The sequence below is a fragment of the Myodes glareolus genome, chromosome 20 (genome assembly GCF_982192425.1).
Source record: "Myodes glareolus chromosome 20, mMyoGla1.1, whole genome shotgun sequence".
Taxonomy (NCBI): domain Eukaryota; kingdom Metazoa; phylum Chordata; class Mammalia; order Rodentia; family Cricetidae; genus Myodes; species Myodes glareolus.
The window spans coordinates 32,581,882-32,726,060 of record NC_142045.1 but is presented as its reverse complement, the minus strand read 5'-3'; the positions used below and the strand labels follow the sequence as shown (position 1 = coordinate 32,726,060).

General features: G+C 42.9%; 1 protein-coding gene and 1 pseudogene across 1 annotated transcript; one reads left to right on the top strand and one right to left on the bottom strand.

The window, feature by feature from the left end:
- Positions 1-34,737: 34,737 nt before the first annotated feature.
- On the top strand, positions 34,738-118,390 carry Foxo1 (forkhead box O1). The gene is made up of 3 exons (XM_048424938.3): positions 34,738-35,712; positions 113,321-114,672; positions 115,239-118,390. The coding sequence occupies exons 1-2, from the start codon at positions 35,098-35,100 to the stop codon at positions 114,656-114,658; spliced, it is 1,953 nt and encodes a 650-aa protein (XP_048280895.2). The 5' UTR covers positions 34,738-35,097; the 3' UTR covers positions 114,659-114,672; positions 115,239-118,390.
- Positions 118,391-120,120: 1,730 nt separating this feature from the next.
- LOC146890062 (mitochondrial pyruvate carrier 2-like) lies at positions 120,121-129,065 on the bottom strand (annotated as a pseudogene).
- Between the last annotated feature and the right edge of the window lie 15,114 nt (positions 129,066-144,179).

Here is a 144,179-nt window from a genome sequence, read left to right as displayed (position 1 = left end):
GCTTGGCAAGGTTTAACAGTCTTTTTCTTGTATCCTGTTTGTCCTGTCTAGACATGGTACATTTTATCAGTGGTCGATGCATGGGCAGTTCCTTGCCCAAAGGCCAGTTTTGTCAAAAAGAAAACACGCTCCAAGTGGAATGTCTTTGGTGCTCAATATTCTCTCGGGAATACATCGGTGCTGTCAGAAGTAATCATGTCTCATGTCAACAGAACCCTAAGTTATTTAAATGCCATATTCTACAGATCCTTGAAGTGGTTGAAAATTACCTATCTAGGCAGAATACAATCTCTATGTATGTAAAGAACCTAATTAATCTGACGTATGTATAACAAACATGAACAACTATTGACCTATAATATTTAATACCTGTATAACATAAAGACTAAAACTTCATGTCAGACTATTAAAGAATCTGTAAACAAATGTGCAACAAATGAAGACAATGACCTCAAAAAGTAAACAATGTATAAGTATCTTGATCAGAGGTAAGGATAATAAATAATGCAATATGAAAATATATCCTAAAAGTTGTATCAATGTACAAAATGTCCTAAACAGAGGTAGAAGCATGCATATATACAATCTGACAGACTAACTTTGCATAGGTGTACAAATATTGTAAACAGAAATAACAAATATAATTTGAACTTGTATCAATATACAAAACTATACCAATGTAAATTATCCATAAATAGCTCACAAGTGTTCACTCTATTATCCACTATTATTATTATATTTTTTTTATCCTACATAGTGTCCAACCCTCTAACTAATACAAATAATAATCAACAACCCCTAAATGGTGTTCCCAACCCTGAGGACAAACTTTTTTGGGAGCAGGGACGTTGTCCTCTAGAATTGCTTCCTGCTGTCATGGTTGCAATGTTCTCTTTATCGGATCCTGCAAAAGTAAAGTGATGGTTAAGTTTCAAGATTACTGTCTAGTATAGTTGCAAACGATTTCTAAGCAGTTAATAGGTTTTTTTTTTCCCCCAAAGTTCTTATTTCGAGTTCTGGCCAGAATGTCATGAGAAAGTTCACCATGTCAGCAGCTGGTACCCAAAAAAACAGCCTTAAAGCGGCACTATCAGTATCATGATGTCATCTCAATCAGGTGGAGTTGTTGCTACGGGGTCCCATCTGCTTCCTGGAAGCCTCAAAGATTACTGCGGGAAAAGAATCTGTAGAAAACTCTATTGTTCACCTGGAAAACTTAAACATTATTTTAGAGACATATATCCAATAAAGAATACAATATAGACATGAAGAAAGTAAGATTTTTCCCAAAGTCTTACTCCTGTTCCATACCAGATGGCTCCTGATATGAGACAAAAACTCTGAATGTTCCTTTTAACAAAACAGTTGGATTTAGAGAAGTACAGAGCCATTGTCCAACTCCAAAGTCAGCTTTATATATTCATAAATATATAAATATATTTAAATGTATAAGTATTGATTACCTGTCCTCATAAGTCATATTCCTTTTACTCAATGATCCTTATTGGATATTTATTTGTCCTTCTGTCAGCGTCCAAAGATCCAGGGTCTCTTGAATTTTTGAAGATGTGTATTTTCCTGTAAAGACAAGAGCAGAACCCTGTCCCAACCCTGTATTTCCTTACCACCTGATTGTCACTGCTGTGAATGAGCTGTCATTTCTCTTTTTCGAGAGGTTTCTCCTTTTCAAAGCAAATCTTTATAATTTTGATGGTATCCATAGTTTTTCTTCTCCTATGGAAACAAGAGTGAAACCCCTTCTCCAATGTAGCATATCTCCTAGTTTCCATTGTGTGGTCAACACATCCTTGAAATACACTTGTTGATTCAATTCAGAAGTTTTTTCCATTATCCAACGTCTCTCTGATGCCGTTGTTCCTTTCTCGTTAGTGTTAAGAAAATTCAAGGGTTTCTCAACCTAGATGTAGGAGGGAGAGCCTTGGACTTTCCACAGGGCAGGGTGTCTTGCTCTCTCTTAGGATTGGAGGGAGGAGGGGTGAGAAGGTGTGTGGAGTGAGTGGGAGGAGGGGAAGAAGTGGGAATTTGGATTGGTATTTTTTTTAAAGTTGTAAAATAATAATAAAAAAAGAAAAAGAAAAAGTATTCTGGAAAATAAAACACTAATGGGAATTTTAATCTTTTAAAAAGAAGAAAATTCAAGGTTAATGAAGCATTACACAATCTATTTCTGCGAGTATTTTCCATTCCTTTTTTGTTTGTTCAGCATATCCTTTATAGCTGATTTGACCTTTCGATTACTGACTGACCTGTAGGATTATTTGGTATACCTGTAATGTGCTTAATATTATAATAGACAAAAAAAGTTTCATTTTCTTAGATACATATGCTGGACCATTGTCTATCTTTATTTGTGCAGGTATAGCCATGATGGCCATAACTTCTAATAAAGGTATGATTACTGAGTCAGCCTTTTTTGAGCTCAAGGCAGTTGCCCATTAAAAACCTGAGTATGCGTCTATGGTGTGGTGCACATATTTTAATTTACCAAATTGCATAAAGTGGAACACATCCATCTTCCAGGTCTTATTCCTTTGAGTACCTTTTGGTTACTCCCTGCCGGTAGTGGTGTTTGGTTATAGAAAGAGCAAGTAGGAGATCTCTTTATACTCTCCTTAGCTTGTTGTCATGTAATCGGAAACTCTTTTTTTAACCTTTGCTATTGACATGATGCTTTTTTATGAAATTCTGAGGCCTGCAGCACACTTCCAATCAATAATTGATCAATTTCTGCATTACCTTGCAACTTACTCTGCAGGTAAAGGCAGACCCGTATGGGATTGGATGTGTCTTATGTATATAGGACAAAGCCTATTCCTGTTAATGTCCTGCACCTGAATGAATAATGAAGCCAATTCTGTATCACTTGGTATAAATTCAGCAGTTTCAATATGCAAGACAACTCTTTCTGTGTATTGTGAATTAATAACTATATTGAGAGGTTCTTTAAAATTTCTTAGTACCATAGGAATAGCATATAATTCTGCCTTCTGGACAGAATTATAAGGGCTTTGTTCCACCTTACTTAATTCTTCTGATTTGTAACCTGCCTTCCCTGATTTATTTGCATCAGTATAAAATGTTTGGGCTACAGTTATTGGTACATCACATACAATTTGGGGAAGAATCCAGGAAGTTCTCTTTATAAGATTAAGTCTATCACTTTTGGGATAATTGCTATTAATTTCTCCCCAAAAAATTAGCACAAGCTATTTGCCATAGCTCATTGTCTTCCCACAACTTTTTTATTTCATCAGTAGTGAAAGGCATTATAATCTCTGTTGGGTCTATACCTGTTAATTGGCAAAGTCTCAATTTACCTTTTATAATTAATTCAGCACCCTTTTTTCACATAAGTTTTTAATTTTTTACTTGGTTTATGTGGTAAAGAGATCCATTCTAAGATAATATCATCCCTCTCTGCATTAAGATTCCTGTAGGAGAAATTCTGGAAGGCAATATGACTAGAATACAATTAAGATTTGGATTCACCCTATCCACATGTGCCTCTTGTAATTTTTCCTCAACAATTGTCAATTCCTTTTCTGCTTCGGCTGTTAATTCTCTGGGACTATTCAAGTCTTTATCACATCTAAGATTTTGTTTAAATGAATTATTAGATCAGGTGTTATCCCAACAGCCAGTCATAGACTGGAAATGTCTTCTAACAACCTTTGAAAGTCATTAAGAGCCTGCAACCAGTCTCTCCTAATTTGTGCCTTTTGTGTTCTAATTTTCTGCAAACCTGTTCTATAACCTAGGTAATTAACAGAATCTCCTCTTTGAATCTTTTCAGGAGCAATTTGTAATCCCCATTTAGGCAAAACTTTTTTTACTTCTTCAAACATCCTTTCTAAAGTATCTGCATTTGAATCAGATAACAAAATGTCATCCATGTAATGGTAGATTATAGACTTAGAAAATTGCTTACATATTATTTCCAATGGCTGGCTGACAAAATATTGGCACAGGGTGAGGCTATTGAGCATTCCCTGTGGAAGAACGGTTCATTGATATCTCCTACTAGGCTGAGAATTATTATAAGTAGGCACTGTGAAGGCAAATCTTTCTCTATCTTTTTCTTGTAAAGGTATAGTGAAGAAACAATCTTTTAAATCAAATAACTATGAGAGGCCATCCTTTTGGTAACAGAGAAGGCAGAGGAATTCCAGACTGTAGAGGGCCCATAGGTTGAATAACCTTGTTGACAGCTCTAAGATCTGTCACCATTCTCCATTTTCCATATTTCTTCTTAAGAACAAATACAGGAGAATTCCAAGGACTGGTTGATTCTTCAATATGTTGAGCATCTAGTTGCTCTTGTACCAGCTGTTCTAAAGTTATGCTGTAGTTTAGCTCTGGACTTTATATGCTGATGTGTGTGTGTGTGTGTGTGTGTGTGTGTGTGTGTGTGTGTGTGTGTATGGAGGATCAGCTGAAGATGAATGTTGGGTACCACAGACATTCATTAATATACTTTATCAGATTTATGGTGGTTTGGATAAAAATGGCAACCACAGGCTCATAGGGAGTGGCATTATTTGAAAGGGCTACGATATATGACTTGTTGTAGTAGCTGTGCCCTTATTGTACCCTTACTGGAGGAAGTGTGTCACTCGTGGTGGGCTTTGAGGTTTCAGAAGCTCAAGCCAGGTCCAGAGTCATGCCCTCTTCCCAGCTCCCTGCTGATCTGGAATTAGATCGCTCAGCTCCTTCTCCATATCTGTCTGTGTGCTGCCTTGCTTCCTACTATGATGAGAGTGAACTAAACTTCTGAACCTGTAAGCCAGCCCCAGTCAAATGCCTTCCTTTACAAGAGTTTTCCATGGTCATGGTGTCTCCTCACAGCAATACAATACCAACTAAGATGAGGCCCAATCTGATTTTTATGTTCATTAGTCTTTGTTTTATAAAATTTGTTGCACATATATTTGTATTCATAACATCTTCTTGATAACTATTCCATTTATTAATTTATTGTGCCCACCTTCATCTCTTCTGATTCATCTTAATTTGTAGTCTGTTGTATCATATATAAGAATAACTATTCTAAAAAAAAGTAACTATTCTAAAGTTTTTTAAAACTTCATTCACTAAAGAGTGCAATTTAGATTATTTGAGTCACTGTATTTGTCTCTTTTCTAATAAATATTTTTATTGGAGATGCAGATAGTTGGGCCTTGATTTTCAATCTGATACTTAGAGCCTTTTCATTGGTAAATTGAGATAATTTATAGTTAAGGTTACTATTAAGAAATGTTTACCAATTCCTGTAATTTTGTTGTATCTTCTAGTTCATTGTGTTACTGTTTGTTCCTCTATTTCTCAATAATATTAGAGGGCTACTAATTTTTCTTGTTCTACATGATGGATTCCTTCCTAGTTCTCTTTTGTTCATCTGCTTTTCCTATGAAACTCATTCTTTCCTGTTCTCTCATTAATGGGACTGCGTTTCTTAATTCTCTGGATGTAGTATTCTTTCAAGTATATTCTGCAGGGCTGACTTGGTGATCATGCACTACACTCATTTGTTTGGCCTTCAAATAATCTTAGTTCTCTGTCAATTATAGAATACAGCTTTAAGCTAGGAAGGAAACTCACTCAGTAAAGAACTGGCCTTACAAGGATCAAGGACCTGATTTGATCTCCACACCTCATGTGGTGGTGATGCCCAATTATAATTCCATCATTTGGAAAGCAGACATGGGCAGATCCCTGGAGCGCACTCGCCTACTTGGTAATCTCTAAGCCAGTCAGAGACACCATCACAAGGAAGTATATTTGGAGGGAAGAGAAGAGTGATTAGGAAAAAGGAGATATTAATTAAAGGTTACAGAATTCTAGTCAAATAGGAAGAGTAAGTTGTGACGAAACATTGTACTACATGGCAATGTATATCTTCCAAAATAAATGAAAGAGAAATCGAAATGGCAACATTCCAAGTTATATAAAGAGAAGTGTTTATTCATATAGTTGAGTCATTCAACACTATGAATATATCAAAGAAAATGTTCTACTCCATAAACATATAGCCATTTTCTATGAGAAATAAAATTTCAAAGAAGTTTAAAACGAAACTATAAGCAAGAGTGCTGGCTGATCTCACATCAGCGTGACACAAGGTAGAGTCGCCTGAGGAGGAAAACACCTCCTTAAGATCCAGCTGTAAGGCATTTTCTTTTATTTTTCCTTGATGCCATAATGAAATGATTAATAATCTATTATTTCATCCAACACTTTAGTGCAGTTAAAGATTACCCTTCAGGTTGGACAGTTGTGCATGCCTTTAACCCCAGCACTCGGGAGGCAGAGGCAGGTGGATCTCTGTGAGTTCAAGGCCAGCCTGGTCTACAGAGTGAGTTCCAGGACAGTCAGGACTATACAGAGAAACTCTGTCTTAAAAAAAGATTATCCTTTGGTAAGGCACTTTCTTAATTAGTGATTGATGGAGTAGGACCTCGCCCATGATAGGAGGTGCTGTCACTGAGCTGGGGGGTGGTCCTGTGTTCTATAAGAAAGCAGGCTGAGCAAGTCAGTAAACAGCACCATTCATGGTCTCTGCGCCAGCTCCTTTCCACCCTGTTTGAGTTCCTGTCCTGACATTCTCCAGTGATGGACTACAGTGTGGAAGGATAAACCCACCCAACCCTTCCCTCCCCAACTTGCTTTTTTGTCATGGTGTTTCATCACAGCAATAGAAACCCTAACTCAGATGAAAGGGCATGATGGTGTCTTTATTATACTTTGAATAGTAATAGTTAATGATGATATGTCTTATGTAAATGGGCACATGCATCAAATACGCATTAAAGAACTCTGGGAGTGATACACAACAACTTCCAGTAAAATTGTCTGGGGATGGCACAAGCAAAGAGTGACACATGCTTTATCTGAATGCAGTATTATGTTCATGAAACATCAGGTGACACAGACATCGTTTCCTGTCCACGGAGTCATACAACTATTGTGTGCCCTGTTAGTTTACTAATCCACTGTAAAAAGCGTATCTCACTTGAGCATTACAATTGACCTTAAAAGCAATCTACAGCCTACATGATTATTTTTGCAATTATAGAGCCATTGTTAATGCATGCTGCCTTTGTCTTATTTTGTATTTGGTTGTTTTAAATTATATTTGATCTTGTTATCTTGTACACATACAGAATTAGTTCATAATTAATGTAAGTGTAGTTTATATTATCTAATGAGATAAATACAAATAATGAAATGTTGATGAAAATAACAAGTAAAATGTACAAAAAACATAGTCTAATGTTTTTCACCCTCCAAAACACCTTCCATTACTACCAAACATAGACAGTATTTCTAGACTACGTGATATCCATTTAAAAAAAAATCAAGAAGAGTGTCAGGGGGCTGGAGAGACGGCTCAGTGGTTAAGAGCACTGTCTGCTCCTCCAGAGGACCCGGGTTCAATTCCCAGCACCTACATGGCAGCTCACAACTGTCTAAAGATACAGTTGCAAGGAATCTGACACCTTCACACCAATATACATGAAATAAAGTTAAATAAATCATAAAAAATATTTTTTTTTAAAAAAAAGAGTGTCAGCAATTGGAAAGACAGCTTAGTAAGAGCAGGAGTTTGTTAGTGTGATCTTTGATCAGGTGTTCCTAGCAGCTCTATCTCTGCAAGGCTCCCTTTATGTCCTTCTTCCCCATCCTATACATGGTGGGATTCAGAGTGGGAGGGGCAACTGCGTAGAATACAGCAGCAGAAGGTCAAGAAGAAGAATTGCTTTTAAGGTCAATTGTCTTTACACAGTCGACTGTGTCTGATCTCAGACTGTCACAACTACGAGATGCAGAGTGCGCGTGGGAAATGTTTTGGATCTACCATCTTGGCTGAAACCCACATGGTAGTGGAGAAAATGCACACACAGGAGAGGGCGATTGCAACCAAGACGATTATTACCATGCTTGTAGTGAAAACCACGGCTCTAATCTCCTCATCGCCTGGGGGCCCAAGAGCCTCAGCGCTATGGAATATCACAGAAAAAAAAAAAAAAAGACAAGCTAAATTGGATCATAGAGCAACAATGAGAATGTTGCAGCTACATTCAGGAACCCAGACATTACCCCCACTGAACTACGACACAGCCATCGTCCTGACACAAGTACCTTGATTCATGATGACCTCACAGTACAAGGGCCAGTAGGTGACCACATAGCAGTCATAGGACAACATTGTAAGAGTGGCTGTCTCAGTAGAAGCCACGCTCGTGATAAAGAAGGCTTGCCGAGCACACCCAAGGAAAGAAAGGGGGTTAGCATGAGTTGACAAGGGATTTGGGAACTGTGACAGAGACGTAGCAAAAATTCAAACCGTCAAAACAGTTGCTTAGAAAGAAGTACATTGGGGTTTGTAGATGAACATCCAGAATGGTGATCAGGATGCTCCCTGTGGAAGCTGCCACATCAACTAGTAGAAATAGACTAGCATGTGCAGTCTGAAACTTCCAGGAGCCTGAGAATCCCATAAGCAGAAATCCAGCCATTTCTGCACCATTCCTGTCATTGGTAGTTGCTTCATTTATTTCTGAGGAAAGAGGAGAGTGGATTATAGGGCCAAATGTGGCACCCAAAGCAATGCAGTTTGTGATAATTAAATAAGATTGTGAATATGGGAATCTGGATTTCTAATCAAATTTCAAGGATGTGACATATCTCAAAAAGTTATTTTAGGAGTGTAGGAGAATGCTACACAAAAGGAAAATACTAGGAGACAATAACTACTCATAAAGTAATCAGCAAAACATAGCATTTACCAAAGAATGCAGAAAGAAACTCATAGTTTGAGAAATTTTAGAATTATTCCTACCTATTGAATATGCACACATATTTATTTTACAGAGTATTGCTTGTTCATAAGTGAAAGTATAGCCTAGCAAATGATTTGTCACAGTTCCAAGGTTCTGCAGCAACACAAGCAGGGTTGTGTTAGTGTATGTAAAACATTCTTTGTTTCATAACTGTTCAGGGACATCGTAGGCACCTTTCATAGAAATGTTGAGACACTCACCATAAGCATCTTAATAAGAACCTGGAATTTAATTGCTTAGTAGGAGCACTTATGGAATTTAAAACTGAAGCAGAGAATGTAACAGAATTCCAGGTGGATTCAGACGTGCTGAACAGCAAGAAAGGGCATGAGAAGTCATGATGATGCATGTGCCAGAAATCCAAACTGATCTTGCGTTGACTTGTCAGCAGAGACTTGTAGAGAACAGGTGTGAGCTACATTCAAAGAAATACAGACCCGAGTTAGTTTCCAAGCTGCAATTTAGAAGAAAACCATCCAGTGAAAAGCAATGGGGATGAAAAGGTCTATCGTCTGATTAGGGTAAGAGGAAGGAAAGCTGAGGAACATGGGTTCAAGTCAGGAGACTCTTGAGTTTATGATGCCCAGCAGTGAGATAAAATCAGATTATGTCCTCAGGACACCTATCATGTTAAGGAATCTGTAATTGTTAGCCTCTGTCACACATTTTAATGCTTTGGTTTAGTTATGTTTAGTCCTGCAAATGACATCTGAGTTTAGTTCCCAAACTAGAAGCGTGGCAAGCCGAACTCTGGGATATATTTCATCTCATCAATTTATAAAGCAATAATTTATATACAATAGACAGTGCCCATTTAAATTACAAAGTTATAGAAATTTGGAGAAAAGTTTATTATGTGCTTGGCCCACTTCTACTCTAGATCATCTTGGGTGTGCCTGCTTTGCTAGGCAGAGTCGATAATAAAACAAGGAACAAGCCAAGGAGAAGAAAACAGGTACCTTCACGCTGGAAATCACACTGGTCAGAGCTTCCTCGTGCTGACTGTCTGTGTACCTGAGATAGGGGCAGGCAAAAAGGGAAGAGAAATGCTTTCTGTAACAAAGAATAGCCTCAATGCTGGGTCCCTGTTTTCAATAGGTCTCACCAAGGCATAGTTTTCTTACAGAGTTTCAACAAATGTGAACGTTTTCGTGACATTAATCTGTGAAACCCTTAATGTGAGGCCTAGCGTGCAGACTTGAAGAAAGGCATTGGAACTCTTTAATTTATCATGAATCTTTTCACAGTTCAATCGATATAAATATTTTAATATGTTCACAGAACATTCCTTTTATTAATATACACAGACCCAAAACTTCCACCACTGAACAACTAGCCCACAAATGAGGCTGCATAGTCCCTGTTGATCCATATAGATATCAGTAGCTATTCCTACCTGCCAGGTTCCATACCTGAAACTTCATAAGGACAATCTATTAAAAATAAATAAGATATTTATGGTTTTTCTCCACAGACTTACTTCACACAGACTGATTTCTGTTGACCCAGGTCATCACACAGTTCTGAATGTTCAAATTTCAAAGTCCTCTTTTATCTGAGAAACCTGTTTCTTTGTTTATATACCAGGCATTCTATAAAACTTACAGAAAGATTCTGTCTGTTGTCTGTCTATCTATCTATCTATCTATCTATCTATCTATCTATCTATCTATCTATCATCTGTCTATCTAATCTATCATCTATTGTCTATCTATCTAACTATTATATATCATCTATTATCTCTATCTATCTATCTATCTATCTATCTATCTATCTATCTATCTATCTATCATCTGTCTATCTAATCTATCATCTATTGTCTATCTATCTAACTATTATATATCATCTATTATCTCTATCTATCTATCTATCTATCTATCTATCTATCTATCATCTATCTATCTATCTATCTATCTATCTATCTATCTATCTATCTATCTAACCTATCATCGGTCTATTATCTATCTATCTAACTTATCTATCATCTAACTATTATCTATCATCTATCTATTATCTATTTCTATCTATCTATCTATCTATCTATCTATCTATCTATCTATCTATCTGTCATCTATCTATCTGTCATCTATCTGTCTACCTTATACCGGGGTATTTATTAGGATGATTTGCAGGCTATTGTCCAGCTAATCTAACAATGACTGCTTATATACAGAAGGTCCGAGAATCCTGTAGTCGTTCAGTTGGATGTCTCAGCTGGTCTTCAGTATAAGCCTACCTGAGGAAGTGGGCTCTAATGCTAGTGAAAGAAGGGACTTCCTAGCTAGACAGAAGCCAGCAGACAAAGAGCAAAGACTTCCTTTTATAGACTTCCAGCAGAAGGTGTGGACAAGACTAGAGGTGTGTCTTCCCACCTCAAAGATAGGGATTAGAAATCTGTAGCAGAAATCCCTCACAAGAGTGCCCTTCCATTTTTGGAGTTTAGTTCGTTCCACACGAGGTCAGGTTGACACCCAAGAACAGCAGACACAGAAACCCCAGCTCTAAGGGTGAGGTTGCAAAGGACCCTATCCTCCTCCAGTCCAGAAACGTAATATCCTGAGCACCACATCTAGGTGCTTTTATTTTTTTACCTTTTAATGATTTCATTTCTAGTCTTTGTAAAACAATGACGGTTAAGAGCTGAGGTCCAGTGAGAGAGGTTTTTCAGAATTCAGAGGTCTCTAGAGGTAAGATCCTGGTGTTTACAAGGTGTTGTTTGGGAGAAAGAAGCAATTCATCCCGGCGGATAGAAAAGAAGAGATGCAAGATCGAAGAATAGAAATGAACTGAATAGTATAACATTTCTCACACCCAGAAATTAAATTAGAAAACATGCTTGTGATGATAGTGAAAGGAGTAGTTGAAAATTATACTCAGAAAGCTGTATTTTCATAGATAGTATCTTCATGTGTTCATTCTCCAACATTGCTCTGTTCTTTCCACATCCCTTCCTGTCTCAAGTCAAATACATGTAAGGCATGTTTTTTTTTTTTTGATGAAAATCTAATCTGTTACCTTATTTTTAGACCTATCTGTGGCTTTCTTTGATATTAAAGGCAACACTTGACATGGCCCACACATGTGGTTCTAATTTAACTGTCTGTCTCAATGGCTGTCACTCCTGGCGCAAATGAGAAGCCATCGTTGACTTGTGAAGTGCTTTTTAAACATGTCCTCATGGTCGGGCATGATGGTGTGAGCCTGTGATCCAATCACTTGGGAGGTAGAGGCAGGAGGATCTCTCTGAATTTGAGGCCAGCCTGATCTACATAGCAAGCTCCAGGCTAGCCAGGGCTACAGAGAAAGACCCTGCTTTAAATAAAGAAGTAGATAGATAGATAGATAGATAGATAGATAGATAGATAGATAGACATAGAGAGAGATTAGTAATAAAACAAAGTAAATATTTTCTCATGTATAATTAGCTTCATTTTTATTAGAGCATACAAATTAGTTTGGACTAGGGATGCTAATTTTGCATCAATAGAAGTTCTAAGTAGGCTCCTACTTTGTAGTTTGGTGTTTATTTACTAAAATATTTCAAAAATATAAATTATACATTTCGCTTTAACATTTTATGAATTACTTGTTTTCTGTGGTTGCTTTAGTGTCTGCCTCTTTTCTTTTTCTTTATAAAAATTCTTCTATACAGCCAGGTGGTGGTGGCATGTGCCTTTAATCCCAGCACTTGGGAGGCAGAGGCAGGTGAATCTCTGAGTTTGAGGCCAGCCTGGTCTACAGAGTGAGTCCCAGGACAGTCAGGGCTACACAGAGAAACCCTGCCTTGACAAAAACTTTTTTTTCTTCCATAGAGAAATGATAGATTTGGATGTTCCATCCCGTGTCTCCTAATAGGGATATCAGCTTGGTCAAATTCCACATACAGAAACACCTTCACTTGAGGAAACAAAAAGTTGTTAAAAATAGTAATAATTACAAAAGTCAAATATGAAAATTCACAAAAATTAAAGGATGTCAAAGAATTTAAATATAATGAAATCTTTACCTAGAAGTTGATGTGGGAGAATTGTCTGTATTCTGTCAATCATATTTTAATAAAACGCTGATTGGCCAGGCAGGCAGTATAGGTGGGAAAACCAGACAGGAAGTAGAGGTGATGCAATGAGAACAGGAGAATTCTGGGAAGCAGGGAGATTCCTCAACCACTCCTGCGCAGACCACCAAAGAGGCAGCATGTAACTGGCCCAGCTGAAAAAGGTACCAAGCCATTATGGCTAACGTAGATAAGAATAATGGGTTAAGATAAGTCATAAGAACTAATAAGTAGCCAGAGCTAAGGGCCAATCAGTTTATAACCTAATGGAGTCCTGTGTGTGATTTTCTTTGGGCTTGCCAGCTGTGGGGTACTGGGTGGAACAGAAACCCCAACAAGCCGGCCCTCATGCTACAAGAAGTGATAGAAGAAAACCTTGTCCCTGACTTTTGAGAATTCCCTTGTTTGTTGGATGAAGTAGCTGTGTCCCATGATTCCCAAGGTCGCTTTCACCTTCCTTCATATTTGCTTCCTTCATATTTGTTTCTTTTTGCTCATCAAACTTAGCAACTTCAAATAACCTTTCTGAATCCATGGACCTTTTTTCTATTTTTTCCTTGAGTCTGCTCTTAAGGCACTATATGAAATTTTTCATTCCAGTTACTGTTTTTTTTTCTCTTTGCGTTGGAAATGGACAATTCAGGTTGAAATTCTTCCTGCCTTCATGACCTCTGAACTCCTTGCCATGCCAAGAAGCTATCAGCTAACTGCTCCTGTCTCGCTACTTTCTGCACACAAGTAGGTGCAGGTACATACATCTCTTTGCTTCTGTTTTGAGACAGAGTCTCATGGAGCCCTTGTCGCTATTGGGAGAGGTTGAAGAAGCTAACCAGAAATACCATACATATGCTATCCTTGACACACAGAGAAAAGTTGGGCATGCTGGCCCACACTTTTAAGCCCAGCACTTGGAGGCAGATCTCTGTGACACCAGCCTGGTCTACAGAGTTCCAGGACAGCCAGGGCTGTTATACAGAGAAACTCTGTCTCGAAAATCAATAATGAAATGGGAGGTGGGTGATGGAGAGATGAGAGAGACAAACATGTTATAAAACTAACTAGGGACTAGAGAGCTGACTAAGGGGTTAAGAATACTTGCTGTTCTTCTGAGGGGACCCCACTTTGATTCCCAGCACCCACATAGTGACTTACAACCATCTGTAATTCCAGTGACTGGAGATCTGAAGCCCTCATCAGTTGCTGTGGGCACCAAGTAAGCAAGTGGTGCACAGACGTACAACCCTGGCAAAACACTCACACACATAACTTTTAAAAATTCTTTAAATTTCCATGTGGTGGTGATGCACACCTTTAATCCCAGTACTCAGGAGTCAGAGGCAGGAAGATCTTTGTGAGTTCTAGGCTAGCCTGGCCTACAAGTGAGTTCTAGGACAGCCAGAGCTACAAAGAGAAATCCTGTCTCGGAAAACAAATCCGAAAAGCTATTTTAAATGAACTGAACAGTAGTTCAATTAATACACATATAGCCAATGCATCTCAACAAGTGTCTGTCTAGGTAGGATAGTCCTTCGCTTTGCTCCAGTCCTCAGGTTGTTCAGAGTTTATTGATACAGAAGGTCGGAAGCTGCTTATATCTGTTTCTCTCAACATCAACTTTAAGGGCTTCAGTTAAGGAAAAAAATGTATTTATTTTTGCTATGAGGACTAATGACGTGAATAATAATTTTGTGTTCAAGTTATATACTTTAAATTCTGGGTTTGAAAACAAAATCATGACGCATAATACTAGAAACATAATGCACTAATTAGCCAGGTCCCGGCTTATGAAATACAGAATCTGCTATAGGTTCTTCGGCTTCCCTATTCCTACTCTTCTCTATGGACTGGCACACACACACGCTCACATGAACACAAGCTCACACAAACACACTCACACACACACTCACACAAACACACACACACACATATATTGCCAATCTACACAAATTCACAATTGCTGTATAGGATGGGTTCTGTGTGTTTACTTTTTTAATATTTTAATTTTTAAAGATTTATATATGTATGTATGTATGTATGTTTTGTTTGCATATATGTATGTGTGTAACCCATGTGTGCTGGTGCCCAAGGTGGCCAAAAGAGGGTGCCAGATTCCCTGGAGTTAGAGGTATGGATGGATATGAGCCACCATGTGGGTGCTGGGAATTAAACTTGGGTACCCCTCTTAACCACTGCGTCATCTCTTTAGCTGTGTGTTCTGTGTGTTTGAAAGGTTCAGACTTATCGTGACTCTGCCAATCTCAACCATAGCCAGTTCTTGATTTGCTAACGTGAACTGGGAGATGCCGAACACGACAAACAAATGTTTGTATTTTTCTCAAGCCATGAGAGTTGAAAAGAAAATATCCACAGTATTGTTTGAGAAGAACCATGAAAAAGTTCTGGCCCATATTATCGAAGAATCATTGAAGGGCTGGAGAGACAGCTCAGCGGTTAAGAGCACTGACTGCTCTTCCAGAGGACCCGGGTTCAATTCCCAGCATCCACATGGCAGTAAACAACTGTCTGTAACTCCAAGGTCTCACACCCTCACACATACATGCAGACAAAACACCAATGCAAATAAAATGAAAATATTTTTTAAAAAAAGAATCATTGAGTTAACAATGATATATGATCTCTTTTTGAAATTTCCAGAAGCCAGTAAAGTGGCTCAGTATCCAGACTTAAAACAGAAGCAGTAGTTTGTCTCCAAGGTCTGTGCTCTTTAGCCGCTCTTTTGCCTCACGAACAGTGCCAGGTATGGGATTCATCTTGTGAAACAGGCCTCAGACCCACAGGGGATGTGTTGGTTTGTGCCCCCGTTTGTCACGCTCTTGCACCTTTGAAGTTCCCGTTCTTTGTGAAGTACCGGGTCTCAGAGATTTTCTTTCGGCAACCAAGAACAGATGAAGACACTATCTAACACTCTCTGCCACAGTCTTTACCTGTTCGTTACCTCAGAAAGGCTCACTCAGCTTCCTGAAGAGCGAAGGAAAGGCCAAGTCCGCACGCACGGTGCCTCGATTCGAGGTAGATGGAGAAAATTCTGCACTCGGTGCCTCGATTCGAGGTGGATGGAGAAGATTCTGCACTCAGTGCTCTTCTGCTCCCAGGACAGCTGCTCTAGTCCGCTCTACTACCAGCAGGGTGTCCCTAGCCTTGGCAAAAGTCTGACCTAATAGTAGTAACGAGAGTCCCTGCTGGGCATTTTGCATCTGTTCGGCAGCCATTTCCAGGATATGTGTGGCGGTGATTGTTTTGAGTTTTGTCAGGCAGCCCTGGCTGTGTCTAGCAGTCACTGTGTCTCCCAGGTTTGCTTCAAGCTTGTTCCAGTCCTCCTACCTCTACCTTGCGATGACCCCGGGATTAAAGGTGTGCACCACCACACCCAGCAAATGTGATGGTTTTGCAGTGCTGGGGACTCAACCCAGGGCCTCATGAATGCAAGGCGAACATTCTACCAAGAGAGCTATGTCCTCAGTCCCAAGCTAGTCCTTCAAGTCAGAATTTGGATCATGGTGGCCTATCATTCTTGCTTGTTCTTTGGGTTTTTAAGGTCCATCAATTTTGCTCATAGACTCTAATGAACAAAATTTGAGCTGTAATGCTTTGGGGCCTATCCAGTATCATAAAGTGGCACATGCCTGTAATCCCAGCACTCGGGAGAACCACAGAAACTTCTAGACCAGTCTGGCAGACATAATTAATCAGGCCAGCTGTCTTAGTTAGGGGTTCCATGGATGGATGGGAAGAGGGAAGAAACACTGTAACCATGACAGCTCTTTTTTTTCTTTCCCATAATAACTCTTATAGAGAAAACACTTAATTGGTACTGGTTTACAATCCAGAAGTTTAGTCTATTATCGTCATGGTGAGAAACCTGGCAGTAAGCAGACAGACACAGTGTTGGAGAAGAAGATGAGAGTTCTACATCTGGATCGACAGGCAGCAGGAAGAGAGCGACACTACTGTTTGAGCATTTGAAACCCAACGACCTCCCCCCAGTGATATACTTCCTCCAACAAAGCCATCCCTCCTAATCCCTGTCAAGTAGCAGCATTCCTTAATGACCAAGCATTCAAATATATGAGCCTCCAGGAGCCATTTCTAGTCAAAGAACCACACCAGCCAAGGCTACATAGCCAGAAGAAAAGATATTTAAGCCAGGAATGGTGGAAGGTAAAAAAAGGTGAATTAGGAATTCAAAATAACCCTAAAATGCATAGTGAGTGTGAGGCTAACCTAATCTGTAGGTGAAGACCTTGTCTTAGGAAAAAAAAAATCAATGAGAAAACAAATCAATGGTAAATAGATATCAATAATAGATAGATGATAGACAAACAGATTATGGACAGATGATAGATGGATGGATAGATAGATCAATAGATTGATCAACAATATATACATGATAGGCAAACAAATAGATGATAGAAATATGATAGGTAGGTAGATAGATGATAGATAGATAGATGATAGATAGATAGATAGATAGATGATAGATAGATCGACAGACAGACAGATAGATAGATGATAGATAGATAGATAGATAGATGATAGATGATCGATAGATCGACAGACAGACAGACAGATAGATGATAGATAGATAGATCGACAGACAGACAGACAGATAGATAGATGATAGATAGATGAAAGATAGATAGATCGACAGACAGACAGACAGACAGACAGATAGATAGATAGATAGCAAGCAAGAGAATTCTGGGAAGAGGACTCAGGCTGCAGTCGTCACCCAGACACAGAGCAAGCAAGATGTGACTGCCTCATGAAAAAGGTACCTAGCCACATGGCTAACACAGACAAGAATTATCGGCTAATATAAGTTATAAGAGTTAATAAGAAGCCTGAGCTAATAAGCCAATCTGTTTATAATTAATGTAGGCCTCTGTGTGTCTTTGGGACTGAACAACTGCAGGACCGGGTGGGACAGAAAACTCGATCAACACGCTATACCCGTTTAGAGTGAACCAGGCAGTCAGGTGGTGGTGGTGCATGCCTTTAACCCCAGCCTTCGAGAGGCAGGATCTCTGAGTTCAAGGCCAGCCTGTTCTACAGGGTGAGTTCCATGACAGCCAGGACAACACAAAGCTGTCTCGTCTTGAAAAACAAACAAAAACAAAACACAAAAAACAGAATAAATGAATAAAACAGATTTTCTTTTTAATTTTAAAAACCATTATTTTACATTCTTATAAAAAAAAGAATACTATCATAGTACCAGTAGAGGGTGATAAAACACTGCTTTTCAAAGTTAAAAAAAAGCCTAAAAAACAATTTTTAAAGCAATTTTTTCTTTTTTTTTTTTGCTAAAGAAATTGACTAGGACACTGGGCGGGAAAAGAAGTCAAACTAACGGCAGACTTGGGGAGTGGCATGGACCATTAGTCCCACGAGTTGGTAGGGAGGGGCAGGTGGGTAGGTGTCTGAGTTTGAGGTCAGCCAGTCTGGTTTACATAGGTAGTTCTAGGCCAGCCCAAGCTAGAGTGAGCCTCTGCATCAAAAAACAAAATGAAACGAAATGAAACAAAAGACAATCAATAAAAAAAAAAACCCACAAAACTAAAAACAGAGTGAAGGGTGGTCTCACAGCTGCAGTCCCAGCTCGGGAATCCCCAGGGGAAGCAGTGAGATGGTGGCAGAGTCAAGGCCAGTCCTGGCTGTATTGATTTCATGCCAGCTGGACAAACCAGTGAAATCATATCTCAAAACCAAAACAAGTTAGTGTGGCCCAGATTTGCAAAAGATTCATGGTCTTTTCTTCTTTTAGCTATTTATTTTACGTATATGGACGCTTTGCCTGCACTGATGTTTCTGTACCACTTTCATGCAGGACTCGTGAAGCCAAAGGAGGGCACGAGACTCCCCGGAACTGGCATTATAGACAGCTAGGATGTGGATCCTGGTACTAAAATCTGCCTCTTATGACAGAGGAGTCAGTGCTCTTAACAACTAAACCATCTCTCCAGCCTCAGAATCATTATATACCTACACACACACACACACACACATATGCATATATGTACACATACATACCTAAACACACACACACACACCAGGACAGTGATGGTCAGTATGGGTGAGTGTCTCATGGACACTCTTCTATATTATAATGATATCTCTATGTCATTTATACCTCTAAGGGTCTTCCAAGTTCCAACAAAGGACAAATCACATGAGTCTGGCTACACATTTTGAAATTCATAAGAAATCCGGATTGAAATAGTTTCCAGATAGATTGGGATTTGGCTAAGAAGCATTTAGTAGTCTACTTGTAATGTGGTCAGAGGAGACAAGCGCGGGTGATCAGGTGTGGTTGTGTCTCATTGACTTGGACAGACTGAGATATTGGAAGACTTGCGCATTGACCGGGAGGTCCCGCCAACCCCATGAGTCAGTGCACGTCTGCTCCTTTAAAAACGAGTACTCAGAGTTTAGATGGCTAACTTAGTAGGTAAAGTGCTTGCTACAGAAGCGTAAGGATCTGAATTGGAATCCCCAACACCCATGTCACAGCCAAGTGGGAGGGGCCGTGTGAGAAGCCAGCTTTGGTAATCCCAATGTTATAAGTGTCCTAGAGCCAGACAAATCCTAGGGGCTCGCTGGCCCTGCAGTGTAGCCATTCTGTGAGATTCAAGTTCTGTGAAGAAACTCACTAAAAAGGTAAGGAAAGCCAGGAAGTGGTGGCGCACGCCTTTAATCCCAGTTCTAAAGAAACCAAAACCCAAAATCAACCAAACAAACAAAAATAGAAAAAAAAAAGTTAGAAGAAGATGCCATATATTTGACACGGAGCTTTGGCATCCACACGTGCACACATGGGCAATACTGCCTCACAAACAGATACACAAACACTGTACACACACACACAAACATAAATACTGTGGCCAGGCGATGGTGGCACGTGCCTTTAATCCCAGCACTCGGGAGGCAGAGGCAGGGGGATCTCTGTGAGTTTGAGGCCAGCGAGTATCCAGGACAGGTTCCAAAGCTACAGAAAAACTCTAGCTCAGAAAACTAAAAAGAAAAAAGAAAATTACTGAGGAATTTGGTGCAGGGGTCCGAGTGCTTGGCTGACATGCATGAGGTCCTGGGTTCAATCCCTACCCTCTACGAAACGGTGACACAGCCTTTAGCTCCGGTGGTAAAGCACTTGCCTACTAAGCATGCGGAAGACTGGTCACCAACTCCAGGACCACAAAACTAAAAAGAGTTATACGAAAAACGTGTTTACAGGCCAAAGGTACGCGAAGCCGCAAATAAGCTACCGTGGCCACTAGATGGCAGTCAAGCCCTTACGACCCGACTAGTTTGGAATTACTTTGCCTTTCTGTTAAATGTCGTGGTGGATGAGGTAGGGGGTTTCCCTTCGGGGAACAGTGTGGGGAGCCGTCTGGCGGTATGGAGACCCTGCAGTGACTTTGCTGTCGTGGGTTGGAGCTGTTCTGTACCCTTTCTACCTTCCAGCGAGGTCTCCTCCCAGTTTAAGGCGCAGCTCCCTCTCGGTGGGCTGCCTGGTTTCCCGGGGCAAAGAACCAGCAGCGACAGGGAGGGCTGCGGAAGGGCTGTGTCTTCGGGTACAGCAGCTTCAAGGCCAGCCGTTTGACTCACCTCTCAGCAGAGAGCTCTTCTATCATTTAAAGGAACTTCAGACTTAAGATAAAAGGACCAGTAACCAGGTGTGCTAATCCTACAGGCAAGCCCCTGTTACGCCATTATCTGGGCTGACCCCTCACAGCCTGAGCCCATTATCCTCGCAGTTCCTCATTGAGAGAACTTCCTGGGACGGGATGGGTGGGGGGTAGAGTTTGAATGTGAGTTTAAGCCTCTTGGCTGCACGGCTGGGACATTCCCTACCTTGCTGAACTGCCAGTGTGTGAATGGTCTCCACGGGTAAGATCTGGTAATTTAAGAGGTCGTCTGGAACGGTCGCTGTAAGCAGAGAGGCGGTGGTTTGAATTAGAATTGGAAGCTGTTATATGACCTTCTGAGAGGAATTTAGTCTATGCCTTGATGACTCAAAAAAAAAAAAAAAAAGATATTCAAATTTCTTAGGGTAGCCCGTCTAGTAAGCAAACCCCTGAGAACCTTCTGTGTCTGCTCTACTGGGGTTGTAGGCATATGCTGCTACGTCCGGGTCTTACATGGGCACTGGGGATTTGAACTCGGGTCATCATATACGTCCGGGTCTTACATGGGCACTGGGGATTTGAACTCGGGTCCTCATACTAGCACAGCAAGCACTTTACCCACTGAGCCACCTCCCAAGCCCATAGTTATTGATTTTATTTTATTTTTTAAAGAATTATCTTGCCTTGCCTAGTGACTCACACATTTAATACCAATAATCAAGAGACTTGGACAATGACTTTGAGGGTAGCCTGAGCTACAAAGGGAGACCCGTCTCAAAATCAAACCAAACAAAACTCCTTAGGTTTACTTTACATATTATTTTATTTATTTTCTGAAGCTGGGGATTGAACGTGGCCTTGCATTTACTAGACAAGGGCTCTGCTGCTTAGTTACATCCTCAACACCCTCTTGCTTTTGTTTTTCCGATAAAGCAGCCCTTGCTCTTAGGATACATAAAGAGCTTTGTGGCGATACACGTGTTTCAATAGGGAAGTGATCTGGTGCGTCGTAAGTGCCGGTTAAACACATCCTCCTAGGACAAGGACAAAGCCTTTGAAACTCTGACAAACGACCTCTATTTGTTTAGCTGCCTTTTGGTTTTTGGACAGAATGTGAGAAATCTAGACAAATCTTCCAAAAAGCGGGTGAGCACTTGGTCATTGTCTTAGCGTTGCAAAGGTTAGGAAAACAGAATGCTGGGGCTGGAGCGATGGCTCAAAGGTTAAGAGCACTGACTGCTTTCCCAGAGGTCTTGAGTTCAATTCCCAGCAACCACACGGTGGCTCACAACCCTCTGTAATGAGGCCTGGTGCCCTCTTCTGACCTGAAGGCATATACGCAGACAGAATATTGTATACATAATAAACAAATAAATAAATAATAAAAATTAAGAACAAACAAGAATAAATGCTGGACCTGGAAGCCAGTGGATTCCGCTTTCCTTTAGTAATGTAGTGTAGATTTGTTGTAATTGTTCTGTTTGTTCCCTTTCTTAATCTTTTTTTTCCTAGAAATATAATTTTGGATATTTTATTGTTTTGTATTTTGTTCATGAAATAGATATGCCTGCAACTTCTGCTTCTTCGAGGCAACATTATATATATATATACACATATATATATAACATTATATATATGTACATGTATACATATACCTAACCCTAACCTAACCGTATATATAGTCATATATAACTATCATATGCCTTATATATATATAAATCATATCATATCATATGTATACATATCATATTATATATATATATATGTGTGTGTGTGTGTGTGTATGTAAGGTAATATTATCCAGTCCCAAGGTTATTTTGTGCCTGCCTGGTCATTTCTCAGCCTCCCACCCCTCCAATAGCCACATTCACCTTGGCGACACTTTTGGGACTGTCCAAGACCTTGACCATGGTCCAAACATAATATGTAGTGTCTGGAAGATGCCGCTGGCCCTTGTGAAGAAAATAAACGTTACTAGGCCACTCTAAAGTCATCACTAAAGCCCCCCCCCCCCACAGCATGGATGTAATTATGGTTTTGTCTTTTATAATGCTTTTCAGGGGCCCATTCTTGGTCTGGCCATTAATACGGGACTCAACACTTTTCCCCCCAACATAATATTTTTATTGATTATTTGAGAATTTCACATAATGCTCCCAGATCACATTCATTTTCCAATCTTCCCAGACCCATCCCCCACCCTTGCAACCTCTCCACAAAAGACAGAGAGAGAGAGAGAGATACCAAAGCTTTTCATTGGCTTAATCAGCATGAGTTCTGGTTCTGGATTCTAGTTCTGGTTAAAGGGGACAAGCCCTGCGGGAGCCCCCTAAGTAAGGCAGTCAACTACCCCTCCCCCCGCCGCGCGCTAAGTCTTCTTCTGGATAAGAGAGAAGGGTGTTAAAAGGCTCTTTCTGGTTTGGGAAGACAATTTCTGACAGGAAATTCTCCCCTAGTCCGGCACACAAGGTTAGGGCGCAAATTGTGGGGGAACCTTTATCCTGTATCCCCAGGAAAGATACAGTTTTAGTTGAGTAAATGGTCAGCCAACTGTGCAAATGTGCAAATGATTAAATGTGCAATAGACAAGTTTGGCCCAGGGAGCTGCTGGTTTGATTTCTTGATTTTGCGGTTGGTGTTTCTGTTTCCTCTGATCCACGCAAAGGGAAGCGGACTTCGGTTCACTGAAGTTCTGCTGGTCTTCCGGATTCTGCCAGTAGGTGGCACCCTCTGCACGACGTTGCTTGCTTTTTTAATTAATACTCTTGATCCCCCTACGCCGCCCCTCCCCCATCTCTCCCCCTCTCTCCCGCTCTCTCCCTCTCTCTCACCTACCTGCGTCTTGCTTCTGTTGTGAGGTTTCCCTGGGACCTGTCCAGGCTGCGATCGTCCCTCAGCAGAGTCGAGTCACTGACGCCATTATGGGGGCTCAGATCTGTACAACTGAAGCTCCAAACTACCACCTCCTCCCTTTCACACACCCCACTCCTCCCCGATAATCCCCAAGCCCTAACTACTGTCGCCACTTTGGAATCTGTGCCCTATGTGAGGTTGTCAGAAATTCCTTCAAACTCTGTTTACTTCAAGTGAAAAGAGCAGAGACAAGGAGAATCGTTTGGTTTTGTTTTTCCTCGGCCACTGGAACAGATGCTGCAAAACTACTGTCTTTTAAGCAGCTTTCCCACCCAAGCACCTTGATTGAGACCTCAGTATGCACTCACGCACGCAAACCCATGAATTTTTCTCCAACTACTGAGGTTCTTCAGGGCTAATAAGAGTCGCCTGGAACATTCCTCAAGCGATTACAAAAAAAAGAAGAAAAAGCTTTAAAGGTTACACACCTTTTTAGATCCACTGGTTCTGGAAAAGGTTAGGACATTCAGTTTGACTTTTGTTACTCAATTAGCTTCGGACATGGGGGAGACTACCTCCAGAATTTAGAGGGATGGATACCTCTCACTGTATGAAAAATTTACAATAACCAACCCCCCTAAAAGGCAGCAAGCTGACGGGGCCACACGGGCAGGCAGAGAAAATGCTGGATGCTCTCTGGTCAGCTTCCTCTCAGCTCCATACTGCGCGTCCTGCTCATATCCAAAGGAGAGATCCTCAAAAACAAGCAAAAAAGGAGGGGAGGCAGTTACCAGTAAAAAAGATGCCCGTACAGGAGTCATGGGCGCAATTAGAGAGCCTCACACCTCAAACAGTTAGCCCCAGCCACAAGCAGGCGATTTGCTCCTTCATGGTGGTCCCGGACTGCCCTTCCCATTCTGAGCAGAGATCTCAGTCGAAAGGTGGGCACCACCGTTATCTTTACTTCTTACCAACAACAACAACAAAAGTGCCTTTGCACCTGCCTTTGAATTTAGCTTGACTGCCTCTCTGTCGGAAAAATATTTTCTAGCCCTCCCAGACTTCACAATGGAAACAAATCCAGACCCAGGGACCCGGCTGCAGGATTTGCAACAGTTTTTTGCAAGGTATGGGCTGAGACAAACACTCCAGGCTTGGCAACTGACCATCCACCAGCTGTGGTAAGTCTCTCGGCTACAGCCTTGCCAATTAGGGTCTGACAGTCTCCCCTGAACCGAAAGATGAGACCGAAAATTGCTCCCCATATCAAGAGGCTGTTAGAAGCTAACATCCTTACCCCCACGCCAATCGACTTGGAATCTGCGCTTCTGTATTCCAAATTCATACACTTGGCTCAGTCTCTTCCCAGAAGACCCACACATCTACACAGTCCTGGACCTTCAAGAGGCTTCCTCCTCCACTCCCCCAGTGCCAGTGAACCAGCTCCTGTTTGTCTTTGAATAGACTGATCCAATGTCCAACCAGACTATCCTGAAAATGGCTGCCCCAAGCATTCATAACATCACCTACACTCTTTGGGGAGACATTACAAAGATATTTAACAGGATTCAGGATGTCACAGCCTGCCTCCACTCTGCTCCAGTATGTAGATAACCTTCTACTGGCAGTAGTTGGCCCTGCCACCTGCCGGAAAGATACAGAGGATTCACTCCAGCTACTCACCACTTTGGGATATGGGGTCTCCATGAAGAAGGCTGGGCTCTCTCAGATGGAGGTCTCTTATCTGGGATCCCAGCTCTCTCAAGCTAGGAAATTCAACGCCACCCAAAAGGAAGCCATCCTCAAACCAAGAAGCAGGTATGAAAATTTCCGGGGGCGCCAGGATATGTCAGGCTCTGGATTCCTGGCTGTGCGGAAATAGACCATCCCCTTTATTCTGCCCCTGTGGGAGACCAGTCTTTAAAATGGGCTGAAACAGAGGGACGAGCCCTTAGAAACTGAAGCAGACTCCAGCCCTCGCCCTTGCCCTCACGGGTGTCACTAAACCGTTCCACCTTTCACCCAGGAGGCTTTGACATCGATCCTGGGATCTTGGTGCAGACCTCTAGCGTTATCTGTCCGAGTGCCCTCCAGGCGGCAATTCTGTAGGCAGACCATAGCAGCAACCCCTATACTAGGAAGGCCATGCTCGCCCTGGCCCGGACCAGGACCCAGTTAAGGGCTTCCCTTGCCTGTGGAAACTCCCCTAAGAGGGGCAAATGACTGGTGGATGTCGAATGCCCGCATCACTCAGTAATGGAGCCTGTTGTCTGATTGGCCCTCGAGGCTGTGACGTTGGTGCCTAAGACCAACCTGGGGTCCTCCTCAATGACTGTGAGGAATTGCTGGACGTTTCTCAGGCCAATGGCCCTTATCTCAGGATACTCCCTTGCCTGGTGCAGGGGCCAATCTGTTTATTGATGGAAACAGACAGATCATCAGTGGAGCCAAGAGAGCCAATAGGCCACATATGGGCACAAACCTTGCCACGGGGCATACCGTCTGCAGAAAAGGCAGACCTGGTTACTCTCACTCAAGCCCCACAGGGAAAGGACAAACATGTAAACATTTATACAAGCGGAAAGTATGCTTTTGTTATCCTTCATGTCCATGCCGTGATTTATAAGAGAGGTCTATTGACTGCAAAAACAACAACAAAAATCTCAACACCACCACCGCCGCCACCACCGCCTCCGTCACCGCCACAGCCACCTCCACCACAATTGAACCTCGCTTCCTTTTGTCAATAGTTAAAATGGTCAGTAAGGCCTTAACTGTAACCTGGAAACTCCACTGAACCCACTAGCCTCGGTGTTTTGGATAGTTTAAATACATGAACTGCACTAGTAAGTCTACCCTCTCTAAATTGTTTTTTTTTTTTTTTAACCAGTAAAAATTGACTCAACCTTTTACCTCTGGCCCTTCTTAGAAAAAGAGGTACCTTTTACAAGACAAGATTTACCTCTGTGAACTTATGTTTGGAGGGCCACCCTGTGTTGTCCTGTTTAAGAGAAGCTATCATTGAGAAGATTACTAATCAATACTTTTCAAGTGTCTCCACTCTCCTCCAACTTGTCCAGATTTCAGTCCGTTCTAGGGTTTGGAAGCCCATCCAGATCCTTCCTCGGTGCCCTGTCCTTCATTCCAACCCAGGACCAGACGTTCATCACAAACTCAGAAAAATGAACTGACACGTGCCTGGAAAGGTCATCACGCCGTTGTCCTGACAACAGTGGCCTAGCTGGGCGGTGGTCCTCCTGGATGCTTCACTCCATGACAGCCTATTACAGACAGAACCAGAAACGGGCTGTCTCACTCGGGTCCACGCAGACTGCGACTCTCTCATAAACAGGACTCCTGTTTGGTTGTATCTGTTGTCTCCTTTCTGCCTCTTGACCCTCGTCTCATTAGTACTCTTTCTTTTCTTTTCTTTTCTTTTCTTTTTTTTTCCTTTGATTCTCTGAGATGGGGTTTCTCTGTAGCTTTGGAGCCTGTCCTAGAACTAAGTCTTGTAGACCAGGTTGGTCTCGAACTCACAGAGATCCACCTGCCTCTGCCTCCCGAGTGTTGGGATTCCAGGTGTGCGCCACCACTACCTGGCTCACCATTACTCATAACTCAGAGCTGATGCCACTCCCACAGGAACTTGGTTTGCCTGTAACTCACTGTATGACCTCAACACACACACACATATACATACATATACACATACACACACACACACACACACATACACACACATACACCCTCTCTCAAAAAACTTAAATAAATAAATAATAAATACATACCTACCTCTGAAATTATGCTCACTGAGTAATAGAGAGGACACTCTCTGTTTTATTTATTTATTTATTTATTTATTTATTTATTTATTTATTTATTTTGCTGTCACATTTGAAACAGAGAGGAACCACAAGGACTGTGTGTTGTTCTTGGCTTTAACCTTTGTCCCTTGTCTTCTGATAGTGAACTGGATTTGACTCCTGCAGTAGTACATCAGCAGAGCTAGATTAAATGGAACAAGACCCATCACGTGGACTGTAGAGTAAGCTGTTATGATTCTAACACCACGCTTCTGGAACTCAGGAAGGAGGATGTCTTTTCTATAAAAAATGCAATAATTATCACTCTCTGGTGCCTATAGAACTCAGTTTGATTCAGGATAAAGAGAGTCAGGGAAGGACTTCAGATAGGCCAACCACCCCTGAAGAGCTGGCTACTGAAGCGGTCTAAACAGCCAAGTGCTAATGGCTGCATCGTCCCTACTTTATTTCTGTATACAAATGCAAAATCATCACTATGGCTGTTAATTTTGTGCGTCTTAAGCTCCTTTTATTAGAATAAACTGAACTAGTTTTTTTTTTAATCTATTTTTATTTTATGTGTATTTGTGTTCATATGGATGTGTGGACCAAATGCATGCAGCACTCCTGAAGACCACAAGATGGCAGCCGATCACCTGGAACTGGAGTTGCAGGTACTTGTAAGTTGCCAGTTGTTGATTGCCCCTGTGATTTCCCCTTCCCTTTCCTCCCCTCCCCCTGCGGGATGGGGGTGGGGTGGGGTGGATGGAGGTAGGATGGGGTGGGATGGAGGTGAGGTGGGGTGAGATAGGGATGGATGTTTAATGAAAGCTAGAAACATAAATGTCCAATCCCATTAACAAAGTAAGTGATCCTTTAAAAATAACTGATAATTACGCTCACTGGGTAGTCCAGGGGGAATACTCTCTCGTACGTAGGTAGTTGTGGGTGCTGGGACACCTGGGAGGACAGCTAGTGCTTTAACCACCGAGCCATCTCTCCAGCTTCTTGAACTGGAATAAGAAAGGAGATCGCTCTCAATTGTTAGCCATCTTCCCGCCCCTCCCCGAACCCCTCCCCTTTGTACTCCATGCTGGCCCTGAACTTGCTGCAATCCTTCTGTCCCAAGTGCTGAGATTACAGACTTGAGACACATTTCTCTCTCAATTTTTCCAAATGTAAATTTTCTAGGAAAATCACTTTGAACCATGAAGTTAACATTGGATCAGTTTCTAGTCCCGACACTGTGGAGTTGTAGAAAGTATGGCGTGAAACAGATGAGCTCTGAGCTCGGATAACAGCTGGTTCCAGTCAGGTCTGACTAGAGTTGGGGCAGCTTCTAAGATAAACCTGTTTGTGCCCGAGTTTTCATTTCAGTGAGGATAAAGCACATTATCCCTTACTTTGCTGGGTGATTTGAATGATTTATTCAAAAGGTAGCTGTAAGCCAGGTGTAGCGGTGCACACCTGTGGGCCCAATACTACCGAGGCAGAGACAGGTAGATCTCTATGAGTTGGAGAACAGCCAAGGCTGCAAAGTGAGAACCTGTTTTTGTTTTTGTTTTAAAAAAAGCCCACAAAAGGTACCTGGTCTGTAGGTATTGTTCAAAGTACAGCTTTTATTGAGGCAGATTAAATATATGTGTTTTTAGAAGTATATAGGTATTTTCCCTCTTGTGTTGTTAGAATCCAAATAAGGGTCTCAACGTACATTAGCTCAGTGCAATACCATCATCCTACAACACAAGCTTCATGTGTGCATGTATAGATTAATTAGCTCAGCGTGATACCATATGTACATGATGGTTTATGATTTAAGATATAGAGTTAGAACATTTAGACATGAACATATGCACATGAGTACATATATACTATTTGTTTCAGTTTTGGGAGAAATGGTATAGATTTGAATCCAGGACCTCGTCCCACTGAGTGGCATCCTTAGCCATTTCATACAGTAGGTTTTCCTGTTTCAGATGATGCACAAATCAGAGAACCAGAAGGAAAGCATCCAGTGGAGCTTAGTGTTAGACTGCAGAGATTTTCCGAGTTGGAATCTTCTAGAGCTCAAACACGCAACATAACTCAAATACCCTGTTTTCAGTTTGTTGTTGAAACATAAGATTATTTAAAGTACATATGGCATCTTTTGAGACAAATTAGCTTCTTTCCAGGCACTCTCTCAGTCATTGCTAATTAGAAATTCCATTTTTAAATGTTAAGCCTCAGTGTGGCAAGAACCCCGTATTCCCTGCATTCTCAGGAGATGGAGGCGAAGGATCCGGAGAGTTCAAGGTCACCTTCAGCTACATCTCATTTAAGACCAGCCTCTACTCCAGGAGACCCTGCCTCAAAACCAAAAATAAATTGTAAAAGTTAAATGTTACAATCTAGAGTCTTTCCATGTGCTTTTAAAAGTTGTAAATTGCAAAACAGAAACACAATAGCCTGAAAGAGATACATTGGCTCTTTATTTTCTGCCACAGGGACTTTACATAAGAGTGGCCCCTCGAGTCAGCTAAATCCAATATTTAAGAATCTTTTTCTCCCTGTCTCTTTAAAAAAAATTAATGTATATATGGATGCTTTGCCTACATATGTCTCTGAAGCACGTTCGTGCCTAGTAACTGCAGAGACCAATAGAGGGCGTCGGATCCCCTGAAACAAGACTGTACATAGCAGTGACCCACCACGCAGTCCTCTGTTAGAGCATTCGGTTCCCTTAGCCTCTGAGTCATCCCTCCAGCCCCTGAAATTTCATAATCTCTTGTCTTCCATTTCTACACCCTCTCTGACAAGGTAATCTACACATTATAGAAAAACACATGCACCCTTAACTGACTATACAGCCATTACCTCTTGTTATCATTTTTAAATCAACAAATGACAAGCAATATGGTTAGTTGCCAGAAAGCACTTAGCAATAGGACCAGCATCAACCTGACTAGTGAGTAAAGGTCCCTGCCACCAACCCTGAGGAGCTACACCGGGTCTCCTCCGGGTCTACAAGCTGGAGTGAGAGAATGGAATTAGGAAAGTTATCCTCTGACCTCCACACGTTTCCTGTTATGTGAACTTGAGAGTGTATACACACACACACACACACACACACACACACACACACACACACACATTAAAAGAAAATACTAATAGTTTCTTCTTCAATTATTTCTTTATTACTGTCCTGGACTCTGTTAATCATTTATTTGCAATCACATCTGACCCCCTTCCCAGGCTAGAATGCTATAGAAATATAGGATGATAGATTAGAAAAGGAAAGAAAATGGACCGATATTATAAAACAGCAACTGATTTCTTACTTTGTAACTTGAACATTCATGCACACTAGTTTTTTCCAAGTAAAATGCCTTGTTACACTCCCTCTCTGCCAAAAATGTACTACCATCTGTGTTCTACATGGCAGCGTTTTCTTATTTAATACACATGTCCCGCTTTCGGGAAAAGCATGGGAAAAGCTTTAATATGACAAGAAACAGAAATAAAATAGTGAAAACACATTGTGTTTCAAAATGAATGCAAGGTTCAGATTTGTGACACTGGGAGAATTTGAAGTTTCATGTGCTCTCCATTAATTTTATGGCCATACTGTGAGTCCTCAATGTCATACAAAATTTAATTCTAACATGCATGAGGTTTGGACTCAGAATTTGTTTATTAAAAAAATAGTATAAGGGCCTACTATTTAAAATGGGTTAAATCTCATCAGATGGTTTCACAACCCTGAGGCACCAGGAGTGTTATCGCCAGCAGTGGGACAGAAAGCCGATTTTTGGCCTGAACAAGAGGAATTCTGAATTTTGCATCCAGCCCTAGAAACGGCACAAAACCTGGGCAAATCACGTACCTTCTCAGCGGTCCTGTTCCCTAGTTTGAGACACGAGGGCTCTGTGCTGACCTGATATTGCCCATCTTTAGGTGACAGGGGCGCTTTCTGAACTGGTTAATGTATCACCAGCATTGTGGGAGATCATTTCAGATATTTTTATTCCAGCGCAGTGCTAGGGATTAAAGCTGGTGTCTTCCACACGAGTGACTGAGTACACAGCCCACCACTGAGCCACGCTTGCAATCTAATAACTCCATTTTATCCACTTATTATTTCCAGGTTTTTCTCCCAATGCTAGGCTTTAAACCTAGGGCCTCAGACGGCGGAATCTACCACTAGGCTGCATCCCCAACCCCTTTATATTTTGAGACAGGGTCTAATTAAAGTCTTTTTCTAATTAGACTTTAACTTGTTCTGTAGCCCAGGAGACCTAAAACTTAAGATTTGCTGGGATTTGGGTCCTTTAGCTCCCGCTAAAACATTTGTTTTGTTTATTTGTTTGTTAGTTTTTGAGACAAGGCCTCACTACATAGCCTTAGCTGGCATGGAAGGCACTACATAGAACCGACTGGCCTGGAACTCAGAGAGATCTGACTGCCTCTGCCTCTCTGCGGGCGGGGCTTACAGGCCTGCGCCACTACTCCTGGCAAGCTGACATTTTTCATGAAAACAGCTTTTATAGTAGGATCTTCCTTTTTTCCCCACTCGGGTTTTTAAATCCTTCCTCCCTCCTCCTTCTCTTTTGAGAGGGGGACAGGGTCTCATGTAGCCCAAGAGAGTTTGGAACTCACCTTGAACTGCTGACCTTCCTGCTTCTCCATCTGAAGTGCTGGGTTACTGGTGTGTGCTACCTTAATGGAGTTCCTGCTGGAACCTAGGGCACCATGCGTACTCAGCCGGGACTCACCCATCTGGCTAAGTCACAAGTACAGCTTTCTTAATCCAGCTTTCTTTTGAGCCAAGACTCATCATCTTGGTGGAATTCATTTGACTAAAATTACGATGAGCCATGACTAGCAGAAAGCGCACACAGGCTGCAGTGTTTATGCATACACTGGTATTACAGGATGCTCCTACTTCTCCCGGTGCGCCGATATGGATGGGAATGCATGCGACTGAGGCTCTAGCCCTGGCACTGGCTACCCTCTAAGTGTGCTGTCTTCTCACTTATTAATTAAAGGAGATCAGAGATAATCTCTGCGCTTACTGTCAAATGGAACATTTTGCAGGGCTATCAGAGTAGAAAGTTCAACTGAGATAACTTTTCTCAGGAAACGCTCGCCTGTTTCTTTCAAAATTCCCAAAGTACGTGCCTGCTCTCCCAGCGACTCCTATGTTTGCACACTTCTCCATCCTTGTGAGGCTGGGAAACGACCGTTCCACACGGCTTTTCTATAGAGAATAGTTTGTACCAGGCAAAGACAGGAAACAAGTGAGACACTCAGCAATGCCCTCTGCTTCAGTAAACTGACATTTTGACACAACTGTAGAAAAATTGTCTGGATCAACCTTTTAAGAAACATTAAAAAATATTTTGTCCTTTGTATTAGGACATTGACAGTACAGGTTCTCAAATTCTTTTTCTTTTTGGTATTGAACTCAGGGCTTCTTCACACACACTAAGACTGTGCTCTCCCACTAGCCCATACTATTTAAAAAATAGTGGTCTTCTTTAAAGAAAGGAGATAGTGGTCTTAGAGAATTTGAAGATTTGGGGAAAGATTTAGGAAAACTCCTTTAGTCAAATGCTCTTATCCCAGAGAAACACGTCCCAGGAAAACCAGAACAGAAATGAGGTTCAGGGCAAATTCACAGCTGGGTTCCATTGCCAAGAATGATCCACTAGTACCTCCTCCTATTGCAGGGTGCGGCTGTCTGAATGTGGGCCCATCTCGGCAAACTGGGACTGGAATGGGAAGGAGTAGCAAAGAGTTGTGCTTTGTGGTCCTTTTATGCCCACTGATTTACTCAAGTCTCCTAGCGGCTGCCAAAGAAGACCCCACCTGCCAGCATTTATAGCCAAGGTGAAAAGAAGAGACGACAGTTAACCTCCATCCCCCCTCAGCACTTCTGGTTCAGGATCTCCACCCACAGCTCTTTTCAAATCACTAGGAAACCATTGCAATAAAAGGATTATGAAGAAATAGTGGTCTGGACTAGAGAGATGCTTGAGACAAGGAGGAATTAGCCTCTACATAGTTTTAACCTTTGTGAGAACCTGCTTTTCTTTAGATGCCCCCCTTTTAAACAGAAGAATTCCACGTAGGAAAGAAGAGTGGAATGCAACAGCAACAGGAAATCAGGAGCTGTCTTTTTTTTGGACACATTCAAAACCCTAATACTCATCTTCAAGTCTGAGGCATCCTATTCATTAAAAGAAAATGCCATCCATATTTCTCTTAAAAGAGAAAGCAAATTAGAAAACCAAGCGAGGAAACGTTTTCTTCTGTTCCGTAAGACGAAAAGGATCATTATCTTTGTACCTTTGGCCCTGCTGAGCCTATATTAGATATCCAGATCTGGGAGTTCGCACTGGGAAAAATGAGGTGCAGGTGGGAGCAGGCTGATGGCACAGAAGCAGGAAGCTTAAAGGACCCGGGGCGGGGGTGGGGGTTGGGTGGAGGCTGTGCCCCGGGGGAGAGGAGGGGCTGTGCCCCAACTCTTGGGTCTGATCTCCTTTTTCGATTTCACTCAACACCTCATCGCTTCCATTCTAAATAAAAAGAACTAAGCAACCAGTTGAACTTAATTAGGGGTAATAAAGTGCCACGGTCTCTAAACGCTCTCCTGACCCTTTGGCCACCACTCCGGTTCTCAGGGGGACAGTGAGATTCCCGCGGCTGGAAAGCGGTTCCCACAGAGGGCTTCAGATCCGAGGCGCTACTGGATCTGTGTGCCTGTGCAACTGTAGTGTCTTCTCCCCCGAGCCGCACCTCTTCTGGGTTCAGGATGACTGGCAGCTGGGGGCTGGACCGAACCGCAGAGTCTTAGCTCGCAGGTGTGCAAAAGGGTAACGTGGGAAGGGGGCGCGGGGGACCGGGAGCCGCAGAGCCATCATTGGTCTTCACTGTAGGATCTTCTGGGGCGGCCCGGACAGATGCCAGCTTAAGAAAACATTCCTCCAAAACAAACCCCACCGACTTCCCCGGAGCTCCGCGAAGACGCGTGGGCGGAGCGGGCTTAGTGGAATCCACGAGGCGCCCCGCCGCCCACGTCGCGTCCGGGAGCGCGCAGCGGCCCCGCGCCACCCCTCGAGTCGGGGTTTGGGCTCCGAGGAGTACTCGTTTGCACTCTGTAGTAAACAAAAGTATGGTCGCCGCCTCCTCGCTGGTTTGCCTCCGAACAACCCGAACTCTGCGAGGCGAGAGACTCAGAAACACTTGAAAATTACAGAAAAATAATAACGGAGATTGAAAATAAAAAAGTGTGTGAGAAAGAAAAACACCCCACTACCCCCCACCAACCCACTGCCGCCTCCCGAGGGAAAGCTGTGCCCGCCCAGGCCCGCGCTCATTGGCTAGCTGGGCGGAGACGTGGCGCGTCCATTGGCCGCGCTGGCTGTCAGTCAGGGGCGGGTCGGCGCGCGCGCCGCCGCGGGCGGGGAGGCTCTGCAGATCCCGTAAGTCGGGAGGCTGCGGAGTCGCTGCAGTCCCTGCCACCGCCACATTCAACAGGCAGCAGCGCCGCCGTCGCGCGGCCGCGGGGAGAAGGAGCGAGCGGCCCGCGGCGTCTGCCCGTCTGCTCTTGCGTCCGCGGCCCTGTCAGTAGGAGCGTGGCGCCCGAGCTGCCGGGCCCCGCGGCCTGGTCCGTGTCCCGTCCAAGCCACGAACTCGGAGGATCCTGGACCCGCGGTGGCCCAGCAGCGAAGTTAAGTTCTGGGCGCGTCCGTCCGCCGCGCCGCGCCTCGCTCCGGCGTGCGTCCGCTGACCGCGGCCCCCCAATCTCGGAGCGACTCTCCGGTCGCCCCGCTCCGCGCCCCAGGTGGCCGCGACGCCCGGTTCTTTCTGCTGGTGGGGGAGGGGCGGGGGTCACCATGGCCGAAGCGCCCCAGGTGGTGGAGACCGACCCGGACTTCGAGCCGCTGCCCCGGCAGCGCTCCTGCACCTGGCCGTTGCCCAGGCCGGAGTTTAACCAGTCCAACTCGACCACCTCCAGCCCGGCGCCGTCGGGCGGCGCGGCCACCAACCCCGACGCCACGGCGACCCTGGCCTCGGCGTCCGCTGTCAGCACCGACTTCATGAGCAACCTGAGCCTGCTGGAGGAGAGCGAGGACTTCCCGCGGGCGCCCGGCTGCGTGGCTGTGGCGGCCGCGGCTGCTGCCAGCAGGGGCCTGTGCGGGGACTTCCAGGGCCCCGAGGCGGGCTGCGTGCACCCGGCGCCGCCGCAGCAACCCCCGCCGACCGGACCGCTGGCGCAACCACCACCCGTGCCCCCCGCCGCCGCCGGGCCACTCGCGGGACAGCCGCGCAAGAGCAGTTCGTCGCGTCGCAACGCGTGGGGCAACCTGTCGTACGCCGACCTCATCACCAAGGCCATCGAGAGCTCGGCCGAGAAGAGGCTCACCCTGTCGCAGATCTACGAGTGGATGGTGAAGAGCGTGCCCTACTTCAAGGATAAGGGCGACAGCAACAGCTCGGCCGGCTGGAAGGTGAGCGGCCTCTCGGGGTGGCCCTGGGGGGACGTGGTGGGGCGGGCGGGAGGATCGGCGGTGTGGGTTTGCGGGTCCCGGAAATGGCAGGGCGTGCGCGGGGAGAGCGGGTGTGAAATGGCAGGTGTGCTGGGGACTCCTCCGAGATCTGGAGCTTTGGACTGGGTGCACGCGAGGGAGTTCGAAACGGGACCCGGAAAGGGCTTGTTTGGGCACCAAGTGCAGCGCCAGAGCAGGCGTGAAAGTTAGCTAGTTGTCGGAGCGAGGGGTTCACTTCGAAGGGCTCCCCACTTGCCACCCCGGACCTGCGAGGGTTCGGGCGGCTGCTCTCCGCCCACACGCGCACCCACTCTCCCAGCTTTTGGCGGTCAAGATTCCCCCGGACCCGCCAACCGAGGTCTGTGCTGGAGTCCAGGCGACATCCCGCTTCACATACACGCACCCTTCGGGGCTCCGGCTGCCGGTGGACTGGCTAAAAGACGCGCAGCTGGCAGAGCTAGGTGCAGGCCCGCAGCAGCCGAAGGTTCCCGTGGCCGGAGCAGATTTGGTTTTTAATCCAAAGTAGCTTGAGCAGGTGGTCGAGCGTGCCCACTCACTGGGTAGGGTGTCTGACCCGTGCAAGTGGGCGGCCACGGTTTTTAGGCTCTGGGCAACCTAAAGTTCAAGTGTGACCCTTGGCCGGGGCGGGAGGCGGCGGGGAGGGAGGGACCGCGTGCACAGGAAGCTAGGGCCTTTTTAAAGGGCCAGTGCCTCCAGCCTGGGAGGCCACACTGGCACTCGGGGAAGTGCTTCCACAGTTGGTCTTGCTTGCGGAGGGGCGCTTTTAATTGGAAGCGCCGAAGCTGCAACGCGTGACTAGATTATGCATGGGTGTTTGTGAGTGCGTCCTCTAACCGTAAAGCTTGGGGCGACCCACGAGGGGCAAGGCTGGGAGCTTTGAGTAAGTATTTGTTGAAAGTCTTAAGTGGGGTGCTCGCTTATCGAGTTGGCAAAGACGGTCTGCCTCGAAGGAGGGTTGCAGATTTATAGATTTAGGTGCTCGTCGTCCTTGTTTACCTTTCTGAAGGTGGTTGGGAGGGGACTCTGGAGTTGGGACTGCAAAGTCCCTACCTGGTGGTGGGTGGTGATGTAAGGGCCTGAGGCCTTTTGGAGGAGAGAATTGAGATGTTGCTCAGGTGGTCACCCCTGACTGACAGTGTCTCGGCGGCGGCACAGGTGGAACGTAGATCTTAAGATTCTCCAGTTCAACGCAGCAGCTTTTAGCTTTTCTCCTTCCTGGTCTTGACTGTACAGCCTAGCAGAGATTGTTACAGCAAGGTGGTTTCACGTACATCCCTGTGGTTAAAGGATCTAAAAGGTCAAGTTACTCACATCTTAGGAAAGTTCTTAGAGAAAGAGCCAGGGTGGTTTTATTTTTGCCACACTGTTTTAAAGGTATATACTATGTCTGACATGTGGTATTCTTACCAAGTGTTCCAAAAAGTAAAATACCAATTTCTCATATTGTAATTCACAAAAATAGAGGTTCTCTATAAGATCCAATTTGACACAAGTTTTTGAGCGCTTTAATCATCTGTGGAACTTAAGCTGTTACATGAAGCATTTGTCCTTAAAATAAAGCAACAACGACAAAGCCTAAAACCCTTTGGACACCTGAAGTACAGTGTGTACTTACGTGTTTGGAAAGGGATACAACCTTCTTCAGTTTGTTTGAGTGCCTTTAAAGATAAAGTCAGTGTTTGGGGGTATTTTTAGTTTGTCTTTCAAATGGCTTTATGAAGATACTCTTCAACTAGAACTATACCTTAATTTTAAAAATTAGTTTTTAGAAAAATAGAGTTCTGGGTCATATTTTTAAAGCTATTTTATTTTCATCCTTTTGATTTCTTAATAATTCAAGTGTAACTATTTATGTGTTTTTAATTTTTTTTCATTGGAGCCAAGAAACTTAAGCCTGAAGTGAGGGTTCTTCAGAAGTGGAGGTCTAGCCACTGTTGCTTGATCAACTAGCAAGTTTTGGGGTGGAGGAGCAAGTCACCACATTTTCAAAGGAGTAGATGCTTGACTGTAAGAAGTCTGTTGGTGTGCCCTAAACTGTAGCCAGTGTGTTTTCAATCTTAGTAAAGGGGTATTTTAAGAAGAAACCTGAACCGTTGTAACTCAGAACTAGTCTTCTGGTTAAAGCTTTCATAAGATTCAGTTGTGATACTTGTTAAAACCAAGTTTCACTCTCAGATCTGAAAGATAACCCTGAAAATTCATAAAAGGAAGAAATTATATTATGACTTAAAATCCGATTCTAAGATGCAAATCGAGCAAAACTTAACTGTTGTAGTGCCATGGAGAAGCAGCTCTGGAGCAGAGTATTTCCTCTGATGAGCTGCTGAGAATTAGGCCAAATCATTAATTAAACTGTGCTTTGTGATACACTTCCTGGGACTTCCCTGAGAATTCGAAAGTCTTTTACAAAGGACAGAATAACTGGAAAGTTGTTAGTGTCCAAAAATTTAATTTTAGAAATCAGGACATAGTTCAGTTGGTAGAATGGTTTCCTAGCATGCAGGAGATTCTGGGTTCACTCCCTAGCACTGTAGAAACAGGTTGTGGTGGCACAGGCTATTTTTCTAGCGCTTGTCTGTAGTTCCCAGGTAAACAGGGAAATGGTGTATATTTGTATATACAGGTCAAACATTTTTGGAGAATAAATTACAAATTTAAAACAAGGCATAGTGAAACATGCCTGATATATTGCATTCAGAAATTGGAGATAAGAGATCATAAGTTAAAAATCATCCCTAGTTCTATAGTGCAATCTGGGCCACCTGAGTCAAAGAAAATGAAAGAAAAAAACCTTTTACTGTTTAGTCAAGCATTGAGCATATACTTTTCCTGTTTGTGGACATGGTGTGTAAGTAACATCTGTCTGTGCGAGCACACATTGTCAGCTGGTATGCCTGGAATGGGAGGTCTTCCTCAGTCCCTACCGCAGGTCTCAATAGGGTCTCTTCCTGTGGCGCTTAGGGACTTGGCCAGACTGGCTTGAAATGAGCTCCAGGGGGTCAGCCTCAGGCTCCCGTGGCAAGCACTTCAGAGCCCTCTCCCCCAGCATTTTATCTTTTTAACGACTGGAACTACCATAAGTAACACACAAGTGGAACTTAACACTTGGAAAACCCAGAGTCTTTTAAATAGCACAGTATTTGTAAACAATGAAACTTCATTTCCATGACCTGTTTCCTCGCTTAGACTCTCTAAAGCCTGGGAAGTAGCATTGTGAGCACATGGTGTTTTTTTTTTGTTGTTGTTTTTTGTTTTTTTTAAAGTGGCGGTTTTGAGTTGACTCTTGTTTTGGTGGAACACTTAAAACATGCTTTAGGGCTGGGGGCTCAGACTGCAGTGTGCTTGCCCAGCATGCAGGAGAGCCTTGGTTTATTCCTGTGTGCAGCGCGTGCTGGTGCTCACAGCATTCGCCAGAACGTTGGGAAGTGGAGGCAGGAGAATACGAAGTTCAAGGTCATTCTTGGCCAGATAGTTCCCCTGAAGTATCTGAGACACTGCTTCAGCAACAACAAAATTACTTGACTTTAACATTTAAGATTTATTAAAGAAGGATGTAGTTTTTTTTAAAGTGAAATAGCAGCTCACTACTTGTTAATTTTGAGTGAAATTTCTTTAATTTTATCAATAAAATGATAGTGTATTTTAATGTCTTCAGATTTGAGTTTAGTCTTTTCATCTATAGGTGAGTAGCTGCAGCCATCTGACTGGAGGGTAGCTGTTGTATTGTGCACACATACCTATGGCTTAAGAGAGCCCGTCTTTCTGAGACGGAGGAGAGGACTTCATGGTACTTTCCCTGTTTCATTGTGTCTGTGTGTGCACCGTGTGTAGACATTCTTGGAAGTCAGAAGAGGTGTTGGATACCCTGGAGTTACAGGTGGTTTGTGAGCCATGATGTCGGTACTGGTCACAGACCTACAAAAGTGGCGATTGCTCTTAACCTCTGACCCCACCTACCCAGCTCCTATTTCTAGTGTCTGGTGCTTTTTCCTTTTGTAGTCACTGAGGTTGTTACCTTAAAACCGCTTTTATACTCAGACAAAACCGTCAGCCCTGCAATATGCCGGCTACCTGGGAACATGAAGAGAATGGGGGTGGGCTCGGAGACAGTGAGGGTGTGTGTGTGTGTGTGTGTGCTATTAAATGCTAAAACACATTTTAGAGATTTGAGTCCTGTGTGGTAGCCCCACGTGGGACACCATAGCAAGAGGACTGAATTTGACCCACGCTTTATAGCAAGCTCCCCCTCCCTCAAGTCTCCACAACGGAAAATAGATGCCAAATCTGAAAAATAGAAGATTATTATTACACTTTTTCTCAGCAGGAAGGATCTTCCATGTTTGTTGCATAAGGATTTTTCATACATGCGTATGTTTTGATCAAATCTGCCTTCCGTTCCCTCTCCTCTAGCTCTTCCCTCACTGTCCGCAACACCTCTACCCTCCTCACTTCATGTGCTGTGGTGTTAAATGCACTGAGACTACTTAATGCTGTCTGTACGTGGGTGGGTGTAAGACTCCTTCCCCTGTGGTCGTCAGCTGTCAAAAGCTCCTCAGCCACTCCCACAGCCCCTGCGGTTTTGGTTGGCTTGACCTTGTGCAGGTCTTAGCCTTGTAGTCCTAGCCACTGTGAGTTCATGTGTGCCCTGTCATGCCCAACAAATACTGTTTTGCTGTAGATGGCATTACCTGTGGCTCTTTAGATCTTTCTGCCCCTTCTTCTGAGATGTCTCTTGAGACTTGGAGGTGCTGGTGGTGATGGGGTTTAGAGGTCCCATTTAGAGCTGAGCATTCCAGAGTCTTATTCTCTGCACATTGAATAGTTGTGACTCTTTGCGATCTACTGCTAAAAGAGGCTACTGTGGTGAGTGTGCAGAAGTGAACTAATCTGTGGTTATTAAGATAACTTTAGGGGACCTTCAGTATGCTCATTTAGCATAATAATTCTAGATTCTCTCCTAGAGTTTATAACCTAGCCAGCCCTGGGGTTTGGCCCACTAAATAGTACCAGACATGCGTTTCATTTTGAGAAGTGAGCTTTAAATCCGCTTAGAAAGTGGTCGGCTACTCCCATACCGTTTGTGCCATTGCCGCACCCGTGGGCCTGATCTTGCCAGGATGACCACTGCTGTAGCTTTCTGGATTCACAGCTGGGTGTGAATGTGGATGATCTTTCTCCTTAATAGCGTATAGACCCTTCCAGCCCTATGAAGACTAACTTGATTTCTCTACACCCTGTGACTTAGATATGTAGTGTTTTTAGCAACAGCGTCTTACTGTCAAGTTCTTGGTGGTAATTAAGAGCAGTGGGAGTAGCTGTAGTCTCTTGTTTGAGTGGGAGGAGAGTTTATGGTACCCTGCTGACCAGCAATTTTAAATGAGGTAGTCCGTACCTGGGTTTCTTACTCGATAGCCTGTGGGATCTAGAACAAGCATGTGCCACCCTCCCCTGTTATAGGGTGGTAATATCATTTAAATGCTTTTTATATGTATACGACATATTCATATATTAGGAAACATCTATAATAATTTCTGTATGACTTTCAAATGGCTTTTCTGTTAATTATCCCTCCTCATGCTCCCTCCTTCCTTGCCCTCCCACCCCCACCTCATTTATTCCTCCCATTAATTCACTTTCTGCCCTCATGCATCTAAGTTCTGTTCCCTTCTCTTAAATCGTCCATGACCCCTGACTAGTTTCCCCATTTCCTTAATTTCCAATTTAAACACACATATCTAAAGATTTACAACTAGCCATCACATATGAAAGAGAACATTCAGTGTTTGTCTTTCTGTGTCTGGGTTATTTCTCTCAAAATGATTATTTCCAGGTTCATCCATTTACCTGTGGATTTCATAATTTAATTTTTATTTCTAGCTGAATGATACTTCATTGTGTGTTTGCATCACTTCTCGGTGATGGATGTTCCGGCTGCTTTTGTTTCCTAGGCATTGTGAATAGAGCAGCAAATGTCTCTAGTAAGCCATAGACTGCTGGAGAACAAGGCCAAAACTCGGATAGCAAGATTAGATGTGGTGGCTCTATTTCTAGCTTTCTGAGGAAGCACTACACACATGGCCATGGTTCATGTTCCAGTTTGTAATCCATTTTCCTTTTTAAGACAGTGTCTCACTATATATCCCTGATTGACCTGGAACTATGTAGACCAGGCTGGCTTCCAACTCATGCATTTCACCTGCCTCTGCGTCCCAAGTGCTGGGACTAAAGCTGTGCACCTAACACCCAGCTGTAGTACACACTGTCATTATGCATGCTAATGTTTGTAATCAATATGTTAACATTTATAATTAATATGCATGCTAACATTTATATTTTTCATTTTGGTTATTTGATTGAAGTAAGAAAAATCTCTAAAAGTAGTTTTAATTTGCATTCCCTGATGGCTAAGGGTGTTGTACATTTTGAAAAACTGTTTCTGAGCCATCTGTATTTCTTCTTCTGAGAACTCTGTTTAGCTCCATGCCCCAGCTTTTAATTGTGTTTTGTTTTTGTGTTTAGGATTTTTGGGGGGTTATTGTTTGGTTGGGTTTTTGTTGTTTATCTTTTGCGTTCTTTGTATATTCTAAACACTGACCCTATGTTAGTTTTATAGCTGTTAAACACCCCCCCCCCCCATTTCTTGGGTTGCCTTTCTAGAATGATGGTGCCCATTGCTGTACACAATCCTTTTAGGTCATGAGATTCTGTGTATTAATTGTTGATCTTAATGCCGACACTTCTGGGAGTCTTGTTCAGAAAGTCTTTCCCAGGCCTGTAAATGGAAACATAGTCCCTACCTCCCTCTCTTAAGAAGTTCAGGGATCCAGTCTTATTTTGAGGGCCTTGATCTTTGGGAGTTGAGTTTTGAGTGGGCTAAGAGATGAGAGTCTGGGTTCATTTTTCTACATTTAGCTATCCAGTTTTCTTGAATGTGTACTTTTGACCTTTTTGTCAAAAATCAGTTGGCTGTAGGAGCATTCTGTTCTGGTTAGTGTGTCTGCCTGTCTGTGTGCCAGTACCCTGTAGCTCTGTATTATTGCTGGAAATCACACTTCCATGTTTTTATCACTAAGGAATGGTTTTGCTATCTTTGGGTCCTTTGTGTTTCTATGTGATTTTGAGATTATTTTTTCATTTTTTTTTTTTTTGTGAAGGTTGTTCTGAAATTTGGAATCAGTAGATTGCTTTAGGCAGAGTAGCAGTTTTCCTGTCAATCCTACTAGTCTGTGACTACAGGAGTCTGTTTTTTAAGTTAGTTACTTCATTTCTTTTAAAATTTCAGATTAGTGTAATGTAAGTTTTAGGTTTGTCCTTAGGATTCTCTGAACTTCCTCAGTATCTTTTATAGTGTATCCATTTTCACCTGTAATTGTATTAATTTTGGTCTTTTTGAATTTTGAGTAGTTAGGCTAAAGATTTCTTTATCTTCTATATCTTTTCAGACACCCAGTTCATTTCTTTGATTCTCTGTACTGATTCCTCCCTCCCCCCAACATGCACACAGGGTTTCTCTGAGTAGCTCTGTTCTGGGACTCACTCTGTAGACCAGGCTGGTCTTGAACTCCCAGAGATCCATCCACCCACCTCTGCCTTCCAAGTGCTAGGCTAGAATTAAAGACGTGTGTCACCTCCGCCTGATTGTTCCTATGCTTTTTAGAGTTGCTTTATGTCTTCATGTGATTGATTTTGAAGGACGCTTCATGGACTGCAGAGAACAATATGTATTCACAATGGTTGCGTTTCTGTTGCTGTGGAAATGTCATGGCAAAGGGAAATGAAGGAAGGTAGGGTTTTGTTTTGGTCAGTTTTTTATCAACATGATACAAACTGGGGTCATCCTCAAAAAAGGATCCTCAACTGAGAAAATGCCTCCATCAGATTGGCTTATAAGCAAGTCGGTGGGTGTGTTTCCTTGTTACTGTTTGATGTGGGAAGGCCCAGCCCACTGTGGGTGCCGCATGTCTTGGTTGTCTTCGCTTCAGTTCCTTCCTCCAGGTTCCTGTCTTCAGTCCCTGCCTTGTCTGCTCTCAGTTGACTTCACTGGGGTAGAAACTAAGACCTGTTTGCTTTGGCCTTCAATGGCAGGAGGGTAAAGTTGATCGTGGCAGGAAAGGAAAGGCAGCCATTTGGGAAAAGCTAGTGTTTCAGGACCAAGCAGGAAGCTGCTTGATGACATTTTTCATCTACAAACAGGAAGAAAGAACAGGGGGAGGGGTAAAGCATGAACCTTCAAAGCACACCCCTGGTAACATTCCCCCAGAAAACTCCTGCCTCCTAAGGTTCCATAGCCTCCCCAGTCCACCAGCTGAGAACTGTCTTAGTCACCGAGAGACAGACAGACACTGGACCTGGCATTGGGCTTCTGAAATCTAAGCCTAGCTACAGTGACAGTACTCTTTCAACAAGGCCACACCTACTCCAACAAGGCCACACCTACTCCAACAAGGCTGTACTTTCCTAACCCTTCTAAACCTTCCTAACAGTTTTACTCCCCGGTGAAATAAATGAGCCTGTGGAGTCCATTCTCATTCAGATCACCACAGGGACCAAGTGTTTAAACACAGGGACATTTCTCATGCAGAAAAACCACATTATTCCTTAATTTTTGGACAGAGTGTTTTGTAGATGTCTGTTAGGTCTATTTGCTACGTGGTGTTATTTAATGTTTCTTGGTTTAGTTTTTGTCTAGATAGCCTTTTTATTGGTATGAATGGGATATTGAAGTCACCCACAGTCACTGTGTTGAAGATTAATCCGTAGTTTTAGATAAGTCCTGTGTTTTATGGAGTATGGAGGTGTTGGGTTAACACGTGTCTAGAATTGTAGGATCTTTTTGGCAGATTGTTCCTTCAGAGACTATGAAGTGACCTCCCTTATCACTTCTGATTAGTTTTCATAAAATAATTGCCTGCCTTTATTTAGTTCTGCTTGCTTGAAATACACACACACACACACACGGCTCATTTTCTAATCTAATCTAGTCTGTATCTTTTATTGTGGAGTTGGAACAATTAATACCAAGAGTTATTATTGACAGATGTGTATTAACTTCTGTTATATTGATGATTTTATAGTGTTTTCTCAGACCTCTTTTAAGTGTACTGGCATTGTCTGTTCCCTGTGAATTCTTGGGTATGTTTGTCCTCTTCAGACCTAAGTATCCCCTGGAGAGCTGGCTTAGTGGTCAAATTCCTTTAGTCCATTTCTTCATGGAAAGTTTTAATTTTTCTTTCAATTTTAACAGATAGCTTTGCTGAGTATTACAACAGATAGTTAATTGCTGAGGATCATTCAGAGCTTGGAATACGATTTTCCAGGCCTTGCTGACTTTAGAAGCTTCTGTTAGGTAACCAGGTGTTAGCCCAACGGGCCTGCCTTTGTAAGTGACTTAACCTTTCTGTCTCGCAGCTGTCAGGACATTTCTTCATTCTGTGCTTCTAGTGTTTTGGTTACGTCTAGGAGTTTCTTTTCGGGTCCTGTCCATTTGGTGTACCTGGATGGGCATCTCTTTCTCTAGAGCTGGGAAATTTTCTTTTATGATTTACTGAACTGTTTCTATTCTTGTAATTTGATGGTTAAGTGTTTCCATGTCATCCCAAAGCTTTCCCATGATCTCTCCTTAGCTTTTCAAATTGTGTTTTACATTTCTCACTGACTTTTACTGAGTGATCCAATTTCTCTCCTTTGTTTCTAGCTCCACCTCTGTTTTCCACATGATCCGTTTTGTTGGCGAGTCTTTCTACTGAAATTTTGTTTTCAACTTTAATTTTCAGCATTAGTTCAGTGTGGGTTTTCATCAGCAATTCTAGCTGTGTTTTTATTTTAAGTTGCCTTCCTTATTTCACTTACCCTCCCGTCCCCCCGGAGTATATTCAAGTCTTCTTTGACTTGTTTAAACATAATTATAATAATTTTTAAAATTATTTAGAAGTTTTTCCAGGTGGCTTCTTATTATGAACCATTATTATAGGATTCATAGCTTTTTGTTTTATTGGTTTTCAAGATAGGGTTTCTCTATAGCCCTGACTGTCCTGGAACTGGCTCTGTAGACCAGGCTGGCCTTGAACTCAGAGACCCTCCTGGGATTAAGGGCGCGTACCTCCACCCACTATGCAGAAGCTCTTTTATTATTGCTGTGTTCACCTGAACAGTGTGCACAGGAAATGTGTGTGTAAATGTGGGTTGTGCACACTAGCTCTCTGTAGTCAGAGTGTTCAAGAACCCACAGTGGTTCTGGGGATGGAGCTCAGCCCGTCAGGCTTCACGGCAAGCACTTTCACCCACTGAGTCATCCTCTGTTCTATGGTTTTGATTTTGTTGCAGATAGTGGGAATGGTGCAACTATTGAGGGGGCGTGGATGTTAGTCTTGTTAAGTAGCAAACATTTGAGTACTGATAATAAGGCCTTTTATTATTTTTTTGTTGTTGTTGTTTATTTTTTGACACCGGGGTTTTTTTTTTTGTAGCTTTGGAGCCTGACCTGGAACTAGCTCTCATAGACCAAGCTAACCCTGAACTCACAGAGATCTGCCTGCCTCTGCCTCCCTAGTGCTGGGATTAAAGGTGTGCGCCACCACCGCCTGGCTGGCATTTTGATTTAAATTTCATTTTAAATTTTAGAAAGTTGGAGTTGTTTGAGGTCTCCAAATGCTGAAAGGGGAGCAGCAAACAGACATTCTGTCGGACTTCATGCTTTACACACTGTATCTTGGTATCTGTATTATTGGGCTAGGCAAAGAGAACTCAGTGGCGTGGTAATGCTTTTTCTGTCTTTTGCTTGTAAACCCCTCGTGGTTTTGTTTGGCGGTTGGTTTTGGTCCTAGATTTACTTAGTTTATTTATGTCTGAGTATCTTGCCTGCATGTACCTGTGTACATTGTGCACGTGCCTAGTGCCAGAAGATGTGAGAAGACAGCATCAGACCCCTGGAACTGGAGCTGCTGAGTCCTGAACTGTGGTCCTCCTCAAGGACAAGTGCGCTTAACCACTGAGCCCTCTCTCCAGCCTCTAAAAGTAGATCTTAACCTCAAAACAGGGCCAGTTGACCCAAAATGATACCAGTTGACTAGATTAAATATGTTCAGAACAGCAGAGTAAGCCTGACGAGTGTGTGATGAACCAAATAGTTCATGCAGCACTGACTTCCTCGGTTAGGACTTGAACCCAGGACTTTGTTTATGCTGGGCAGGTACTCTAGCTTTTTTTTTTTTTTTTTGGAAGGGGGCGGGGGTGGTCTCACTAGTGGCCCAGGCTGGCACTGAACTTAAGATCCTCTGTCCTCCTCAGTATCTGGTGTTACATACAGCAGTGTACCATCAGGCCTGGCTGCAGTACAACTTTATTATGGCATAGCAAAAGGCCCATACATAAAAATCTATTAAAGCTGAGGAGCCATTTTAGATACAATGAAACTGCTTTAGTAGTGTGCTTATAGCAGTACTAGGAAATATTATTTTATTTGAAGATGCCCTGCTGGGGGATGGGAGAAGTTAAACACAAACCGAAGAGCCCACTGTTGGCAGGTTTTTATGTGTATGTTCCATGGAGAAAACAGTTTTTAGAACACACTGGTTACCGTACTTGTATGATGGTTATTATACCAGGCTAAGGGAATCAACTGATTTAAAAATTTTGAAATGATACGTAGGTTTTTAAATTTAGTGCAGTTCTGAATTTCAACCTAATTCCCCCACCCCACCCCGTTTATTTTGGAAGTAGAGAGATACTGTCAACTGTCTTTGACCTTTAATTTGTGTCTCTTCTTGACTGTAATTTGCAATGGGAAAAGTATAGGGTATTGTCTGCCTCGTGGAGGAAAGGTAGAAATCAGCTTGTAGATCTGGGGGGAGGGAATCTTTTCTTCTAAGATCCCTGTCACTTCCGACATCTTTAGGCGCGTTCTTTAATTGTTGGGATGAAAACACATCTGCATTTGTAGAGAATGGTACCTCTGCCATACTGTCTCCATCTACAACACACCACCCCTGAGAATTGCTGCAGTGTGCAGGAAGCTCAACTTGGCCGCCAATGGAAACCTTGAGGTTGCCCCTTTCTCACTGAGATTCAGTGTCAGTGACTTTCAATCTCTGGGAACCAAAACTCTACCTTGATGTATGATACTTGTCTTAATTACAGTGTGCCATTTGTGGCGTGAGTTAGGAACTGATCCTAATGACACATCTAGGACCTTAACAGCCGTGGAGAAACTGCCCATCTTCATCTGGTTAAAGTGAAGCTATGGTTAGGGGAAGAGTGGGAAGAAGGGAGGAGTCTGCTTTTAGTGTAATAAATGAAGAGATTTCCTGACTACATGGGTTTCTCCATTGCTGTTTGTTCCTCCCAAATCTGGAAAATAGGTCATGGTTTTGTGAATCTTTACTTGTATTAGACCAGGAACTTTCTAAGTATTGGATTTGAGAAAAAATATTTTTTCTGTTTACAGGCATATTTCTTCCCATTTTTAAGTTGTTAAAAGTACCATTTTGCCTTTGTGAAGTACCTTCATAATTGTGTTTCCCAGTTAAAACTTTGAGAAGGAATTAAATGACCCTGTTATCTAATCTCATAGTGGCTACCTATTGTATTAGCTATAGGAAGCGAATGATACCCAAGAAGTCAAATTCAGATCTTAAGCAAGGGAGGAGCCTAAGGAAGTAAGATAAGGGAGGGAGAGAGGGAAGGGACACTCGTTTAAATTATGTGGGAAGATAAGGGTTATCATTTCAGTGGCCCCAAGTTCAGGAGAGTTAGCTGAAGCCTAGAGGGCTCAGAGTTTTTCCTCTTTCTTTACTTTTCCTTTTCTCTGTTTCTCTTTTAAAACTACCCCCCCCCCTTAATTTGCTGTGGTTTTGACTACTTGCATGTGTGCAATACCTCCAGAGACCAGAGGAGGGCACTGGACCCCAGGGACTGGAGTTCCAGATGGTTGTGCGCCAACACGTGTGTGCTGGGAATTGAACTGAAGTCCTCTGCAGGAGCAGCTGGTGCTCCTAACTGTTGAGCCATCTCTCCTTCCCTCTGTTTCCATTTTTAAATCTAGAAAACTGTTGTTTCCTCCGTCAGTGGTTTACACTAGAAGCCTGCCATGCAAATGGCCAAGGGAAAATTCCTTGCCTGAGTAAACAATCTTCACACACGGGATCTTTTCTCTTTGTAGGGAGACACGGGTAAGAGCGATACAACACTACTACGCAGCTACACATTCTGCGTAGTACTAAGATTTCTAATCTAATTTGGGGAGAGAAATTACAGCAACACCCACTTCCTGAACTTACAAATAAATATTGTGTCTTCAAAACTTGAAGATGAAATCCTGTAAACATTTGTACAAGTGTCAAATACTTGAGACAATTTGGTTGCTTGGAGTCAAGGTCAAAGGAAATGGTTTGCACATGGTTTAACTGGAGACCTTATTTTGACAGATTCTTGAGTTAGTAATGGTCAAAACGTGTGTTTCTGTCTTGATTGAGAAAAGTTTTAGTCACTGTTCCATAGACTTAAATGTCAGGTTGTATACAGAATATCCAGAGAGATTTCTGTGCTCGGTCAGTGTAACTTTTTATCAGGGGTGATAACTCTTGCTACGAGGCTCCACTTGAGAATCATGACTGTCAAAGAATCAGACTCCATTTAACACAATCCCCAACAACTTTAAGGCAAGAGTTACAGTTGCCCCCCATGTGCATCTGGGAACTTTCTCTACAGGACTAATTCCTGAGAGGGTGGAGGGGGAGGACGGGGAAGGGATGCCGAGGAGAGGGACTCTGGCAGCACTTACTGAGGCTGTTTGTGTTCTGAATAGCTAGCTGGGTGAATCTCTAAATTTAATGGAAAATTTTACTCTCTGAATAGGTAGAGAAACCCTCATGAAATTTGCGTACAATGAATGAAAAGAAAAAAAGCCCCCGGTGTACCAGTTTTACAACCCCCTCACCCACATGTATGATCAACTGGGTCTCTTTCAGTCTCAGCATATTAGGATTTTAGCTTTCTTCTGGTGACCTGTCATGAGATTTGAATATATCAAATGTGAAAGACTCCTATGTAATTGGTGTGTGTGTTTGTGTGTGTGTATAGTACTTTCTTGGGATGAAATTGGTGAAATAGAATAAGTTCTGTAGACCTCAGGTTTGTATTGCTACAAAAAACCTTTCAGATTACTGTAGAATACTTTTCTGTTTGTTTAGAGAAAAGGTCTCCAGGCAGCACAGCCCTGGTTAGCTCTGACTTGCCGTGTAGGTTAGACTGGCTTCAGCTTGCCATAGTTCTCTTGCTTCTGCCTCCTGAGTGCTGGGTTATAGAAATATGTCATCACATCTGGTTAGAATTATTAATTTAAAGAAGCTTAATATTGGTTTATTGCTTTTGGGAGTTCTTTGCTGAAGTATTTGATCAAATTAAAATTTCTATAATTGGGCACATTTTGATACGATTGGAACATCTTGCCTTTTATATTGTTTTTGACAACATTGCTCATAGTAACCCTTCCATAACGCTCTATTTCAGTAATCCAGTGATGCTGCCTTAAGGTGCTTTTATATTTTCATTTTGAGACAGGGTCTGTCTCTGAGGTTGGGGTTGGCCCGGTATAGTCCAGACTAGCTGGGAACTCGTGATCTTCCTGTTTCGGTCTCAAGTAGAGGGATTAGACATGCCCCACCACTGCTGCCGTGACTGTTAACTGAGTACAGCCCTGATATTTGAAATGAAGTCACCTATACTTTCCCTTTGCCAGCTGTCCTGGTGTGTTGTGCCTACTTGTTTGTAACTTGTTGGGATTATTTCAGGACTCACCTAGAAAACTGATTTGGGTCAGAGTAGAGGCGTATGGGAGACTCTGGGTTGGATTCTCCAGGGTTTTATCTCTGAGGAGCCTTTTGCAGAAAAACTAACTTTGGTAGGGAACAGATACCTTGCCCTCTGAGGTTAGGTTGCTTTTGCTGTGACCTCAAACAAGCTGCAGCTATCTTTCTGCAAAGGTTTTCGGAGCATAATTGCACCAAAACCCACTGGAGGAGCCAAGCTGAGTGACTTGTTAGATGGTCTTTGAACGAATGGACTTGAGTGTTCCTAGGACGGCATACTGAAATGGCTTTAAAAACCTAATTAACCTTCTAGTTTTTCATCAGCGGAAAGCTTTTGAATGTACAGTTTCATCTTCTGTTTATGAATACATTTTAATGTTTTAGACAAATAGGGGACATAACTTTTGGTATCCTGTCTGGGAGTTTGATATCCTCAATTTAACTGGAATTCCCTCGTTTTGCTTCCTGTGTGGAACAGGATGGAGATTGGGGTGGGTGGGGAAATGAGTCTGGAATGCATGAAGACGGTATTAATGACGTTGCTGGGTGTGGTGAGTCGGCAAACATTATAGAAGTTTGAGATGAGGAAAATATTTGGTTAAGTGTAGAGCACGAAAATTCTGTAATTGTATTTGTTGTATTTGGGGTTTTTGTTGTTGTTGTTTGGAACGATTTTTTTTTTTAACTAGTTAGATTTTTGAAATCCTTGGACTGTTTTGCATCCATATACATTTGAACTGAAATTGAGGGCTGGAGAGGTGGCTCAGAGGTTAAGAGCACTGGCTGTTCCCAGAGTTCCTGAGTTCAATTCCCAGCAACCACATGGTGACTCACAACCATCTGTAATGAGATCTGGTGCCCTCTTCTGGCTTGTAGGCATACATGAGGCAGAACACTGTATACATAATAAATAAAAACATTAAATTAAATTTTAAAAAACGTGAAATTTGTCTTTTTTGCTGGTAGTTCTTCCAGACTATTGCCTGCCATAACAGTAGTTCAAGCTGAGGAAAGCTGTTCGCTGCTACACCACAGAATTATACCTGCTTCCTAAATTAATCAGAAGTACCATAAATAATGACTTGTTTTAAATTGTCCTAGAATTCAGATGTCCAGAAATTGAGACAAGCAGTTAAGCTAGAGTTCTACAGAAGGTACGGTTCTTCAGAATCCGTCCTATGGGGCATCAATAAGCCTGCTTTCTTTCTCTCAAAAGTAGATTTTATTTCATTTTCATTTATGTGCATTAGTGTTTTGTCTGCATTCATGCCTATGCGAGGTTGTCGAATCCCCTGGAAATGAAGTTACAGACAGTTGTGAACTGCCATGTGGGTGCTGGGAATTGAACCGGGGTCCAGTTCAGCCCGTGCTCTTAACCACTGAACCATCTCTCCAGCCCCATAGGATTGCTTTCTGGTTGTTACTTTTCCATTTTTCATCTTAGGCCAAGCCTGGTGGAAATGCAGGTTAGAGCAGGGCCATCTGTTTTGCTTTTAACTGCCTCCTCAATGTGGAATCTGAGTGAATTTGTAGTAAATGGAGTTTTCCCCTCCACTTTTCTGCCTCTTTGCTTTTTCATCTCCTTTATTTCTAATTTAAAGTATTTGATTTGAGTAAATTTCACATTGCTGATTGCTAGTGTAAGTTTATAGATGCTGTAACACCATTGCATTGACTCTCACCTTTGGGTATAGTCATTACATTATTAATAGAATTAATCCTGTTCAGAGGCAAGTAGAAGATTCGGTGTTTGACAGATTTTGGTGACTTCTCGGTGTTGATGTCACTTGTTTTCCAGTTCATAGTTTGTAGTTTAAGGGCTTTTAAGCTTTTTGACCTTTGTAATACAAATATGAAGTCCTGGAGTCTTAGCTTTAAAAAAAAGACATCTTGAGTAGACCACCTTACTCTCAAATTTGCTGTGTAGCCAAGGACGGCCTTGACCCCGTAAGGTGCTCGGATGACAAAGTGGGCCACCATGATGTCTTGAACAGATTTTTACTTTTTTCAGTAGACAGGTTCTCACTGGCTGTCCTGAAAAATCAGTATGCACCCCAGACTAGTCTTTACTCTGTTTTTTGTTTGTTTTCTTTTAGACAGGGTTTCTCTGTAGCTTTAGAGCCTGTTCTGGAACTTGCTCTAGAGACCAGGCTGGCCTTGAACTCACAGAGATCTGCCTGCTTCTGCCTCCTGAGTGCTGGGATTAAAGGCGTGCACCACCACTGCCTGACCTAGTACGGATCCTCCAGCTTTACCCTCCTTAGTGATTTCTTCCAGATGTGAGCCCACCACACTCCACTTGAACAGGATTGTATTTTATCAGTTTTTAAAGATTTAGTTTTATTTTTTTATGTGCACACATGTTTTGCCTTTGCACGCACACACGCTCGCACTGTGTGTCTGGTTCCCATAGAGGCCAAAAGAAGGCATTGGGCCTCTGGAATTGGAGTTACAGAAGATTGTCAGTTGTCATTTAGCCCTGGACACTGAACCTGGGACCTCTGTGTAAGCAGCAAGTGCTATTCACTGGACCATCTTGCCAGCTCTTTATTTTGTGTATATGTTCTTTAATTTGTTTGTAAACGGATTTTAAATCATTTGATACAGTATATCCTTTGTTTGGTTGGCCATTTGTAGGTTTTTGAGAATACCCTTTCTCCACACTATAATAATGAGAAAAACAAAACAAAACGCTGGGAGACATTTTCTTCAGTGGTGTAGTGGCTGGGAAGTTGCTTGTGCCTCCAGTAAATGAGCCCTCTCTTTGTTCATAAAAGAAAGATACTGAGGGCTTCAGTAGGTAATGGGTGTGTGTGTATGAGCAAGATACATGAATACATAGATGGAACTGTCCAAAAAATTAACCAAAACAGTAAACAAAAGAAAAAAATGTGTGTTACTACACTGGCTTATTTCTCTGTAATTTACCCCTTCTACACATCTTGCTTTGGATTAAGAAGCTGCATTGAATTAGCTTGTGGCTGATTTCCCATTAGAGGCATGAAGCCAACCCCTGAATTTTAGTCTCTCAACTAACCAGGCTGAAGTTGTAGAAGTTCCTTTGAGAGCTTAGTTTTATGTACTTGAATATTATTGCCAAAATGTAGGACCCCCAAATAGATTTTAAAAAAGAAATACAAAGTGAACTACAAAGAATAGTGTTGCCTGCCTTTACGTTTGGAAGTTTGTATTTTAATATCTGGCCTTAAAATTATGAGGCCATGGACTGGAGAAATTTCTTATGTTAGCAAAAGGAGGCAAAAGTGCAGGGAGTGCAGTGCCTGTGTGACCTGATGCATCATGCAGCACTTGCATGCACTTCTTCCTCCTCTCCCACCCTCTCTCTAGTGCATGCCTGAGAGTGTGTGTGAGTGCCAGGATCACAATCACGTGCCGCTCTGCCTGACCCATTTTTGTCTTCTCATGTCTTGAAGTTTCTTACCGTTTTGTTTGTATTTTGTTCTCACACGGTGGCTTCTGTCTGGTCTTCTTTCACCCCCCAGCCATTTTCCCTCCCCAAAGCCTTTTTAGTTTGTTTGTTTGGCTGGTTGGTTTTTTGGTTTTTCGAGACAGGATTTCTCTGTCTTCTGTCTTGCTTTGGACCCTGTCATGGATGTTACTCTTACATAAAGGTGGCCTCAAACTCCCAGAGATCTGCCTGCCTCTGCCTCCTGAGTGCTAGGATTAAAGGCGTGCGCCACGACTGCCCAGCTCTAGCATTTGTCTTTTATAATACCCTCAAGATCCTAACTGTGGCTGTGATTCTGTAGTAGATGTTAGGAGGCTTAGGCTCTGTTTCTGGATTGCTAGCCATAAAATTCTCACCCTGACAGTCATGTCATAACTGTACCAGCACCCTCGTCTGTAAAGTGGGGTTACTACTACTACTACTGAGAAATACTGTAGACAAGTTGAAATACTCCAAGAAAGAGTCTGTAATTACGTCATAGCATTAGTCAAAATGCTTGGCCTTAGAATTCAGTGGAACTGAGAGGCTACTGACTTTGTGATTCTGTGGAATACTTCAAAATATAAACAAACCAGAACCCAAAGAATAACCAAGACTATGCAGATATATCTTCATAATTCTGTAACAAGGAGGTTAAGGGTAGGTGCTATTGTGCCTTTGAAGGGTTTTGTTGTTGGAGACTTTTTGTTTTGTTTTTCGCAGATTATTTTTCTTAAGCTCATAGCAGTGTGCTGCAGTTACATTTATTTCATATGAGAAGTACAACCATATTTATTAAACTTGAGGTAAGGTGGTGGGTGGGGGAAAAGGGGAGATGCACATTGTGGAATGATTTCTCAAACCAACACTCAACGTTGGTATCCCAGATCAATGACTTGGATGCTGCCCTCCCAGCTGGCCGGGTCTTTCCTTCCTTCAGAAGAGCAGCAGCGGGAGGGTGACGCCTGCCCCTTGGAGGCTTTTTGTTGTTGGGGTTTTTAAATTTGTTTTGTTTTTACTTTTTTCATTGTTATTTTTAAGACAGGGTCTCACTATATAAACCCGGCTGGTTTGGAACACAACTCTGTAGTCTAGGCTCATACGCCTACCTGTCTCTGCCTACTGAGTGACAAGAGTAAATGCTTATGTGACCACACCCTGCCTCTTGGATTTTATGTTTTAGAGAAACTTCTGTTGAACTGGGAAATACCTAGAATCATGAAAAAGGAAGATTATTTATGTGCCTGTAGTCCTGCCTTTTTGAGACTGAGACGGGGGATCACTTGAACATGAGTTTGAGACTTCATCTCAACAAGTGGATAGGGAGGATAGGGCTGTAGTTCAGTAGTAGAGAACTTGCCTAGCATGTGGTAGGCACACTAGTGATAGTGAATAGCAAAACTCCAGAGTAATGAATAAACAAAACAAAACATGTAAACTGATTGAGTTGTATGAAGTACTGTGACCACTTTGTTACTATAGCAGAAAGGGAAATTATCTGGAATCTCAGAAAACGCTAGTACTTAAAGAGAGGACCCTGCTTCCAAGCCCTGCCCAAACATCCTCTCCTTTCTGGATAGACTTTTAAGACTCATGACTCACACTGATTCATTCTTTTGAGTCATTTTACATGGTATTGCTTATATGAAGAGGTAGCATATTACCATTTTGGGGGTTTTTTGTGGAAAAAAAATTTTTTTTGAGACATAATCCTGGTTGACCTGGAACTTGCCTTGAAGACCAGACTGGCCTTGAGCTCACAGAGATCCACCCACGTCTGCCTCCTGAGTGCTAGGATGTAAGTGGAGACTGCTCATGCGTTTCCTGACTGCCCAGACCCAAATAGTCACACAGGAACTATGTTAATACTGGCCAACAGCTCAGGCATATTTCTAGCTAGGTCTTATATCTTAAATTAACCCATTTCTATTATTTTGTATTTTACTATGAGGCTCCTGGTTTGTTACCTCTTGCTTCTTGGGCAGCTACATGGCACCTTCCTCCTTCGGCACCTACATGGAGTCTTTCTGACTCTGCCTACTTTTTCTGTGTATCTCTGCTTGAATTTCCCACCTGACTTTACTCTGCCCTGCCATAGGCCAAAGCAGCATCTTTATTCATCAACCAATGAAAGCAGTACATATACAGAAGGCCATCCCACATCACTGAGATTAAAGATGTGTACCACCATGTGCCGAGCTACCTTTTCCTGAGCAAATGATTAATAGAAACTCACAATTAGTACCTTTGGACACAGGTTTAATTTTAAAATAGTAGAATTTTGTTTACTTAAGTACAAGAGCTCTTTTTACAGAAGTCCTGTGATGTTAAGAACCTTAAACAGTGTCAAAATCTAACCAAAATTGCCTAATTTAAGCTTGAATCAGTTAGCATTTAACTCTTGGTCTCCTTGTCTAAAACAAGAACACCTCTGGGATTGTGGAAGGTAAAGACATGGGGTTTTCGTGTAGAACAAAGACTGCTGTTGCCTCTCGTTCTTATTTTAATTGTAGATTTTTCAGAGAGAAGGGGGAAGATTCTAAGTATGTCTGCATTCTACAAAAGAATAGGCGAATAGTCTCAGTTTCTTTTCTTTTCTTTTTTTCCTTCACCTGGTACACTTGGCAATCCAGGAAACTGGTTGTTATAACTTCTTAAGTTTGGTATTGACACCTAGTGATTAGGGACCAGAGGTACTACAGAACACCCCACAATGCACAGGACCAGTCTCCTTCAACAAGGAATTATCTGGCCCACAAAGTTAGAAATGTTGAGGTTGAGAAAATACGTTCTTTGGGGTCAGGAGAGAGGGTAGGTGAGGTAAAAAGTTGCTTGCTACCAACTCTAATGACTTGAGGCTTGACTCCAGAAAGGTGCATGGTAGAAGTTAAGAGCCAACTCCTCCAAGATTGTTGTGACCTTCATTACCTCAAATTAGAGGACTAAATGTGAGACCCCAGTTCTTCACCTCTGGAGGTTGGACCATCACAGAGGGTCAGACAGGCTGTGCTCTCTGCCAGTAGACAATGAGGGGCCGTCCCCACTTTCTGAATCTTCTGTTGATAAGCTTTTTCTCTTAGTTGTCCAAGCTACTGTTTTGGGTTTGTTGAGATAATGAGTTGCTGAATTCCTTCCCTGATCCTCAAGCCTCAAATTAAAAACATCAGAATGGAAATTTCCATACAAATTTCTTACTTTTGAACTCCTTTTTTAGTATTTTCTTGTTATATTTACCCCTTTTCTACTTTTTAAAAGGTCTTAACTTTTGTTTGAAATTTAAACCAGCAGAAAAAGAGGCGGCGCTGTGTACCTGGGCACATGGAATCAGTGTGTGCTGCAGATGGGTCCCCGTGTCACAGGCAGCAGTGCTGGGTTACTGTTGATCACACTCCTTCAGATGAGTTCACACTAGTAAATCTACTGATGGTAGGATTGTGCTTCATATCGGAAGCATCGTGACCTTGCCCAGGTTCTCCGTCACTTCCTCTTAGGCTTTCTTTCCCCTTCTGTCACCACCTTGGGTGATTCCCACATTCTGGCTTCTTGCCTGTCCACCCTTTCCACTTCCTGGAAGTGTCTTCTGCCCTCTATCCCCAGTTTATCCTGAATGCAGTTTGCATCATATCTCATCACTGTCTTAAAAGGGGCTCATATGCAAGACCACTGCTGCCTTTGGGAATGTCGGTGGGGTGGACATGTTGATAAAACAAGAGTCTTCTCACCCTTGCCCTCCTGTCTTTTCTGTATTGCTTCCTTCCTGCCTCTGCCCAGGCACACGGCAACCCACTTCCCTCACAAAGCTTGTGTTGAGCTCCTCTTGCGTATGTCTGAACTCTTCCCCGACTTAGGAGTCTGCAGTAGTTGTGCTCTTTCTGGGAACTTGTGTGTGCGCCCTATCCTTGTTTGTCTCTCTCTGGTGAGCCCTATCTTTTTCCTGCTCTTTGGAAGCACCTGAGTGTATGTATAGTTCTCTACCTATAATGGGCAGGAAACAAACATTTGATAAATGGCAGACCACAGTTTTAATGGATATGGGAACCTAAAAATAGCTTTTTATTTTGTATTATGTTTTTCTTCACTTTGTACTAGTGATTTTTAAGAATTTCCTCTAAACCCAAATTAAAGTGGCAGACATAATCACTGGTAGGTGACTGGTAGACTATTGGTGGTAAAGATGGTGTACTGACACTTAGAAGTGGTCCTAAGTATGGGGCTTCCAAAACTTGAGCCTCATGTGTAATGTCCAGTTTACACATAGACAGATGCTTTGGGGTTGATTATTTTAACCATACATTTCAAAGTTCCCTGCATGAAGCTGAGGAAGTCAGCTTGGGTTTTTGCAAGTCAGCTGTATCACATGGCTGCCCAGCACTTAGCAGTTTCGTTACTTAGGCACTCAGCTTGACTACCTTGCTTTTCCTCATTTAATTTATTTAAATTCCTTTTATATGCATGGGTGTGAAAGTGTCAAATGCCCTGGAACTGGAGTTAAAGAGAGTTGTGAGCTGCCATGTGGGTGCTCGAAATTGAACCCGAGTCTTCTGGAAGAGTAGCCAGTGCTCTTCCGTCTCAGTGCTCGGCCATCTGTCCAGCCCTGCTTTTTCTCATTTAAAAACGTGAACAACTGGTAGGTTTTTGTTAGAAATGAATAACATATGAACTGTGTTCTGTAGAGTTTGGTGTGTAGAAAATGTTTTATAACTAGAAGCTATTATTATCACTGTTTTAGCATGGGACAAAGTGTGTGCGCGCACATGCATGTATGTGCATTTATACACACACACACACACACACACACACTGAATCTTGTGAGTTGGTGAATATTTGATAGGAAGGCTTTGGCTGAGGGTGACGTCCCAGTGAGGAACCGTTGGAGATAGTACACTGGGACCAATCAGAGCTGTTACCTTTGTGCTTGAGCCTTGAATCCAGATGCCCTCTACTTGTCATTGATATTCTCAGTCCAGTTGTGTCTGTCTGTTCATCCACACCTGTGTGCATGTACACTCCACAGTGCTTGTGTTGAGTCAGAGGACAACTTGGAGGAGTTGGTTCTCTACTTCCACCATGTATGTACTGGAGGTTCAACTAAGGCTCGATAGGGAGGGCCTTTATCTGCCAAGGTCTCTGTTCTCTGTGCTTCGGTGTTCCCATAAAGTGGGCTGATGATGGTGGAGGCTTGTGTGAGCTCACACGGTGAGCTGATGCTGCAGCACTCAGGAACAGTCTGAAGCCTTTCGAGTGTCCCTGAAGACTCTGTTGGCAGCCACTGTGCTGGGCTCTTTTGTTAGATGATGCTATTTCATCCTCACAGCAAACTTCACCACTCTCATCTGCCAGGTTAGGAAAGGGAGCTCTGAAGTAACCAAGGCTTTGTCTGAGTTTGGCTAGCTTTATTTGGCAGAGGTTAGCTGGACCCCACTGCTTCTCCTGTGGACCTGGGACAGGGATCCTCTGGGTACCCAGGAAAGGGGCAGCAGTGCTGATCAGCCTCAGTGAGAGGCTCCCTCCAGTCACAGGCTGTGCTGATGCCCTTCCTACAGAGGTGACCAGCTGGCCCAGTTGTAGAAGGCAGCAATTAGAGAAGAGATGTTTAGATTAAAGGATTGCTCAGACCATAGCATTATCCAGATTTCCCTTTGTAAAAATACCGTGCCAGAATTTCTGTGAAGATTTTTTTCATTATTGTAATCGCAGACAGAGTATTTGTCAAAGTTTCTGTTGTGCTTGGCAGCCAGATTTTGAGCTGAGTGCAGGGATTGCAAGCTTGAGCCATCCTGTTTGTTTTTTTGAAAGATCGCCTAAACAGTGTATGTATAACATGTCTTCTTCTCCTCCATGTGAACTGGAGTATTCAGTTACAAATTAAGTCTCTAATGCTTCACTCTGTTTAAAGGCTTTTTATTAGAAACGTTTAATTGATTTCCTTCTAACTATTAAGTGAAGCTGTCATTGTCATGGTCCTGTAAAAACTGCTGATATTTGGTAGCCTACAGAAAAATTTATCTTCCCCTAACTTTGTCATTTTTTCCATAGGAAGTGATGAGGAGTCAGAATGGGAAGCAGCGTTTTTCCAAATCTGTTGTTTGGTTAGTGTCAGGTTTTGCTTTTTGTTGTTGCTGTAATAAAATAGCAGGATGTTGCCACTCTGATACTGCCAGATGCCAGATGTGGTGGCACTTAGCTTTATTCCCAGCACTCAGGAGGCAGAGCAGGTAGATCTCTGAGTTATAGGCCAGCCAGGACTACGTATTGAGACACTGTTTAACAGCAGCCAAACCTTGACACAAGCAACTTGGGGATTTTTTGGCTCACAGTTTCATCACAGCAGGAGCCTCAGGAATCTGGTGCCTTGGAGCCCATGGTGAAGTAGAGAGGGAGGGAGGATGCTCTACTGTTTCTCAGCTCCCTCCCTGCACTTTGATCATGCAGGGTCTCAGCCAGGGAATGGTACCTCTTATGGTCAAATTGGCAGTTAGCACTAATAACAATAGTGACTGGAATGAAGCCTATGACATCCTTAGAAGCCTACTGAGGACATTGGATCCCCTGGATCTGGAGTTAGAGGTGTGTTAGCTGCCTGGCATCGGTGCTAAACTGAACTCCAGTCCTCTGAAAGAACAGCAAGAGCCCTTGAATGCTCACCCAACCTCTTCAGTCCTATATGCATTTCTCTGGTGTTAGAATAATGCCAAACACCCAACAAGGAAGATGCTTTATGCATTTAATTGATGAAGAATCATAAATGGTACAGGTTAGGTATAGAAGTTTAGATTTAGTTGTTTAATTGACATTGAATCTGTAGAAAGTATGTTTGTGTGTGTGTGTATAATTGGGACCAAAGCCACCTTTTTTATACATTTAGAATGACATTTTTTTCTTCAGCTTCTTAGGTTTATATTTAGTTTATTGACTATACCACTGTTCATTTGTTAATGTCTGTGTGAGGTTTGTCATTAGTTATATAGCAAGCCATTATTACTTGTCTGTTACATGATTCTGTAGACAAAAGCCAGTTGAATTGCTGATGCCTGGCCAAAGTAAGTCTTTGTGGTGTTGCCAGAAAAGTTCTAAAGTGAAGAAGGGCACCTTGGAAACCACAGTTTCCAGTATTGTATAAATCCCAGCGCTCGGGAGGCAGGGGCAGGAAGTGGCAGGCAGATCTCTGTGAGTTCCAGGATAGCCAAAGCTGCTACACAGAGAAACCCTGTTTCAGAAAAAGGGGGGGGGGGAGGTAAGAACAGAATTCCATAGGACTAAGTCTCCAGCACTTCCCATTGTAAGTGCTTGTAATAGTACTTCTTTTCTGTTTTGTTTGGATTGTTTGAGACAGTCTGGCTATTTAGCTCAGGTTGTCCTAGAACCGGAGGCATTCTTCCCTCGTCTTCCAAGTGTCAGGAAGTGTCAGGCCTGTGCTTGAGTACCTGGCCCCGTTTGTTTTTTTTAAAAAACTGTGGTAAAGTACACAAAAATATACCATGGCAGCATTTTTGAGTTGTGCTGTTTGATAGCATTAAATACTTTTCACATCATTTTGTGACTATTGTTACCATCTATTTTCAGAACTTTCTTTTTCCTTTTTTTTTTTTCCAGACAAGGTTTCTTTGTAACTTTGGAGCCTGTCCTGGAACTAGCTCTTGTAGACCAGGCTGACCTCGAACTCACAGAGATTCGCCTGCCTCTGCCTCCCAAGTGCTGGGATTAAAGGCATGTGCCACCACTGCCTGGCCAGATTAGTTTTATGTCGAGAATTAATAACCATTTCTTTTACAGTGTACTAACAAAGAGATAATTGATTTGGTCCTGAAGGTGTGATCTGACCAGTAACTTCCTGTGATCTGAAAGTGGTACTTGACTAACGTACCACAACACCATTTTCTGATTCTGTTGTTCTTTTTTCTACTCTCCTCCATTTCATTATTCAAAAAATGAAATCTTTGTATGGGGGACTCAAGAGTAAGGTGAATATGTGCTAATTAGGAGTGTGTGTTTTTATTTTTGATGGTGGGACTGGCTCAAGGCCTTGTACTCCTAAGGTGCTACCCCAACCTTAGGAGACTTGTTTTGATTTAGTAGTAATCTTTGGTGAGAGATATTTTTGTTAATAATTAGTCTGCATAGATGCCATACCAGAACCAATATAATACGGTGATTGGTATGGGCTTTGAGTCACACCCTTGATCTGGAGCATCTGCCTATGGTAGTTGCTTCTTACATAATGAGTAGAGCATCCTTCAGGTAGATGGAGTACTTAACTCAAAAGGTACAAGTTAAAATCAGCTCACGGTGGTCACAGCTTATCACAGCTCTGCTGTTCAGTAAGATTACAGTCTTCTCTCCTTGGTCATCATTACTCAGCATTGCCTGGTCAGCCTCTAAATTAACACTACTTTGCAACGTAGATTGCAGCTTTAGGAGCTGGGTGAAGGGGAGCTTGAATGTAGGAATTTGAATGGCATGTGTTTTATTGTGACTGTTGTATGTCCTTGTCTTTAAACTTGGGGCTGCTTTGGGAGGGTTACCTGTGACATCAGCTGATGACATTTTGACAGGCATGTTTATTGATTTCTGCAACTGAAGAGTGAGACTTGAAGTGTGAGAGCTCCTCTTTTTGTCCTTTATAGTCTTAGCTCTGAGTTCTAGAACCTTCCCTTCAAAGGATGTTACCTGTATTGGATGTCGTTTGCAGCGCTTACACATGGTATAGAAAATTTAGACTTTAATTACAGGGGAAATCCTCAAGTTAAAAGAGCAATAGCTGAGGGCTGCAGAGATAGCTCGGCTGTTAGGAGCACTGGCTGCTCTTCCAGAGGACCTGGCTTCAGTTCCGCACACCCACATGGCAACTATTACACAATTCCTGTAGCTCCAGTTTCAGGGATCTGACACCTTCTCACAAACCATATATACAGGCAACATGCGAATGCAATGAAATAAATGAATAATTTAAAAGTGAGAGAAAGTTTTAAAATCTTTAAAATAATAAAGATTTTTAAAGAAAAGACAAATAACTGGGTTTCTACTTCATTCTCTCCCCCACCTCCAGATTAAACAATCTTCATTGCTGTTTCTGTTACATCATAATCGAGTCCAGATCCTCACACACACACTGCTGGTAAACAAACTGTGCCCTGCCTAAGGAAGGCTCAAGCCGAGAAGAAACGTAAAACACCAGGGGCTTTGCTGCCCATTCTTTCCCTCCGCCCCATAGTTTCCATGTGTGCCATCAGCACAAGGCACCTGTGCCCACAGCCCTGCCTAGGAGCCTCCTTCAGGCTCTTCCTGCGTGTCCACACCGCTGCTCTGTTGGTGGAGAAGAGTGGTTCTCAAGGCGTGGGAGGGCGCCTCCGTCTACTTCATTCTACTTGAGCCCCCCTTCCATCTTCAGATCCTGCCCTCCACAACAGCTTGTTACTCCCTTTCCAAGTTAGGAGAAGAGGGGTCCCAGCATCTTGAGGCTTGTGTGCATGGATATGTGATGTGCTTCTAGATGCCTTTTCCAGCTACCACAAATGTGTTACCTGTCCTTTAATAAGAAGCCTGAGCGCTGAGCCCTCCTTAGTAACTGTTTACCTTCCCAGTCATTAGGGATAGAGTGTTTTCCGAAATGCCAAAAAGGAGTGTATTTAATTTGAAAAGCATCTAGAAATATGTGCTCAGTTACTTGTAAAGCAGGGTGCGTATGGGGATAGACTGTATTTGCACGTTGAGAGGAATGGAGTAAAGCAGAGGGAATTTCAGCCAAAATAAAAATCTGGGAGAAGTGATCACTACCAAATAAACTCACTGGCCCAAGGTTACACGCGTACGGCTTGGCTCTTGGCTCCTGTCTTTATCCTTTCCCTTCCTTCTGGCTCCCAGTGTCGACCACCTTGTAGTGTCTTTTTTTTTATTCATAGCTTGGATTTGCTTCCAAGGCTTATTTATATTTTTACATCGTGCCTTCTTCCTGCCCCAGCTCCTTACAGCCAGCTCTTTGTGGTAGGTTCAGAGGCACAGCTTCATCTACACCTTCCTCTTCCTGTACGCAGCCTTGTTTATTCCCAGTTGCAGTAAGAAGAGTTGTTCAGAGGGGCCCTGGCAGCGGCCCCCTCTGGTGCATTTTGCCCTCTGTACCTTTTTGGAGTTTCTTTTCCCATCTTTCCATTAGACTTATGTTGTTTCATCTTTAAGATTCATTCCCCTATAGAACTCTATGTAGCGATACCATCTGTGGTTCTTACTTTTTCTTAACTGCTTGTTTATTTTTGTTGTTGTTCTTGTTTTTTTTTTTTTGATGCTGGGAATTAAACCCCAGGTCTCGTATGTGCTTGGCAGCAGTCTGTCCCTGAGTTATACCTCCAGAGCCGTTTTTCATTACTTGTCTGTTTTTTCTTCATAATTCTTGTAAGCGCTAGTGCTTCTGTTCACTTGTTTTGTTTTTGTGCGCGTGCAGTATTGGCTCAACTAAACGCTCATATTCTGGGGAGTGACGAACAAATACTCCAAATACCTAAAAGCTCTATTTATCCTTCCAAAGGAAGACTAACCATATGCTACTTGCCAGAAAATTCTGTGACCTTACCTTAAAAATACAGTTTTAACTTGCCCAACAGTGGGACAGATTATGAGAAATGTATGTTGGTGATTCGTCATTGGGAACCAACTAAGACTTCTATGGTGTCACAAGGTTACTGCAGCCTTTGGAACCACTTTCACGAGTGTGCACCAAAACAGTGCTGTGGAGCACCTGGCTGCATGTACACATACATCCCTTGGATTCTCTTCTCATCCATAGCTGCTCTGGTCCACACCACTGTAATTGCCCCTAGTGGTCCCTGTGTCTCCTGACTGGCCCCTGCCTCTGCTTCCTGCAGTCTGCAGTCTGCTCTCAGCTGGAGCAGAGGGTCACCCTGCTTCATCCTTTCTCTATTACATGACCTCAGTGATTTTCCTGACTTCCTTTTCTCCCGTGCATATCCTCCTGTCAGACCACCTTCCCTCTGCCTTTGTCTGGAACAGATGTCTGGGGCCCCTTCTGCCTCATCTGCCCGTCACCTGTTCGGTGTAATCTGCCCTCCCACAGCGTTTGCTCTCCATGTTGAGAAGGTGTTTGTTTCGTTTATCTTTATTTTTTTTTGTAGGTGTCAGGAGCTTGGCACAGCACAGATTGCACAGGACAAGCGTTTTGTCTGCTTTGTTCATTCCTTTGCTTAGGACGTGGTAGGCGCTAGACAGACACTATCTCAGAAACTCAGCCTTGCACACTGGGTAGAGCTTCTGCTTCACTGGGATAGCTAGAAATCGTCGTGGGAACATTGGTGATTGCCACTTTATACAGTGTTTACTGGAGTTGATGACACCTCTTCACATTGCCCAGATGGGCCTCCTAGCTACTTTATTTATCCATGCTTCTCAAGCTAAGAGGGGGAGGGGTTTCGGAAAGGAAACTGAACAGCGAAGTGTAAAATAACTGGCTCTCATTTCCGGCACAGCTCGATGGCAGCAGGTTTTGGGGGAGGGTTGGAGGCCACTGCTGTGTAGTTCCCTGGACCCTGGGTCACGTCTGGTGACAGTCTGAGTGTGTTATGAATGGCTGAGGTAATTGGGAGACTGACTGGCAGATGTGAGCGCCTCTGCTGAGCTGTGCTTTTCTCTGCAGGCTCAGAGCCCTCCTCTCACTGACTGCGGGACCGAGGAGGTTATAACCACTGCCAACAAAATAGGAAGATGCGATGTACCTCTTTCACTGTGTCTGTTTACAGATTGAGATGGGCACATGTGTCATTTTCACGACTTTCACAATGTCAGTGACCTTGAGTTGTGTAGGTTACTTCTCAGGGTGGGAAGACTTAAATGTTCTGCCTTCCTGTTGCAGGATCATGTTCTGAAGTGATGTGAGGTCCTATTCTCTGCATTGTTCTTGCCTCTTCAAAGTTAACTGAACTCATGACCAGCACATACCCTGGTAGGGAAATGGGTTTAACCTTAAAGTTCAATCTACTTGAAGAGAGGAAGCAAGTGGGGACCAGTCATATAGAAATGAGTTTGGCATCCTAGGTATCTGGCTGGTTGAGTTTGTGTAGAACTGCTGGCCCCGAGTGAGTCCCTTGGGACTTCCCCAACAGTCCTTTTTGTATTGAATTTTATGCTTTCTTCTGAAACAAGCCACTGAAATCAGGAACTAAAATTGCTGGAAAATACCTTTGGAAACTTACTTTGCAAGGTGGAGAAAGGGGTACCTGCCAGTAGTTAAAAAGCTGTGACATGCTAGTCCCTCCACCCCAGTTTTCCTTTCTCATTACAGGGAGCGATTTACCTTCTCTTCTGCCTCTTAAAACATTTCAGGGGCTCTTAGAAAAGTGGTTCCCACCTCCAGCGTCCAGTTTTAAATTTTAGGAAAGAAGTCCTGAGTCATGAAGGAAGATCATGCAACTGAAGAGGGCAGGCAGTGTGGACTTACACTCTTCTCCTGGAGTACCTGTCTTAAATGAGATCCTAAAGCCCCATGATTGTGCTAATCTCAACAAATGAGAGTCAGGAAATTTCAGTTCACAGCATCTCTAACCCAGCTACACACCGTGCTCTCAGTCAGAGTCTGCGAGAATGCTCTAGACAGTGACATGGGATTGCTATGGAAGCTGAGCTGCTCTTGTTTCAGACTGTGATGTGATTCAAGTCTGTGCGGTGACTCCTTCCTTCTTCCTTTCCTGTCCTTTCCACGTCAAACAATAATAGCTGACATAGAGGGAGGAGGCTTCTTGCACACCACATATAACTGTGTCATATCCTTATTACCTAAAGGAGAGAGGTGACAGACAGGCCAGAGTGCTTTTCACTTTCCTCCTGTAGGCCTCTAACCATTCCATGCAGATTCTGTTCTTCAGAGCACAAGCTTCGGGGTACCGGCTTGATGCCAGCGCTGGTAGAGAAGCGTCCACCTGCAACGGGGAGCTTTCTACAATGCCGATTCCAAGGTACTTGTTCCTGGGATCATTTCAAGCCATTTTACAGCTGTGTCTGATATGAAGCTTATTCTTTGTATCTTGAGGAAGGAAATACGGGGGCAGGAGTGGTAGAGTTTGTGGGTCATTTGCTCTTTTTAAAGTTTCTGTAAATGAGGAGTGTTGGGGAGAGCCTGGGTTAACTTTGTTGGCCACAGAACCAGTGTTGCCACTTTTCTTTTTCCCAGGGAATCTTACACTAACTTGCATGTTTGTATGTGCGCAAGTACATACTAACTCCTAGAGTGGAGAGACGGAGAAAGGAGGGGTATCTTTCTGGTTCATTAAGATTGAAAACTTGGTGTCATCCTGATGCTTTATGAAGAACTTGGTACAGCTTTCCCTCCTAGGTTGCACATTCCATCCCTTTAATGTTGTTCTGTGTTACATGCCTGTTGTTTATAGGACTCTAGATCTGTCAGGAACCGTAGTGTTTTGTTGGGAAGACCCAAAGGCCCCTTGCCTGTGTGGTGCGACAGTTAGCAAATACAAGTGGGATACTGAAGACATTGTCACTGTCTTTTCTGACAGACCCTTAAGAACCAGTGCTGCTTTTGGTTAAACCTGTAAAACACTGCGGGAGAAACCTGCTCCTGGTTCTTAGGTTCATCTTTCACCATTGGTAGCACACACAAGATTCATGCAGTTTCTGCCTCATAAAAGTCACTCACCCACCCCAGCACATCTGCTGTTGGCCTTGTTCCGCTCTTTCCTGTTAGCCCCTTCATGTTAGAGGCACAGAAGGAGGGACGCTGAGTACTGGGAAGTCCTCTAGCAGGCTTTCTCCTGTACTGTTTGAAGAAAGGTGAGACAATCATGGCTCAACTCTTCATCGTAATAGTTCAGCAGACACTGTAGATTTGTCTGTGCACGTTGTACACTGAGAGCCTTATCTCTAAATGGAAACTTATTAAAATATATGTTGTATACCTAAGGTTGAATGCAGTGGTGTCTTAGATTTTTAAATTTAAATTAAATACGTCCTAAGTACTCTGCATGATTTGAATAAGCAGTTTCCATTATGAAATAGTGTCACAAATGTTTTCTAGAACCCACATTCATTGTCTTGAGTGCATTACTGCTTTATTAATTTCGTTCTTCTAATCTACATTTACCCTACATTTGCAGTAAAGGTGCCATTAAAATAAGCTTGCGGGGGGGGGGGGGGGGGGGGTCAGGGTCTCACCCGGGCTATATGACTCTAAAACCTTCCTCCGCTTCCCTAGTGCCGGCATTGTAGTATGTATCTTCAAGCCCTATAAACATTTGTGTTTTGTTTTTAATTTTATTTTATGTGCATTGGTATGAAGGTGTCACATTCTCTGGAACTGGAGTTACAGGCAGTTGTGAGCTGCCATGTGGGTGCTGAGAGTTAAACTGGGTCCTCCAGAAGAGCAGCCAGCGCTCTTAACGGATGAGCTGTCTCTCCAGCCCCCGCATTTGTTTTTTTGACAAAAAACTTTTCTCTAATATTAAGTTGAGAGGCGCAGTAATGAAGACTTTGGTCCCTATAACGTCTGTGCTATGTGAAGAATGCATGCAGTTTAGTAGACCCCAACAGCCTTGATGCGTGGTCAGAGAGATTTGTCCGCCTTCTTAGCTGTTGGATGGCCACGACAATAAACAGCACTTTATCTTGATGTGTGAATGCATTTGGTTGGTTATCTTGGCATTGCAGGCTGTTTATTGGTCATGAGCTTGGTTTTCTGGTGTTTGTGAGTTTTTCCTTCTAGGTGTTATTGAGCTATTGTCTTAGAGCCCATATTGAAAACACGCTCTTTCTTTTAAAATGGATTGTAGTTATAGAGCCTTGTTAATAAAATTTAAAACTGTGAGGCAGAATAACACAGTTATTTTTATATTTTCCTGTGAAAACAGCCTCACTTAAGCGAGCCACAATGAACAATGATATATTTCCTCCATCGTGATGGAAAATAAGCCATTATTATTGCAGGCCTGACTCACAGTGAACTTGCTGACACTGGGATGTTTTAAAATCATAATCATAAGGAACAGGTTAGGGCAGAAACTTGGGTGCTCGGCCCAGGAGTACCTGCTTATTAACAATGTTTTACAAGTTGGATGGTTTAGGCTTTCCGGTGTAGTGTCCTAAGCCTTACACACCAAACACCCCTTGCACAGTTATTGCTTACTGTTTTTAGATAGTGCCAGACAGACAGATATCTCATTATAATTGCCATTTTTAAAATTCCACCATTATAGACACAGAGAGAGAGAGAGAGAGAGACAGAGACTGAGAACAAACACGAGCAGCATCTCCTCTTTCCCTGGTACACTCATCATCTTTCTTTCCAATGTCCTCAGTTAGTAAATTAGACACCTTAGAGTGGGGTGTAGGGGGTAAATGTGGTATTCTTTAATGTTATAAAATACAAAATATAAAAAATACATGAGGTTGCAGAGAAAAATCCAAAGAGCTCAAGTACACTCTGTGGCAGATGTGTTTCTTTATTGATGGGTCTTGTGGTCAGATTCGGTGGTGGCGAGCTGATGAGTAGACGCTGCTGGGAACCGTATGTGGTGGGAGCACAGTGCCAGGGCTTAAATTCAGAGCCTGATGCATGGGAGGTGGACATTCTGTTAGGAAACTGCATTCCTAGTTAGTAGCTCAATCTAGAAATTTTCTGTTACATTTACAGTTTGTGTGTATGCATGTACGTGTTTGGGGGTGGATGTGATGTACATGAGCGTCATAGTATGTATGGAGGTCAAAAGTCAGCTTGCCAGACTTGATTCTCACCTTCCAATATGTGCGTTCCAAAATGAAACTTGGGTTGCCTGGTTCAGCATTATATACATTTACTCATGAGTCATCTTGCCAGCCCAGCTAATGGTTTATATTTTTGACAGCAACTATCACATGAAAATATCAAGTTTTTTAATTAGGTCTATATTTATTTTATGTGTACGATTGTTTAGCTTGTGTGTATGCTGTGCACCACATCTATGCCTAGTGCCTGCAGAAGCTAGTTGAAGTTACGGATGGTTGTGAACCACTGTTGGGTGGGGATTGAACCTTTGTCCTCTGCAAGAACAAGTGCTCTTAACACAAGCCCATAAAAATAAAATAAAAATCTTTAAAAGAAAATGTAGGTTCAAGTCAGGTGTAACGTGCACCTAAAATTCAGAGTTAAGAGCAAGAACAAGTGCTCTTAACTGCTGTGCCCTCTCTCAGAAATAACAGATACTTAATTGTATCTGTCACACGTACCACCGTTGGCTACCCTTCACAATGGTTTGGGAAAAGTCAAAGTGTTCTTTTTCATTCTGTGATGTTGTTATTGTTAATCACTAAACCATGTTCTGCTGGTGGGATCTGGGTTACAAAGTAGTCTGGCATTGAGGGACTGCTTTTTCCTAAGAATTTTTTGATAGATAATTAAATATGAGTGGTTTGGATAGCATTGAGCTATGTGCTATAGTAAGAAAATGTCAAAACTGAAAGACTTTTGCATTTGTATTAGCTGTCATTGTTTAATGTCACACCACTGTGGAAGTCCTTTAAAATAGCAAAAGTGTATTTGAACATTTATTTATTCCACCTGAGGGTTTTAAAACCACCTTTTAAAAATATCATTACTACTTGCCGTGAAAGACACATGGACGCCCTTCCCACTGCTCTGTAGGATCCATCACATCAGCTGAATAGTGTTACCTTTTAACACCTGGTCGTGACAAGTCCTAATGCTTGGCAGGGAGGAGGAGGAGGAATTCTGTGCGGTGATTCTAAAAGGATAATTTTGTTCTACCGTCTTACATAATACCTACTTTATGAATCAGGAAATTGAAGACAATGCTTTAATTTGGAGACCTGTTCTAATAAAATGAAAATAAATCGAATTAGAGGTGCTGTATTAGCACTGAGCTGTCATGTCACCCCGAGGGACAACAACAGAACAGAAGAGCTTTTGGTTTTAGGATGAATATTTCAGTCAGCTATTGCTGCATAACAGCAAGCCACAACTTCTCAGTGGCATGCAGCTGTTGCTTTTCTTGCTAATATGTGTGGGTTTGCCTAGACAGTCTACTTTGTGATGTGTCTTTGAGGTCAAGGCGGAAGTAAGTGACTCCTGAGTAAATTTCCATGAAGGTATCAGCTGTGCAAGAACAGGAGCCTGGCCTCAGTCTTGTGTTGGTTTTGTTATATTGTTATTTTATGTGTATGAATGTTTTGCCTGCATGCATGTTGTATGTGTACCATGTATGTGACTGTGGAGGTGAGGTGAGGGCATCAGATTCTCTGAAACTGGAATTAAAAATGATTGTGAGCTGCCATGTGATTGTTGGGAATTGAACTCAGGTCCTCTCCAAGAGCAGCAAGTCCTCTTAACCTCCGAGCCACCTCTTTGGCCCTAGCATCCTTTTCCAAGCCCTGCATAGGATCAGGTTCTCTAGCATCCCATTGTAAGTGACCCTGAAATCCAGAGTACATTTCTCCCGCTCAGAGTCAGAGAGGAAGTATTACGACCAATGCGTCCATCCTTGTCACGTTTGGTAAGAGGGTTCGTGACTGATGCGAGCGAGCATTTGGCAGTGAGACTGTGGTGCCATCTTACTACTTTGGTTATGTCTTTGTCTCTGCCCCAGCAAACACCAGTTCAGTTTTAAATGTGAATGTGGATGTAGTTTACAAGACATAGGGTATATTAAAGCCAATCAGGTGAGGAGCAAGGGTCAGGGGGCATTGATCTGAGGCTTAAAGAGATTGAGGCAGATCCCTATTCTGTAGGAGTGGGGAGGGAGGTGGGAGATGAGTCAGGCAGTTCACGTAGCTTCCCTCATGTTCTGTAAAGTGAAGGTGTAAGACTTGAAGTCCTTACCGTTAAAGGCAGGTTTTAATTGGTGCTCATAGCCCTACTTTCTGTTGCCCTGTTGAGGGCTGTGCTCAAGTTTGGTAAAGACCCAGAGTCAAGAGAAATTACGTTAGTAGCCAGTTGTGGTAAGGCAGCTGACCAGAATAAAACCGGTGAATGTGTGGACGCCTATTACTTACGTGGACTGCTTTAAATAGTGTAGAATATTGGTTTGGGGAGGGGAAGTTGAGACAGGATCTCACTGTGTTGGGCTGGTTAGAGCTCAGACTCACTGCGTGGTCCAGGCTGGTCATAAACTCACAGTTTTCTAGCTTCAAAGTTCCATTGCCAGGGTTTGAGATGTTTGTCACAATTTACCTCTTGTACTATTGCCTGTTGACTGCTGTATTGAGTGTAGAAGAGGCAGTAGGTTCTAAGCGCCAAACGCCTCATTCATTCATTACTGCACCTACTGTAGTCTCTCACTGACAGTTATAACGCATTTGAAGAAATGAATGAAAATGAAATACCCAAGTGGGGGCTTAAGGGAGACGTTCTCTAGAATCTCCAAGAATAATAGTGGTTTTCTGTTGTCCATGATTGACAACTAGGGTGGACAGCTGTCTGCTTTAGGCAGACCTCTGACTCTGTTATATTGTATCACCAGCAGTGGTTTGCTGTCAACCAAGATACACATTTTATCTGAAGGCAGATGTGAAAATAGAGTTATACTGCCTTGTGCCAGAGTCCTGAAGAAGATAGAGCCATGCTCGAGAGATAAGGAGGAGCTCATTGGAAGAAACTTGAGTGATCTTGTCTTGATTGAAGAGTGGGGAGAAATATAGACCAGAGATGTGCATTTATGAAGAGACTTCTGGGAACTGTGAGTGTCACAGTAAATCTGGAGGAGCCTAAACATAGTCTGTAGGGAGAGACAGGATGAGATGAGGCAGAGTTAAATCAGCGCTTTCTGTAAATTTCATCTGTATCTCTGGAATGCAGTCAGTTGTAAGGTGCAGGACCATCCTCGTGGGTAGGGGACTGGGCTGGCCTGGTACCTGGCAGATAGCATCTACATGAGCAACACTTTACAGCCTTCTGACTCTGCCTCTTCCCTTACCCTTCCATAAAAGAGAGTGATGTCTGTCATATAAAATTTCCTTCTCATAAGCTAACAAGCTTCTGAAATGTGTGTTCATGCAATCCTGTTTCAGGATCAACAGACTCAGGCAGCAAGGACAGGCACGGTGTATGTCAGGATTGAAGAATCATAGAACCTTGATATGAAAAATTGTCTACTTAGTTACTAATGTAATGAATGGTTTGGGATCTTAATTTTTCCATTTGTTTTGATTTAGCTAATAATACCTTGAAATTTGTTTTTTTTTTATTATACCGTAGTTTGGCTAAGTGAAACATGCCTTTATTTAGTGACTCTCACTGTATCACTGTGTTAGGATATCTTTTATTTTGTGCTATATTTGCTAATACATTTTTATTGCTTGTTCTTAGTACATTTTCTATTTTATAAGGTTGATACTTAACTACATTTAAGTAGTTGTCAATTGATACTAAGACATTTAAACATTTTATATTTTGTGTGTGTGTGTGTGTGTGTGTGCATCTGGTGAATGTGTGGTGTTTTGTTGTATATGGAAGCCAGTGGAGGAGATCAGATTTCCTGCTCTTGAGACTGTGTTTCTCCCTGACCTGTAAGCCCCAGATCCCCTGTAGGAGTTGCTTTTGAATGATCACACCACAGCATTACATGAGTGCAGAGGACTTGGGCTAATAATCGTGTAACAAGCACTCCTGGACATTGGGACATTTCCCCAGCTGGATAGGCATTTGTTAGTGGTTAGTGGCAGCACACCATGGGAGAGCCAGGAAAAAGCAGGGCCCACGTTTAAGATGAGCGCTGAGTCATGGATGCAGTTTCAACAGGCGGAGGCTGCACTCTGACTGGAGTGAGAGGAGATGCAGTATAGTAGCAACAGCTTAGGGGCAAAAATTGAAAGCAGTGGGTGGAGTTGGACTATTGGAGGTGGGACTGAAATCGAAGACTCTGTCTCCATGATTGACATTTGAAAATGGAGAACTGCTGAGAAAGGAAGTTTGCTGTGCTTAGTGATGACAGTGATAACTGTTTAAAAAGTTGAAGGGACAGACTCTGAAGCGCTGGACCACTCAGCATTGTGAGAGAACTCCTGCCTCAGCACCATGCTCCCGCAGTAGGTCTCCAAGGAGTTTAGCGTTTCTGTTTCCTCACTACTCCTGTTGGTATTTACTAGGGACATTTTAAATTGTTTTGATAATGTGACCTGGCTGACTTAAAATGCAGACTGGTTGACAGCTGAGAGCTTGTATTTGTATGCCCGTGTGTAGATGCAGAGATTTTGGTTTTAATGTTCTAAGCATCAAACCTAGGCCCTTGTTCATGCCAAGTAGGCAGGTGATCTGTTACTTGTGTGTTTGTTTAAGATAGATCACCTGTAGCCCTGGCTGACCTTGAACTCAGAGTCCTCAGCCCTTAACCCTCCGAGCACTGGGACAGGAATGTGATGTCATCTTGGGTCAGCCCTTGTTTTTTTGTTTGTTTGTTTGTTTGTTTATTTTGTTTTTATTTTTTACTCTAAATCCCCAGCATTTTGAAGACTGTTTTCAAATTCTGATTTTGTCTAACTTAAAAAAGCCTTCTAACTGGGCATGATTACTTTGCCTGAGAATCTGTGCCCTTTTACTGAGGCCGTGTAAACTGTACTTCATACCGTTTTGAGACCGCTGTCATCTTCAGCCCAGGCCTTGGTGCTGTGATTACAGTACAGTGTCACACCTAGGCAGACCTCGCACTTACAAAGTTAGTATAGATGTTTAAAGTTTTGTTTTGTTTTGTTTTCCTGGGAGGAGGGGTTTGAGACAGGGTTTCTCTATATAGCTTTGGAGCCTGTCCTAGAACTCACTTTGTACACCAGGCTGACCTCGAACTCCCAGAGATCTGCCAGCCTCTGTCTTCTGAGTTCTGGGATTAAAGGCATGCTCCGCCACTGCCTGGCTTGTTTTGCTTTCTTAAAAAGAAATGACAGTTGTTTCAATCACATTCAATATAAACTGCATTTAAGAAAACATTCTGGCCAAGTGCCATGCCTTTCATCCCAGTACTCAGGAAGCAGATGTAGGAAGATCTCTGGGTTCGAGGGCAGCCTTGTCTACAGACAGAATTCCAGGACAGTTACACAGACAGGGAGGGAAGGAGGGACGAAGAGAGAGAAAGAGAGAATGAGAACACTCTGAAGCCAAGAAGTGGCTCAGCAGTTAGCAGCACCTGGCTGTTCTTGCAGAGGACTTTTAAAAGCCTACCTTTTTTGTTTCCCTCCAGTCTCACTTTTGAGGACAAGAAACACGTTGATTTAAAGTCTAAGACATTAAAGATATAAATTCAACATATTGTTCAAGTTTGAAAATAATGTTATTTCATAAGCAACATTAAATGCTGTTTCTAACCAGAGTAAGAGTCGCCTTCAACAGGTGTTCCTCATTTGGAGACTCAGGTTTTACAAAGGTTAAAATGTTAGTTAGTTCCTGTTACAGTAGAACTTCTGCACTGAGACTAGTTTGTGTGACTTCTGTTGTGCTGCAGCCCGATTCTCCTACCTCAGCTTTTCGGGTGCTGGGGTTACAAGTCTGTACCACCGTGCCTGGACTGAAGACCTAGATACAAGTTTTTCCCCTTAAACCCCCATGAATATGTTGAGTTCTCCACCACTGAACTACTCCTGCATGTATGAAAAGTCTTTTGATAACTGTTATATTTTTACACGATAATAAATAGTAGATAATGATAAAGCAAAGACATAGCTTGGGCATGCATGCCGGGCAAAGTGCCAACCTAATAAAAGCCATTTAATTACAGATAGTGTAATTTTTAAAAATTTGTTAACAGTATCTGTGTTTAATATATTAAGTTCAAAAAAATTGATTTCTTCAGATTTGCTTGGAGGCTTGAACAAGTTTGTTTCTAAATTGTGTATTTTAAATATGTGTAGTTCAAAATCTAAAACAGAAAGAACAACATTTTTAACTGAAGCTAATGTTTCAGGAGAAATGTTTTCTCATTCTATACATTATTATTTAAAAGTAACTGCTTAATGTACATAAAGCTTGCAAACTTGATTTTGACGAACAGACATAAGTTCAACCAGTAAATGTGCAAAATACCTTGGCAACTGACTTGAACAGACTAATAATCTTAGGTTTTTAATTAGATTTTTTCTGTGTATGAGTGTTTTGACTGTATATGTGTGTGTACACTGCATTTGTGCCGGTGCCTACAGAGTCCAGAACAGGGTGTTGGGTTCCTTTGAACTGGAGTTAAGTAGTTGTGATCGTCTGTTTGGGTGCTGGGACTCAAACCCCCATCTTCTGTAAGAACAAGTGCTCTTAACTGCTCAGCCATCTCTCCAGCCTCACCATACTCTGAGTTTTAGAAAGCAGTGTGTGTGTGTGTGTGTGTGTGTGTACATGTGTACATGTACATGTGCAGGTGGGCCAGCCATGGTACATGTCTGGAGATCTAGGAGGTTGAAAAACAGCCTTGTTGAGTCCATTCTCTCCTTTCATGTTTTAAGTGGGTTCCAGACATCAAACTGGTTTCCAGGTCTGAGCAGCAAATACCTTTACCTGTTGCACCATCTTGCCAGCCCTTCAAGCAGATTGAGACTTGTTGCAGAGGGCTGGGGATTTGGTTCATTTGGTAGAGGATTGCCTGGCATCCATGAAAGCCTGCCTGGTTTCAGTCTCCAGCACAGTATAAACGGCCACGTTGACACCTGCCTGTAGTCCCAGTGCTTGGAAGGTGGAGGCTAGAGGATCATAAATTCAGGGTTATCCTAGGCTATATAGGAAGGTCAAGACCAGTCTCGTTGCAGCAGAAATTGTCTCCCCTGCCCCACACAGAAAGGCCTTAGAAACCTTAGCCTTAGAGCTAAGTTCTGCTTGTATTATTTTTTATTTTGCCTGTTCAGACAAAAGACGTACCTCCTTTTGAATTCTCATTTAATGTCTTCCAGACTGTGCCGTAATGAGTAAATTTGTTTTTATTTCCTCATCCAGGAAAGTTAGTACAGCCTGGAGAAGAGGGAGATGAGTCCTGTAAAAAAGAAAGCAGGTGTTAGTGAGGCTCTAGATGCTTTCCTTATAGACTGGAGACCCAGGTGTGTGTTAGTGAGGCTCTAGGTGCTTTCCTTATAGACTGGAGACCCAGGTGTGTGTTAGTGAGGCTCTAGATGCTTTCCTTATAGACTGGAGACCCAGGTGTGTGTTAGTGAGGCTCTAGGTGCTTTCCTTATAGACTGGAGACTCGGGTGTGTATTCAATACTTCACAAACAGTAGTGTTAGTTCCCTACCTGGATTCATTTATTTACTTACTGACCTTCTCTTTTTGAGACATGGGGCTGACTGTGTAGCCCAGGCTAGACTGACTTGTGGCCCTTGTCCCTCAGATTCCTGCAGGTTAGACCATAAGCATGAATCTTAGCTTAGCCCCTTTTCATCTTTTATTTATAGACAATTTCTTAAGAGCACTGTTCATTGGTTAAAAATCATCTTCAGATGCATGAAGAAGAAATCTAAATGAAAACATTTGTTCTGTGCAATTGGGCCAGAAATTTGAAAGCTCAATTTAGTGGAGTGCCTTTCAATCTCACTGGTGATATGCAAATTAGGTAGAGCCGTCATATCGAAATTACACTAGGACTAAATTAGAGTATGGAAGCCCCATTAAGAGTACTGGGGTGCTATGTAGTCTTCCCAAACAGTAATTTACTAGTTAGCATACTAAGACAGTAATTTGCAGGTAATACCTGAAGTAGCTGGAGGACTTAACAGGATTCTGAGACCTTGTGCTCCGGGGAGACTGACTCGGCAGTCACAGCGTGGGCCTTGAGAACCTGTGTCTTCAGACTGAGCACCTCTGTGGAGCTGCTGCCTCAAACCGAAGCTAGTCTTGGATTTTATTCTTGTCCTACTGGGTCCCTTGTCCTGCTGCATGCTCTTGTTTTATGTAAATACTGGCCGGTGTTTTCCTGGTGGTCCTTTGTTTTTAGAGCGTTCAGTCCATCACCTGGACATTGGCTTAAATCTTTGGAGGCCTGAGCAGCATCTCCACATCTTTGCCTGCGCTGGTCTGTTTGCTCAGTTCAGCAGTCACTACGTGGCTAGCTTCTTGTTGTGGAAGACCTGTCACTGTCACACCCCCTCTCCTACACGTAATTTTCCCTCCATTGGGTTTTGGGTAGTTTCCCCCTTCGAAAGAATGGTTTTCCATGTGAGCACCTGGAAAACACTGCCAGCTAACTTCGCTCTCCCTTCTCTGCCTTGCCTCCTAAGGTTCCATTGCACACGGCGGCACCACTCTGGTCTTTCTGTGCTTTGCTGCCTTAAGTGGGCTCTGATTAGGTAGCAGGTGCTTCTGTCACTCATTCCTTCAAAAGTCTTTAGGCTGTAGTCCTACCTGGAATTAAATTAAAGCCCTGTCTAGAGTTCACAACCATTTAACCCTCTGAAGGGTTAGCTTTTCAAAAGCTTCCCTTCCCACATCCTTCTACCAACCATCCCCACCTTGGGAATCCCCCTTCCTGCTGGATATTTTATTTAACCCTCTTCTCTTATGCAGTCATCCTCATCTTTCAGCACCACTCAGCGAAAGAAGCCCGGCTTCAGACAGTACATGATGTTGTGTACATATAGTTACTTCTAGTTGTGGAAAAACTAGGATGTATGCTAGTGTTGTGGAGAAAAGGGACTCCTGACCGAGGAACAAGAATAAAATAATAGGGTTGAAGAATGAGCTGGGTAGAAGCAACAGAAGGCTGTTACCCCTATGTGCTACATACTTGCCTTCTTGAGTGCTGTGTAAATTACACCTCAATAAAAAATGGTCTTATGCCCATCGTGTAAAAACACTGTGGTGAGGCTTACATGTTCTGACGCATGTACTGTGTTGAGCACAGTGACTGGTTGTGGTGGGGGAATACCCCATCCTTGTTAGACAAAAATAGTGTTTGTCAGTTGGAAATGCATAGCTGATTTACTGCCTCACTAGCTGACTTTGCATACGGTTAGGTTTTGGAGACTTGCAGTGCTGGTGACAAAATTCAGGGCAAGCACTTCATAGCTGAGCTCCGTCCCCAGCCAGAAAGGTTTGGTTGTTTCTTCATTGCGTTACTCACTTGAAGTATATAGCTGTAGTTACTACTCAGTTAGTGTGCTTTGTTTAGTGGGTTATTTGCATTTATTTTTTATTATGGTGTGTTTTGCTTATCACGGTGATGTTTGGTTTTCAATAGAAATGATGGAAGTATGACTTAATAAATTAAGCAGTTAACTCTTTGCCTGTTTGCATACATCCTATAAAGAACTTTGCCTGTTTGCATACATCCTACAAAGAACTTTGCCTGTTTGCATACATCCTACAAAGAACTTTGCCTGTTTGCATACATCCTACAAAGAACTTTGGCTGTGTTTTTAAAGTATTTAGGGGCCAGAGAGATGGTCAAAGGTAAAAACTCTTGCAGAGTAAACCTTGGTGACTTGAGTTAGGTCCCCAGAAACCATGTAAATGTGGAAGAAGAGAACCAATTCCACAAAACTGTCCTCTCACTTCCACACAAGCATGCACGCGCGCGCGCACACACACACACACACACACACACACACACACACACAGTAATAATAATATATGTATTGAAGGCAAGCTTAAGATTTATTTTCCAGAATGTCTTAGGGTTTCTATTGCTGTGAAGAGACACTTTGACCACAGTAGATCTTAAAAAAGAAACTATCGAGGTTTCTCAGTTACAGTTCAGAGGTTCAGTCCATTGTCATCATGGTGGGACATGGGGACATGCAGGCAGACATGGTGCTAGAGAGGTAGCTGAGAGTTCTACATCTTGTACATGCCACAGGAAGGCTATTTTTTTTTTCAAAGCACCACACAGTTTTCTAGTTAATAAAGATGGATTTTTTTTTTGAGGTAGTATCACTTTGTTTCTTAGGCTGGCAAGATGTTCTCTTGGCTCTCACCTTCCAGGTGCTGGAGTTACAGGTACGTACTACAATGTCCAGCTGTAGGAAGCATCCTTGAAAAGATGACTTACAAGTGAGCAGACTACAACTTAATGCAGGGTTTGGGGGGGGGGTTGTTTGTGTTTTGTTTTTTGTTTCTTGTTTTTTGAGGCAGGGTTTCTCTGTGTGACTCTAGCTGTCCTAGACCTAGCTCTTGTAGACCAGGCTGGCCTCGAACTCACAGAGATCGCCTGCCTCTGCCTCCTGAGTGCTGGGATTAAAGGCGTGTGTGATCACTGCCCAGATGCTTTTTGTTGATTTTTTGTTTTGTTTTGTGTTTTTGTGTTTGATGTAGGAACTTTCCTAGGCATGTAATATGTGTTACAGTAATGTACATAGCAACGTTACTTTCCTAGGCATGTAATATGTGTTACAGTAATGTACATAGCAACATTACTTTCCTAGGCATGTAATATGTGTTATAGTAATGTACATAGCAACGTTACTTTCCTAGGCATGTAATATGTGTTACAGTAATGTATAGCAACATTACTTTCCTAGGCATGTGATATGTGTTACAGTAATGTACATAGCAACATTACTTTCCTAGGCATGTGATATGTGTTACAGTAATGTACATAGCAACATTACTTTCCTAGGCATGTGATATGTATTACAGTAATGTACATAGCAACATTACTTTCCTAGGCATGTGATATGTGTTACAGTAATGTACATAGCAACATTACTTTTTGTGTAGTGTTTTTTATTAGCATTGGAAAATCACTTTACAGAACTTTTAAAATTAGCTTAATTGTTGTTTAAATAATAAAATACCTTTCGAGATGACTCATAGAGATAGCTAGAGTAGAGTAGATCCTACCAAAGCTATTAGTCCTGGTGCCATATTTGAAGAAGCCCAGAGTTAGGAGCGAACATTTAGAGATAGGACATATAAAACAAAGCAAAACAAGAAATGTACATAAGAACCCACAAATTTAGGTAGGTGATGTTGACATGAACCATGATTGTGTAAATAGTCCATTCAAGAAAGTTTTAGCACTTTGGGTGTCTGTTTTGTTTGTTTGTTTGAGACAGAATCTCACTATGAAGTACTGGCTGGTTTGGAACTTAACTCTATAGACCAGGCCAGCCTTGAACTCAGAGATCCACCTACTTCAGTCTCCAGAGTGCTGGGATTAAAGACAGGAACCCCTACACCTGACAATTTCATGAGTTTTTGTTCTCTTTCAAGTAATATACCAATGAAAAGGGTCATAAATTCAATCAGAAGTTTAGGAAAAGAAATACAGAAATACTTAAGTATTGTTTGTGAACACTCTTCCAAAACAGTGTCATAAAGTCTTGCCCATTGTTCCTGTACCCTATACACACAGCTTGACAAGGTCACACACCAAGTTGTGTGCCTATGGAGAGCCAGTTTTCCAATAGTGTTCCGCCCACTGTGGGTGGGTTTTTTTGTTCCTGTCTGAGTGGCAGCCTCTCACCTCGCCTGCCGTACTCTAGAGGCTAATTTTGTAATTGTCAGTCTTTAACCTCTGCCAGCTTGTGTTTTGAAACTGAGAAAACCCTTGCCACAAACTGGTTTTCAGCTAGAAGCTGACTCTGAAGTTGGGAGAGCTGAGCATTTAAGGAATGTATCCTTTGCGCTGCCTGCCAGCCGTACCAGCTGATCAGAAAGAGGAGGCTTTGCCCACTCGCCCCCAGACATGTAACTTTGTTGGGTGCTGCAGTACCAGACTGTTCATGACTGGCGTACTTAATGAGATTTCGTGCACACCTAGTACCTCTGAAAGGGCTCTTGGGGCTAGAGAGGGTGTTGAGGTCGTGGAGAGGGGACTTTCATACTGACTAGAAAAAGGCCCCATGGTCGAGAAAGGTCCTAAAAGTTCAGTGACTTCAGCAAGGGAAAAAGCAGGGCTGTTTGCTTCCCATTAGCCCAGCTTTGTCATTTATGTTCAGAGACCTTGTGGAGGCCTTGATTAAGCTCTCCAGATGGTGATGGGCTTTCATTTTTAGGTTCTGATCTCTTACGTGAGTGTACCTCAAACAGAAAGACAAGCCCCAGGAGTCCAAGTATCAGAAATGTGTGTGTAAAATAATTACATGAGGGTTCTGATACCACACCTGCTCATGTTTCTGTCACCTCCCACTGGGAAGATCTGACTTGAAGGATGAGAGGAAAGGCCCCAAAGCTACATTATAAGGGTTTGGAGACATAGCAGACTCTGGTGGCTTTATCCACCCTGATAGTAGTCCTGACTATGTCACAAGACTAGTGTGGAAGTTGAAGTTTGTTATAAAGGAAAGGGCTGGATATAAAATCATTAACAAAATGTAACTATTTGTAAACAATGTTCTTGAATTCTTGCCTCTGACTTCCAGTAAATGGACTTTAATGTGCAGATGTGAGCTACAATAAATCCTTCCTCCTACAAGTCGCTTTTGTTCAGGATATTTTATCACAGTACCAGCTGAAGAAACCAAGAAGCCGTACTAACACGACACACCATTTAGTCCTTCATTTCCCCATGCTTAGGAGACTGAATTCACTGATCTGTCATTTGTATTAATAGTTGTAGGTGACTGTCCTCAAATCGGCTCTTATTAGGGGACCTCATCAAGTAGTGTTGTGTTAACAGTGACATGGTGCCTTAAAATGCGTCCCTAAATGTAAATTATCTCAGAAGAGATAAAGTCCTAATTGTTTTGCTATATTTTAGTATCTTTTACTGAAACCTTGGTGATTCTTTAGATAGTTAATGTTTGTGACAATATCAAAGAGGAAAAGCTCCGCTTTGCTCTTCATTCCCATAGAATGAATCAGCTTATAGGTCTAGGTGAACTTGAAATGCTTTCAAGCATAGTGTGGCAGGAATAAGTTTGTAATGTCATAGTTTATAGTATCTAGGTTGAGCAGAGCGGTATTTTAGAGAAATTGTGGACTGTTTTTCAGTTCTGTATTATATAGATAACTCATAGTCAAGTACCCAACCTCTTGAGCCGTAGATTTTATTTTTGTTTGTCCTTTGAGACAGGGTCTCACTGTGTAGCCCTGGCTATCCTGGAACTCACTGCATAGTCCAGGCTGGCTTCAGAGATCCACCTGCCTCTGCCTCTGCCTCTGCCTCTGCCTCTGCCTCTGCCTCTGCCTCTGCCTCTGGGATGTACTGTACCACACCCAGCTTCATAGCTGGTAGTTAAATTGTTTAAAATTCATTACATTGTATTGTTTGTATGTTTGTTCATGTGTGCATGCTACAGCACATACATAGAGGTCAGAGGACAGCTTGCAAGAACGAGTTCTCTCTGTTCGCTGTATGGATCCAGGGGTCAAATTCAGGCCAAATGTCCTAACCATCTAAGCTATCCCAGAGACTTAAACTTTAAAAAAGGAATTAGTTATTATAGTTAATTGAGTGTCCTTGTGAGTGTAGAGGTCAGAGGACTTTATATGAGATTTTCTGGAAATTTCTGGCCTATTCTCTTTTTCTGTCTCCTCTGTATTGCCTTATTAGAAATGCTGGCATTACAGGTGACAACTACTATCTGGTTCTGGGTTTTTGTTTTATAACTTTTTTATGATTTTATTGAGCTGTATATTTTTTCCATTCCCTCCCTTCTCCCTTTCCACCTGTCACCCATGTTCTCAATTATCTGGGTCTATGTATTGCGACATGATTATCCTTTACAGCTAGTAGCTATTTATTTATTTATTTATTTATTTATTTATTTATTTAGTTTTCTGTTTTTGTGTGTGGTGTTTCTTTTGTGTGTGGGGGGGTTGTTTGTATGATTGGTTTTTTTGTTTTTGTTTTTTTGAGATAGGATTTCTGTGTAGCTTTGGTGCCTGTCCTGGAACTAGCTCTTGTAGACCAGGGTAGCCTCAATCTCACAGAGATCCGCCTGTCTCTGCCTCCTGAGTGATTAAAGGCATGTGCCACCACCGCCCAGCTTAGTATCTACTTCTAAGTAAGTATAACCGTGTTTGTCTTTCTGAGTCTGGGTTACCTTATTCGTGATGGTTTTTTTCTAGTTCCATCCATTTGTCTGTAAATTTCATGATGTCATTGTTTTTTTACAGTTGTGTAGTACTCCACTATGTAAATGTACTACATTTTCTTTATCTATTCTTTGGTTGAGGGACATCTAGTTGTTGCCAAGTTCTGGCTATGACAGATAAAGCTGCTATGAATATTGTTGAACGAGTGTCCTTGTGGTATGACTGAGTATCCTTTGGGTATATGCCCAAGAGCGATATCCCTGCATCTTGAGGTCGATTGATTTCCAGTTTTCTGAGATGCTGTCATACTGATTTCCAGAATGACTGTAGAAGATTGCTCTCCCACCAGCAGTGGAGGAGTAGTGTTCCCCTGACTCCACATCCTCTCCAGCATAAGCTGTCCTCAGTATTTTTGATCTATCTTTAAATTTTTTTCAATTTATTTATTTCCATTTTATGTGCATTGTGTTTGGTCATGGGTGTTGGATTCCCTGGAACTGGAGTTACAGACAGTTGTGGGCTGCCATGTGGGTGCTGGGAATTGAACCTGGAAGAGTAGGCAGTGCTCTTAACTGCTGAGCCATCTCTCCAGCCCCTGGCTCTGCGATTTTAGGAGGCCCTAGGCCTGTGCCTAAAGCAGTTTTACTCAGACAGCCTTCTCCCTCATCCCCATATTTCATAGCATAGTAGTGTTTTGTACAAATAATCATTATCTCACCTGTGAAATAGTTGTATATAGAGTTTAATAATACAAGGCTTAGCCAAAGGCCATGTTGGTGTCCATGGTGTGTGCTGCCTGCAGAGACCATACAGATGTGATCAGAGTCCATGTTAGTGTCTTTGGGTCATGCTGCCACTAGAGGCCATGTTGATGTCTGTGATCTCTGCTGCTGCCGGGGACCATGTTGAGGTCCATGCTACTGCCACTGCTGCTACCACCATCACTACCGCCTGTGGCTGTCATGAGCAAGGAAGCGTATTTTGCAGTGAGATCAGTGACTACAGACTCATAATTGAGGATGAGAGACATTAAGGCTTCTATGACAGTCCAGACAGGAAGTTATTAGTCTCCTTCAACATCGTGACAGAAATGCTCATGTGTAGCTTCACAGTTGATGGCTTCTAGGAGTAGGAAGTGACATGCCTCAGTTATCTTTAAGGGGCTGGCCACTAGGAAATTTACCCATGTTCCAGTGAGTGTATGGGCAACACATAGTGAACTTAGTTGGTTTTTTTTTTTCTTCTCTTTTGGGTGTAGGGTGCAAGGGAAGGAGAGGTGGACCTGGGAGGAATGGGAAGTGAGTATGAACAGGGTGCATTGTATGACATTTCAAATACTCAATAAGGATGTTATATTGGGGAAAAATAATAAAAAAAAAATAGCGACAGAAGCTTGGAGCCAACCTTCATATACTACAAGCTTCATCGCAAAACAGGGCCTGCATTGCCATAAAGTAGTAATTTAAGGGATTAGAATATGGAAAATTGGTATTGGTGAAATTGGGTAAAAAGGCAGCAGCTTGGTCTTTTTCAGTTGTCTGGCTGTGCTAAGGACAGCAGAAAGACAAAGGGTGTAAACTAAAGGTTTTCATCTCTGAGGGCTTGCATTCAAGGCAAGAGTTTCCTCCAAGAGGCAGGCCCGAATCCAAGATGATCAGAAAAAGTCCTCAAGGAGTGAGGGAACCAAGTCCCTTTCTAGGCTGTTAAGGAAAAGGGAGCTCTTTGTATTGGGTCTTTGAGTAAAGATCAGTCTGTGCTTAGTACAGCTTTGTAATTCTGCTTGTTTATTGTGTGTGTGTGTGTGTGTGTGTCTGTGTGTGTGTGTGTGTCTGTGTCTGTGTCTGTGTCTGTGTGTGAAGGTTAGTGGACAGCTTTTGCCATTTTATTCTCTTCTGGGATTGGATTCTGGGATGTGCTCGGATTGTCAAGCTGTGGCAAGCCGGCTCACTGGCCCTCTGCTTACACTGTTTCAGAATAATTCCTTTAATGACACCCCAGACAAAGTTCTTAAAACATGTCATATACCGAGAAGAAACTGTCCTGGGTGTCAGTTTTAAATGAGGGCAGTATGTATGTTCTAAGTTTAGTTTGCCTAGGATGGAGTAATCCAGATCACTGTTGGAAGAGGCAAAGAGTGCTAGGGCTGAGAGCCGAGGACCACAGGTTATGCTGTATCAGTCAGCAGTGGGATCCTTAGGCTGCCTCGGTGGGTGCGGAGGTGCAGTGTCACAAGTCTAGAGATTTCATCTCACTCTTTGCAAAGCTCTAGTTTACTGAGCTTGGGAAATGAAAATTTTCTGATGATGTCATTGTTTTAAGTACTGTAGTTGGGACAGATGCTGCTAGCAGCTTCGTGGGAAGATGGGAGAACTGAGAATTGGAAATTTAAGTAGCAGCAGTCCATCGAACCATTTTCTACCCAGCCTTTGTCTGCTCTTGAAAGTTTAGTTTCTTTGATAGGTTTTTGGATTGTAAAGTGAAAAGGAGATAGCATAGGAATGTCTATAATGATTTCGACAGAAGGAAAAGTATGCATTGGAATCTCTTACCTCAAGGAGAATTTTACATGTTACTGAATAGAAAGTCCTTCATTTTCAGATAATTACATCCTGAGGTGTACTCACGGCAAGATGTTAACTGTTTTTGTAAAATAGACATGTCTCTTTCGAAACTCGTGGGTAGATCAGAAGCTTCAATCTAGGATGAGAGATGCCCAGCATTGAATATTATATGTGGTTCCTACCACGACAACCATGTCTGTGGACTTTTCTCCTCTTTGTATTTATGCAGGGAATATGTGCCAGGTGCCCCATACATGCCAGCTGCAAACTGGTGGGGAGTCACAGTCTCTGAAGCAGTGACATAGAAATATAATGCTCTGTGTCACATTTATTTATTTATTTGGAAAAAAAGTAGCTGCTTGCTGACTTTTGGAAGTGATTTTATTGAGGTGATATTTAAGTAAACATTTGTAAAGGTCAGATCTTCCTTTGAATATTGTACCTTGTACATACATTTTCTCAAAAATATCAAGGAAAAAAAACAGTAAAGTTCTTCTGATACACTCTTGCAGTCTGTAGGGCCGTAAACAGGCTTTGAGTCTGAAGATAAGAAGGTGACTGAGTATGGAGCTGGTGAGCTCTGTCTGGAATGAAATGCTAAGTTCATTCACAGGAATGTTTGTGTTGAAGGCTTTAAGGAGATGACATAGAATCCCTTGCTGAATGACAAAGCTCTTCAGAATTTAGTGGCTATTCAGGTATAGTTTCTGCAGGTCAGGAAAGCTGCTCCCTGTTTGGCTGTGTATTTGGAGTGGGAGGAGATGACCCGGAGCCTGACTGAAGAGAGTGTGTTATAGGCTGCCTGCTGGTGACATCTCAGCAACTGTGTCTCCAAAGGAAGAACGTTTCTTCCTGTCCCCTTTTTAAAAAAAAATTAAAAAGACCTCATTTCATGGTTTTTGCATCAAGTTATTCAAATATATATATTCAAGTATGTACATATATATATATCTGCTACAGGAAAATGGGCATTATCTAGAATTACAACAAAACAGTGACACCACATTACAAATCGACTGGCCTTTGTGGTCTTCAGTGTTGTCAGTTCACGGAGCTACTGACACTGTCTTCAACTGCTCTGCTGCTCTCCTCCCCAGATCTGGTTGACCTTTGGGTAGGTGGGTAGGAAGGCTCTAAAGTCCTGTTCTTGCCTCAGCCCAGGTGCTTACTCACCTCAGAGTCCCCTCCCTGCTGGGGGCTTTTACCTTCAGGCAATCAGAGCTCAGCTTCTTTCTTTGGCTTTTGGGGGAAGGTCACAGCACCATGTGTTTAAGTGGGCTCGCTCTGGTTGGGAAGCACCACACCACTGTCCCCCAGCAGCACATCACCAACTGGCCCTCAGTTGGTGAGCAGAGCGCCACTGTCAGGCCCTGTCGAGAGGTTTTCTAGAACCTCAGCATCGTGCTTTTCCCTTCCATAGATTAAAGCTACGGAAGGGAAGGGGCAGAAAGTGGATAGATGCTGAATACAAGATACTTTAAAAACCATGTATAAAGTGGAATTTTGATTGAAAAATAATGTGATCTTAACAGCTTAATGCTTTCGACAGTCTGAATGACAGTGTACCACCGAAATGTTAAATGATTACCCTGTGACTCTAGTATCTGTTGACTTACCTTACTGATTTAGAGAAAACCTGCAGAGAAGGCGTTGCTTCTGATTTATTTAAAGTAGACGGGCTCTTCAGTATGTGTTCATCCCGGGCCTACTGCACTTCTCCCACAGATAGCGCACCTGGGTGGCAGACTGAGTTCCCCTTGAGCGTCCTTTTGCTGTGCTGCAGAGATCACAACCAGGTCTGTTGCGGTTCTGACTTTGTGCTGGTCATGGTGGAATTTCAGGGTTCTGGTTGTGAGCTCCCGTGTTTTCCCTCTAGGGCCATCCCTTTGTGGGGCTCCAGTCTGTCCCGCAGAATATACAGCGCATTTTACATCCCTCTTTTCTCACTTTTGGTGAGTTAATAAGAAACGGTCTCTCCTAATTTCTTAATTCGGACGTTTGTAGAATTTAAAGGGTCTTGTGTTCTCAGTTGAATAGGACACTGAGTAGCAAAAATGCTCCAACAAGTGAAGAATTCCACCTGGTTCTTAGCTGCCAGATGAGCTTCCTGTCTTACACCTGATGCCTCCTTCCGGGTGTTGGCAAGAAAAGCAGATTTAAGGCTGTCTCTCTCCTGTGCACCCTTGACAGGTAACAGCCTCTCACACTCTTGATTTTAGATTTGGGAGGAGGTGCGTTTTAAGAAGTGATCATTATGGGGAAAAAAAAGTGTTTGGGGAACAGTGGACACCAGGAGTCTTTAGGTAAGAAGTAGCCAGGAATCTCAGCAGCAGGTCATACTGTATTTAGCCACAGTTTGGTGCCTCTCGTACTCTTGTCTGCTTTATTTGGTTTAGATACAAGATGGTACTGTCCTAATCAAATCCATTGTTATGTAAGAATGGGCTTAATTGAACATCTAAGAGGGCTTCCCTGTTGCTGCTGTCATTCTTCGACAGAAATGGCATTTAGGAAACAGTTTTATTGCGTGTTAATACTTTATGTGTGCACGTGTCCATGACACAGTCGTGGGATCAGAGGAACCCACTCTCCTTCCACCATGTGAGCTCTGGGGGTTCGATTCTATGGTCTGACTTGACAGCAAATGCTCTTACCTACTGAGGGAGCCGTCTTTCTGTAGCAGAAGTGATGACATCTTAAGTGGTCTATTCAAGACTTGCTTCAGAGTGCTCTTGGGAGGGGCCGATAGAGAAGGAAGGCTGCGTTCCTTCTGAGAAGCACTGAGTAGAGCTTTTGTTCCTTTAGTTACACTCTGTGACAAAAGAGTTCTGTACTACACTGTTTCCTTCTCGTGCCTTTATTCCTGAGCAGCCCCAGTGACCAGCCCCAGAGATCTGTGAGCGTTTCCTGAAAGCAGCTCCACTGCTGACACGTCAGAGCACATTTCCTGTTCTTAGTCTTCAGACAAGGCTGTCCAGAGGCTTTGAGATAGGTTCTGAAAGATTTTGTTAATCTATTCTGCCTTATTTAAGGAGGTGGCCACATTCATTATTTGACTTATGTTGCTGGTTAATTACCCAAACTAGAACATGTTTCCTTTCTACAAATTGAATGTTGAGAGAATAACAAAGACCAAATATTTTACAACACAGATCTTTGAGTTTAACTCTGAAATAGATCTTTGCTTTGCAGTACTTCTGGTTTTAGTGACACTTAATACTGTGTACTGTTTATTTTTAGCAAGTTTTGAATTTTAAGTAAATCAAAAAATTTAGCTAATTGCTTCTAAAAATAATATAAACTGTACTTTCTTTTAGTTTCCCATGTCCTAATTGGAAAAGAAGGTCTTGCTTTGGATAGAAATGCAAATTTTGTGCCAGTCTCTTCTTTCAGATTGGCAGGCATTGCAATGAAGTTGTTTGAGTTGTTTATGGAAGTAGATGAAGTGTGGAATTTTTTAGTACACATTCTTGCTGTCACTTTTTAAAGGTTTTTAGTTGACATAAAAATTGTACGTATTTAAGGGGCACCAGGTAATGTCTCCATTTATTTGTTTGTGTCGTGTAATTTTCAAATTCAGGTAAACACATTTGGCCCCTAAAAATACTCTTTTTGATAGAAACATTTAAGATCGTTTAAGAAGCTTTTATTGAAATACTCGAAACGTTGTCATCTTCGTGTTTGGTCACCCTGCCATACAGCAGACCCAGACTATTTTCCTATCCAGCTGTAATGTAATCTAAGCCTCCCGACCTGATCTCCAGTAACATCTTTCAGTTTTTTTCATTACATGGATAAATTTTTTTTTTGGGGGGGGGGGTTTTGAGACAGGGTTTCTCTATAGCGTTGGAGCCTATCCTGGAACTAGCTCTTGTAGACCAGGCTGGCCTCGAACTCACAAAGATCCGCCCGCCTCTGCCTCCCGAGTGCTGGGATTAAAGGCGTGCACCACCACCGCCCGGCCATGGATAAATTTTTATATTGCATGGATAAGCGAGATTGTGTCTCTGTCCTGCCTTACCTTCAGTTCTGTCCAGCTTTAAATTGCAGGACTTTGTCCCTTCTATAGCTGGATAATATTTCTTGATATGTATACATCATTTTCTTTATACATCCATCAGTAACCACCTGTCTTACGGATTGTAGGTGTCTGTGGTCCTTCCACTTTGTGTTTGCTCTCTTTGTTACTGACTTTGTGACAAACCTGTTTATTTTACCAAGAAAAGCTTCGTATGTGCCCATTTGATTGCATTGAAGGTTTGGTTTAAGGCTTGTTCTGATGAAGCCTGGTCTTTAGGGTTTAATAGATGAAATAAATACAGGAGAAATTTTTATTTCCTAGTCCCTTTAAGTGATTTCATCTTTTTTGTTGTTGTTTTATTTAATTTTTATTCAATACAATATATTTTGATCATGTTTTCCCTACCCCCACATCCACTCAATTTTATATTGTTCGTGCTCTCTCTCTCTCTCTCTCTCTCTCAAAAACAAACAAAACAAAAATGAAAAAAAAGAAAATCCTCACCAACAACAATTACCAAATTCAAAAGCAAAATAAAACGTCCTCAAATTTAAAAAACAAACAAAACATGGTTCGCTTTGCATTGGCCAACTACTTCTGGACATTTGGCCTGCCCTGGATGGTGATTGATACTCAGTGACACTTCGTTGGGGAAAACTGATCCGCCCCCCACCCGCCCTTTGCTAGCAGATATAAATTGCAAATCACTTTTTGGTTAGGGGTGGGATCCTATCTGGCTTGAACTTGTGCATGCTGCCATAGTCTCCGTGAGTTCATATGCACCATCAGTCCTGTTACACCTGGAAGGTGCTGTTTCCTTGGAGTCACCCATCCCCCTGATTTCGCACTCTTCCCACCTCCTTTTCCCTTTAGTTCCCTGCCTTGAGGGGAGGAGTTTGATGAAGTCATCCCATTTAGGACTGAGTGCTCCAGCTAGGTGTGCTGATGCACACCTTTGATCCCAGCAGAGCACTCAGGAGGTAGAGGTGGGCAGATCTCTGAGTTTGATGCCAGATTGGTCTATATAGCAAGGTCCAAGTCAGCCAGGGTTATCTAGAGAGGACCTGTCTCAAAAAACACCACCGAATAAGATGGTGCTCCCCAGTTTCTGAGCCTCCACACACTGTTCACTTAGGGTCTCTGTGGTAATTGCTACTTACTACAAGAAGGAACTTCCCAGATGAAAGCTGAGTGAGGGCACTCATCTCTGTGTTGCAGTATGTTCTTAGGAGACATGTTATTGCTGTGGTTCTTTCGCAGAATGATAGTAGATGTTTCCCCCTAGGCCCGTTACTCGGGTTCTTGACCACTTGAGCAGTGAGGTTTCATCTTAACGGTCTTAAAGTAAGTTAAAGTAAGTTCTGTCAAACACAAGGTTGTGGAGATGGATTACAGACTTAAGAATTTTTTTTTTATGGTCTTGATTCTTTTAGGTGGTTTGGTTTGCTGATTATGGAGAAGGTTAGTAGCCATCTTTCTTTTCTTTCCACTTGATGGACAAGAGAAACATGAGGTTATGAGTTGTTTCACTTGAAACACAGCTTGGCAGTGCTCGGGTTCAGGCAAAGACGCTAAGCTTGCTAAAGAAAATAGACAGGGCGGTTTTACAGACACACCTGACCTTGGTGAGCATACGGTTGAGGGAATTGTATTTGGCCAGTTTGAGGCATACCCTATCATTTGGAAACGATGGGAAATGAGCTCTTCTGTCTTTTTCCATGTGTAGCTTTTATAGTTTAAGTGAATATATACTTAAGTGAAAGATTCTATTTTGCTGAACCTTTTGTTAATTGTTCAATTCTTAATATCCCCAGATATCCGTGATATGTGCTCTGCATTCTATAATGTGAAAATAATCACTATCTAGAAAAGGTTACTGTTTTGGTTTTCAGATGGAAGACCCCTTGCCCTGGGTAGTGTGACCCTCAGGTGTCACAGAGACTGTGATTGCTCTTTAGTTAGATAGGTTTTGTAGTAGGTGTCTCTGTAAGTGAAGATTTTTGTTCCATTTGTGTTTCCAGAACATTTGGCAGAAACTGCAAGGGAATGGAGGGAGAGCTCTCTACCTCTTGGTTGGCAAAAAGAACCAATGCAGAATTGCTGAGATAAACAGCTGATTCCTTTGTTGAAAGGTGGCTCTTCCTGCAGGCTTGAGAGGAGGCAACACTGCCATGGGCCGTTTTCACCGTCTTTATGGCTAATAGCAGCTCTTCTCTCCGGTATGGATTTTTTTGGGGGGGGGGGTGGTGGAGGAGGTACAAAATGGTATCTTTTTTAAAATGACTCCTCAACCCAGAATAATCTAGCTTTGGAGAGAGGCAAATGAAATTACCTATTTTTTTGTTTGTTTTTGTTTTTGAGAGTAGAAGATTAAGTTCTTGTAGCCAGTTTGGCTAATATGGACTTTTGCTTGTCATTTTTGTATCTTCCTGTGAATAATCAAAGCTTCATTGCCTTCTTTTAGCTGTGGTCTCTTTTGTGGTTTTCGTTGTTCACATCCCTTTCCAGGCAGAGGTCGGACAGGTACACATGCTTTCTAAAAAGAAGGGGCAGAAGAAAGTGTGGAATAATAAGCCCTCTGACTGGAGTCATCCTTTACCATTGGTGCAGTGGGTGGAGTTATTCTTAGAGCCCCAGTTTTGAAGATGGCTGTGCAGAAACCCATCTGTACTGCTGGTTGCCAACATTTCTGGTACAAATATTGTCATTTGCTCTTGAGGCAATCTGCTATTTCAGTCCTAGATTCAGTTTTATAATATGCTGAGCAAAATAGCAGAGGAAAAATATCTTGGTAGTATAATCTTCAGTTTAAAAACACAAAGCAGTGTTTCCAGTAGAGAATTGTTTGGTGTAGCTCCTTAACTCAGCTGTAAGGGTAATCGAAATTCATTTCTTCACGCATGGCTGAGGCCTGGCTCCCTTGTCCTGGCTGCACATCAGTAAATTCTGTACCTACTGAAAGGAATGAGATAGTGTTTGTGCAGATCAAAGGTTTACATGGTATTTTTTAAAGGTGTACTGTGTAAGTGTGTAACACGCCATGCTCATTTTGCTGAAAACATGAATGTACCCAGAAATTATTTGGTATATGAGTTGGCTTTACATTACAAATAATGAAATAGACAAAGCAGGCCACTGTACAAATTTGGAAGCCGAAGGTCCAAACAGCATGTTAAAGGTCTTGCTGCTTCCATTGTGCTGAAGCATGAATATGTGTGTCACTACGTGTTCCTTCTCTAAGACACCAGGAGTCCATCTGTGCCAATGACCTGGTCAGTCTGTTCAAACGCCCAGCTCTGAGCACTCTGGTCTGTGTACTCACTCTCTTAACTCCTACTAAATAAGGTGCTGGGGGTTAAGCTCCTGCATGAATGTGAGGTACAAGCAATATGTGAACAGTAGCCATAGCTCCTGGCTACAGAAGTTGTCTCATGTTATATAACTGTTCCTACTGGTGTCCTTCACTGTCCCAGGCCTTGAAAGTTACAACTTTATTGAGGTTGCCAAACATCCTGGCAGAGATTTGCATAGAGCAGTTGATTAGTTACTGATTAGTTACTCTAGAAATGGTGAGCTTGAAGTTTTGCTATCATTTTATTGGACCTTTGTCATGGAGATTTTTAGAGGGAAAAAGCATATCCTGTAGGAAGTAGTATGTTTCCTTCCGTTTCTGGCTTTTTCATTTGGCTCCCAGCATAGTGAGAAATTGTCTTACAGTATGACTCCGTGTACATATGCATACGATACCAGTGCCTTATAAAATAATATTATATTTACCCATTAATGGGAAATATACTTGCTCTGTGTTAATTCATGTAAAAAGTCACTGGCCCTGACTCTGAAAGTTGATTTTTACTACTTTATGGATTGTGATCTAGAGTTTTATCCTGGGGCAACGCACATTTTTCTAAGACTTTCAAGTCTTGGCAACATCCCTGAAGTCAGGGAAGAGGTAAATGCATCTACATATATGGAAGATTTGTCTGGGATAGAAATGGGGGTGGAACACAGTCTACTCAAAGACAACTGAGGACTTAGTTACATTAGTAGTCTCTCGGAATGGGTCTAAGCATGGAACTCGTTAAAATTAAACAGTGAACCCAACAGCTCTGAAAGACAGCTTTAAGTCCCAAGTGACAGACTAAACTGATAGTTTGTTAACACTTACATACACTCAGCTGCTGTTGCTTAGGCCGCTCTCCTCACAGCCTCACGCTCATGGGACCCCACAACCCTGTCTACAGAAGCTTCCATCTTAAGAAAGTTAATTGCACTTTTCCTCAAATAAAAATTCCACCCTTAACCTGATATTGGCTGGGTTGGGAGAAGTAAAAATAGCTTTTGTTGTTGATGTTAGTATTGGATTTAAAAGAAAAAAAATGACTCCTTGACCATTTTCTCCATTGTGCAAGTGTGACTTGTGATTGGCTGGGGAGGGATGGACTCTGAGGAGCTTTCTTCCGTGGGGGTGGGGTGAGGACCTAACTTCTGCTGTTGTGAAGTCATCTCAGTGCGTTCAAAGGAAATACTGAATATTAAAAGGGAAAGCAGGGAAAGAAAATTCCAGAAAATTGAAAGGTGAGGTTGACATTCCACATTCATTAATTCTGCTTTTAGTTTTCTTTCTGGGAAAAAAAAAAAAAAAGGATGTCTTCAGAATTAACTAGCGTTCTGTCCACAGCCTCATGATTGTATTTTGAGAATATCCTTTTTTAAACACCTAGAAAACTGCCTTATATTATTTGATACTGATAGTGCTAACCTCATGTTCCTCAGTTTCTCAGAGTTGACAGCCATGTGATCTCACCTTTAGAATATTCTGGAATTTCACTCTCTTCCTCTTGAAGCACAGTCTATATGGAATAGCATGGTTGAGCTGAAAAGAATCTTGGACATGAAGCTGGTCTCAGCATTGACAGGCCTGATCGATGTTTAGAACAGATTCCGGGCCTCTCTCCACACCAAACTGAATACTAGTCTCAGAATGTTTGCGAAGCTTTCCAACTATTGCCCTGACTGGCCACCACTCATTTTAAAGTTGAGAAAAAGGAAATTAGATTTGTTGTGTTGGATTGTTGGGCTTATGAGTAGAGTAGCAGGAGGAAAAACTTAAGTCTGATGGGAAGTGGGGTAAGGGTCAGGCTCAGCAATCCCTGGGTGAGGCCCGGTCGGATGGCATTTATGTTGCGGGTACTATGTAGGTGAGTCTGAGCGATTTGACGATGATGAGCAGAGCCCTCCCTGACCTGGTGGTTTGTGTGTGTTTTGTAGTGTTAGAATCTTTGTGAATGTGCTTCAAGTCTGTCTGCCTTTGTCAGCCTCACAAACCATAGGGGCAGCTAGAGCTCCGCCTCTCAGCGGTACGGCTCACAGGCTTAAATAATTAGGTCCCACTTCTTGCCTCCAAGTTGTGACAGATACCACTGGTCCTCCTATAGCCTTCTTACCTCTCCAGAGGCAGCACTAGGTCAGAGCTGGGATCGTGAGGATGCTTGGGGATGCTTTCTGAAGCCCATGAGATGGCTAAGCTGACAGTGTGTGCCTGTAAGTCCTGCGTAAGACTGCCCACCCCCTTTTAACTCAAAGATGTTAGTAATACAAGTCTCAGTCAATAATTCAATTTCCTTTTAAAAATATCAGTACTATAGTTGTGAAATTTGTCCGTGAAGTCAACACTAACATCAGGAAGTCAAAGCTGTGCAGCTTGAAAACCTTTCAGTGTGGGGAGAAGGTCACAGAAGGCAGAAAGATGCAAGTAGGCAGGAGAGGTTTGGTTGCATTTCTAGTATAGAACATTGACATTTGTGAGAAAAATATTAGTTGAATAGTTCACTATTACTTATGAAATTATAATTCACTAGAATTAGTTTCCATTTACTGTAGGTATAGTTGCTACACTCTAGTCCAAGCAGGTGAAAGTTGAGATATGGAACATCAAACTGGAAGCAGATGGGGGCTAACCACAGTTCTGTTCATGATAAAAGAATGACTGATTAAAGAACAGCTGGTTTCCTGGTTTGAACACAAATTCACCCTGTTGTATAAGGGTAGCCCCTGCAAGTCCTCCTGTGTCTCAACAATAAGTGGGAAGGCTGTGTGGCTGCTGTGCTCACTGTGTGACTTCGACGCAGCCTCTTCAGGGCTCATACAGGGAAGGGATCACAGCTATAGTATGTTCTGGCACCTTGTACACTACCCAGAAAAGATGGTGGTCTTTTCTGTACCCTCCAAGTGGGGGTCCATGAATTTAGTTTTGTGTTTTTATTTGTTCCAGTCTTCTCTTCCAGTGGTACTAAAAATGTTGGTGTCCTGACCTAACCTAAGGCCTGTGTTTACTTAACCAGGCACCATGTGATCGTGTGTGAGGTGCGTGCCGAGTGGTGCTCTAACATCTTTGGAGCTTCTTCCTCTGCCTGGTTGCACTGTCGTCTCTATTGCTAACGGTGGCTGCATAAGCACAAAGAATAAGGGCCCTATGTTTATTCTGTCTGACTGTGTGCCGGTACTGGGTTCTCTCCTGACGTAAACAAGGAGGTGACGTGAACTGAGTGCAAGTTTGCCTTGCTTGGAATGAGGTGCTAGCCTCTGGTTTGAAATTTTGCACCAGTGCTGTGTACCAGCTGTAAATGTGTTGTAGGATCATTTCATTTTGCACTTGGGGAGATGGAAGCTTGGAGAGGCGCCATCACTCACCTGGGTCCAGTTTATCTGCTATTTGGGGGGGGGGGGGGAAGCTGTTCATCTACCCAAGCTTTGTGTAAAGTTCTTCCTCCTTGCCCAGCTTAAGTTCTCTTGTTTCTTAGAAAAGTAGAAATCTTAGCATATAGTCTGCAAAGTGCAACCTTTTGCTTGGTGATGCATGCAAATCTTTTTTTTTTTTTTTAAATATTTATTTATTTATTATGTATACAATATTTTGTCTGTGTGTCTGTCTGCAGTCCAGAAGAGGGCATCAGATATCAGTTCAGATGGTTGTGAGCCACCATGTGGTTGCTGGGAATTGAACTCAGGACCCTTGGAAGAGCAGGCAATGCTCTTAACTTCTGAGCCATCTCTCCAGCCCAATGCATGCAAATCTTCACAATTGTTTTTATGCATGTACAAATCTATTAGTGTGCTTCTATTCGATAGAAACTGTTCTGTGAATGAATGACTGGGGAAAAGGCATGGGTTTGTTTGTTGTTTCTACAATATAGTTTATTCTGTCTGTGAAAGTTACCTCTCCTTTCACAACTGCAGAACAAACAGTATACACAGAGGTAAACTAAATATTGAAAATTCTCAGGACATTCACGATCTAGAGGCAATGTCTTTTGTAAGGCAGGAGAGGAATGTGCTGGGGAAGGTAGGTACAGTGGAAGGACAGACGTGATCTAGATGCATTGTGTAAATCTAGTTAGATGGCAAACAGTAAGTTAAAGTATGTTTTTAAATGGTTTATGCCAGGGAGATGGCTCAGTGAAGGCACCTGTCACCTTGTCTGACCTGAGTTGGATTGCCAAGATCCACATATTGGTAGGAGAAACCTGACTCCCACAGATTGCTCTTTAACCTATCTCTCCATGCTTGTCCTAGCAAGCATGTGTCAGATATATTTAATTTTTAAATTTAAAGGTAATTTTAAGTAATAGTAAATAATTAACTATAAATAATTGGCTTAACAAAACTTGAAAAATTGTAATAAAGAATTTTATTTTACTTAAAAGTAGAGGAATCTAAAATGGCTGAAAGACACTTAAGGAAATGTTCAACATCCTTAGTCATTAGAGAAATACGAATCAAAACAACTCTGAGATTCCATCTTACACCTGTGAGAATAACCAAGATCAAAAACACTGATGACAACTTATGCTGGAGAGGTTGTGGGGAAAAGGGAACACTACTGCGTTGCTGGTGGGAGTTCAAGCTGGTCCAGCCCCTTTGGATGTCAGTGTGGCGATTTCTCAGAAAATTAGGAAACGACCTTCCTCAAGACCCAGAAATACCACTTTTGGGTATATATCCAAAGGATGCTCAATCGTGCCACAAGGACATGTGCTCAACTGTGTTCATAGCAGCATTGTTTGTCATAGCCAGAACCTGGAAACAACCTAAATGCCCCTTGATCGAAGAATGAATAAAAAATATGTGGTACATTTACACAATGGAATACTGCACAGCAGAAAAAAAAGAATAATAATAATAGCGGCATTTGAATTCTGCAGGCAAATGGATGGAGCTAGAAAACATCATTCTGAGCGAGGTAACCCAGACCCCAGAAAGACAATTATCACATGTACTCACTCATAGGTGGTGTTTAAACATAAAACAAAGAAAAACAGCCCACAAATCACAATCCCAGAGAACCTAGACAACAATGAGGACCCTAAGAGAAACATATATAGATCTAAATCTATATGGGAAGCAGAAAAAGACAAGATCTCTTGAGTAAATTGGGAGTGTGGGGACCTTGGGAGAGGGTTGAAGTAGGGAGAGGAGAGGCAGGGAGGGGAACAGAGAAAAATGTAGAGCTCAATAAAAATCAATAAAAAAATAAATAAATAGTATACAGTAGAGATGTCAAGGATGTCATGGTTGATGCCCACTGTCAAATGTGTAGAAACTATTTTTGTCGTTGAGTTCTCATCATTGATAGGAAAGACTGTATGTGGGTCTTCTGAGCTCAATTCCCATGACCCCAGAACCCCTCACTTAGCTCATAACGTTTCTTTGAGTATTATTGTAGCTATGACTGTTTTATTTGTGCCAGATGTCTTAAGATTCTTTCTCTCATCCTGTCTTTTCAGCCAATCACCTGCTGTTTCCTCCTCCTGTTACTTTCCATATATGACTTACCTTCCTTTATCTCACTTGAACGCTTTAACTTAAGCATTCAAAGAGGTAGGAAAAGTTTGATCCATTTTTCTGTTATAGAAACTAGTATTAGCTTACTTTCTGGTGTTTGTGGAAGGGAGGCTGACTACAGGAGCTGCTTCACACTGAGGAGACTGAGTAGCTTGCAGCAGCTGGTTCTTTGTCTGCTAAGGACCAGTAGGCAGCACTCTCCCGTTTCTACCATCAGGGCCCACAAGGCTTCCTAGGTACCTAGGTCAGGTATGCTCTTTGTTAAGAGACATGGGCAGTTCTGAAGCTTTTAACTCAAGTGCCCTTTCTGCCCCGAGCATACTTACACCTCACAAATGCCTTTGAAGCGGTTACAGCTAACACCACTGTGAGGCAGTTAAGACATTCTAGGCAAGAAAGCAAAACCATGATATTTTTTTAAAAGTTGTACAAAGTAATGACTACAAAGAAGGTGAAGTCAGCCAGGCGGTGGTGGCGCACGTCTTTAATCCCAGCACTCGGAAGGCAGAGGCAGGTGGATCTCTGTTAGTTCAAGGCCAGCCTGGTCCACAGAGGTTGTTCCAGGACACAGGCTCCAAAGCTATAGAGAAACCCTGTCTCGAAAAACCAAATAAATAAATAAAGTAAGTCAGGGTTAGATCTCATAAAACACTTTGATTAGCATGTTATTAGTTATGAATATAGTTCTGTTATATTTTCAGATAAAAATACATAATGTATTTTTATCATAATTTCCCATAGGCTTAGGTCTTCTACCCCTGAATTACCATCTTTTTGTTAAATGAGTTTTTTACAAAATGTGTGCTGCTGTACATTAGTTTGTAATATATTAGGCCGAGAAGAAACATGCTGTACTATGTGATTGTACTTAGACACATAAGCTGTTTATTAACCTCTCTGCCCTCTGTGCCTATGTAGCAGAAAGCCTAATTTAATAGTGGAGTTTCATTTTTTTTTGCTTGGTATATAAATTAGCACAAAGTAATTTGTTGGAAATTTATTTAAAAAAGGAAACCTGTAGTATTGAGTCCTTGTTTAAGTCTATGCCTCAAATAGACTTACTCAGATGAAGTCATTTTACCACAAAGGAACCATTGTTTCTGAAGCACACATTGAAGAATACCTTGTTAGACCATGGTGTGCTGCTAAGTTGGAAGTAACCTGGAAGTGCTAGAGGAGAAAGATCTTTCCTGGTGATTAAAGAAAAGGTGCTCTCTGGGAATCCAGAGGATGCATTTACATAGTCGCTGGTTGGAGCTGTTGTATCAATGAAAACAAACCTGGAGGTCTGGTATGTTGTACCAAAGAGGAACTTTAATAGAGTGCACAAAAGGTATCAGTCTGCAAATCAACATTCTAGAACCGTTCATCAGGTGTGTTAGGTAAAGATGCGCAAACTGTACCCTGACACTTGCCAGGCTTTGGTCCTGTACTTCTTAGTAGGCTGTCTGGACTCAGAACAAGATGGATCATGTGCACTTGGTGCAGTATTTGTTGAAGCGCATTCCCCCGCATACCATCAACACTGCTGCCACCTTTTAAGAAATGTTAATATTTAACTTTACTTGAAATTATTGTCTTGTCCTTTAATGGGGAGTTGCGGGGAAGATGGAAAAGGAGTGTGTGCTATGGCCCACATGGAGGTCAGAGGACAACTTTGAGGAGTCAGTTTTTTCCTCTGCCTTTCCATCTTGAAGTCAAGTTTCTTTAAACCAAACAGAAATGATGTGACTTGCCATTAAAGTCACAAACCAAGGTGGCAAATACAGAATCTTACATCATCAGTCTGCCATTCCTGTTTCCCAGGACCAACTTTTTTTCTCAGCCAGTTGAAGTTGTTCCAATTTGTGTGGTTTACAAGTTCACAGGTCTTTAAATCTAGGAGATGGAAAATTGTAGATTTTAATTTGTTGTTTTATAAGAAAGGGTCATAATGTTGTAGCTCAGACTGGTGTCAGATTCTCAGAAATCTGCTGCCAAGGTCAACCCAGTATTAGCATTGCATATGCGCCGCACTCCAGCTAACGCCTGGACTGCAGGGATTGAGTGCCCCTTCCTCAGCTACCCAACTGTCCCAGGAGCTGACCTACATTTGCAGAATAGTTGAGCTGTTTGTTGACATCTCTTTGTTTGATAGTAACTGTGCCTTTTAGGTGTGGCTGAAAGTTGCACCGTGCTTAGTGCTTTGTGGAAGACTGGAAGGAATGTCACAGGTTGGGGTTCCTCTGGGGGAAGAAGGAAGGTGGGCGGGGTCCACTGATCACCGACTTTTACAGTTGCATTCAGATGGGAGTAATCATTAGCCCTTGAAAATGATTGGGGGGGAGGTGGCTGGAGAGATGAATCAGAGGTTTAAGAGCACTGACTGTTTTTCCAGAGGTCCTGAGTTCAATTCCCAGCAACCACATGGTAGCTTAAATCCATCTGTAGTGAGATCTGCGTACCCTCTCCTGGCCTGCAGGCTTACGTGCTAAGAGAACACTGTTAACATAATAAAAACAAATAATTTTTTAAGAAATGCTTTTTGGGGGAAGTTTAGATCTTGTGTTTGGGGGTGGGAGGTTTGGAGGTGGCTGCAGCATTTCATTTCACAAGAGTAGATTAGGGAACTAATCAGAATCCGTCTCAGGTGAGACAGTGGTCCAGGTCAGCCATGGGTTGGTCTTAGTCTTGGATGCTTTTCATGACCCTACCAGACAAAGTGTGAGTCATCTCTTGTCAGTTTGTCTGTGTTCGTGATTGAGTCATTGTTGCCTTGTGAGGCATCATTTCCTTTAATTTCCTTTAAGCTCTTCAAAAACACCTGAAAGATTTGATCAATTTTAGATAATGACCTCAAGAAACAAAGATAAACCATCAAAATATAAGAATTGAGTTTGCATGTTGCCAGATGTTGAGAATGTTGAATAAAGGTGTTTAAAAACAGACTTCATGGAGGGAGGCTTTTAAATTTGTTTTCAACAAATACATGGAGTCCCCACTCCAGTATTTTACCATCTTAGCTTCCAGGGTCGGTAAGGGAGAGCAGAGCCAAGTCTCCTAAATCAGAAGACAAGAGGTAAAGACTGATGGAACATAGAACCACATCATATTCAGTTCCCAAGTTCTGAGGGTGACAATGGTGCCTGGAGCCTGTGCTCTCCACACAGGCTGCACCAGCAGTCTCTATCCCAAGGATGCTTTTCAGAGTAGGGAAGAATCATGCAAAGACAACTTGGAGGAAATTAACTCAGTAACACTGAACACTGGAGTAAAGCAGCACGGAGTACTTTAAAGTGTCTACCACTAATGTTCAGGGCGTGTGGAACTTTATGCCTTGTCCCTGGCTGGAGTCATCTTCTGTGCATGGCACCTGCAATGGAGTATGGTTAATATACCCAGTGACATTCCATAATCTTGTACTCTTAATTCATCATGATAATACTACCTTTTCCGAAGAAGACACTTTTCAAGCTATAATGCTAAAGGTCAAATATAAGAAAACCCCGGTGGTGAAACTTGCAGGGGTGCCCCTGCAGTACAGCAGGTGGATCCTCTGTACATTTCATCCTCTCTGACTTCGACAGCCCCGGGTCATCTGTACCTGGCCATAGGGCATACCATAGGAAGAGTCTTCCAGTCTTCGCCCGTCAGAACGCCCTGGGTAAGCACCTAAAGCACCTTTGTCCTCCCCGGCTGCGCCCCCAGTGGGTCCTTCTGTGTGTTAGCTGTGCCCCAGAGGTAGGACTGCAGCACAGTGGGGTTGTTCACCGTGGGGGCAGAACCTGGGTCTAAGAAAGAAGCAGCAAAACTGTGATTGGGAGGCATGGCTTTCAGGTGGACGCTGGAGAATTTGAGGGGTCAGGGTGCCTGTTGGCCTTTAGGAACCTTAATAGAAACAACATTGTGGAAACATTTGTTTGCAGATAGGGCTGCTAAGGTAGCAGCAGCTCTGGGAAGACTGCCTTCGGAAGGAAGGGTGAAGGGTGGGGCTGTTATACCAAAGGCCCTACTGGCCCTGTTGTCAGTGGAAAGTCTGGGAACAACCTGGCTTGGGCATGTGATGGGACTTTACTTAGTGACATTCCTGTAGTTCTGTTAATGTTAGATCAGCCAGTGCAATATTTCGGTATCTAATTAGAGACAAATATTAGGAATTTAGGGTGACAGTATTATTACCCCAGCAGTGACTACTTAGCAAGCATGAGCCTTTGTTGCCAGAATAGACAAGCTAGTGACAAGGTTCTCTATAAGCTTCACAAGAAACTATTATATTACAAAGAATCCACAGTTCTTCATTATACTTGTTAGAAGAGTAAATGCTGTAACTCTAGCAAAGTTTACTTTAGTCTTTAAACTTTTGAAAACCCTTAAAGTTGATCTAAACGTCTACTCTGCACTTACTTTTATATTCAATTAAAGTTCTTTATCGGGAGAAAATAGGTCCTAATGTGCTACTTGGTTTAGATTTTTATTTTGTTTTTTGTTTTTTTTAATTCTTGTAGCCAAATAGATAAAGTACTTAATTACATTTTAATGCTGTGTGTTTATAGAACCATTTTAGATTAAGAAAAAAATGGTATGGCCTGTAAAATAGACAAAGATTTTCATTAGGAAACAGCAGAATCACTTTACCGGCAAATGAGATTCCTCTTAATACTCTCCTGTGGTGGGGCCTTGTCTATTTAAACAGCTGTTTCCAGAGAGCAGGAGAAAGGGTTTGTATTGTGAGCAGTCGTTTAAGGGAAGACTGGGGCTAGAGAGACGCTCAGCAGTTAGGGCACTTGCTGCTCTGACAGATGACCTGGGTTTCAATTCCAGCACCCATGTGGCATCTCAACACCCATCAGTTAGTTCCAGGATCCACCACCCTCTTCCAGCCTCTGTGGGTACCAGGCACATACACGTCACACAGATGTACATGCAGGCAAACACCCATATACATAAAAATTTTGTAGAAGTTTTGGAAAGGATAAGTTCTTTGGTTACCAGAGTAGGGGAATTATGGTTGAGTGCAATGTAGTTGATAATACTTGGACTTTGTCTGTGTCTCTCTGACTGAGGTTTAAGGGCTCTGGGGAACACCTGCATGGTACAAGGAAGTGGAATTAATCCCAGGAGAGCAAGCTTCCTTTTGAAACACTTGTAGATTCCTTTAAAATAATAACAATGGTAGATTATGGGAGAACAAGATTTTAGCTATATCTACCATTGGGACCTTCTTAACTAGGGCAATACTGTATATAGCTGGCCTTGTTAGATTTTGTGGCATTTAGACCAGAGTGTCAAGTAGTTTGTTCTCTGGGTGACAGAGGTTGTAGGTGGGCTGTGATTGAGATAAATGGCCCATGGTTGGGCTGGAGGTGAAGATGCATCTAAAAGAGCTGCTTGTTTCAGCCTCCCCTGGATTTTGAGACGTGTCTTTGGAGGCATTTCATTTCTCTTTCTCTCTTAAATCTCTGTGTAAGGCATGCTTGTATGCTGGTCTTTGTCTTATTTGAGACAGGCCCTTTGTGTTCTACTGCACATGGCCAGGGTGGCGGGCCCACCAGCCTCTGGAAGATTCTCTTGTCTCTGTTCTCATCTTCTCACTGGGTTTGCAGATGTATGTGCTGCTGTGTCTAGGTGTATGTGGTTCTGGGGATTTGAACTCGGGTCCTCATGCTATACAGTAAGCACTTTACCTACTGAGTCATTTTCACATTATGAATGTTAAAAGTTTTTTTTTTCACAAAAGTAATTTCATTAATAATAGGCTGTCCTGTGGGACACACAGTTAAAGTTTATGATAAAGGTGAAACACCATTTATTAAAAATTACTACCTTCCAAGAAACAAAAACTTGTCAGAATTAATATTATTTGGTACATTTTTCTTTTAAAAGTCCCATTCTAGAGCACTTTTTCTTAAATAGTAAATGAGATTTTAGTATGGAATGGATCTGTTGACTAAAGAGCTGGTAAGCCATGGACTTGTTTATTTCTTGTTTCAGAGCTTTGTTCTCTGCTGTTTAAGGCGGCACCTCCACTTTCCCTCGTTGTTTCTTAATGGTTAGTACAGACTCACTCATTTGTAATTTGCCTGCTCACCAAACATGTCTGTCTCTCAGTTCTTTGTATGTTCTCAAACTCTTCATCCCATCATGATCTTAGGGGCTCTAAAAGTTTGTTCTCTGTGAAGTTAAATGGTCAGGGATTTAGAATAGATGTCATGTCCTTTGCCATGTCCCACACAGCTTGGGTCCCAGAACCCTGCCTGGGGCAGCAGGGTGATGAAGAAAGGACACACATGGACATGTATACACATGCACAAGCAATGAAGCTGGGATCAGGTGGGGTTCTCTTAATTCTACCACCACCAGGCCCCTGCAGCTTGAGCATGTTGATTGGGTGTAGCACAGGAGGAGGAGTAGAGTCTGGGTAGGAAGTCTCTGGAAGAACAAGCTCAGGCTGTAACATCCCCCATCCCCACCCCCAGGAGCAGGAAGCCAATTGCTCACCTGTGCTCACACTGATCAGTGTTAGTTCATAAACACTTATGTTCAGACTTCAAGAAAACCTTTGTCATTTCTCTTCTGCCTTGCCCATATGGGTAAGGACTTTGCCAGTTTCTCTTGGGCCAGTTGGTCTTGGAGTTCTTGACAGGCTGTGCTCATGTTGAAATACACATCTGGTCAGGGCTTCCTGTGCTCCCTATAGTCCTCACCCTCTTCCCTGTTTTTGTAATAATAACGAGAGATAATCTGACCATAAGTCTTTTGTATTTTAGGTGTGTCAGTGCAATTGCACCATAATACCCTTGCTGTCATTATTGAGTATAGTCAACCAGGACACGGACCCAAATCAATTTACAGTTTTATCTGCTTTTATTTGAAGGAACCTTTTTCACACATATGTATTGTTAATCCATGTGATAAATTAAGTGATACTTAAATCATCGGGCTGTAGACCACCCTGAATAATTGAATGAAACCCACTGGGACTCGAGGTGATTAGAGCAGTACCCGTCATAGGAAAGGGAATCATTAATATAAATAGGTATAGAAGAATGTGACCAAGCTCTATGTGACCGGATTTATCTCTATGGGTACGATTACCAGACATCTCAGAAATAGAACTGTTGCGTTGTTTCCCAGGCCCAGTCTTCACTTTGGGGAGGATGTAAGCATACCCTTTCTTCCACATTGGCATGGGCTGGCTCAAGCCATTTTCTGTCACGTCCTTCCTTTAGTACCTTAGGTTTCACTCCTGGGGAACAGTGATGTTCTTTGTCAGTGAGGCCATCTTCTGTACAGCTTAAACTTTTAAATGTAAATGAGGCCTTTTTTAGAGAATTGGTAGGGATAGAGAATCCTTCCAGAGAAAAAATTTGCCATTACCCATGGGCCAGTTAGTTTTGGAGTCTTCAGCAGGCCATTCCCGTGTCAAAGTACACATTCACCCAGGACTTCACTCATGCAGGATTTACTCTGGTCCGCTCCATACAGACCTTTGCAGTACAGACACTTTTAAGAAGCCACAAGTTGCCACCCGCAGTTGTGGTGGGGACCGTAAAGTAATCCTAAGATCGATATTTGAGAAAAAACATAATTTTCATAGTTACTGTCTCAGTTATGATCTTTGATTTGTCAACTAGCCTGTTTTCCCTTTCCTGGAGCAATCTTGTTGGCATTCTGATATCAGCTGCCAAAGACACCAAAGTACGCTAAACATTACCAGAATTAAATCTACAATCTTTGTAAGGAGGAGAAAAACCTAAAGATTGCAGTTCAGCTGTGAGGACATGGAAGCCTGAGGAAGCCTGTTACACAGGAAGTCTGTGATGAATGACTCAATCAAGTTGGAACCATTCATGATGGCTTAAAAATTCCTGTTTATATATTCCTTTACTTCCTATAACAAAGTAGCCAGTTTATTTCCCTCACTTTGTATAAAGTGATATCCCAAGCCCTTTCCGTGCACACTAGCCCACTCTGATATATATTTATTACAGGTAGTCCTCTGATCGCCATGGCTACTGACAGAAGTTAAGAGTCAGTATTCACTGAGAGTTGCCCAGTACAGACTAATTCCAGGGCCAGCACCTTTGGTTCTACCTCATCAGGCATCGCCCAGATGCAGGAGGCTTCCCACGATACCCATGAGTTCCCTCACCTACATGACAGCAGAATCTCCCACGTCCTTGGTTCAGTGAAAGACGACTTGAAAGTAGTTTTCCTTACTCTGGAATGATTTGAGTCCACAGCAGTTGGGTAATCTCCAGTTCCATGTTGGATGGCCTAGAAGAGGGTCAGTGTCTGAGAGTGTAGACCAGGTGTCTTTAGTGTAGACAGATAATGGTTTAAGCAGTGTTCAGGTGAGGAGAGGGCTCTGGGAAGTGAGATCATCTTTATGGAAAGGCATGGATTAACTGTCCATAGCAAATCTTCCATTGTGACATGTGTCTGAGCCCAATTATGTGCACATTGTTGACAATTTATATCGGTAGACATGCACACACATAGAAATTGTTGAGTAAATGTCACATGACTTCTTTCTCATTTGCAAGCACACTGGACAATTTAAAGTCGTTTTATTGGGAACTCTGAATGGTGAGTTTTGCTGCTCTCAGTATTTAGTTTGTTTTCACTTGGGAAGTGTAGGAAGACAGTGTAAGAGAGGAAGCAGGAGGAGGAGATGGAGACTTGCTGGGCATCTCTAACAGTTGTGAACAGTAAGAACGTTTGGAATTTAAGTAATGTTTGGAAAAACCTAGTTTGTCTAGCATTTTTTGAAAGAATTTACAGAATTTCTACAAGTGGGAGCTTTTTTGTCATATGTTCTCATCTCAGAGCATGACGTTCTCTGTGCTGATTGTCCGTGTCCCCTGCAATCAGGTGACAGTTCTCAGCAGCTGGGGGTCTCTGGGGACCCTTTCATTTTCCTTCTGAGCCCCCATACCCTCTTTTCCATGGACTTTCTGCAGGACATCACACTGCAGCTGTTGTGGTGTTCTGTCACAGAAGAGCCCACTGGGAAGCAAGTCGTGCTGTGTAAAATTATCAACTGTTAAGGCAGACTGGGTTTTGTAAAGTATTCAATGAAATCGTTTCTCCCCCTCAGGTTATAGTCACACAACCTCGGTGCGTTGTTCAGATTTTTCTTGTTTGTTTGTTTTTTGAGACAGGGTTTCTCTGTAGTTTTGAAGCTGTCCTGGAACTAGCTCTTGTAGACCAGGCTAGCCTCAAACTCACAGATCCTCCTGCCTCTGCTTCCCGAGTGGTGGGATTAAAGGCGTGTGCCACCACCGCCCGGGTGTTGTTTTGGTTCTTGATGCAAGTGAATACAGAGGGACTTTTTGTCAGCCTGCAGCAGTGTTGAAGGTAGAGCCTCCAATTACGAAGCCAGGCCTTGAGTTGTGTCTCATGGAGAGGGGTGTCTGCCTTGGTTGCCCCATTTCTAAAGTGGAGCTGGTAAATCTGTCTATATGTAGTCCTCTCTATAGGGCTGTTCCAAGAGAGGAATGAGATGTAGCCACAGCAGTAAACTATAAAGGAAGAGCATATACAAAGGCCAGGCTTTCATGAGCAAGATGCATTCAACATAAATTGCTATCTGGTTATTCTTGGTTGAAAAGCCCAAGAGTGTGCTCACGATAGTAAAGTAGAAAGAAGTTAAGAAATGTAGACAGACCCTGACTAGCAGGTGGTGGTTTCATACAGGCTGAGAAACAAACTCAACTGTGGCTCAGGTCAGACTCCAGGATCCTGGAGCCAAGGGTCTGGGTGAAGAGAGATGTCTAGGAAACACCAGATCCACCAGTGGCAACAGTAGCTGAAATTAGTATGCAGAGGGCTGGGCAGGTTTTCAACACAGACCTGGGGGAGAGGGGTAAGAGGCCCAGAGTCTGTGTGTGGCTGACTTTACAGCTGCTTCCTCACCTGATTCTGTTGAAGATTGGGCATTCCTAGGGATCTACTGTAATGGATGAGTGGTCTCAGTGTTTTGTTCAAGTCACGCATCCTTTTTAATCGGGTTTCAAGTTATTTATGCAGTTCACATATATTGTGTACATTTTGTAGCACATTGTTAGATGAGAATTTTTTAAATGAAATTTAAAACTTCAAAGTAAATAAAAGTTTTAAATATTTACTTCAGCACTTCAGTGACTACCTGATGGCCGCTTTAGACTGGGAGGATAAAAGCATCTTGGTTGGGGAAGACAAGGTACTAAATGACCCTGTCTCGTGTCTCTGGGGTTCTCCCCCTTCCATCTGTGCCTAGCTTTTTCACCCTGGGACAGTACAGAGGATCTCAGTCAAAACAGTCCCAGTGGAGATGCCCAACTACGGCCATTGAAACATCTCTGCTCTTGCCAACAAGTACTGTAGAAATGTCTAAAGACCATCATAACCTTTCTCAACACAAGTTACTATTTCCAGTAAATAATATATAAATGCCTTGTATTAGTGGGAAGAGTAGATTATATAATGTGTGTGTGTGTGTATAATATAAACAAGTATAAAACGCATTATTCTAAAGATGCTGTTATCCTAGTAGTGTAAGCTTAGGCATCTTCACAGTCACTGCCTTGTTTAATGTGTTGGACTGTCCTCGAGATAGAGCTGAGGGGAGTTTGCTGCTCCTATACAGTTCTTTGGAAGGCATGTGCTGGATGGTCAAATGATTCCCTTCTTGTTCCCTTCCCTTCACAAAATCTCTGGAGGGTAGCCCGTGTCTTCCTTCCTTCCTACATCCTTTCCTGCTCTAGCAAAAACAAAGCCCCGTACGATGAGCTGTCACAGTTTAGAACGTGAGTGGATGCCTAAGAGATAACAGCGAGCATCGCGTCTTCCCTGTAATGTGTTTGGGGTGTCGGTCAACAAAAGTTTATTGAATTCATCTTCTGTGCAGAGCATCTACTGAAGACTTTGTGATTACAAGCTTAAGTTTAATCTTCTTGTGTTTAGGGGACTTGGAGTCTGGTCTGTAGGGTATAGGGAAGAATTCTCAAGAGCAGAGCAGGTTGAGCATCAGAGTCCACCAGGGTCTCTGTCTGCCTAACTTGCAGGGCTTGTCGGGTCAGGCTTCCTTGGGATGTCTTGTGCTGCTTGCAGTGTTCAGCCACGCAGGTAGCACCAGGAATGTGACGGAGACTTCACTGTGCCCGGAAAGCTAGCAGACTGGCTAATACAGAGATGGACTGGCGTAGCTGCCTCATGGTGTCATAGAGAGCCAGGGTTTGGGTGAGTGTGCTATCCGTGATTCTCCGAGCCAATGTTGAGAGCACACTGTCTCAGCTCTAAGGGTTACAGGCAGCTCAGCAGAGAATTGTGGACACAGCACCTCCCAATCCCTGCCCCTTCTTTAATGTCCCACTGGCTGCATGAAAAACAGGAATTTATGTAACAAGCCCTGCAGAGCAAACTTTTTTTCCTGTTGGGGGAAGGGGGTAATTGTTGGCAAAGCTAGTGTACCGTTCTATTACTCAGAGTGACCTAAAATGTCCTCAGAAAAATATGTAGTGTGATATTTTGATAAGTAAAGGATTGCTATGGCCAAAACAAAGGCAAAAAAATAAGACCAGGCAGTTAGTAGATACTCACCCGGAAGTTAGTGAACTGTTTTTAAACTTTTTTTTTGAAGATTTCATTATTATTATGTCTTCTTCAGTCCTGTTGAGAATGCCCCTCCTTCACATGTGCTTGCCATGGTCTGGCAAGAGCGTCCTGGGCCTGGGTGTTACGGAGCTGTGCCCCCTCCCCCTGTTAGTTGCAAGCAGTCAGGAAGCTGATCTCTGGGAAGATCTCCCCCATACTCCTTTGTTATTAACTAAATGTGATTGGACAGGAGTCAGGCTTCCTCTCTTCCAGCGGTTTCACCAGAGCTTATCTGTGTGTCTATTGTGTTCAGAGAATGAAATTGTCATGATGGAATATTGTGCTAATGCCCAGACTCCAGCATGTAGACGGCATTGCGGAATGCAGGTTTACAGAGCTGGCTGCTTTCCAGCCCACCCCAACAGACTGCTGCTTTAAAGGAGGAATTGGGAATTTTGGTCACTAGTGTTGATGGTCATGGCAGCCAAAGCTAACTCAGGGTGATGGGGTGGGGGAGAGGATAACAGGGAGGATTGGGGCAGCAAGGTTTTTGAAAATTATGGGATTGAGATACAGTGAAATACATGAAAGAGAAGTATTCCTTAATCTCTCTGGGAGAGGTTTGGAGTTCAACACCTGTCCCATCATTAACAGGCCCTAGAATTGGGAGAGATCTCAAGTAGGAATATAGAATGAAGTCTGAGCAGAGAGAGACTGACTGACTACCACTGCCACATACCTACATATCTGCCTGGCATCCAACCAGAAAGCTCCTGTTAGGCCATGTCTGATCCATCCTTGCCGTGCACCCTGGCAGAAGGACCTGACACATAGCTGTTGTGTTGCAATCCTTCGGTGGAATGTAGTGCAGAATGCATCTTGAAATGTGGGTTTCTAAGCTCTCTTGGACCTCTCTCTGACTTTTGTCTTTAGAAAGTAAGATTGCTACTACATTCCTTTTGTTTCCCTTTTCTTGTTGAGAAAAGACGTGAATGTGTCGGGGTCATGTGGAAGTCTGACCGTGTATTGTCCTGCTCTGGTACAATGGTTGGCACATGAGTACCTTCATTCCCGGTCAACAGCATGAGGATGTGGGCATTGTGGCTGCCCCCTCGGGCGACCACAAATCTAGTTAGAGTCTTTTTGTGGTCCAAGAGGGGCCACAGAGTATTTGGGCAGCTAAGCCTTGCACTCAGTTGGCAGAGAAGGCCAAAAAATGGGTAGCCATGTGCATAGCTCTGCTCTGAAGATTGTGAGTTGCCCAGAGTCCTGTTCCTGGATTTGGGATTAGCTCTCTCCGGATCTAGTCAGACTGCCAGGTGAATAGTTAGCGGCTGAGCTGGGGTAGAAAGATTAAGTAGTGAGCTACCTCCTTGAACTAAGTGTTTCACTTCCCCAGATGGGTGTCACAGGCTCCTCCAAATTCAGAAGTCTTGTCTTCATCTAAGGACTAAGGGACTGACCCATTTATTCCCCCATGTGTTTACAGTTTGCACACGCTTGCTGTGGGTGTGTTTCACCCCTACTGAATAGGAGTAGAGGGGTGTCACTTAGGGCGCCGTCCTCACCTCTGGGAAAGCTGCGCCCTTTTTTACAGGTCCTCAAGTTGGTGGGTTTCCTGTTCTCTGTTAGAGAAGTTCTTGAATTTAAATGTTTCATTTTATGGCAAGTTAACTTTCTCAAGAGAATAACTTTTCTTTTTATTTATTTTTGCTTGTCTGATACAAAGACTCAAGGTATAAATGAATTTAGGTCTTAATTATTTGGGTTTTTGTTTGTTTGTTTGTTTTTGTCTCGTCATCCTCACGAGAATGGGCCTCGTGAGGAAGCTCACTGGCCACAGACTCACAGACTCTTTTTCCTCCCAAGTGGTTGCTGCATGTCTATCTGGAGTATGGTTCAGATCATGCTTTCTCTCCCCGTTCTGTGATTCTGTTGGCCCAGTGATATAAAATACCTCACTTTGTAATGAAAAAACAATTGGAAAGGGCTTTGTTTTTGAGATAGGTTCAGAAACTATATATAAAAGAAATGTAGCTGATCTGTATACAAGAAAATACAGTTGTGTTTAATTAATTAAAGACATAAGCGCTAATTATGTTTTTAAGAAAAACGCTATTTCTCGTACACCAATTTGAGGTCCTTTATAGTGAGTTTATTTCTGCTGTTGAGAGCCAGTGGTGCGTCTCAGCTGGTGAGGCACCTGTGGCACAAGCCCAGATCTCGTGTAAAGGTGGCAGGTGAGAAGAGACAGTGAAGTTGACTTCTGTCCTCCACACGTGCTCTGGCATAAGTACTGTGGTAGATTTGCCCTCCTCACAAGTAAAGAACTGTTAGGCTGTTCAGATTGAAACTATGTGATGATCATGTTGAACAGTACATTTTCCAAGCGACGAATGCCATCCTTCTAACATACTGTTTTGCTTTACAGAATTCAATTCGTCATAACCTGTCCCTTCACAGTAAGTTTATCCGTGTACAGAATGAAGGAACTGGAAAAAGTTCTTGGTGGATGCTCAACCCAGAAGGAGGCAAGAGTGGAAAATCCCCCCGGAGAAGAGCTGCGTCCATGGACAACAACAGTAAATTTGCTAAGAGCCGGGGTCGAGCTGCCAAGAAAAAGGCATCCCTCCAGTCGGGGCAGGAGGGTCCCGGGGACAGCCCTGGGTCTCAGTTTTCTAAATGGCCTGCAAGTCCTGGGTCCCACAGCAATGATGACTTTGATAACTGGAGTACATTTCGTCCTCGAACCAGCTCAAATGCTAGCACGATCAGTGGGAGACTCTCTCCCATCATGACAGAGCAGGACGACCTAGGAGATGGGGATGTGCATTCTCTGGTATATCCACCTTCTGCTGCAAAGATGGCTTCCACTCTGCCCAGTCTGTCTGAAATCAGCAATCCTGAAAACATGGAAAACCTTTTGGATAATCTCAATCTTCTCTCATCCCCAACGCCTTTAACTGTATCAACCCAGTCTTCACCTGGCAGCATGATGCAGCAGACACCTTGCTATTCGTTTGCACCGCCAAACACCAGCCTGAACTCACCCAGCCCAAACTACTCAAAGTACACATATGGCCAATCCAGCATGAGCTCCTTGCCCCAGATGCCTATGCAGACTCTTCAGGACAGCAAATCCAGTTATGGAGGGTTGAACCAATATAACTGTGCACCAGGACTCTTAAAAGAGTTGTTGACTTCTGACTCTCCTCCCCACAGTGACATTATGTCACCAGTTGATCCTGGAGTAGCCCAGCCCAACATTCGGGTCCTGGGCCAGAATGTGATGATGGGCCCTAATTCAGTCATGCCAGCCTATGGAAGCCAGGCATCTCATAACAAAATGATGAGCCCCAGTTCTCACACACACCCTGGACATTCACAGCAAACATCTTCAGTCAATGGACGTGCCCTGCCCCACGTGGTGAACACCATGCCTCACACACCTGCCATGAACCGCTTGACCCCTGTGAAGACACCGTTACAAGTGCCTCTGTCCCATCCCATGCAGATGAGCGCCTTGGGCGGCTACTCCTCTGTGAGCAGCTGCAATGGCTATGGGAGGATGGGCGTCCTCCACCAGGAGAAGCTCCCCAGTGACTTGGATGGGGTGCTCATCGAGCACTTGGACTGTGACATGGAGTCTATCATTCGGAACGACCTCATGGACGGAGATACCTTGGATTTTAATTTTGATAACGTGTTGCCCAACCAAAGCTTCCCACACAGCGTCAAGACAACGACACACAGCTGGGTGTCAGGCTAAGAGTTAGTGAGCAGGTAAGTTCGTTCCCTCTGGTATCTAAAGGCCCTTTGAAAGAGGGACACAGTACCTGTGTCTTCATGGCTAGACTCTTTAGAAATAAAGACAGCGTCTTCTGTATCTGGACATCTCCACACACCTGGGCTGTGTGGTGCTGGGGCTCTAACCCAGGGCAGCACTCGGGCAGAACTACTCCCTGGGATCATGTTGGGCTTTTTTCTAATGTCACCTGATTATGCATTGCCAGGAAGCATATGTCCCATCCCCCACCACCCCAGCTCATCAGCTCTCCTTTTGACTCTAAAATACAGTGCAGATTCCTAAGATAGCTTGTATTTTCTTTTCACTTGTCAATGGCTCCATTCTTTTTACCAGCTCTTGAATAAGTGAACAAATTTGTTACAAATCAGATGTCAAAGGTCCCCCTTTTTTTAATAATGAGGAATCTCCCCATTTAGTGATATTGGAGCTGTTTGAGAAAGCTGAAGCTTCCATCACCCCTAAGTGTGCCTGTTATCTGTTGGTTAAATACAATTGAATTGAATTTGACTGTATTTTCATTGTGTGTGTTTTTCCCTCTTAGGCTACGTTTAAAAGTGCTGCAGAGTGTCTGACAGATGGAACCGAGAGAAGCAGTCCAAAGATGCCCTTCACCCTCCTTTTAGTTTTCTTGGTTTAAAAAAAAAAATCCTTTTTTTCCTTTCATCAGACTTGGCAGCAGAGACACTTTCCTGTACAGGATGTTTGCCCAGCGTCTGCAGGTTATGTGCTCCCGCAGATAAGGACGGTGCCACTGGGAACCATCACAATGACGTGCCAAACTCACTACACCGTGTAATTGCAGAGAAGACTTTCCGATCCTGGCGTGCTTTCAAGTTTTGTATATATGCAGTAGACACAGAATTGTATTTGTGTGTGTGTGTGTGTTTTTAATATCTACTTGGTCCAAGGAAAGTTTATACTCTTTTGTAATACTGTGATGGTCTCAAGTCTTGATAAACTTTGCTTTGTACTACCTGTGTTCTGCAAACGTGACGACTCACGAACTAAGATCTCCATTCTGCACCTCTGCTGAATGACTTATCATCTTGCCACAGGATTCATATGAGAAACAAGTAGCCTGTGATCAATCTGCTGAGTAAATGGACTTGTGAAACTTTGGGGCAGAATAAGATTAAGTGCCAGCTTTGTACAGGTCTTTTCTATTATTTTTGTTGTTGTTTATTTTGTTATTTGCAAATTTGTACAAACACCTTAAAATGGTTCTAATTTCCAGATAAATGACTTTTGATGTTATTGTTAGAACTTGATCATTTTTGGAATAGATATTGAACTGTAATGTTTTCTTAAAACTAGAGTCTACTTTGTTACAGTGTCTGCTTGTAAATTTGTGAAATCAAAGGTATTTGGGGGCAGCATTCATAATTTTCACTTTGTATTTCTAACTGGATTAGTACCAATTTTATATGTGCTTCACTGGTTTGTACACTTTGGGATGCTACCTGATGATGTTTCTGACTAATCCTAAATCATTGTAATTAGTACTTGCATACGCAATGTTTCTGGCCCTGTTTGAGCAGGAAAGTGATGTATATTTACAGATACTTTGTGTTTTGTATGTAGAAGAATTTAATATGTTTTTATGTGTGTATTTTAAAGAAATGTCACCTGCTTCTATTACCCAGTGAATTGTGTGCAGCGCATAGCAGCAAGTCTTGAGGTGGGTGTCCCATGTCACGTTCTTATAGCTGCTGCTGGGAGGCCCTTCCAAACAGATGCCCTGTATCACATTGTCACAGTTCCCAAGGGGAGGCCACTGTGGACTGATGACTTGTTCCTTCAGGGACGCCTCCCGTCTGTAGGCCAGGAAAGGAGAACTTCACCTAGAATGACGTTCCCTTGTCTAGCTGGAGTTTTCCTCATCATCTGAGCTCTTGGTTTTCATCCAAGTTGGAGGTGGTTTTTTGGCTGTGTCCTGAAGAATCATGTCACTTCTCAGTCTCTGTCCCTGTTCTCTGCCTCTCAACAGTGTACACCTGAGGAGGACGTTTAAAAACAGGACTTGAGTGATTTATGTAGTGCTTTGTGTTCTTAACGACAGATAGTGGCTACCACATGGAATAGAACTAGTTAAAAATTGAGACAATAAACTCGAAAGCCAACCAGTATAAGTGTACATTTATTTTGAAATCTTGAGAATTTGCGAGGTGTTCTTGGCCTTGAGCAGCCTGATTTGTATCTCAGACATTAAACTTTAATACTCTCGTTACCTGTAACTGACAGATCCGAATAATTGGTTTTGCCTCCCATTCCATCCATCAACATTTCCAAGTCCTGTTGAGTGTCTGAAGCTACTGCACATTGAGGAATGTGTGTACAGCAGCAGCACCCCTCTTTGCCTTGAAGGCCTGGTTTCTGTACACAGCCCAAATCAGATCTGCTGGTTTAACGCGTTACTTATCTCCCCTCTGCCTAGTATTTCTTCTGTGCGCGTTAACAAGAAAACAGATATTCCTGATTTTCACAGTTGGTCAGCTTTCATAAGCCTCCCGCTGGGACTTTTGCTCGTTTTGTTTTGTTTTTGACTACTGCACCTCTGATCATCATCTTGGTTCGGCACTCTAAACAGGGCTCATCTTAGAAGCCTTAGTTCCTCGGTCAGAGCCTCCTACAATTGGAGTCGAACTTAATGGTGTCAAAGAACTTAGGTCTCCACTTTTCCTCTTTCCTGTGCCATTTCTTCGTTGCAGAAAGAGCCTCTGCATTTAATCATTCAACACAGAGGCAACTACAACCGTAATAATCAGTGGTAGATTTGCGGACATTGCTGAGTGACTTGGAGGTGTGTCTTCCTCCTGAAGCTGCATAAATCTCAGCCCTCAACTTCCTTAATGTTAAGATCATAACGTGAATGAATCATGTGTAGTTTTCTGGGGTACAGTGAAGTCCAGGAAAGACTTTGTGTCTCTTAAAAGCAAACATCGTGTGACCTCTGGGATTCCTCTCTGTATGAATGCTCACTTTCTAGAGTACCTGGTATATTATTGTACATGATTGCTTTGTGAAATGATTTCACCTATGCAGCCTTGGTTGATTTATTTCCTTTGGTTTGTACTGTTATTCAAAGCATACTGTATTATAGAGCTATTTGGATATTTTAAATATAAAGATGTATTGTTTCCATAATGTAGATGTATGGAATATATTTGAGTGATAAATGTTATGACATGGAGAGTTCTGTTTGGACAAACTGAGTCTAAATTAATTGCCAAATATAGTAAATCCTGGAATATAACGATAAGGGACAAAGACACTTAAAATGGAAACAGTTCCCCAAAGGTGTACAATTTGAACTTGTTCAACTGCTGAATATATGCCCCCCCCCAAAATAACCACCTTGGAATTCTTAGTTAACAACTCTTAAAAAGTTAACTGATCTTAAGTGAAAATTGTCTCCAGCTTCAACTGGAAAGTTATCATTCAGTGTAATGTGCATCGTGGTTGATGTACACAGAGCAGCCTGGCGCTGTGGCCAGCGGTAGCCATTAAGTTCCATCAGGATAGTCACACCCTCCCACACGTTACCACCTGAGCTGACTAACCATGCAGATTCCATGGTCCTGTTCCGATTCTGTCTGAGAAGTGCCTGATGATGATGATGACTTACAGATACAAGAACAATCTTTACTATAATTGTATAAAGCCATAAATGTACATAAATTATCTTTAAGTGGCTTGGTGTGTTTCTTTCCTTAGTGTTTGAAAGATGCTCTTGGTCAGGAATGTCTTTATGTAGCTACCAAAGCGCTTGAGTTAGACCTTGTCAATCCCGCTGCTAATGGTTTGTTCAGACCTGGCATTTCCTTTGGAGGAAAGAGGGAACCATCCCCGTACAACCAAACCATGATCCCTGATGTGAAGAAGTGCAATATGAAGTTAACAGTCTAGAGCAATGGTTCTTAGTCTGTGGGACATGACCCCTTTGGGGATCAAATGACCCTTTCACAGGGGTTGCATATTAAATACTTATTGTTGTGTGCTGTTTTACTCTTTTTGGCTTTTGGGGAGCCCACCACCCAGCTCCCAAATAAATTCCATACGAAAGCTTGCTTATTCTTAGTTATAAATGCCTAACCATAGCTTGGCTTGTTTCTAGCCAGCTTTTCTTAGCTTAAATTAGCCCCACTACCTTTTGCCTTGGCCTTTTATCTATCTTTCTTCTGTATGTCTTATTTTCTTTCTTACTCTGTGGGTGGCTGACCCCTGGTGTCCTCTCCTTGTTCTCTTGTTGCCTCTTTCTTCTCTCCTCGTTCTTCTCTCAGATTTCTCTCATCCTCTCTGCCTGCTAGCCCCGCCTATCTTTGCTCCTGCCTTGCTATTGGCTGTTCATCTCTTTATTAGGACCATCAGGTGCTTTAGACAGTAACACAGCTTTACAGAGTTAAATGCAGCATAAACAAAACTTACCCACCTAAAAATAACATTCCCCAACAATTTACATTACAATTAATAGCAGTAGCAGAATTATAGTTAAGAAGTAGTAACAAAATGTTATGGTTGGAGATCACCACAACATAAGGAACTGTATTAAAGGGCTGCGTATTTAGGAAGGTTGAGAACCACTCCCTGCTCTACAGAGTATGGCAGAATGGCATAAACCTTTAGTCCCTTTGAGGGGCAGAGGCAGGTGAATCTCTGAGTTACAGACTAGCCTGGTCTACATGGTTGGAATGCCTAGAACCTCATTTAGACTAGTAATTATAAATGTGTATATAACCTTAATACCAGACCGTGGACGGGGGACGGTCTGGGGAGATCATGGTCCTGGTTAGAGTGACGGGAGGTGATGTGACAGACACGACGGGTTTCCAAGGCCAGGGATCCCGAGTATGTATCTTGCCCAAAGAAGAGGATCTCAGTGGTTGCAGATCAAAGGTGTTTTGATGTATTTACTCTTTCAAAAATTGCCTAAGAAATGAACTAAGGTTTCAATTGACATAGTAAAGACTATATTTTAAAATAAGATTCTGATTTCCTTCTCTACCTTACAAGCAAATAGACGAGTTAAAGTACTGAAGAGATGGGTAATTCTAGTGTATGTTTAGACAGCGAAAGGTCAGGGTGGGGTTCCCCCCATCTCACAGCAGAACCGTTTCTTCTGAAGTGTGGTGGCCAAAAGCTCAGTGTGTAGAACAGAAAACAAAGCAATAATGAACATTATCTAAGCTGAGGCCCCCCTTTTTTTTAATAATCAAGTGAGATTTATTGTGGACCAGTGGTAGAAAACAATGTTAGTGCTATTCATAGGTTGGTTCCTAGAATAGTATGTAAGAGACTGTTACTAAAAAGTTTGCTTAATTTTTCTGTGGAGTCAAGTGCTAGCTGTTAATTACAGTTAGATTCTTTTTCATTCTTTTCAAATGTTATCAGGACAGTTAGCATCACCTTATCAATAATTAAATAAGCTAGGTTCCAATGTTTCCTTTAGCTTTGATTTCTTGATTATATCTCCAAATACGAAACAGCTGAGAGGCTCCTACAGCCCCCCACAGAGAAATTAACAGCGAACGAACTCCAATTTTGTGTGTAATTACAAGTGAGGACCTTGACCAAATAAACCGTGTAGCCATCAGCACGGTGAACTGAGCTGTACTGAGCTTCTCTACAGGTCTGGCCATATCAGCTAATCAGCACACACCAATCCCCATTTCATTACTGGAGCCCAGAAAAAACCTGTTTTGGGGACTGCTGGGTGGTTGTATAGCGGCCTCAATTTCTCCGGCAGCAACAACACTTTATCCATGAGTCGATGGTAGGAGGCTCGCAGGCAGCTGCCATCTCGGCAGCATCAGGATGAAAGTACCTAGGTAGGAGCGTTGCTGCGCCCTCATTCCTGGCTGACAAGGACAAAGGGCGGCTCCATCACTCTCTCCACAGCGCTAAGGGTCCACCTCGTCCTTCCCCCAGCTCTGCCAGACCCCGGGTCAAGCACCTAGATGCCTCACAGGGCCTAAGCTGAGGCTCTTGTGCACAAAAGCTTTTGATCTGGACAAATGGAGGCCTCCTTGATTGGTATAGCCTAACAGAACTCAGAAACCTGCTAGCTCCTTGTAACATTTAAGATCAGGCCCTAGGTAGACATTTCTTGTTAAGTGGCAGGACACAGGATTTTCAACAGCACTTAGGTCCTGTGGGTGAGAGATGACTGTAGAGTCTGTCTATCCTTATGTGCCTAGGGTTGCTCCTTGACCTGGGGACCAGTTACCCTACAGAACTCCGTTTTGGCTGTAGTTTCTCCATAGCTGAAATGACCTGTCACCGGTAGAGCTAGTTAATCTCACAGTAGTTGATATGGTTGGATTAGACAGGAGGGCTGAACTAGGATCTCTACAAAGTATGAATCTCCGAAGTCCATCACCTGCACACTGACCTTATGCCATCTGACCGTGCTCAGGACGGGTCTGTGAACCTATGGCTGGGCTCTGATAATGTAGCAGGGCTGCATACACTTAACTCATAGTACACGTAGAAACTACCGCTCCCTCTAGGTTTCCATTTCCCTCCCCTCTCCCCCGAATAATGAAAAACTAGAGACGGAACAACCCAAATAAAAGAAAAGGGGCTTCGGTGATAACCTGTATGTGTGGGCTGAAGGATGTTTTCAAGTTTATAATGCTGGGGAACGAGTGAAGGACAGGGAGAAGGTAATGTGTAGGGAGCCACAGCAGAAGAGCTGAAGGCCCAGTAGCCCCTTAACCCACAGTGCTGTGTCTGGAAGTTAGGAATTCTGTGTATGGGTCCTTGTAGACCATGTAGCGCTCGAGCCTCCTGACCTGCCGACTGCCGAGATTACAGGTTTGTGCCCTTATGCCCTGTGGGCTTCAGTGTCAGCTGAGAGGAAGTTCAGACTGAGGAAGCACTCACACTGCCCTCAGACATTCCTCACGAACTCATACTGATGGCCATTTTAAACCTTGAACTTGTTTCGAGTGTTCCGAAGCCCCAGCCACGAGAGTCTTGAGTGTCCTGGAAGTCACCAGCTGAAGGACGAGATTTACATCCTTCAGGAAGAGAGGGCAACTTTGCAGTAGACTTGTGGGCTTTGTTATGTAGCACAGGCTAGTTTAGAAGCCGTGATTCTCCTGCTTTAGCCTCCTGGGCGTTGGGGTTGCAGACGAGCCCTATTCAACCAGCCTTTGTAAGTCATTTCCATAAACTCTCCCAACAGCGTTCAGCATTCTCTCAGAAATGTATAGTGTTACTCAGAAATTTTTTTGCCGAAATAAACTGACAAGATTTTAGCTCAACAGTTTCAGAGAATTCCCTTCCTCCTGGCAAGGGAAATTCGGTCGGGTAAGAAGTAGAAGAGGGCTGGGCGGTGGGTGATGCATGCTTTTTTTAAAAAATATATATATTTATTTATGTATTATGTATACAGTATTCTGTCTGCATGCCAGAAGAGGGATCCTGATTGAATTACAGATGGTTGTGAGCCACCATATGGTTGCTGGGAATTGAACTCAGGACCTCTGGAAGAGTAGCCTGTGAAGCACGCTTTTAATCCCAGGCAGAGGCGGACTTATCTCCGAATTCAAGGTCAGCCTGGTCTACAGAGTGAGTTCCAAGACAGCTAGGACGGTTTCATAGAGAAACACTGTCTTGGAAAACAAAAAACAGCAACAACAAAAAAGCCTGGTTTTGCTAGTTTTCCCTTCCCATTTTATATATGCTGGATCCCCAGCTCCTGAGATGGTAGTGCCCGTTTGGAGCAATCTTCTTCCTGCAAATCCTGTAATGGCGCTCACAGACACAGCCGGAGAGACATGCTTCGCTGATGTTAGTTGATTCTAAATGTGCAGCTTGTGTAGTGATGACAGAACCCCAACCAGGCCATGGGCATGCCAGGCAGGAAGAGCTCCACCAGTGTGAGTGACTACCACTCACAGCCAATCCCAAGTGATGTGAAATTCCGTCACATTGATGGAGATTAACCGTCACTATGTAAATAGGCGCCATGTTGGGTTCTTAGAGTTGCTGGAGTTTCTGTGGTCTTGGGCCTTTTAGTTTACTGAAATTTTGGCCTGAATGAATTGACCAGCCAGCTGTTGAGAGTACCTTTTTAGTAGACCGTTTTGGACTAGCGTTCTCTAACTGATGAACTGAGACAGAGGTCTCTTTGCACTTAAGTGCTTGACATCGGATACACCAGAGATGCCTGTTAATCTGGAAACACCTGGGACATCTACATAAAAGAAAAAAGTGTGATGCTTGGGTAGTGACTTTCTGCTGGTGGATAGGTGACCTGCTTCAGGTTTGCTATAAGGGTTAACAAGGCTGAAGTGTCTTCCAGAGACTTCCTGTGTCAGGGAGAAAGACTGGGTACTAATTGGCTTTACCTTAGGTCATGGTAGACTTCAGGGATTTGTTTCCTTAGTGGGCCCCTGGGATGGCCTGCATCTCTCCACATTCTAAGTGGGAAAGTTGACTGGCTTCTAGGTTCATTTCCAGTGTTTTCTAGGCTCTCATTTGCTGCCTCCACCTTGAGAAAGGGATTGTGTAAACGATTTACCATACCCATACTCAAGTACAATTTAATCGGCTCATACTGTCTTGGGGACTCTAGAAGTGCTAGTTATGAACTATAAACCTGTTACATCCCAGTTATGGAGTAGTGGTGTTTATTACCCAAAAAGTTTCTCACTGTGGGCCTGTGCTAGACATTTGGGGTCTCTTCGGCCCTCGCTGCCATCTAGAGTAGACTTGGGGTCTCTATCCCTATATGACCTCTCCTGGTAGTTCTTTCATACAATAGGGAACAAGGAGAAAAGGACTGATACAGGGTCACTGTGGGCTGTGGAGATCTGTGCACCTTCCCCAGAACTTGGGAGCTTTGCATGCTCATTTTAAATAATTACCAACAGTTCAGTTGTATGTGCCTACTATTAAACTACCTGTATGTCAGCTGAGAAAGGAGTTTGGGACCAGCTTGGGCAGCAATGTGGTCCTGCTTCCTACAACAAAAACCAATGATGTCGTTTTGCCAAACTCAATTGGCTTGATGGAACTGCCATTGAAGATACTGGTTATTTTTTAATTATTGCGTGTCTTCTGTGTTGGTGTGTGTATAACAAGCACATGAATGTAGAGCGGGCCTTTACCAGCACACACCACTGACTGGGAGTAGGAAGGTATCGGGACCAGTGGTTTGGGTGGCCCAGATTTGGGAGACTGAAAAGGAGGGGCTGAGAACCAGAGAGAGGGTGGAGAGCATGGTTGAGGCAGCAGGGAGGTAACAGACCTCCACTGCACATCAGCAGGTCGAAGAATGCTAAGACTTTAAGTTTGGGTATCGTTGACCAGTTAGATAGCAAAAGCAGCCAAGGGGGTGGAGGGTATACCTTTCGTGTACTAGAGCCTTTGGTTGGGAGAGAAACCTGTGTGAAATTGCAGGTGGATGACCGACTGGGAAAGGTACACAGTGAGGTAGCTAGTTGATAAAAGCATCACACATGACTTTACTGTAAAGGTGGGACGGGAGGAAGTCTTTGGAATCAGAATATACAAAAGGCTGCCAGTTCTGTTGAGATTGATTATCTGAAATGGGATTACATCATATCTTGCTAGAGTTACTGTGCTAATTAATAAATGAATTAACCCCTGCCCCATCACAATGACCTATACCTTTAAAATTAGAATTGGCCAAACATTCTGGTATGCCCCAAACAGGCTGTTGGCTGTATGTTCATCATACAAACAAACAAAAACCACTTGTATTAAGGTCCTCCTAGAACCTCCACAAACAGTGGGTGTGCTAGGAGACTCCATGGGATAGATGAAAAGACATAAAAGTCCTACTAAGACGTTGCTGTGGATGGAAGGGTTATTTGGAGAAGGAATGTTAGCCTGAGACCTCAACCCATGCTATGGTTTAAACGTTTGTGTGCCCTTTCTAAAGTCACAAGTTTGAATCCCAGCCCTCACCGTCATCACACTAGGAGGTGCAAGCTTTAGGAGGTGTTAGATCATGGTGATAATGGTGACAGGACCCTCAGAAATGGGGTTTAGTTGATCTCACGAGACCAGATTTGTATCTTTTTGCTTGTTTGTTGTTTTGGGACAGGGATTCTCAATGTAGCCCTGGCTGTCCTGGAACTCAGTATGTATGCCAGTCTGGCCTTGAACTCAGAGATCCTTGTGCCTCTGCTTGCCAAGTGCTGGGATCAAAGGTGTGTGCCACCGCCACCCAATGCAAATGCGTATCCTAGCTAACTGTCTTTTTAAATCACATTGTGTGTGTGTGTTCATGCATTGGTTCTCTTAGGAATCAAACACTTGCTGTCAAGCTTGGCAGCAAGTATCTGAACCCTCTGGATCTTCTTGGCAGTCCCAAATTTGTATTGTTTATAACCCTGCAGCCTGTAGCATATTATGACAGCGCAAGTAGACAGGGCCTTATACCAAGGCTCTCCCGCATTTTTTCTACATCTATTTCCACCATATCCATAAATCACAGCCATTCCCTCTTACGCCTCTGTCCCTGCTAGAATGTCTCTTATCTGGACTGCTGTCCCCCTCCCTCCCCTAGTAGTCAAGGTCTCGTCCTAAACAGGAACCAAACCCCTCATAGTAGCTAAACAGGTTAGCTGGCTGAGTACAGGACCTTTTTCCGAATACAAGCCTGTAGCTGTATTTACCTCTGGACGTACAGCAACAGCAGCAACAGCAGCAGCAGCGAGCCTCAGTGGTCGCCCCAGGGCATCCCACCAAGTCGGGGCCAGGCCTAATGGACTGGGTCACACCCTGGCTCCCAGTGAGTCTACAGCAACTGCCAGTGTACTTGACCCTGGACACAGCCAAAGACATTCCTCCTTGGTGAGCCAGTCTGTGTCTGCCAACATGCAGCAAATTAAACACAGAACAAGAAACCAGAACTATTTTGACAAGTCTGGAGCTGCAATCCACTTCGTTCCACCAAGGAAAGAGCAAATGGAAAGGAGGGGGGCAACCAAAGATGGCCTGGCTAGAAGGGGCCCTTGCCCGTCTTCGGCTAGCCACCCCCTTTGCCGTAGAGCTTGACTTTAGTATCAAGGGCAACCAGCCTTTTGTTTGGCTCTCATCTCTAAAATTGCTATTGGCAATGTCTGGGCAGTGAGTGTCAGTTCATACGCTGCCTCTGCAGAAACAAGTTGTACTGTCCCTGGCCCTGTTGCATCCTCCAAGTGAAAAAGAGGCAGGTGGCTACCCTTCATTGACGCCTTTCCGCATTCCACCTGGGAAAGACGTAAACACTACCAATTTGTAGCTTTACTTTTTTTTTTTAACATTTCTTTCATGTGAGACTATGCGTATGAGTGTGTGCCATGGGTGTACCATCTTTATCTGCTGAGTCATCCTGCTGGCCCCATGTCTAGTGTCTGTCCAGTGTTCTGGTTCCTGTACCTGTCTCCAGCCGAGAGTAGAAAAATAGAAAGATTTTTATTTTTTAAATATCCTGCAACATTTGGAAGTTCAAATATTGTTTTCGTATTTTAAAATAAAATATTAGGGGTAGAGGGATTGATTTTCCTTCGCCAGGTTCCCCTTTAAAATCTACCCACTCCCACACAGGCACAAATACCTACATGTGGCAGTTACCAAGTTAGGATGAAACATACCCCGGATAGAAAATTTTATTTATTCTTATAAACATATCCAAGACCTCAGAAGTTCTGAGAGGTTTGTGGGCTATATTTTAAGTCGGTATCATCTTTTAAGTTTCTAGTGCCTTCGACTCATTTGTGAAGGGGTGATTCTTCAATACCATATTCTATAAAAAGCATAGGTAACAGTTTTCAAAACCCTGGGTGGAGCCGGCTAGAAGCACCCCAGCTGTCCAGAATCTCATCTGATGACCTGAAAGTGCTTTTGGAGGAAAACAAGAACCTGGGCAATTGTCCTTGGCTTTTGTAAGGCAATCGCATGATAAAAAACTAGATGGCTAGCAATAATTCTGCTATCACTCAGCTGCTGGCAGGGATAGGGTGAGCAAAGAAGACACGAAAACTGCTTACTTGGAGCGCTCAGCCACACCACTCTCAAACCTTCGTGGAGCAAATGCCTCCGTTGGTCATTCGCGAGTGACTATAAAAAGACTGGAATGTTCCCAGGCTCTATATTCTGTTGGGTAATACTTTCAAAGTCTGTGTATTTTATTTGATTCCACAGTTTCTACAAATTTACCCATCTTCCCGATATTGGACCTGAGTGTTGGCTATCTAGTGTAAACTTCATGAATAAAAACTCAGTCTCCTAGAGACAATGATCCCCCTTTGAGGAATAGAATTTTCAATGTTCTTTGACAGCAAAAGTGTTCACATTGGCCTGGGTCCCTGAGGTGCTTCTCGGACTTCCTTTCGCCAGTGGACGTCAGCGCTCTGAGAGACAGCTCTTGATTTCGCCTTGGGTGTCAGAACACGGGAGACAGCTGCAGCTTGCTCAGGGAGGTCCTTCACCTTTGTAGATTTCAGAGGAGGAATTTCACAAAACTGAAATATTTGCAAGCAAGGCTGGCCGTTGTCCAACAAAAAAAAGTAAACATTGGAATTGGATGTTTCTCTGCAAGATATGCTGATGTCTTTATTTTCCCGGGGCTGTTCCAAGAATTCAGTATTTTACTAATGGTAAAAAGCGAATGGGGGCTGGCAAGATGGCTCGGTGTAATAAGGCATCTGCATGAAAGGACTCATAACTTGTGTATGATCCCTAGAGCCTCCATAAAAAGAGAAAGAGCCAACTCCTCAGTTGATCCCCATGTGCACAGGTACCTACACACATGCCTCATATGCACACAGTAACAATGCGTAAGAGTTTCATAAGTGAATGGATTACTAGCGAAGACTTTTTCTTCACAGTGTAACATGAGGGGGCTGGCTTGTTGGGGTATCTGTCCCGCCCGGTACCCCACAGCCGGCAAACCCCAAAGGAAAAAATTACACACAGGACTCCATAAGATTACAAACTGATTGGCCCATTAGGTCAGGCTACTTATTAGCTCTTATAACTTATGTTACCCCATTATCCTTATCTACGTTAGCCATATAGCTTGGTACCTTTTTCAGCTGGGCAAGTTACATGCTGCCTCTTCGGTGGTCTGTGCAGGAGTGGCTGAGGGAGCTTTTTCCTCCCTAGCCTTATCCTATTTTCATTGCCCCACCTCTACTTCCTGTCTGGTTGACCCGCCTATACTTCCTGCCTGGCCAATCAGCATTTTCTTAAAATACATGATTGACAGAGTCCAGATAATTCTCCCTCACCATCACGGGGCTTCCTGATTTTAGTGGCACTTTCCACTTGTCCAAGGGAACCAGGTTCAATTCCACGGTCCCCTCATCTTCCCTCTGAAGAGAAAAGATGAGTTCGGACCCAATTATCCTGAACCACAGACAGTGAAACCCTCGTCCTAGGGTATCATGAAGGTGACCTAGGACTCTAAGGAAACTGGAAATCATACAGGATGGCTCACAAGACATGGGAGGATTCAAAAAACTGCAAATTCAAGGGTACGGTCCCTGGACCTGTGGAATCACCCTTTTGGATGGGAGCATGGTGGGACAGGTATCTGTTGTATACCAGATGATTTTTGTGAACACTAAAGTTTCTAATGCAGGCAGAAGTTCTGTAACTAACGTGTTCTGTCATCTCATGTGTTTATCCATCCCTCCTTCCAGCCCTCCGACAAGCAGCTTGACTTACCCAGTGCCTGCTGTATACCAGTTCAGCAGCCACAGATTCTCTATGCACTGAGCCAGGTAGATATGTTCAGTATTCTTGTAGAGCTCGTGACTGTCCACTTCTCTTTGAATATGTGCTCCAGTTTGGCAGACAAAAAAATGTCAGGAAGTAGCCAGTTAAAATAGACTACTTGAACCAGGTGTGGGGAGAGCACTTACTTGTAATCCCCACACTCAGGAGGGAGACTGAAGCAGAGAGACTGAAGCAGTTTACAGCCAGCCTAGATTACATAGATCCCTTGTCTTTTAAAAACGGGGGGAGGGCGGGGGGGGGGGAGAAAGTGGGGGGGGAGGAAAAAATTGACCAGTTGAATCGAGTAAATATTGGGTTCTTACCTGAGTGGTGGACAGCTTGGCCTCTAGCTTGTCAGGAGCTTGGAAAAGCGCCAGGTCTGTAATGACGTCAATAACACGGATAACACTGTGAAGCAGTATGGAAGCTGTCTGAACTGAGAGCTGGCCCATCTGAGACAGGTGGCTACGTGGCTGAGCCAAACACATCCCAATCTGAGAACAGTAACAGGTCAGAACGTGAAGATTTTGTTTCTCATCAGAAATGAACTCCCCACCCCCTGCTTGGACAAGGCTGCTCACCAATGTAAGATCTTCCAGGGAATGGAGCTGGGAGGAGCTTTGTTCATGTCTGGTTGAGACCCCTACCTATCCCAGCCCTGTAGGAGCTGTCTGGGAAACACCGAACACTCCGAGACAGTGACAGTTCACCTAGGTGGTGTGGCAAGCTCACCACTATGACACACTAGTGAACATTCTCAGTCGCTGGAAATTGCCTAGTTTTTTGTTTGTTTGTTTTCTATTTTATTTGTAAAGTGTGTCCCAAAATAGGATATAAATCAATCTTTCTTGTAAAGTCAGAAACATATCCAATACAACCTGACCTTTTCTCATGACTCAGGGTCATCATTAGAAACATAGGTGATTGGGCTCTTGGTGCCCAGCATGCTGGGAGCTGTTCTCCCTCTCCCCTCCCTCCCTCCCTCACTCTGTCCTTTCTTTCTTCCCTTCTGCTCCCTCTCTCTTCTACCTCTTCTTTCTGCTTTCTTACTCCTTCCTTCCTGACACTCGTTATTATTGGAAAATGGCATATGCATTTTGTTTTCACTGGTAATATACATTAACTACATATTAATTGGTTTCACTGTGAGATTTATTATGGGAGATTTCAAACATAAACCAAAAAAGAGAATAAAAAGTACAATGAGAGATTGGGGTGCAGCTCAGTGGTAGAGCATTTGCTTACGTTCTAGAGGCCCTGAGTTTGATCCCCAAGGTGTCTCTCACACGCACAGTGTAATGTAGACTCCTCACAAAGGCTGAGTAATCACTGACTCGTAGCTAGACTTGATTCATAACTTTTTACATTTAGCACTAGTTTGTCTTGAAGAAAATATGTAATTTCCCCTATAAGTACAGACTCAAATGTAGGAAGTATTCTATAATATATAATGATTAAGGTGCTTCAAAGTGTTAGAGTATGTTTGCATGTAAATTGCATACAATCAAATCTTTAAAACTTAAATATAGTATTGAGTCATTTGGACAACTGCAAATCAAGTTACATTATATTTTCCTTGGCCCTTCTCTATGCCTCTTTATTGTATCCTCACACAGCCTTTGGGCCTTGACTTGACTAGGGACATCAAGGGAATGGAATAAAACCATACATGTGGACACATGGGCAGAAAAGCTGGAATCAGGTGAATTGGACTTTCTAATGGAGAAGTCTCAGCACCACGGAAGCTCAGTATGGCTTATATTACATAGACTATATACACATATATACATATGTGTATACATATATGTATACACACACACACACATATATATATATATATATCAAGGAGGCAGGGCTGTTTCACACAGCTGGACAAGTAGGTGGGTTTTTTCCATATAGATAAGCACAGAGGCAGGTTTACTAATCTCAGTAGGAGCAGTCCCTACAGGGCACCATTCTCAAGCCATAATACGGGGTGTCGGGGAGAGCTGTGGTGGACGTTTTCTGCACACACTCTCAGGGGCGGCACATGGACCAGAGGAAAGCTTTGCAATCTCTCTGAGCCTCAGAAGCCTCATGCCCTGGGCCAGGGAGCTTTGCCATTCCGACGGGGACGAAGCTTTGAAGTCCTTGCTCATGTCCACAGTACACATTCACGCAGCCCTTCCTCTGCTCCCCACTTCCCTGTCAGTCGGTCACAGTTACTGAGAATCAAGCACTGATCTGACTTCAGCTTCTAAATACTTTGCCTATTTTAGAGATTGAGTTGTCTTTGTATTTTAATCAAATTCTTTGAGACAAGGTTTTTCTGTGTGGCCCTGGCTGGAAGTCTCTCTGTAGACCAGGCTGGTCTAGAATTCAGAAATCTGCCTGCCTCTGCCTCCCAAGAGCTGGGACTAAAGGTGTGCACCATCATGCCCAATCAAGGAGGTCTTTATAGAAGAGAATAGATGTTAGGTGTTGAAATGTAGAGATAGTAGAGATTTTATTTATATATTATACATATTCAGATATAGGGGACCACATATTTCCTTTAAATATGCTACATAGTTTCTTGACAGTGTCTTTTGGTTTGTTTGTTTGCTTGTTTTGTTGTTGTTGAGACAGGCTTTCCCTGTGCACCCCAGGCTGGTCTTGAACTGGTGTTTCTCCTGTCTCAGCCTTCTGAATGCCATAATTACAGGCTTGGACCACCATGCCTGGCTTAGTCTCAGCTTTTTTCAAGAAAAGCCCAAAGTGTTTTGTGAATGGAGATGGTGGAAGCACGTGTTATCATCCCTCTCATGTATGATCTCCATGGCAACTGGTCATGGTTGTTCCCTAAGGGTTATAAAATAGTGGTTCTAATCCACTCATTTCTTCCAGCTTTATCCACGGAAACCTTCCGGAAGCAGACTTTCCTGAAACAACAATTAGATGCCTGTGAACTCATTCAAGTTTGTTTGTTTGTTTGTTTTTCGATATAGGGTTTCTCTGTAGCTTTGGAGCTTGTCCTGGAACTTGCTCAGTAGACCAGGCTGGTCTTGAACTCTCAGAGATCCACTTGCCTCTGCCTCTCGAGTGCTGGGATTAAAGGCGTGTGCCATCACTGCCCAGTCTCACCCAATTTTAGCTTCGGGATTGCAGGTGTTTTTGAAGCTCCTACTCTGTTTTGTTTCTGTTGTGTGTAAGGTCTCTCTCAGTCTTCCCTGGGGCTGGGCTGTGGTATGTACACTACTATGTTTTTGCCAGGTGCTAACCCGAGCGCTCACTGAATCCACTCAGCAGATCCTCAGAGGTGCCATTTGTACTTACAGGCCCTCGTGGCTTTTTTTCCAAGGTAGCTGGTCTAGCTTTGATCTTTTGTGTGGGTTTCTTCAGGCTACTGTCTCCAGTGTGGATTCCAGGAAGAGCCCCCTTCTTCTTAAACTTCTTACATTTGAAATAAAATTTTTTCAACTCTCAAATGCCTTTCTCTGTGCAAAATAATAGGAAGCCAGGATAAACACTCAAATAATAGGATGTTGATTATTCCCTTTAAAGTTGAAAGAGAAGGGCCACAGTTGGTGCATGAGTAATAAGTACCACGTCTCTTTGCTTACGGAGTCAAGCCAAAAGCTTAAACAGGCCATTTGCCCCTCACAAAGGCTCCATTTCCTCCTCAGCAGAACAGGAGAGAAATAACACAGGGTCATGACTTTGAGTCAAAAAGTGCTATCCTCTATAGGCTAACCGAAGACAGCTCTGGTAGCTATGGGAGTCATAACTGCTTCCAAATGGATGTGGTCGAGCAGCACTCTAGAGAACACACCCTGCCTGCGGAGAGTTCCCATCTTGCCTCCTTTGTGGCTTCACGGCTTTTAAGAGGAAGTGATCTAAGTGACTAGATATTTGAAGGAAATTATTAGGCAGAATACTTAAAATTATCTTTGATTTAGAAGAAAGTGTTGAGGACTCTGAGAACTAATGAGTACATGCTACATACCAGTCCCTTTCCAGGGACCTGTGTGCAGGGGCGTGTGCCAGCCAGCTGGTTCCAAGACAGATGTTTCCTGCTCTTTTTTGATGACATAGGATGTGTGTCTATGTATTTTTATATTCTGCCCGTGTCCCTTGATTCTCTTCCATAAGAGTGTCTCTTAACTATCCAGCCATTTCTAAGTTTTTGTATATTCATTCAGCCATAATTTTATTTCCCCTTCAAACTTCACTGAGGACTACCGTGGGCTTTTCTGGAGATATTGCTGTTTTTTAGTGAGCATTGCCCACCTCAGTTATTTCGCCTGGAGATGTTGTTTAACCTGGAGTGGTTCTGTATCCCAGGTTACTAGGGGACAGTCCCAACTTGGGCTTTTGTCTCATTGCAATTATGAATAAGTACTTTATTTTTTAAATTATGCATTTATTACCAGTAGGGTCACACACCCACCACAGCATACTTATGGTAGTTAGAGACAACCTTATGGAATTGGTTCTTTCCTACCTCTCTGTAGATTCTGGTGATGGAGCACAGGTCTCTGGGCTTACAGGACAAACACCTTTACCTCCTCAGCCATCTGTCCAGTTGCCATCTTTTTCTTTCATAAATGTCCTGGTTTAAATCACAAATCACTGGCACCCTCATTAAACAAAACAGTTACCCCGGCCAGGCATGCTAATGGCAGCAGTAGGGTCCAGAGGAAAATGAGGGTGGCAGTCATCAGGTTGTAGAGGTGGCTTCCTGGCTACTCCTAAATAAATAGGTTACTTTTATGAGGTCCCACAGCTGCCCCTCTCTGATAGGGAGAGCAACGTTGTGAATGACAGTCTGATCTTAGTCCACATGTGACTTGGAATAACTAGGAAACATGGTTTTTCTTATCTGGATCCACTCCATGCTGCCGATTCCAAATCCTACCAGCCTGTCTCTGTGGATATGAGTTCGTACCCTATAGCAGGAGACTAGACATTCATGACCTGATACAATATTCTAGAACCTTTTGGCCTAGCCACAAAAAGAATATATTTGGAGTCAATCCAGGCATGGTGATAAACATTAGTAACCCCAGGATTTGGGAAGCTGAGGCAGGAGGACCTCAACACATTAGAGGCACTCGTGGGCTACAGAGTGAGTTCCAGGCCTCAGAAATATAATGAGACCTTGTCTCCAACAACTTTTTGTTGTTCAGAGCTTAAAATGTATAGAAACGTTATCACTTAGGAGAATCAACTAGGCTACGACATAGTGTGAAGGACAGTCCAACTGAAAGACCAGGAAGACATGATTCCTACCTTCCAAAACTTTACAACAAGGACTGCAAGTGTAGTGTGGTAGACGGTCGTTAAGTCAACCCTTAGCTCTGCAGAAAGAAAAAAAGATTAAAAGCTCCTAATTAAATTGCCACTGACAAAGTAAGACTCTAGCAGAAAGTGGGAGACTAATCAGAGCAGCTATTAATCCCACAGACGGAGAGCAAAGACCACTGACCCAAAACAGGGCCAGATTAACTAAGGCAAGCTTCGTTCCTGTAATGGACTGCCTTCTCCTAAGATGAGGTTCAAGATACCAACAGTGTACATGGGGAAGAAAAAGGATTTTATAGCTTAGGAGTAGGGGTTTCCAAGTGAGGATTTGACTGACAAGAGGCGGGGCTACAGAAGCAGAACATGAGCATAATAAATTGTTCGTAAACCTCCTGAAACAAAGACTTGGTTGCACAGTGGGTGTAACCCGGTAATCGTAATCAATTTTTGAAACAAAGACATGATTGTAATTCCCTGAAGCAGGCAGTACAGAACCATTTGTAGTTAAGGTTTCAGGTGGGGCAGAGCCCAGTCCTTGAGAAACAGATTTAACCATAAAGAGGAACAAATCTAGTTTTTTGGGTCTTTTGTTTGTTTGTTGTTTGTTTATAAGATGGCTTTCAAGCCCAAAATGGAGGCAGGCTGGTTTTTCATCCCCCCCCCCTTGTCTTATGTCCTTGATACGGTCTTAGCATTTTTTTTTAATCTGGGGGAAAACAAAATTTGTAATGCATCAAAAGATGCATGGCCCATCCATAAATTATACCTGTTTTTGTTTATTAGACTGAACAAATCTCTATTTTGTCTTTTTTTATTAGAGAGTTTCCTTTTGATCTAGTATTCCAGCCTTCTGTTGAGGATAAGGGGCAATGTATTCTATTCTGTAATTACTTCTCACCTGAAGTTAGGATACCATTGCCAGGGCCCAGAGAAGCCAGAATGTTAGGTAAAGATTGAGAGGGGATCTAGACAGTGGGGTGTTCATCAGAAGCAAATTGCTTGCTGACCCAGCTAAAGAGACAGGGAGCAATCACATCAACGAGACTTGTTTACATCAGCTTTCTGCCCAGGGCTTCCTGGTTTTGTAGGAGTTTCTGGGGTTCACATGGTATAGATCACCTTTGGAACAGTTTAGAGTCTGCAACTGATTTCTCGATAGTGTCTGCAAGCTGAGTGGAACTCTGACAAGACAGATATAACTTAAGGAAAACTTTTTTTTATATCTGGAGCTTCCCCCCTTCAGGAATAGGCAGTCGACAGGGGAGCTTAGACTGTTGATTGACAGGAGAACTTAGCTGTAGTCTGTTTGACCTGTGAGAAATGAATCTAAGTCTTAGGACTTTTGCAGCTCCCTGAATCTTACAGTACCATTGCTTGTAGTCTGTACTGAGAGACACATTGTAGAAAAGGGAGTTAAGCACCGGTGTCTATAAAACAACGAGGGTAGACTCACACCCGTGCGTCATAGCAAACGCTATGGCTTCAGCTTAAAAGCATGAGCATTCTTTTCTCTCTCCAGAGAGCTGCATATATCAATTGGACAGAAATGTTTCTAGCATTTTTAAGTGTATTTAAGCATATTTAGGAGACGATCAGAAGAAACTTAAAATCATGAGCTTGTGACTGATAATAGTAGATAATGCTTTATTAGCTTACCAGAACTCCATTGATTAAGGTTAAAAATTCAAATTTTGAAATTAAGATAGCAATAACATAGCAAGAAAAAAGGAAATTTGAAATAGTTTTGTATCTTAATCACTTGTACACTTAGGCTTTCATAACTTAAGGGTTTTGTTGAGCCTTTATAACTTATTTAAGCTTTAAAATCTTTAGATCTTTCTTTCTTTTTCTTTTTTCTTTCTATTTTTTTTTTTTTGAGACAAGGTTTCTCTGTAGCTTTGGTGCCTGGAACTAGCTCTTGTAGACCAGGCTAGCCTCAAACTCGCAGAGATCCGCCTACCTCTGCCTCCCGAGTGCTGGGATTAAAGGCATGCGCCACCACCGCCTGGCCCTTTAGGTCTTTTTTATCCAATCATTTGTCATGAGACATAATGAATGGTTGATTGCTGAGAGCAGTTATAGTAAAGCAACTTCCTTTAAAGAAAAGAACAATAAAAAGTTATTTTTAACCCTGTTTTGTGAGTTTACCTCTCTCATTAGGAGACCTCATAGCTCTAGAAAAAGCAAGGCCTTGTTTTTATAGATGAAATTCACTGATCTGAAAGCTAATGCTAAAATGATAAAGCTACACTTAGCTGTCAGTACCACCAGAGATCTAAGGAGGATAAATCACAGCAGGAATTATAATCCGAATGACCTATGTATCAGTTAAAATGATAGCCACTTACCCATTACCTAGACTCCCAAGGCTCCCGTCATCTCAGTGGCAGTGTTGGGAAGCAGAGGTCCTAGGTCTTTGGCTGTTACAAGGACGGTATTACATCTTCGGCTATCACAGAGCAACATTGACCTTTGACTGCCAGACCTAGAAGGTCTCAGAGATCTTCCTATGGAGTAGGAACTTGGGAAAACGGACCTGCTGTGATGAGACAGAGCGAGCAGCCAACCAAACAGTACTCACGTATGAGCAGATCCCTGGGAACAGGCAGAGCTGGGGCGGTTTGTTCGGTGGTTAGCATTACCATACCATTAAACTACCAGGTGGAGTCGTTTGTGCCCCATCTCTCTTCTTTGGCGATATTGGAGTTTCTGATAGGAGCAGGCATTTCTGTCTAGCATGGGCAGCTTTTTAAAATTAAACATTTTAAGTGCTGTGTCCAGCAGATCTCTGAAATGTGAGGGGCATCTATTAAATATATCTGATTTTCAATAAACTTTACTTGTTTTAGGTTACATACTTTAGGCTTAACCTTGAAAACATATACAGGAGGCTAAATAAAGTTTATTTGTGTAAATAATCTTTTGTACTTAGCATGACTTCAAGTATAGTTTTGACCACACTAAGAAATTTGAACATGTATAAGGTGACTATTAACTTGCTTGTCTTACACATCTTTAACAGTTTATAAGGTTAGGATTTTACGATTTTATCCCTGTTAAGTTTATCCTTAAAAAATTATAATTCTTGAATTGAAGCTCTTTTAATATTAGAATAAAACTTAAAATCATAAATACAGTCCATAGGGAGACTGGTAACTTTACTTTCCTGATCCTTTCGCGGTGTACCATTGCAGAATATCAAAACTTGTTGTGTGACTCAGTGATCAAAATGCTAATACTTAACAAAGTCAGCAAAGGCAAGGCTGGACATACATTCGTAAGCCCATCTGTGTTATCCTGAGAGACCTTAGGTCAGGAGAGACACTCTATAGACTATCAGACTTCTTAGGTCATTGTCTTACAGGATACAGGATCATGATACAGGAACATGCCAGGTTCTGGTATTTAGTGTTTGGTGTTTAAATAGTCCTGCCCCTAACTTTGTCTTCTAGTGATTCTGCTGAGTGCTGGGGATCCCAGTGTAGCCTTGAGCCTTTCTCAGGGTGAACCTTTAAATATAACAACCATGTTTTGGGTTGACATGTTTCAATTAACCAGAACAGTTAGCCAGATGTAGAGCTACAGGAATTAAAAAGAAAGGTTAATACATTTGGAGACTTTCCCAGAATTATGGACTTTGATGGATTAGGTCTTTGTTTTCCTGTTGGCTGGTGGTGCTGACTACGTGCTGCATTTTATAGGCTGAATGGCAAGATTACCTATGTAGACGTTTCTAAGCTACCTGTGCTATACATTTTAAGTCAACTTTTGTTACAGATTCTACAGATTTTTAACCATACCCAATAAACTTATAAATCTGGAGGTATAGAAAATTCACTTACTAGTCATAAATCTTGAGATAAGGTTTATATCTTAGCAAAAGTTTTAGGCAGCTAAATGAAACCAACAGTCTAATGTTCTTAGTTGTTCTGCCTTGTTTTCTTTTCTTCTTCCTCTGTCGTACTGTTGGGTGGATCACCTGATATAGGATAGAAACTTTCCAACTCCAGAGCCAACTTTAATTTCTTTGCCTTTCTTTCTTGCTTGCTTGCTTGCTTGCTTGCTTGCTTCCTTCCTTCCTTCCTTCTTTCCTTTCTTTCTTTTCTTTTTCTTTTCTTTTCTTTTTCTTTTGAGACAGCATTTCTCTGTAGCTTTGGATCCTGTCCCGGAACTAGCTCTTGTAGACCAGGCTGGCCTTGAACTCACAGAAATCCACCTGCCTCTGCCTCCTGCATGCTGGGATTAAAGGTAAGTGCCACCACTGCCTGGTGTGAGCCAACTTTTCAATACAGCAGAACAACAAAAACATTATTTCAACATTATCCATACTCAGAAGGCATTTGAATCTCTGCTAAACTGAATCTAGTGGCCAAAAAAGCTCAGAGATAAAAAATTCTGAACCCTGACTATCAAAGTAGCCTTGGCAAGTAGCAGCAACAGATTTGGGTCTGGGTTGGGGGCCGTGCACATAGCCACCCAGAGTGGCGTGCTGGATGGGTATCTGCATTGCCCTAGCCCAGCAGCAGTAGAGTTGGTGAGAAAACATCACACACCCACATTAAGAAATATCCTACAAGACTCAACTGATGTACTTCCAGAGAGTCAGTAAACTAAGTGAAGGACAGGCAAGTCTTCCAACTGGAGGAGACTAATGCGGTATGGGTGGGTGACTAAGACAAGGAGGGATCCTGGGACTGTCCTGGAACTCTTTCTGTAGACCAGGCTGGCCTCAAAGATCCACCTGCTTCTACCTCATGAATGCATGGATTAAAGGCAAGCCCCACCACCGCCAGACAGACTGGATCCTTTTATGTTTTTCAAAAAATGTTTTATTACACTTACGTATTTACTTTGCGTGTGTGTGCATATGTGTCCGTGTGTGTGTGTGTGTGTGTGTGTGTGTGTGTGTGTGCAGGCATTTTGTTTTTGTTGTTATTTATGTGTGTGTGTGTGTGTGTGTGTGCCTACCATAGCCCATGTATACCATAACCCTTGTATACCATAGCCCGTGGATAGAGACCAGAAACCTGTCAGGAGTTGATGTTGACCTTCCTTCTTGCTGAAACAGGGTCTCCTTGTTGTTTCTTCCACACCGTCTACTCCCAGTTAGCTGACCTATGAGTTTCCAGGCAGTTCTTTCTCTGCTTCCCACATTGCCTTAGGCATGTTGGCATTATCGATGCATGCCACTGCATCCAGCATTGTCACGTGGGCTCTGGGGACCGAACTTAGGTCATCACTTTCGTGCAGTGAGTCACCTTTCCAGATGTGGACTGGCTCTTGAAACAGAAACAGAAAAAGGCAGGGGGAATGGACAGGGGGCCAAAAGAACATCAGAAAAACCTAAATAAAGATTGTATTTTTGTAGCGATATGATATAAATATTAAATTTCTGATTTTGGTTATTATGATATGATTATATAAGCCTCTGGCATTATAGGAAACTAAAGGACAGTCAAATTAAAATTCTACCTTTGAATGCTTACTTAGACCAAAATAATAGAAGACAGTACACATATATACCCACAAGCAACCTGGTAACTCAGACTGAGATGTAAATGCCAGGTCTGAAAGTAAAGTGAATTCTACTTTCATAGCTCCTCCTGACTTAGGTGGTGGGTGTTGTAGGAGGCTTCTTGTTCATTTCCGGCTGCCCAGGCTCCGGAAATAGTCACACAGAAACTATATTATTTAAATCACTGCTTGGCCAATCACTTAAGCGTATTGCTAGCTAGCTCTTTATCTTTGGTTAACCCATTTCTGATATTTTATATTTTACCACAAGGCTTGTGGCCTACCAGCAAGGTTCTGGCTGGCAGCTTGTATTTTTCTCCCTGGCTGTTCCCCAGTGTCTCTTGACTCTGCCTTCTTCCTCCCAGCATTCAGTTTAGTTCCCTCCCCACCCACCCTCATCCCCGCCACCTAGCTCTGTTCTGCCCTGTTATAGGTCCAAAGCAGTTTTTTTAATTAATCAGTGGTAGTCACAGCATACAGATGGGAATCCACATCAGGTGGGCAGGATAAAGTACCCCCAGAATGAGATATGGACCTAAAGTCAGTCACAGAGGATCGAGTATAACCCCTTGGTCACTGGCTCATTTGATCGCATTTGAAAAGCTGGAGGCATTTGCTTCCCAGGATAGGAATAGGAAAGTGCAGCATTTGTGGTAGATGGTATCTAAAAGATCTGACCACATTGAGAATAGGAAAGACCAAAAGAAGAATGATCAGGCAAGTTTGGCTGGAGGGCCAAGGCCTGAATGGAGCAGAGGAGGCTAAGCCTCTGGCGTTAGGGGAAGTAGATCACCAGGCAAACTTATTGAGGACCCCTCGATTGAGCATTCCAGGGCAGGCTCATCCACTGAAGGAATCAGAGGTGCTGAGTTTGAATCTGTTCCTACTAGCTCAGTCCTCAAGGTCTGCATCTCAAATAGGGTATTCAAAGGCCTTTGTGGATCCTGGTGTGGTATACTTAGAATACCAAGGGCAAGCCTGTGCTACCTCGTGAGTTTCAGGCCAACATTTTGTAGTCTAAACAAATAACAAAAAAGAGACTGTTGTAGGAGCTGACTGAAGGAGGCAGAGAGGCAGACAGAAGACTGGGATTCCACCTTCCTTGTCCATGGTGTCCCTGGGAAACTAAACTTGGCCTCAGCTTTCTGCCCCATGTGTCTCTTGCTGAAGAATCACTTCTTTTTCAACAAGAAACTGTATCTCCTCAGTGAAAAATACTCTTGCTCAGACAGACTCTTCAGTTCCTGGGAAAGGGTTCATTGGCTCCCCTGGGTCTCCAGATCCTGGGTTGCTTGAGCCAGCCTGGTGACCTTGAATGTTGAGAGTGCCCTTGGGAACATGTGGTGCTTAGCCAGCTTTCTGTCTCTCCAAATGGAAATGATGGCTTGAGAGCTTCCGCAGGTGTTGGGGAGCAAGTCAGATTAGGGGGTGAGTATTCCTCTAAGTCAATGTGCTTGATTCTTATGTCATGGCTAGACAGCCCCCGCCGAGTCTGTTTGCTGTCCCTTCCCTTCTGCTTCTGAGTTGTGTCCCGACATTTGGGGAACTTCTGACTCATAGCAAGTGACTGCGGCCTTTTCTGCAGAAAGTGATGACCCTGGGGGTGAGGCCACTGTGACCTAGGTGAGTGCTTAATGACATGGCTCGAAGGGATGGCAGGCTCAACTTGGACATTATGTATGATGGAAACCATAACACATGGTTCTTGGAAGTTGTCCCATGCTGGACGGAGGACACTTGGCTCTGCTTGTGTGGAATCAACCTGAAAGCAACTGGACAGCTTCACAGCCTTGGGATGTACCAGGCACCTGAGGGGCTTTAGACTTAGGTTAGCCCTGGATATCTTGAGACTAGAACTCTGGCTTTATGGAATTTAAGCAATGGGCCGTGTAAAATGAGCCTGTAAAAGAGGCTCTTATGCTTCTGAATGCTCTTATGAATTTGGAGATCTGGTAGCTTGACTCAGAGCAGACCTTCCATTCATTCGTTTTCCAAAGACACAGACTTCAGGTGAATGGCCACATTGTTCTGGGAAGTGACCACTAGAGGCCAAAGAAATCCCCCATCACATTTTGGAAGCCTCTGATTTCCCAGGATCCTACTGAGTACCCCAGGGTTGCGTGTGGCAGCTAAAATAGAGAGGGAGCGGCATTGTGGATTCGGTTATACCTTCCTCTGGGAACACATGGATTAATGAAGTTACAAGGACTGCAGGAGACCTAACTGGTCCTGTCCTGTCCTACATGTGGTCCCTGGGCCACTCTATGTCCCAGGTTGGTGCCGGCTGTTTACAAGAGTTGAATCTGGACCCAGTGTTAAAGCTTAGCTTAGTCACTGCACGGTTATATAACCTTGGGCAACTGCCTTCACCAGTCGGAACTTTTCTTTGCTTGTTGACAGAGTAGGATAAGAATACCTTGTTTTCCAGATTGCCCTGGGCATGAAGCAGCCCAGTGTCTGGGAGCCCTGGCTGTGAGAGTCCAGTGTCAGGGAGTTCCCAACACCGCAGCTGGCGCTCCTTCCTCCACAAAGCCGTCCTTGCTCGTCTTTGTGTCTAGGAGAGGAGGTGGAGGGTGTGGATGGCCAAGGGTGGCCCGCTGGGACAAAGACTTGATTTCTGTTTGACGGGCCCTTCCTTCCTTGATGCCGCTTCGCTTCGGCTCTGAAAGGTGACAGGGCCAGGAGTACAGGCTCTCAGAGGTTGCCACGGTCCCGAGGAGTTCTGTTAAACATCATTGCCATTTCAGGATCATTGCTGGAAAATTCTGTTTGTTAGACGTGTGCCCTGCCAGGTCATCCACCGCACCTTGATTTGTTTTGACTTTTTGCTGGTGAAACAGACCGCAAGGCTCATGTCTAACTCATTCTCCCGAACGCCATGAGTTTAGAAATGATCAGAGCCATGTTTTAGTTAGCATCTCCATGCAGGGCATGGTATGAACAGTGTTGTCTTAGAGATGGAGAGGTGGTCCAGCAGGAAGAGCACTGGCTACCCTTACAGATGCCTGCCAGTTCCAGCACCCAGAAGGTGACTCACAACCATCTGTAACTTTAGTTCCAAGGACTTTAACCCCTCTTTTGACCTCTCTGGACACCAGGCATGCCTGTGGTGCACATAAATGCATGCAAGCAAAGCACTCATACGTATTCGATTAAAATCTAGTGGGTTTTTAAAGATGTGTCTCTTATTTTATCCCTGCATCTACCCTGTAAAAAAGATTTTGTAATCTGGAGGCAGAGGGAGGTGGATCTCTGTGAGTTTGAGGCCAGCCTGGTCTACAGAGCAAGATCTAGACTCAACAGAATGACATTTTAAAATATATTTAAATATTTAAAATTTAATTTAAATATTTATATTCATTTTTAAATATATTTTTAAATATAAATTTGATCTGTATAATATGTTAGTGCCTACATGGACATGTATGTGTACTTGGCCTTAAATTCTTAGCCTCTGCTTCAGACTCTGTAGTAACTGGTACAACAGACATGTACAATCATCCTTCTGGCAGTTTTAGTGGACGAAACCTCTTTTAAGTGCTTTTAAAATTTAATTTATCTAATTCAAATTAATTAGTTAAAAGATTTTAAACTGTTTATAAAATGTTTAATCACCTTAATTTTTTGTTAAAAATGATTTTAAGTGTAGAAGTATTTTGCTTGCTTGCATGTATGTATGTGTACCATGTACATGCCCCATGCCCGAGGAGGCATCGGATCCCCCAGAACTAGAGTTAGAGATAGCTATGAGCTGTCATGTGGGTGCTAGGACTCAAACCTGGGTCCTCCGCAAGAATAGCCAGTGCTCTGAACCATGTCACCAACTCTGAAAAAGTGTAGTTCCTATAAAATGCATGTTCGTGCATACTCTTACTCAAATTCAAGACAGTTGGATTTAGTAGCTTTTACATTTTTGTTTCCTTCCTCTACTTTAAATCTTTTGTTCCTTTTTTTAATAACATAAATTTCATTTCTTTATTTGTGTGTTGGGAGAGGAGTTGTGCTGGGAGTCAGTTTTTTCCTTCCAGCGTGTGGTCCTGGGGACTGGACGCAGGCTATTTGTCAGGCTTGGTGACAAGTGCCTTTACTGGCTGAGCCATCATGACAGCCTGAATCTTCTTATTTTCAGTCACACCAAGGTAACCGCTTCTTCACTTTTTCAATTACATAAGAGTCTTCGATTAGGTGTACCAGTACGGCCACAAACAATGTGCTCACCGAAGACAGATTAAGCTAGACAAAGATTAACTCCAGAATACACAGAATATTACTGGGTTTTAAAGTCGCTTGACTTTAGTCTTTTTTAGTCTGTGTTATTCTTCATCTCAGAAATAAAATTTTAGTGTCTTAGCTGGGCGGTGGTGGCACATGCCTTTAATCCCAGCACCCGGGAGGCAAAGGCAGGCCGATCTCTGATCTCTGAGTTTGAGGCTAGCCTCACCTCCAAAGCGAGTTCTAGGACAGCCAGGACTCCACAAAGAAACCCTGGCTTGGAAACAAACGAATGAATGAACAACAACAAAATGAAGTGACGAGAGCTGAGTGTGCAGCCTACCGGCTGAGCATGAGCGTTGCTTAAAGAGCACTCAGCTACATGAAGTAAGACGTCTCCCTCCTGCACACATGGTGGTGCTGGACACAAAACCCCAGTACTCATAAAGAGCCCTTGACTTGGAGGAGGAGGAGGAGGAGGAGGAGGAAGAGGAGGAGGAGGAGGAGGAAGGGGAGGAGAAGAAGGAGGAGAAAGGAGGAGGAGGAGGAGGAAGAAGAAGAAGAAAAGGAGGAGGAGAAAGGAGGAGGAGGAGGAAGAAGAAGAGGAGGAGGAGGAAGAAGAAGAAAAGGAGGAGGAGAAAGGAGGAGGAGGAAGAAGAAGAGGAGGAGGAAAAGGAGGAGGAGGAAGAAGGAGGAGGAGGAAGAAGAAGAGGAGGAGGAGGAAGAAAATAGGAAGAAGAAGATGATGATGAAG

Coding starts and splice junctions, on each gene's coding strand:
- Foxo1 (XM_048424938.3), top strand. CDS start 35,098: ATGGCCGAAGCGCCCCAGGTGGTGGAGACCGACCCGGACTTCGAGCCG. Junction 35,713..113,320: donor ACAGCTCGGCCGGCTGGAAG/GTGAGCGGCCTC, acceptor TTTGCTTTACAG/AATTCAATTCGTCATAACCT.